Here is a 117,557-nt window from a genome sequence, read left to right on the forward strand (position 1 = left end):
TGATTGGGGCTATCTACAACCTAAAATAGGTATTTGGCTGTCCCCATAGAAGAACCCTTTTGGGTTTCATGTATAGTAGAACCCTTTCCACAGAGGAACCAAAATAACCAACAAAAAAATGATATATTCTAAGAGTGTAGACCTATGCCATTGGTCCTATTGTTTAGCCTTAGCTCAGAAGCAACACTGTGTGCTACAGGAAAGGTTTGCTCTAAGCTAGTAGCTACCGTAATCAAACAACAGCATATTGGTTCTCATTCTTTGTGGTGCCAGGTTAAGTGGATGAATCGATGCCCTTGGGGACTGGGAAACCATTACCAGTGAATTCGAGAGAAATATAAGACAGTGTAGCGTCTGCTGAACTATCTAGTGCAATCTAACGTGGGGGTAATGAGTGATACTTGGAAAAATAAACCGACAAAGTCGGGCACGTGCCTGATATGCACGGTGAACACACACACACACCGGTCCGCTGACCTGACCCGACTTGTGCCCCCAATACTCTCCGCATTTACTGCTCTCTTTTACCCTCTTAATCAAATTTCCTGGAGCTCGCCAACGCACAGCCAGCCACCTGTCTGAGAAATCTAGTGACAAGATTACTCATAATGCGAATGCAATCCCTTCACCGTTATTCACCCGCTATACTGTGTTAACGCCATGATGTGCATACAGTAAGTAAGCCCAGTGGCTTGTGTGGGGCTGTGTGCATGCTTAGATGTGTGCTATGTACGTTGTGATTTTTTTGCTTGCTGCATGTGTGTAATATCCCTTTCATACTACGACATTTTTTCGCCAACTTTACCATACCGCCAACTTTTTTCCCGATTTTTCCTTATAACTGAAATGTAATTGCAGGTGTTGTGCCGCGAAAATCTCCCCTTCGCGTGAACGCGCACACACTCTATTCTTCATTGCTGCAACTTGCTTGTTAGTTGAGATTTCTGCTCTTCTCTCCGTTGTCAGTTTAGCATACATTTGAATTTTAGTTGCAGAAAGCATTTTTTATTTGTGTCCTTTGATCGCGGGGCAGCCACTAGTAATGTCTGCAGTTTTCGGTTTGGCTATTTGTTTTAAGTGTATTTGTCTATAAATAAATCTCTTTGCCAAAATTCAGCAATCTCTCCCATATCTTGACTAGTAGTTGTTCTGAAATGTTTATTGCTTGCCTACATTTGACTCTCTCCTCTATGTTAAATATAACACACATAAATTCATTATTGATTTCTGTTGCCTATCCTGACATTAAGTTTGTTCTATTGAAAGTATTTGACTCTGACGTGTGCCATAGAAAGTATTTGACTCTGACGTGTGCCATAGAAAGTATTTGACTCTAGTGACAAAATTAAGGAAATTAGAAGGGGGGGGGGTGTCCGAAATTCTCCTCCCCCTTCTAATTTCCTTAATTTTGATGCCAGAGTCAAATATTTTCTATGACACACACAACTGGTCAACCTGAGTTTGAGCTACCAAAAATGATTCTGAAGTGTGCCAGGCCTTGCAGTCCCAAAATAGAAGGGAGGGGAGATTTTCGGCTTCTAATTTCCTTAATTTTGTCACTAGTCAGGAGGGAGTAAAATGTAGGCAAGCAATTAACATTTCAGAACGACTACTAGTCGAATAGGAAATGGGAGAGATGACACATTTTGGCAGAGATTTATTTATAGACTAATACAACACCTGTATCAAAGCCGAAACTGTAATTTCCACCTAATGATCTAGTAATCAATTCAGTAAACTTCTGCCTATGGTTTAAGGCATCTGGATACTGAGGCGGCATTGGCACGCACTACGCTCTTAATGAAACTCTTGATGGTTGCTAGGCAGCACAATATACCATCCTCCTGCCAGTTCTAAACTTTGCAAGGAATGTCACTCTTCTTCACATACCCTACCACTAAGCATGTAATGTTTTCTTAACCACAACTGGATGGATCCATAAAGAATTATTGTGGGAATAAATATCACTGAATGAAGAACATATTGGAATAAAGTAGGCTATTTCAGTTGAAGGCATTTATTGAGACTCATCCAATCATTGTAATACATTTGAAGCCATACCTGCGTGTGGTCAACTAGATGATAATTTCAGCACCGTTTTGATTGACTCCTTTGACTCCTCTTGATAAATCAATGTCAGATTTTGTTTTTCACTGAATCTTTGTTTTCGTATTGGTTAGGCAACAAATAGTCTGGGGAAATGTTATCTAAATTGAGGTGAGTGCTGCTCATGATCATCTTGTCTAGTTGGCTCATCTATTTGAACATTTTGCCAGCATGTTATGCAGTTTAGCAAGTGGATTATGTTGCTCTTCACTTGCAGTCGCTTAGTAGCCTAGATCTACGTTTGCTCATTGACTTGTTTCAATAAATGTGATTTTGTTTCACTGAATCTCTGTCTGTATCGGCGATTTGGTTAATTGGTTTCTGGATGCGGAAATAAGTGGGGGTTGTATAGCTCATTTATTCGTTTGCCCATCTATAACTGATCAGAAACATTCAGCATGCAATAATGTTGCCCAAATCAAATGTAGGCCTTTTATTTTGCTCAATCGCATGTATGCAACTACACAAGCTTCCTATGCGGAGGTTGTGAAATATTTACACGAGACTTGCATGCTTTTGAAAATAGGATTGCTATTATTTAAGATACGCTCAACGTAAGACCCTACGTCTGCACCCTAACAAAGTGGGTAAGAAAGAGATGAACATGGATAAATAAATAAAAAGCATGGGCTTGGGCTCTGTTTCAAAAATATAATATTATTTATATTTTATCCTTACTACAACATATGTGTAGTTTTAAAAATAAATTGTATTAGTCTTATAGTGTTTCTTAGGACTTAGGCCAAAACAAATTAATAATATATTTATTTTTGATGTATATTCAATGGTTTTATTCAAATAAACACCCACCCAAATCTGCACACCACTACTACCACTTGTCACAGGATTGTGGTAAAAATGGGTCTGTTTGGTAGGGGGTCAAACAAACATTGTCAGTTTTTTCTTAAATTGTGTGTGGAGGGGGGGGGTCTATGAGTGTATGTGCGATTGATGGATTATGTCCTGCAATCCTTACACCCTGTCCTCTAAGGGGATTTTCCCCACCAATCTCATCTAAATCCCCGGGAGACAAAGGCTGTGGGATTAGACTTGTGATGAGCCAACACCTCCCTAACCCCAGTTTTGTGTCTGTGTCAGTCTCACATACACCTTTTTCTCTGTCTCAACACCCATTCATTACAAACGCACTAATTCTCAATCATGTTTGTAATCTGCATGTGCTGATGCATAAAGAAAGCATTCCTCGACTCTGCGTAGATATTGAGTGGAGAATATTATTATCCTATAACGGGAGAAATCTGATATGTTAGTGAAGATAGATTATGCTCATAACATCACTGAGAGATCTGATAGATATGCGTACATCGTGATTATGGCGGGTGAATAGGTTTTCACAGGGGCTGTTAGGTGTGAAGAGTTCAGCATCAGGCTGGCATCTATTGACACGGTCCCCGGGCTGAGAATTGTAATGGATGGATGGCAGGTGCCTTCTCACATATCACTCTAGTTTATTTAGGGCCGAGACCGATGTTATGTTTTGATGTTTGTATCACTATAGCTGTAATTAAGATGAGATAATAGACAATGTGCTCACTTAAAAATTACTCTTTAAAGAAAGTTGGGTGCTGGATCCACGTTTTGTTAAATCCATTTAGGGCAGTACAGGGTTTTCCTGCAGTGTGAGTTTGATTGAATGCCACCCAGTGTGGATATAAGTGTGGACTGTGTGGAACTGTGTTTAGATACACACTGCCCGGTATGACTGCAAATCAAATAAAAATGAATTATATGGAGGTTGTGTGTGGAGGCTTAGCGGTAGATATGATGAATTATTAAAGTTCCATTTCCTTTGTCGTTTCACACTAGGAGAGGTAATCTACCGTTGCTCTTCAGAGGGGCACACCATTGTTTTTCTCTTGGTTTCTGTTACTGGGATTGCACAGTGTTTGATATCTGGTAATTGTACTGATCCCCTCTGTGTAGAAAGTCCACATTTTCCCCTGCCTCCTTCCAAAATAAAACACAATACATATTTTCAATTTTTTTTGTGCAGCTGAAAAACCCAGGCAATGGAAATAGAAAATGTAGGAAAATAAATGAATCGTGGCTTGAAAATGTTGACATTTAAGGAATATTTTGGACCCACAGTTTGGAACCACTGATCTACATCCTATTGAGACAGTCCTGCTCTCAATATTCAAACGTTGATCATTGACATTGATCTAGCATGCCATTGACTTGTTCTCTGCATGAAAGTATTGATGTCCCTCCACAACCATTATCATTAGTTCACTTGACAAAATATGAATGTCACGTCCCAGTGGTAGGGACTCCTCCTTCTCTATTAAGAGTCCTTGTCTTGGACGCAGGGGGTCTGCTAGCCTATGATGACTACATTAGGGGCGGCAGGGTAGCCTAGTGGTTAGAGCGTTGGTCTAGTAACCGGAAGGTTGCAAGTTCAAACCCCCGAGCTGACAAGGTACAAAATCTGTCGTTCTGCCCTTGAACAGGCACTTAACCCACTGTTCCTAGGCCGTCATTGAAAATAAGAATTTGTTCTTAACTGACTTGCCTAGTTAAATAAAGGTAAAATTAAAAAAAATGTTTAAAAAAAAATTAGAATGTAGCCTCCGTCTTCTCCCCTACTTTAAGACTATTGCATTTCTTGGTCACTTTGTCTGTTTATTGAAGGTGGCTTTGTACGTATAGTGCATTTCACAACCTGCTGAGCCTTGTGTCTGTGTGTATAGTATTTACATTAAATTATCCATATTGTTGTCTGAATATGTTTGATGTATTCTTCCCAAATTCACAAGAGGTCCGTTTCCTCCTTCCTACCTGGACCAGCCTCCACTGCTATTTTAATGAATCGTTAAATTGTCATAATGTAGTTTATCATTGCTTGTTTTTTCTTTAAAATGGGGCTACCAGGCATGGTTCCCTAAGCCTGTAGAAGAGAGATTATGCTGTAAGCCTGATGGACTGATACGCATATCTACAGGGAACTGTGCTACATTCCTTATTTTGTATGTTCAGCAATATGTGAGGTATATGGGGAAACGATTTTGAATAGGTATATTATACAGTATAGGATTTAATTTAATATCAATACAAATGCTGTTTTTAGATGGTCCACACAATTACCAAACATCATTAGCAAGCAATAAACAATGATAGACTGCAAGGCATTGAGTTACCAATAAGCCTAACATGTACATGCATCTAAGAACAAACTGAAAGTTCAATATTCTGCTACTGGCATCTTGGCGAGGGGGAAAAATACAAGTTCAATCATAGTTGACCTTTTTTGTTGTTCAAGCCTTGTTGAAACCTTCGTTACCATTCATTGTTTTGAACCAGATGGTCACAGAGTTGCGGAGCGTGTTATTTTGTTTATAGCATATGTATATCTAGGGAGAGTTGCTTGCAGCATGGGATTCTAGCTGCAATGTGTGGGTATGTTTGTTCCTGTCGGGGGGATAGAGGTAGAAAACATGACTGTAGTCAAGCATCTATAGAGCGTAGGTTCGAGTGAGAGAACAAACCTTAGAATGTGGAATGAGATGGCGAGAGAGGGAGGGAGGGAGAGAGAAAGGGAGATGGAGAACTAGCATCTTTCTAGTATGTTAACCAAGGAGCAGGTCCTCTTTTGTGTGGGGTTGATGCTCACGTGTTTGTGTATGTCAGAGAGAGAGAGCGAGGGAGAGGGAGGAACAGTGTGTGGTGCGAGGGAGGATGGGACGCAGGAAGCGGATTGGCTCAGCTCTGTAGTAGGGTGTGGCTATAGGCTGTGAATGACTGCTCCAACCCATCTCACTGTCAGGATTTGAGGACAGTTACCAAGGAGTAGAGGGGGGAGTGCTGAAATAGTGTGAGTGAATGAGAGACAGTAAGCGAGAGAAAGAGAGGGAGGGTGGGAGGGAGAGCGAGAGCGAGAGGGAGCTGGACGGTTGCTATAACACTGCAGTCTTTTTTTCTTCTTCCCTCATCCAAGGAAGGTGTCTCTCTCTTCTTCTGGAAATGACCCTGGCAGATACTTCACTCTAGTTACCCACCTAGAGAGGAAGAGGAGAAAACAAACAAAAGGGGTGCACAGAAGGGAGGGAGAGAAGAGGAGAGGGAACCTGAATGCAAAGCTCTACTGGCTGGACTGTGAAACTGATATACAGAAAGGGAGGGAGACAGAGGTGAAGAAGGAGTGAGGCAAGTAGCAGGTAGACCTGCGAAACAGCAGCTGCGGGAAGGGGAACAGAGGAAAAGCAGAAAGGGGGAGTTAGAGAGGAGAAAGAGAGAACGAACCAGGACGAACAGGAAAACCAGGCAAGGAAAGTGGTAGAGCGCTCACCTAAAGGAAACCAATGAATTCTCTCCTCATTTCAGTTACCTATCCTTTTCTCACGTATCTTTTCCTTTCACTCATCCCCACGCATTCACCTCAGTGTTGTCTCTTGGTCTGCACATCTTCTCTCCTTTTAACTTTTCTGCATGTGAGGGAAAGTGGAGCCAAGACAATGGACACTGCTGAACATTCAGAATCAATTCCAACTGGATGTAGTACCAGCGTGCGGTCTTAATGGAGAAGTGGTTCTGGTGTAAAAGAGACTGATTGGCTAAAACCCTGTTGTTGTTGTCAAGAGTGACTGTTTTCCCTGCCAGAGCGCACCTGCTCCGGAATTTCTAATGGCACCAGGTGTGACGTGTCACTCAGCCAACCGATCAGATGAGAGCAGTTCTGGAAGTGCCAAAGCGCTCTTGCAATTATGTGTGTCCGATTCACCTGAGATTAGCAGGAATTGGAAAAACTAGAGCTTCTTTGTGATAGACAAGTGTAGTTGTGGGATTCAGGAAAGGGACATATAATGAACAGGTGTTGTAGGATTAAGCAACGTTAAAACGGGAATATACATGTGTAGGATTACGAATGAAGGCACTCTGGATAACCACAGATGACAAGACATCGTTCACAGACGAATTTGAGGTGATGTGTTTTAATCTTAGCTGGTCTATCACTGCAGGGGCACAGTTGGACTGCATGCCTAATCACGCTTCAGTTTCTGTGGTGAAAACACTGTAGGCTGGTTTGCTTAGAAACTATTTGGAACAGGTGCTATTCCACATTACTGGCACCACAACTATGCACATTTGTCTCCTGAGGACACGCTATTTGTACTTTGTGTCTCTGTTTAGGTCTTAAGTGACTTTTTTTGTGTGTGCTCTCAAAGACCTCTTGAAGCTCTTGAGGGGGTTGAAATAAAACTTTGGCTGTTGCTAGCGTCTCAGGTTGGTCCATGCGGCGCTCGAGCACGGACGAGACGCCTTACCGGCGCAGTCCCTCACTGGACAGCAAGCCCGAGACGCCACCCTTCAACTCGGGTTTCCACAGCTACAGTGGCGAGTACGAGTATAAACGTCCGCCCTTTGCATTCGGCTTCCACACAGCGCCAGGTCCGCAGGCGGCTAAAGGCCGCTACAGCACCTCGCAGGGGAAGAAGTATGTGGTGTTTTACCTGGACCTCTCCTTCATCTTCCTCCTAGAGCTACGGCGCTGCAGGATGGCTGAGGGCTGCATGAGGAGCCTGCGCTATGGTATGGTCTTCTTCAACCTCCTCTTCTGGGTGAGTCCAGCTTTTTGGCATTTGGAGTGTGTGTGTGTGGTGGGGATGTTTTGAGATGTGGCAAGTCTTTGTGAGGTCTGTCTGTCTTTTGTCTCTGTCTGTCTGGGTGTTATATGAGTGATTGTGTGGGTGTGCTTCATTAAGTTCAGTTTCTGTATTTCTATGTGGGTATATTTCTGCCTGTTTGTGTTCAGCCTGTGCATGCGCAAACCTGTTTGTATCGCGGGTATCACTGTATTGAAATATTTGCACTCTAATTCATTATCACATCTATCTTACTCTTTTGCAAAAGTGGTTATCTCTTACTCTTTTTACACTTGTGGGCTCTTGACTGTGTCTGTTTGATTGTGTCTGTCTCACGGCGATAGCATCCGTCCCCTCACCACTCTTTTTTGACGCCTGCACGGCTTGTCAAACGTGACCGTTAATCTTCAAATTCACAGATGTCTATCTCTTCTTTGGCATTATATCTATACTCGCCCTTCATGACCTTCCTTTATCCTTTTCTCTGCATGCTCTAGGAATTGGGGTCTCTATAGCATCCTGATTCTATGGTCCCCTTTGACCAATTGAACGCGCCTGTCCTCTTTTGTAATAAAATTAGGTATTGTACATTGGAAAGCAATCACTGCCAAGGCCCACTCCTTCCTGGGAGCCAGTGACCTCCAGACCCTTTAAAAGAAAATCTGCTATAACCTGCTGCCAGAAAGGGGTCAATGTATTTGTGATTAGCAGCGGGGGGGGGGTGGTGTCATGGGCAATACATGCTGGCAAACAAAATGATCACTTGTTATGGGGTATGCTTTTTACCTCTTCAGACAGCGTTAAGATATTTATGCTTCTTATAAGATGAAACAGGCAGAGCTCTTCAGTTGGAAATAGTTGCCTGTTTAAAAGTCTGGAGCTAAATGACAGGAATGTTTGGTGCACTTAATTTTATCTGCTCCTGTTAGTCGCCCTGCATAAGAATGTCAGCTAAATTACCGAAATGTAAACATATTGTGCCATCATCAATACAGCTAATCAGTCTGTAATATTTTATGTTGTATAGGCCTAGGCCCATTTATTTTCTGAAATTCACTGAAGAGGATGGTCCTCCCCTTCCTCCTCTGAGGAGCCTTCACAGATGCCTATCCATGTGGCCACCATTTTGTTAAACAGACCATTACATTTGGCTTTTTTTAGTCCGGATTCCTGTAACTAATCAATTTGGCTATTTAAGCTATGAACAGTTTGTCAAAAATGTACGGATAAAAACTTGAAACCACTGATCATGACAATGGGATGAAACTCCTGGACAACACTTGTGATTGTCCATTCCGTATTGACCATTTTACTTTGATCTGTCCTGTTTTTAGGATATGTTGTTTGCTAACATGACGCCGCAGTTTTTATTTGATTGGGTGTCATTTAGGTTTGGCTATTTGATCAGAAAAACCTGCATGATGTAAAAAGTGTCCATCTTACATTGTCATACATTTTATGTCCAGCCTGTAGGCTACAGAAAACTCACCTATCTTATATCTGCTACATGATTTATTATAAACTCAGTAAAAAATGGAATGTCCTCTCACTGTCAACTGCGTTTATTTTCAGCAAACTTAACATGCGTAAATATTTGTATGAACATAAGATTGAACAACAGACATAAACTGAACAAGTTCCACAGACATGTGACGAACAAATGGAATAATGTGTCCCTGAATAAAGGGGAGGTCAAAATCAAAAGTGACAGTCAGTATCTGGTGTGGCCACCAGCTGCATTAAGTGCTGCAGTGCATCTCCTCCTCGTGGATTGCACCAGATTTGCCAGTTCTTGCTGTAAGTTGTTACCCCACTCTTCCACCAAGGCACCTGAAAGTTCCCAGACATTTCTGGGGGGAATGGCCCTAGCCCTCACCCTCCGATCCAACAGGTCCCAGATGTGCTCAATGGGATTGAGATCCGGGCTCTTCGCTGGCCGTGGCAGAACACTGACATTCCTGTCTTGCAGGAAATCTGGCACAGAACAAGCAGTATGGCTGGTGGCATTGTCATGCTGGAGGGTCATGTCAGGATGAGCCTGCAGGAAGAGTACCACATGATGGAGGAGAATGTCTTCCCTGCAACGCACAGCGTTGAGAATACCTGCAATGACAACAAGCTCAGTCCGATGATGCTGTGACACATGCCCCAGACAACCTCCAAATCGATCCCGCTCCAGAGTACAGGCCTCGGTGTAAAACTCATTCCTTTGTCAATAAACGCGAATCCGACCATCACCCGTGGTGAGACATAACCGCGACTCGTCAGTGAAGAGCACTTTTTGACAGTTCTGTCTGTTCCAGCGATGGTGGGTTTGTGCCCATAGATGACGTTATTGCCGTTGATGTCTGGTGAGGACCTGCCTTACAACAGGCCTACAAGCCCTCAGTCCAGCCTCTCAGCCTATTGCAGACAGTCTGAGAACTGATGGAGGGATTGTGCATTCCTGGTGTAACTCGGGCAGTTGTTGTTGCCATCCTGTACCTATCCCGCAGGTGTGATGTTCGTGTGTACCGATCCTGTGCAGGTGTTGTTACATATGGTCTGCCACTCCAGCTGTCCGTCCTGTAGCACTGTCTTAGGCGTCTCACAGTACGGACATTGCAATTTATTGCCCTGGCCACATCTGCAGTCCTCATGCCTCCTTGCAGCATGCCTAAGACACGTTCACACAGATGAGCAGGGACCCTGGGCATCTTTCTTTTGGTGTTTTTTATAGTCAATAGAAAGGCCTCTTTAGTGTCCTACATTTTCATAACTGTGACCTTAATTGCCTACCGTCTGTAAGCTGTTCGTGTCTTAACTACCGCTCCACAGGTACATATTCATGAATTGTTTATGGTTCATTGAACAAGCATGGGAAACAGAGTTTAAACCCTTTACAATGAAGATCTGTGAAGCTATTTGGATTTTTACGAATTATCTTTGAAAGACAGGGTCCTGAAAAAAGGAAGTTTCTTTTTTTTGCTGAGTTTAGATATATTTTTTGGGCGGAACGTTTGTGGAGCGCCGGAGTGATTCATCTCTCCATCAGCACCCTGGAGGCGCGCTATTTATTTATATAGCCCTTCGTACTTCAGCTGATATCTCAAAGTGCTGTACAGAAACCCAGCCTAAAATCCCAAACAGCAAGCAATGCAGGTGTAGAAGCACGGTGGGTCTAGGAAGAACTCCCTAGAAAGGCCAAAACCTAGGAAGAAACCTAGAGAGGAACCAGGCTATGTGGGGTGGCCAGTCCTCTTCTGGCTGTGCCGGGTGGAGATTATAACAGAACATGGCCAAGATGTTAAAATGTTCATAAATGACCCGCATGGTCCAATAACAATAAGGCAGAACAGTTGAAACTGGAGCAGCAGCACGGCCAGGTGGACTGGGGACAGCAAGGAGTCATCATGTCAGGTAGTCCTGAGGCATGGTCCTAGGGCTCAGGTCCTCCGAGATAGAGAAAGAGAGAATTAGAGAGAGCACACTTAAATTCACACAGGACACCGAATAGGACAGTAGAAGTACTCCAGATATAACAAACTGACCCTAGCCCCCCGACACATAAACTACTGCAGCATAAATACTGGAGGCTGAGACAGGAGGGGTCAGGCAACACTGGAATGGACATGCTAAGTATTTTGCACCCCTGCCTTTGACAAAGTGGGCACTGCTTATCACAGGGCAGCATCAGTGCTCACCTAAAAAGTCAATTTGCCACTGGTTGAGGGAAATTTTCATTTGTTTTTGGGCAAAATTATGTGTGGTTTTAGGTGTTGTTGGAGGTGCATTTTGGTCAGTTTCTCAGAAAATGCCCTCCTCGTCATTCTGCTACCATAGGCAGATTGACAGGATAGGTAGTAGGCTAGGATAACATAACGCCAAGGACTGGGTAGAGAAGAGTGTCTGAACAGAAGGCATTCAACTTTAGAACCTGATTGGTCCAACAGGCTGTCAAGCGGCGGGAAGATAAACGGATCATATACAAAGACCCAGACTTCAAAGTTGACACACTAGACCCACCTCCCAACATCGCCCCGGTTGAAAAACCAACCAAGGAGGAGCTGGTGGCAAAACCTTTCAGCCGAACTTTGCAACTAACTTTAGCTAGCCGAATGATGGCAGTGTGATGTTGTGGAACGCCATCAGTAACATGTCATGCAATAATTGGTGACTGCATGCAGTGTGACTGCTATGTAGACCACCTGGAACAGCACCATTCTCCACTTCACAGGTGTATTCATTCCGGTATCTCATAGGCATAGAAACCAGAATGAATAAAACAGGCTTGGAACCTCTAACTCTGGCAAATTGACTGGTCAACTCATGGGCACATTTGCAATGGCTGCTTGGTGTTGTCATTAAATTTTATTTGTCACATGCTTTGTAAACAACAGGTGGAGACGAACAGTAAAATGCTTACTTACAGGCTTTTCCCAAAAATGCAGAGGGGGAAAATAGAGAAATAATAGAAAAGTAACAACACATAATAATAAATACACAATGAGTGATGATAATTTGCCTATGTACAAGGGGTACCAGTAGCGAGTCGATGTGCAGGGGTTTGAGGTAATTAAGGCATATACAGTTGAAGTTGGATGTTTACATACTGTCGTGGAAGGATCAGAATTTGTTGGTAACATTTGTAAGATGTTTAATATTCATCAAATGTGTGTAAGTTACTTCTCATCAGAATGCGATTTTTGTGTAATTCTGTGGTGAGGTTCAGAATTTGTTGGTAATCTGTTCTATGTCAAAACTAAGTTGCATGGGCCGCTGAGAGGGGAGAGGTCAAAGTGTCATCATGTGTAAACATATCTTTTACTCCCTACCTTTTCTAGTGGGGAAAGAAGGATTGCAGTGTCTGGAATCATTCTATGCTCCCTCTTATGTTGTTTCTATCTTAACCTATAGCCTCACCCTCCTCTCTGTGAGTTTGTCCAGGAGTTTGTATTTAGAGTGGGTTGTATCTAAATGACAATTTGATATATGCCTGTTGATATGGAGGAATTGGTTTATGGTTCTGGGGTTTGGGAAAGAAGACAAAGCTGAACGATGAATTATGTCTATGCTGTCTGACTATGTGTGTCTTTGCTATTAAAAGAAACTCAGTTGCATTGTAAGGGGGCTCTCGGAGAATTCACTGGGAGACACTGAATTTATCTGAGTCACAGGATTTTGATAGAGCTCATATAATTAAAGATGGACTTTTATAACTAACTCTGATGTGTGTGTGTGTGTGTGTGTGTGTGTGTGTGTGTGTGTGTTTGCTCCCATGATTTGGTAAATAGAGGAAATTTCCACGACAATACACATTAGCCAAAGACATTTAAACTCAGTTTTTCACAATTCCTGACATTTAATCATAGTACAAATTCCCTGTCTTAGGTCAGTTAGGATCACCACTTTATTTTAAGAATGTGAAATGGCAGAGTAATAGTAGTGATTTATTTCAGCATTTCTTTCTTTCATCACATTCCCAGAGGGTCAGAAGTTTATATACACTCAATTAGTATTTGGTAGTAGTGCCTTTAAATTGTTCTGGGACCAGTTGGATCGGAGGGTGAGGGCTAGGTCCATTCCCCCCAGACCAAGTTTATACTTCCTGACTGATGTCTTGAGATGTTGCTTCAATATATCCACATAATTTTGCTTCCTATTGATGCCATCCATTTTTGTGAAGTGCACCAGTCCCTCCTACAGCAAAGCGCCCCCACAACATGAAAAGGGGCAGACAAAAAGCGGTCTTCTGATCAGACTCCGGAGACGGGCACATCGCGCACCGCACCCGAGCATACTACTCGCCAATGTCCATATGTCTCTTGACAACAAGGTTGATAAATTCCGAGCAAGGTTAGGATTCCAGAGAGACATCAGAGACTGTAACGTTCTTTGCTTCACTGAAACATGGCTCACTCGAGACATGCTATCGGAGTCGGTACAGCCAACTGGTTTCTTCACGAATCGCGCCGACAGAAACAAGCATCTTTCTGGGAAGAAGAGGGGCGGGGGGGATGCCTTATGATTAATTAACGAGACGTGGTGTGATCATAACAACATACAGGAACTCAAGTCCTTCTGTTCACCTGACTAAGAATTCCTCACAATAAAATGTCGACTGCATTATCTACCAAGAGAATTCTCTTCGATTATAATCACAGCCGCATATATTCCCCCCCAAGCAGACACCTCGATGGCCCTAAACCAACTTTATTTGACTATGTAAACTGGAAACCACATATCCTGAGGCTGCATTCATTGTAGCTGGGGATTTTAACTCATCTGAAAACAAGACTCTCTGAATTCTATCAGCATATCGATTGTGCAACCAGGGCTGGTAAAACCCTGAATCATTGTTATTCTAACTTCCGCGACGCATATAAGGCCCTCCCCGCCCGCCTTTCGGAAAAGCTGACCACGACTCCATTTGCTTGCTTCCAGCCTATAGACAGGAACTAAAACGGGAAGCTCCTGCGCTCAGGTCTGTTCAACGCTGGTCCGACTAATCTGATTCCACGCTTCAAGATTGCTTCGATCACGTGGATTGGGATATGTTTCCGCATTGTGTCAAACAACATTGATGAATACGCTGATTCTGTGAGCGAGTTTATGAGCAAGTGCTTCAGCAATGTCGTACCCACAGCAACTATTAAAACATTCTCAAACCAGAAACCGTGGATTGATGGCAGCATTCGTGCAAAACTGAAAGTGCAAACCACTGCTTTTAATCAGGGCAAGGGGACCGGAAACATGACCGAATACAAACAGTGTAGCTATTCCCTCCACAAGGCAATCAAACAAGCTTAGCGCCAGTATAGAGACAAAGTAGAGTCGCAATTCAACGGCTCAGACACGAGGTATGTGGCAGGGTCTACAGTCAATCACTGATTACAAAAAGAAAACCAGCCCCGTCGCAGACCAGGATGTCTTGCTCCCAGACAGACTAAACAACTTCTTTGCTCGCATTGAGGACAATACAGTGCCACTGACACGGCCCGCTACCAAAACCTGCGGACTCTCCTTCACTGTGGCCACCGTGAGTAAAACATTAAAACATGTTAACCCTCGCAAGGCTGCAGGCCCAGACGGCATTCCCAGCCGCGCCCTCAGAGCACGCGCAGACCAGCTGGCTGGTGTGTTTATGGACATATTCAATCAATCCCTATCCCAGGCTGTTGTTCCCACATGCTTCAAGAGGGCCACCATTGTTCCTGTTTCCAAGAAAGCTAAGGTAACTGAGCTAAACGCCTACCTCCCCTAGCACTCACTTCCGTCATCATGAAGTGCTTTGAGACTAGTCAAGGACCATATCACCTCCACCCTACCTGACACCCTAGACCCACTCCAATTTGCTTACCACCCCAATAGATCCACAGACGACGCAATCGCACAACCACACTGCACACTGCCCTAACCCATCTGGACAAGGGGAATACCTATGTGAGAATGCTGCTCATCGACTACAGCTCAGCATTTAACACCATAGTACCCTACAAACTCGTTATCAAGCTCACCCGCCCTGTGCAACTGGGTACTGGACTTCCTGACGGGCCGCCTCCAGGTGAGTAGTGTAGGTAACAACATCTCCACCCCGCTGATCCCCACAAGGGTGCGTTCTGAGCCCTCTCCTGTACTCCCTGTTCACCCACGACTGCGTGGTCATGCACGCCTCCAACTCAATCATCAAGTTTGCGGACGACACTACAGTGGTAGGCCTGATTAGAAACAACGATGAGACGGCCTACAGGGAGGAGGTGAGGGCCCTCGGAGTGTGGTGTCAGGAAAATAACCTCCCACTCAACGCCAACAAAACAAAGGAGATGATCGTGGACTTCAGGCAACAGCAGAGGGAGCCATCCCCCTATTCACATCAACGGGACAGTAGTGGAGAGGGTAGTAAGTTTTAAGTTCCTCGGCGTACACATCACGGACAAACTGAATTGGTCCACCCACACAGACAGCGTGGTGAAGAAGGCTCAGCAGCACCTCTTCAACCTCAGGAGGCTGAAGAAATTTGGCTTGTCACCAAAATCACTCACAAACTTCTACAGATGCACAATTGAAGGCACCCTGTCGGGCTGTATCACCGCTTGGTACGTCAACTGCTCCGCCCACAACCGTAAGGCTCTCCAGAGGGTAGTGAGGTCTACACAACGCATCACCGGGTGCAAACTACCTGCCCTCCAGGACACCTACACCACCCGATGTCACAGGATGGCCATAAAGATCATCAAGGATAACAACCACCCGAGCCACTACCTGTTCACCTCTCTATCATCCAGAAGGCGAGGTCAGTGCAGGTGCATCAAAGCAGGGACCGAGAGACTGAAAAACAGCTTCTGTCTCAAGGCCATCAGACTGTTAACCAGCCACCACTAACATTGAGTGGCTGCTGCCAACATACTGACTCAACTCCAGCCACTTTAATAATTAAAAAATTGGTGTAAAAAAATCACTAGCCACTTTAAACAATGCCACTTAATATAATGTTTACATACCCTACATTACTCATCTCATATGTATATACTGTACTCGATACCATCTACTGCATCTTGCCTATGCCGTTCTGTACCATCACTCATTAATTTATCTTTATGTACATATTCTTCATCCCTTTACACTTGTGTGTATAAGGTAGTTGTTGTGAAATTGTTAGGTTAGACTACTCGTTGGTTATTACTGCATTGTCGGAACTAGAAGCACAAGCATTTTGCTACACTTGCATTAACATCTGCTAACCATGTGTATGTGACAAATAAAATTTTATTTGATGATGCTGCCACCCCCGTGCTTCACGGTTGGGATGGTGTTCTTCGGCTTGCAAGCCTCCCCCTTTTTCCTCCAAACATAACGATGGTCATTATGGCCAAACAGTTCTATTTTTGTTTCATCAGACCAGAAGACATTTATCAAAAAATTATCATATTTGTCCCCATGTGTAGTTGCAAACCGTAGTCTGGCTTTTTATGGCGGTTTTGGAGCAATGGCTTCTTCCATGCTGAGTGGCCTTTCAGGTTATGTCGATATAGGACTTGTTTTACTGTGGATATAGATACGATTTTACCGTTATCCTCCAGCATCTTCACACGGTCCTTTGCTGTTGTTTAAGTTCCTTGCTCAGAACATGAGAACATATGAAAGCTGGTGGTTCCTTTTAACACGAGTCTTCAATATTCCCAGGTAAGAAGTTTTAGGTTGTAATTATTATAGGAATTAAAGGACTTTCTCTCTATACCATTTTCATATACCTTTGACTATTTGATGTTCTTATAGGCACTTTAGTATTGCCAGTGTAACAGTATAGCTTCTGTCCCTCTCCTCGCCCCTACCTGGGCTCAAACCAGGAACACACCGACAACAGCCACACTCGAAGCATTGTTACCCATCACTCTACAAAAGCAGCGGACCTTGCAGAGCAAGGGGCACAACTACTCCAAGTCTCAGAGCGAGTGACGTCACTGATTGAAACACTATTAGCGTGCACCCCGCTAACTAGGTAGCCATTTCACATTGGTTACACCATCCTAATCTCAGGAGTTGATAGGCTTGAAGTCAAACAGCTCAATGCTTGAAGCATTGTGAAGAGCTGCTGGCAAATGCACGAAAGTGCTCAGTCAGACTGCTCTATCAAATATCAAATCATAGACTTAATTATAACATAACAACACACAGAAATATGAGCCTTTGGTCATTAATATTGTCAAATCCAGAAACTATCATTTCGAAAACAAAACGTTTATTCTTTCAGTGAAATACGGAACCGTTCCGTATTTTATCTAACAGGTGGCATCCGTAAGTCTAAATATTGCTGTTACATTGTACAACCTTCAATGTTATGTCATAATTATGTACAATTCTGGCAAATTAATGATGGTCTTTGTTAGGTGTAAATGGACTTCACACAGTTCGCAACGAGCCAGATGGCCCAAACTGCTGCATATACCCTGATTGCTTGCACGGAACGGAACGCAAGAGAAGTGACACAATTTCCCAAATTATAAGAAATTCATGTTAGCAGGCAATATTAACTAAATATGCAGGTTTAGAAATATATACTTGTGTATTGATTTTAAAGAAAGGCATTGATGTTTATGGTTAGGTGCAACAACAGTGCTAAATCATCACCCGTTTGGCGAAGTAGGCTGTGATTCGATGAGAAATTAACAGGCACCGCAACCATTATATGCAACGCAGGACACGCTAGATAAACTAGTAATATCATCAACCATGTGTCGTTAACCCAGTGATAATGTGAATAAATTATTATTATTATTTTTTGTGAATTTTACCCCTTTTTCTCCCCAATTTCGTGGTATCCAATTGTTAGTAGCTACTATCTTGTCTCATCGCTACAACTCGGGGGAGACGAAGGTTGAAAGTCATGCGACCTCCGATACACAACCCAACCAAGCCTCACTGCTTCTTAACACAGCACGCATCCAACCCGGAAGCCAGCCGCACTAATGTGTCGTAGGAAACCCCGTGCACCTGGCAACCTTGGTTAGCGTGCACTGCGCCCGGCCCGCCACAGGAGTCGCTGGTGCGCGATGAGACAAGGATATCCCTACCGGCCAAGCCCTCCCTAACCCGGACGATGCTAGGCCAATTGTGCGTCGCCCCACGCAGGCTCCTTGTGGAGTGCAATGTAAGACAGGTGGTTGGAGTGTTGGACTAGTCACTTCCGGGTTGGAGCGAGCGGTCGCATTCGCACTTCGCTCTGCAGGTTGTATAACTTTTTCATTACATTTCATTATAGTACAACGGTTTGATTTGTCTAATCTTAGCAATTCTTCTTAGCTAGCTACATAGCCGTCCTTGTATCAGAGATAATTGCATAATTATCGTATTTCGTCGCCCTAACGTAGCCTTCACTGCTATTCGCCCAGGAGCTAGCAAGCGCTAGCTAACGCACACAGATTAGCATCACTGTAGTGCTATTCACTCAACTGTACGACTTGATTAGTCTAGTGTTAGCTAGCTACATAGCTGTCTTTGTTTCCAAGATAATTGTGTAGTTTAGTGTGTGTAGCCTTGGAGTGATTATCTTAATTCACTGAGGTTCGCTAGCCAGCTATTTGTCGTCCTTAACGTAGGAGACTCTGCTAGCTAGCCAACAGCTAACAGCTAACAGCTAGCCAACGTCACCACACACACGTTACTGAATCGAGGTCAGGTAGTATCACATTTTCATTTCATTTCATTACAGTACAACGGTTTGATTTGTTTGATCGTAGCTAGCTACATAGCTAGTTACATAGCCGTCTTTGTTTCAAAGATAATTGTGTAGTCTAGAGCGATTTCCTAGGTTAGCTAGCCAGCTATTGTCGTTCTTTTAACGCAACGTAACGTAAACAACACTGCTAGCTAGCCAGCTAGCCCCCCGAATAGTAGCACTGTAGAAACTATTACACTCAACGGAACGACTTGATTAGTGTAGTGTCAACAACGCAGCTACTGCCAGCTAGCCTACTTCAGCAGTACTGTATCATTTTAATCATTTTAGTCAATAAGATTCTTGCTATGTAAGGAACATTCAAGACGCAGTCCACTTGTCATTCCAATCTCCTTGCATTAGCTAGCCTTTTCTGTAGCCTGTCAACTATGTGTCTGTCTATCCCTGTTCTCTCCTCTCTGCACAGATCATACAAACGCTCCACACCGCGTGGCCGCTGCCACCCTAATCTGGTGCTCCCAGCGCGTATTCCAGGTCTCCGGTAGCCTCTGGAACTGCCGATCTGCGGCAACAAGGCAGAGTTCATCTCAGCCTATGCCTCCCTCCAGTCCCTCGACTTCTGGCACTGACGGAAACATGGATCACCACAGATAACACTGCTACTCCTACTGCTCTCTCCTCGTCCGCCCACGTGTTCTGCACACCCCGAGAGCTTCTGGTCAGCGGGGTGGTGGCACCGGGATCCTCATCTCTCCCAAGTGGTCTTTCTCTTTCTCCCTTACCCATCTGTCTATCGCCTCCTTTGAATTCCATGCTGTCACAGTTACCAGCCCTTTCAAGCTTCCAGGTTCCCTCGGAGAGTTCATCAATGAGCTTGATGCCTTGATAAGCTCCTTTCCTGAGGACGGCTCACCTCTCACAGTTCTGGGCGACTTTTAACCTCCCCACGTCTACCTTTGACTCATTCCTCTCTGCCTCCTTCTTTCCACTCCTCTCCTCTTTTGACCTCACCCTCTCACCTTCCCCCTACTCACAAGGCAGGCAATACGCTTGACCTCATCTTTACTAGATGCTGTTCTTCCACTAACCTCATTGCAACTCCCTCCAAGTCTCCGACCACTACCTTGTATCCTTTTCCCTCTCGCTCTCATCCAACACTTCCCACGCTGCCCCTACTCGGATGGTATCGCGCCGTCCCAACCTTCGCTTTCTCTCTCCCCGCTACTCTCTCCTCCTTCCATCCTATCATCTCTTCCCTCTGCTCAAACCTTCTCCAACCTATCTCCTTATTCTGCCTCCTCAACCCTCCTCTCCTCCCTTTCTGCATCCTTTGAATGTCCCCTATCCTCCAGGCCGGCTCCAGTCCTCCCTCCCGCCTCCGTGGCTCGACGACTCATTGCGAGCTCACAGAACAGGGCTCCGGGCAGCCGAAAGGAAAACTCGCCTCCCTGCGGACCTGGCATCCTTTCACTCCCTCCTCTCTACATTTTCCTCCTCTGTCTCTGCTGCTAAAGCCACTTTCTACCATTCTAAATTCCAAGCATCTGCCTCTAACCCTAGGAAGCCACCTTTGCCACCTTCTCCTCCCTCCCTGAATCCCCCTTCCCTCTCTGCAGATGACTTCGTCAACCATTTTGAAAAGAAGGTCGACGACATCCGATCCTCGTTTGCTAAGTCAAACGACACCGCTGGTTCTGCTCACACTGCCCTACCCTATGCTCTGACCTCTTTCTCCCCTCTCTCCAGATGAAATCTTTCTTGTGACGGCCGGCCGCCCAACAACCTGCCCGCTTGACCCTATCCCCTCCTCTCTTCTCTCCAGACCATTTCCGGAGACCTTCTCCCTTACCTCACCTCGCTCATCAACTCATCCCTGACCGCTGGCTAAATCTTCAAGAGAGCGAGAGTTGCACCCCTTCTGAAAAAACCTACACTCGATCCCTCCGATGTCAACAACTACAGACCAGTATCCCTTTTTTCTCCAAAACTCTTGAGCGTGCCGTCCTGGCCAGCTCTACCGCTATCTCTCTCAGAATGACCTTCTTGATCCAAATCAGTCAGGTTTCAAGACTAGTCATTCAACTGAACTGCTCTTCTCTGTATCACGGAGGCGCTCCGCACTGCTAAAGCTAACTCTCTCCCTCTGCTCTCATCCTTCTTCTAGACCTATCGGCTGCCTTCGATACTGTGAACCATCAGATCCTCCTCTCCACCCTCTCCGAGTTGGGCATCTCCGCGGCCCACGCTTGGATTGCGTCCTACCTGACAGGTCGCTCCTACCAGGTGGCGTGGCGAGAATCTGTCTCTCACCACGCGCTCTCACCACTGGTGTCCCCAGGGCTCTGTTCTAGGCCTCTCTATTCACTATACACCAAGTCACTTGGCTCTGTCATAACCTCACATGCTCTCCTATCATTGCTATGCAGACTTCTTCTCTTTCTGAAGGTGGCGACCGCATCTCTGCATGTCTGGCAGACATATCAGTGTGATGACGGATCACCACCTCAAGCTGAACCTCAGCAAGACGGAGCTCCTCTTCCTCCCGGGGAAGGACTGCCCGCTCCATGATCTCGCCATCACGGTTGACAACTCCATTGTGTCCTCCTCCCAGAGCGCTAAGAACCTTGGCGTGATCCTGGACAACACCCTGTCGTTCTCAACTAACATCAAGGCGGTGTCCCGTTCCTGTAGGTTCATGCTCTACAACATCCGCAATACGTGCCTCACACAGGAAGCAGGTCCTAATCCAGGCACTTGTCATCTCCCGTCTTGATTACTGCAACTCGCTGTTGGCTGGGCTCCCTGCCTGTGCCATTAAACCCCTACAACTCATCCAGAACGCCGCAGCCCGTCTGGTGTTCAACCTTCCCAAGTTCTCTCACGTCACCCCGCTCCTCCGCTCTCTCCACTGGCTTCCAGTTGAAGCTCGCATCCGCTACAAGACCATGGTGCTTGCCTACGGAGCTGTGAGGGGAACGGCACCTCAGTACCTCCAGGCTCTGATCAGGCCCTACACCCAAAACAAGGGCACTGCGTTCATCCACCTCTGGCCTGCTCGCCTCCCTACCACTGAGGAAGTACAGTTGTCAGCCCATCAAAACTGTTCGCTGCTCTGGCCCCCAATGGTGGAACAAACTCCCTCACGACGCCAGGACAGCGGAGTCAATCACCACCTTCCGGAGACACCTGAAACCCCACCTCTTCAAGGAATACCTAGGATAGGGTAAGTAAGGGTAAGTAATCCTTCTCACCCCCTTCTCCCCCTAAAAAAGATTTAGATGCAAGTGGCTGTTCCACTGGATGTCATAAGGTGTATGCACCAATTTGTAAGTCGCTCTGGATAAGAGCGTCTGCTAAATGACTTAAATGTAAATGTAAATGTAACCGGAACGTTGCAAAAACGAATCCCCGAGCTGACAAGGTAAAAAAATCTGTCGTTCTGCCCCTGAACAAGGCAGTTACCCACCGTTCCTAGGCCATCTGTCACGCCCTGACCTTTTTATGTCTCTATTTTGGTTTGGTCAGGGTGTGATTTGGCTGGGCATTCTATGTTCTTTTTTCTATGTTTTTGTATTTCTTTGCATGTTTCTCAATCAGGGACAGCTGTCTATCGTTGTCTCTGATTTGGAACCATACTTAGGTAGCTTTTTCCCACATGGTTTTTGTGGGTAGTTATTTTCTGTTTAGTGTTTTCTGCACCTGACGGGACTGTTTCGGTTTCGTTAATTCTCTTTTGTTATTTTGTTATAGTGTTAAGTTTAATAAAACGTATGAACACTTACCACGCTGCGTTTTTGTCCGATTATTCCTCATCCGATGACGACACCCTTTACACCGTCATTGCAAATAAGTTCTTAACTAATGTGCCTAGTTAAATAAAGGTGTAAAAATAATAATAACTCTAATCGGCCAAATCGGTGTCCAAAAATACCTTGAAATCAGCCCTAAATAATTGGCCATTCCGATTAATCGGTCTACCTATACTACAGATGTAGCTACGGGGTCAGCTTCCTTGGGCACACGGACTATGCTGGTCTTCTTGAAACATGTAGGTATTACAGACTCTGTCAGAGACAGGTTGAAAATGTCAGTGAAGACACTTGCCAGTTGGTCCGCGCATTCTTTGAGTACACGTCATGCTAATCCGTCTGGTCCCGCAGCTTTGTGAATGTTGACCTGTTTAAAGGTCTTGCTCACATCGGTTACCGAGAGCGTTATCACACAGTCGTCCAGAACAGCTGGTGTTCTCATGCATGCTTCAGTGTTGTTTGCCTCGAAGCGATTAGATCGTCTGGTAAGCTTGCGTCACTGGGCAGCTAGCAGCTGGGTTTCCTTTTGTAGTCTGTAATAGTTTTCAAGCCCTGCCACATCTGACGAGCGTCCGAGCCGGAGTAGTAAGATTCAATCTTAATTGTGTATTGACGCTTTGCTTGTTTGATGGTTCATCTGAGGGCATAGCGGGATTTCTTATAAGCGCCCGGATTATTGTCCTGCTCCTTGAAAAAGCGGTAGCTTTAGCCTTTAGCTTGATGCGGATGTGTCCTGTAATCCATGGCTTCTGGCTGGGATATGTACGTATGGTCCCTGAAAGGCAAAGTGTTCCCAATTTTAACCATTTCATGTGTCTGAAAGAAGTACTCTGCCTACCCGGCAGGCCCAGAGAGCAAATCAAGTGCACCTATAGGCCTGCCGCTGGCCAATCAGATAGCTCATGTCAGCACAGTTTTCTTGAGCCATAGACTGCAAAACGAAGCCTCAAAAACGTTGATTCTGTATAATTTCTAAACTTTTGAAACCATGACTAGAGAGAGCGGCTGTTTAATGTGTAAGTTCATTTTTAAGTTGTTATTCAGCACTGTCAACACTTTGTTCAATACCTTTTATAAGCTGTAAAATGCATGTTCTTCCACACGCTAAAACCAGCACTGCAGTGGCAATGACTGAGTATAGCAAAGTGTTCCGATAAGCTTGCGTTGTTTATTAGCGGCTTGTGTCTTTTTTAATATCAAGGAATGTTTCACTTTCTCTGGCCATAGGAGTAACATGAATTGGTGCATGAGGCATAAATAATGCAGTGCGACTTGAGTTTCGCCGTCAGCTGGAAGACTGTCCCTTTAAAAAATGTATTATGCTCACTTAGCTGTGCCTCACAAGTAATGAAACAAATGAACTATTATCAGTGTGATCATATCCCATTGAAAAATATATATAATTTCAAAATGGCCTGAGAATAACAACATTGGCAGGCAAATTCAAGCATAGACAATATGTAGTGATAATGTATTGGGCCTACTGCACAAACCTCATTGCTACATAACTGTTTTAATTGGTTAATGTTGCATAGGCTTACATTTTTTAAAGTCATGTTTTTAAGAAATCTGAACGGTGGATCTCTGCTTGCATTTTGACTCCGTGATCTTGACTTAAGTTTTTATTTTGCTCCTTCGGTCTCCCATCAATGTTTTTATCCAAGCCCAGCCTTGTTTAGGCTTGATATTTCTCACTGACTATAACCAATGTGCTATTGTGAGAATTATTGTTGAAATCTCCATTTAATAAGTTCACTGTTGCTATCGAAGTCATTCCAAACTGTAGGTTCAACAGAGCAAATTAAATGTAACCATACTTTATCAATCATATATCATCAATGATGGATTATATAGAATTTGGAAAGTCGTCAACAGATATTGTTTAAATTCAGCTGTGAGGACAGAGGAACTGATTTGATATGCTAACTTACTGTCTAGACACGATTCTAATGTCAGAATGCCAGGTAAATGGGCAGAATATGGGTAAAAATAATGCAAAGACTGAAAGAGAATGGGGTATAATGGAATGGATTCAGACCATCCCAGGAGATGACAGATAAGCTTAATCAAGGTATTGCAAATCAGAAAGGGGTGGTGGGCTCACATATCTTATTTGTCATGCACAAACGGAGTAACACGTGAAATGCTGCTCCATTTTCTAATGCAAGAGCATTTTTTGACACAGGCACTACATTTGCAAGAGGGAATAACCAACTTTGAAACTGAAGATCACCTGGGATGTATTGTTGAAGTTATTGCAAAGAAAGGAATCAATATTCACAGAACAAAATTTACAGAGCTCATGAATGCTGTTAGTGCATTCGGAAAGTATTCAGAACCCTTGACTTTTTCCACATTTTGTTAATTGTTTTTTTCCCTCATCAATCTACACACAATAGCCCCTTATGACAAAGCAATAACAGTATTAAAAATAGAAATACCTTATGTAAATAATTATTCAACTGTTCGCTATGAGACTTGAAATTGAGCTCAGGTACATCCTGTTTCCATTGATCTTCCATAAGATGTATCTACAACTTGATTGGAGTCCACCTGTGGTAAATTCAATTGATTGGACATGATTTGGAAAGGCACGCACCTGTCTATATTAGGGATGCACAATATATTGGTGAACAGATCGGAAGATAATAGCTGAAAATGGCAACATCGGTATCGGCCCGATGTCTAGTTTAACGCCGATGTTAACAACCGATGTCAAAGCTACCCTGCATACAGTTGAAGTCGGAAGTTTACATACACTTGGGTTGGAGTCATTAAAACTCATTTTTCAACCTCTCCACACATTTCTTGTTAACAATCTATAGTTTTGGCAAGTCGGTTAGGACATCTACTTTGTGCGTGACACAAGTAATTTTTCCAACAAATGTTTTCAGACAGATTATTTCAGTTATAATTCACTATCACAATTCCAGTGGGTCAGAAGTTTACATACACTAAATTGACTGTGCCTTTAAACAGCTTGGAAAATTCCAGAAAATGATGTCATGGCTTTAGAAGCTTCTGATAGGCTAATTGACATAATTTAAGTCAATTGGAGGTGTACCTGTGGATGTATTTCAAGGTCTAACTTCAAACTCAGTGCCTCTTTGCTTGACATCATGGGAAAATCAAAAGAAATCAGCCAAGACCTCAGCAAAAAATTGTAGACCTCCATAGGTTTGGTTCATCCTTGGGAGCAATTTCCAAGCGCCTGAAGGTGCCTCGTTCATCTGTACAAACAATAGTACACAAACATAAACACCATGGGACCACGAAGCCATCATACCGCTGAGGAGGGAGACTCATTCTGTCTCCTAGAGATGAACGTACTTTGGTGCGAAAAGTCCAAATCAATCCCAGAATAACGGCAAAGGACCTTGTGAAGATGCTGGAGGAAACGGGTACAAAAGTAACTAAATATACAGTAAAACGAGTCCGAAATCGACATAACCTGAAAGTCTGCTCAGCAAGGAAGAAGCCACTGCTCCAAAACCACCATTAAAAAGCCAGACTACGGTTTGCAACTGTACATGGGGACAAAGATCGTACTTTTTGGAGAAATGTCCTCTGGTCTGAGGAAACAAAAATAGAACTGTTTGCCCAAAATGACAATCATAATGTTTGGAGGAAAAAGGGGGATGCTTGCAAGCCGAAGAACACCATCCTAACTGTGAAGCACAGGGGTGGCAGCACCATGTTGTGGGGGTGCTTTGCGGCAGGAGGGACTGGTGCACTTAGGTGGATAAATTAGGTGGATATATTGAAGCAACATCTCAAGACATCATTCAGGACGTTAAAGCAGGAAGTTAAATGGTTCTTTCAAATGGACAATGACATACTTCAAAAGTTGTGGCAAAATTGCTTAAGGAGAACAAAGTCAAGGTACTGGAGTGGCCATCACAAAGCCCTGACCTCAATCCTATAGAACATTTTTGGGCAGAACTGAAAAACCGTGTGTAAGCAAGGAGGCCTACAAACCTGACTCAGTTACACCAGCTTTGTCAGGAGGAATGGGCCAAAATTCACCCAACTTATTGTGGGAAGCTACCCAAAAACATTTGACTCAAGTTAAACAATTGAAAGGTAATGCTACCAAATACTGAGTGTATGTAAACTTCTGACCCACTGGGAATGTGATGAAGAAATAAATCTGAAATAAATCCTTCTCTACTATTAATCTGCCATTTCACATTCTTAAAATAAAGTGGTGATCCTAACTGACAGGGAATTTTTACTAAGATTAAATGTCAGGAATTGTGAAAAACTGAGTTTAAATGTATTTGGCTAAAGTGTATGTAAACTTCCGACTTCAACTGTACCTACATAACGTAGGTATGACGTAGTAACGCCACATAAAATGTTGCGCTACACGTGCAACACAGCATCCCTAACATAGCAGACATTGTGTGGGCTCTGTGGATCGAGCAGTCATTTGAAAGAGTAAGGCATTTTCAGCGAGACAACTCAAAGGCGAAATCCATTAAGCCAAGAAAGCCAAGATACAGTTTCTTGCAAAAGTATTCACACCCTTGCCATTTATCTTATTTTGTTGCATTACAACCTGTAATTTGAAATGAATTTTTATTATTTTTATTTCATGTAATGGACATGTAATGGACAAAATAGTCCAAATTGTCTAAATCACCAGCATGTACCTCCTTGGTGTCACGTCCTGACCAAAGACAGCCTTTATTTTCTATGGTAGAGTAGGTCAGGGCATACCTAGGGGTTTAGTCTAGTTTATATATTCTATGTGGGGTTCTAGTTAGTTTTTTCTATGTTGGTATTTGTTTTTGCCTTTGCTAAGTTTCACTTTATTCATTAAAATGATGTGGAACTCAACATACGCTGCGCCATATCACGTCCGCACTGCTGAAGGAGCGGTGTACCACCGCAATCCATATGCTGCTTTGATTGTGCCTGGCTACAAAGTTTTCAGAAGAGACAGGATGGAAGGAAGAGGAGGGGGTGTGATGATTTACATTAAAGAACATATCCGATGTAAACAAATTGAGTGGTCATGTGATAATGAACTAGAATGTATTGGCCTGAACGTTACACTGTCTACCCAAATGTCTTTTACCCTTATTGGAATGTATAGGCCACCTTCCACCAAAAGTGTGTGTTTTTTATCAGTTTAATAACATGCGTAGGGAATGTGACTTTGGGAAAGAGGTCATCTTAATGGGAGATTTTAACATGAATTATGTAGACAAGTTTTGTAGGAAAACCCTCAAACGGATCACTAATACTTTTGACCTTACACAGCTAGTTAAAGGGCCAACCAGGGTGACTTGTTGCTCTAAAACACAGATTGATTTGGTGTTCAGTAATAAACCGGAGAGAGTGACTATATCATTCAATATGGTTACTGGGCTATCTGATCATAATCTGACACTTATAGCCAGAAAGCTGTCTAAGAGCAGGTTTAACCTGTCTACTGTTAGAAAGCTGGATCAACTAAGAATACCTAAGAGTGAATTAAGCTATTTTGAAAACGCAATTAAAATAATTAACTGGAATGATCTCTTGTCCTATACAGACGTGGAAGCTGATAGTCAAGTTTTCTATCCACAATCCAGACTACAATAAATGGTTTCCTAAAGAAAATCAAATCCAAACCTGGCCAAAAGAGCACTCTTCCTTGGCTAAATGGAGAAATCTGGAAATTGATGAAAGAACGAGATGATGCTCTAAAATAGCCCTAAGATCCAAATTAAAGCAGGACAGACGTAGGTTCGTCATGTTGAGAAATAAGGTGATGAAAGAAATCGGACAGGCCAAGGCAAACTTTTTTTATTAACATAATTGGTGAAGCAAAGGGAAATTCTAAATTGATCTGGGAGAATCCAAGAAAGTTAACAGGGAAAGACCATAGTAACACTGCAAAAAGACTAGAAATCATGGTGAATAACAATCTAACACAGGATGCAGTCGAAATAGCAATAGCCTTCAATTCCTACTTTATTGACTCTCAGGGTACTGACACAGAACCCCTCCACTGGTTTCTTGGGCTCAGTGCTAGTAAATGATGCTCAACCTGTCTTCGTCATAAGGGAGGTTTCTGAGTCAAAGGTGAACTAGGTGATTAGCTCACTCAAGAACTCTAAAGCCAAAGATGTGTTTGGGCTGGACTCTACCTTTCTTAAAAACTACAAAGAGTCACTCATTGGCCCCATTACGAAGGTCACCAACGCATCTATTGGTCTCGGGATGTTTCCAAGGGTATGGAAGTCGGCTATAATAATAACGGCCATCTTTAAATAAGGCGACCCTGCTGACGTGAGTAACTACAGGCCCATTAGTATACTACCTGTGGTGTCAAAGGTTGTTGAAAAGTGTGTAGCAGAACAACTGATTGCCCACCTCAACAACAGCCCCTTCACATTACACTCCATGCAGTTTGGCTTCATAGCGAAACACTCCACAGAAACGGCCAACTGCTTTCTTCTGGAAAATGTGAAGTCCGAGATTGACAAAGGGGGCGTTGTTGGGGCTGTATTTCTGGACCTAAGGAAGGCTTTTGATACTGTTAACCATGAGATTCTTATCACAAAAGTGTCCAAGTTAAACTTTTCCCCTGTTGCCCCTGAAGCACAAGAACTCACTGCTGTAATGGTCCAGTTTAGAAAGTGGCTCAGTCACTCGTGTTTGCTTCTCAATGTCAAAAAAACTGTTTGCATGTTCTTCGCAAAGAGGGCAACAGATGCTACTCAGCCAGATGTCTATGTGTCAGGGGAGAAGCTCCAGGTGGTATCTGATTTTAAGAACCTTGGCATCATACTTGATTCCAACCTCTCTTTTAAAAAGCATGTGAAAAAGGTAATTCAAATGACCAAATTCAACCTAGCTAATTTCCGATTTAAACGAAATTGTTTGACTGCAGAGGTAGCAAAACTGTACTTCAAGTCTATCATACTCCCACACTTAACATACTGCTTGACCAGTTGGGCCCAAGCTTGTGTACAATATTAAGACCTATTCAATCTGTCTACAAACAGGCTCTCAAAGTGATATTGGAAGCCCAATAGCCATCATCACTGTTACATCCTCAGAAAGCATGAGCTCCTGAGTTGAGAATATCTTGTGCAATACACCGATGCATGTCTTGTATTCCAGATCCTAAATGGCCTAGCTCCCCTTCCAATCAGTATTTTTGTTAAACAGAAAACCCAAACATATGGCAGCAGATCCACAAGGTCTGCCATGAGGTGACTGTATAGTTCCCTTAAGGAAAAGCACCTTTAGTAAATCCGTTTTCTCTGTGAGAGCTTCCCATGTCTGGACTACACTGCCATCAGACGCACATAACTGCACCACATATCACACTTTCACAAAATGCTTGAAGACATGGCTAAAGGTCAATCAGATTTGTGAACATGGTCCCTAGCTCTGTGTTGCCACTTTCCATGTCTGTTGTCTGTAACCTGTGAGGTGTGGAAACACTTTGTTGCTGTTATGAATTTTGTCTTGCTGCTTTTTGTTGCTATGTTGCTCTGGTTGTATGCTATGTCTTGCTTGTCCTATGTTGCTCTGTCTGTATGCTATGTCTTGCTTGTCTATATTGTCATTAAAAACAATTACCTGCCCAGGGACTGCGGTTTAAAATTAGCCGGCTGGCTAAAACCGACACTTTTACTGAAACGTTGATTAATGTGCACTGTCCCTGTAAAAATAAAATAAACTCAATCGTCGTCGCCTTCTGAACACAAAAGAACAATACACTGATGAGATGAATCGTTCCCCTGAAAAAGAATGTGATGGACTAAAAAAAACACACACACACAGCTCAACATCCACCATACTTACCTGCAACACCACAATAACTGTTGACTGACACAGAAGCATGCTCAGCATCATATCACACAAGGTCAAGAAGAGAGGTCAAGCCCAGAGCTGTCCTAGACCTGTGAAATGTCAAAGGGTATAGGCAGATCGCTGCCCTAAAAGAGTTCCAGACTGTAAAACTTGTTATAGAAAAGTTTATTTGAAGTGCTTTGGTATTGTATTTGTTTGAAATGTGGAGATGTCATTGCCACAGTGAAAGCTGAGTTGCTGGGAATCCTTTGTTCTAAAAGTAACAGTATGCTGAATCATTGTTTGAGTCTTGTGTTGGTTCAGTTGGTGCAGTATAAATGGTTACATACCTGGAGTTCAAACGACAGCTCATGTATTCAAAAGAAATGCTTAGAATATGTATAAAACATTTTTTTTTAAAGAAGGGGGAGGTAATATTCATATGTGTAAACATACTGAATTGTAATTCGATGCATTTTAATGCCATATCAAACTGCGCTATGATTGGTAAAGACCACCCAGGTGGTGAGGTCATGGTCAGTTGATCATGGTATGAGACACATGAACATGCCAGTCATAAACTTTTTCAGGACACTGTCTTTCAAATATAATTCGTACAAATCCAAATAACTTCACAGATCTTCATTATAAAGGGTTTAAACACTGTTTCCCATGCTTGTTCAATGAACCATAAACAATTAATGAACATGCACCTGTGGAACGGTCGTTAAGACACTAACAGCTTGTAGACGGTAGGCAATTAAGGTCCCAGTTATGAAATCGTAGGACACTAAAGAGGCCTTTCTACTGACTCTGAAAAACACCAAAAGAAAGATGCCCAGGGTCCCTGCTCATCTGCGTGAACGTGCATGCTGCATGGAGGTATGCGGACTGCATATGTGGACAGGGCAATACATTGCAATGTCCGTACTGTGAGACGCATAAGACAGCGCTACAGGGAGACTAAACAGACAGCTGATTGTCCTCGCAGTGGCAGACCACGTGTAACAACATCTACACAGGATCGGTACATCCGAGCATCATACCTGCGAAACAGGTAAAGGATGGCAACAACAACTGCCCGAGTTACACCAGGAATGCACAATCCCTCCATCAGTGCTCAGTTTGTCCGCAATAGACAGAGAGGCTGGACTGCGGGCTTGTAGGGATGTTGTAAGGCAGGTCCTCACCAGACATCAATGGCAACAACGTCGCCTATGGGCACAAACCCACCGTCGCTGTACCAGACAGGACTGGCCCAAAGAGCTCTTCACTGACGAGTCGTGGTTTTGTCTCACCAGCGGTGATGGTCGGATTCGTGTTTATCGTCGAAGGAGTGAGCATTACACCGAGGCCTGTACTCTGGAGCCGGTATCGATTTAGAGGTGGATCATCGGACTGAGCTTGTTGTCATTGCAGGCAATCTCAACGCTGTGCATTACAGGGAAGACATCCTCCTCCCTCATGTGGTACCCTTCCTGCAGGGTCATCCAGACATGACCCTCCAGCATGACAATGCCACCAGCCATACTGCTCGTTCTGTGCCAGATTTCCTAAACGCGAATCAGTGTTCTGCCATTGCCAGCGAAGAGCCCAGATCTCAGTCCTATTGAGCACGTCTGGGACGTGTTTGGATTGGAGGGTGAGGGCTAGGGCCATTCCCCTCAGAAATGTCCGGGAACATGCAGGTGCCTTGGTGGAAGAGTGGGGTAACATTTCACAGCAAGAACTGGAAAATCTGGCGCAGTCCACGAGAAGGAGATGCACTGATGTACTTAATGCAGCTGGTGGCCACACCAGGTACTGACTGTTACTTTTTATTTTGACCCCCCCTTTGTGCAGGGATACATTATTCCATTTCTGTTATTCACATGTCTGTGGAACTTGTTCAGTTTATGTCTGTTGTTGATTCTTATGTTCATAGAAATATTTACACTTTACGTTTGCTGAAAATAAACGCAGTTGACAGTGAGAGTACGTTTCTTTTTTTGCTGAGAGTACTTAATTTCTTTAGCCTACTGGACGAGAGACGCACGCTTGCTTGCTGAATGTAAAATAGGCTGCAGCATTAAGAACAAGTTGGAAGTTGGATTGGAGAAGCCCATATTTTTTTCTTGTAAGCCAATCTTAACACTGGGCTATATACATCCTGACAAGATTACCGATCTGCTAATGTACCTTTCTGGACCTTCTAAGCTGTCGAGAATAGACCCAAACGGATCCAAATGGTTGCATAATCAGCCTAGGCCAGTTATTTTGACATGAAACAAAACGTTCGAACGGTTATTCAAATCAGACTACATCACTGCAGTTTACAGCTTATTTACAATAATTGTGTACTCACAGTATAACAATAATACATTCCTTGTTGCATTGTGATGTTGTAGCCCAGGTATAATGCACTACAGATCTGCCATTTCATAAACTTGAACTCTTGTACTTTGACAGGTAAATAATTATCTTATAGCCCTAATATTTTGCTAATGAATGGCCTAATATCTAGCCAATATTTAGCTATTTAGGCATGTTCAAATTAACAGGGACCCTGTTTATCTTTCTTTTGGTGTTTTTCAGAGTCAGTAGAAAGGCCTCTTTAGTGTCCTAAGTTTTCATAACTGTGACCTTAATTGTGTACCGTCTGTAAGCTGTTAGTGTCTTAACGACCAATGTTCATTGTTTATGGTTCATTGAACAAACATGGGAAACAGTATTTAAAGCCTTTACAATGAAGATCTGTGAAGTTATTTGGATTTTTATGAATGATCTTTTAAAGACAGGGTCCTGAAAAAGGGATGTTTCTTTTTTTGCTGAGTTTAGAAATACAGTGCCTTGCTAAAGTATTCACTCCCCTTGGCATTTTTTCCTATTTTGTTGCATTAACATCCTGGAATTAAAATATAGGATTAGTTGTATCATTTGATTTACATGACATGCCTACCACTTTGAATGCAAAATGATGCAAAATATTTTTTATTGTGAAACAAGCAAGAATTAACGCAAAAAACAGAACTTGATCGTGCATTACTATTCACCCCCCCCCCCTCTTGGGGTATGTCTCTATAAGCTTGGCACATCTAATCACATCTAATCCTGATCTGTAATTCTCCACAACTTTGTCCCTGACCTGTTTGGAGAGCTCCTTGGTCTTCATGCTGCCGCTTGCTTGGTGGGGCCCCTTGCTGAGTGGTGTTGCAGACTCTGGGGCCCTTCAGAACAGGTGTATATATACTGAGATCATGTGACAGATCATGTGACACTTAGATTGCACACAGGGTCACTTTATTTAGTTATGTGACTTCTGAAGGTAATTGGGTTGCACCATATCTTAATTAGGGGCTTCATAGCAAAGGGGATGAATACATATACACTCACCACTTTACCGTTAAAAAAAAGAAGAAGTTTTTTAAACAAGTTATTTTTTTCATTTCACTTCATCAATTTGGACTATTTTGTGTATGTCCATTAGATTAAATCATGAAATCCAAATGAAAATCCATTTAATTTACAGGGTGTAATGCAACAACATAGGAAAAAACGCCAAGGGGGTGAATACTTTTGCAAGGCACTGGACACATGCTTGTCAGAGCTTCTCAAAGACTATATTCAATATAGAATCAGTTTGACATTGTTTTACTATTGTAACTTGCAGTACTGAAAATTCTATTGACCCCGTCAGGAGCCCAGACGTTTGCCATAGATGGTAGAGTTTTCATCTTTGGACTACATGATCTTAAGATTGCATTCGGCTAAGGCACTTCTCTCTATATCGGTTGGCTACATTGGTGACCATGGTGGGATCCTTTTGATACACCTATAGGGCCTTGGCATATGAATGCTCCTAGAGAGAAGCGGGAAGGAATACTGAAACATGCGTTGATGACAGTTCGACGGTCTCCATCAGAGGCTCAGCCTTTTGTCGTAGATGGTAAAGCTTTAATTTCTGCACAGCAACATTGTAAGATTGTGCCCCCCCCCCCACGGCACTTCTCTCTCAACATTGATTGGTAGGTTACACTATATTTAGGTACTTCAAATACTGCATAAGGCACCTTTGCTATTTCTCTCCACATCACTAAATGTGATGTTATTCTTGGTTCTTGTCGTTCTGTAGCTCAGTTGGTAGAGCATGGCGCTTGTAACGCCAGGGTAGTGGGTTCAATCCCCGGGACCACCCATACGTAGAATGTATGCACACATGACTGTAAGTCGCTTTGGATAAAAGCGTCTGCTAAATGGCATATATTATTATTATTATTATGCATGAAACGTACATTATGGAAAACATGCATCACTCAGTCATAGTAGCAGGGGTTGGAATCCAATCGTTTCGTTCTGAACAGAACCACTATTTATTTTTTCATTCCACTGTTCCAACCAGCAAAATAAAGTTTGGAACCAGTTTGAATTAAAGAAAAGTACCGGTTTATATCGTTCCTTTCTATTGCTTTTTTAATCTGTGAAATGAAGTTTTTTACATTAAGCTCATTAAATTACTTCACCAGTCAGTGTGGATAGCAATTACGGCAATGAGTCTTTCTAAGTGTTTTCCACAGCTGGATTGTGTGACATTTTCCCATTATTCTTCTCAAGATTCTCTGTCAAATTGGTTGTTAATCATTGCTAGACAACCATTTCCAGGTCTTGCCATAGATGTTCAAGTAGATTTAAGTCAAAACTAACTTGGCGACTCACAGTCTTCTTGGTAAGCAACTCCAGTGTAGATTTGGCCTTGTGTTTTAGCTTATTGTCCTGCTGAAAGGTGAATTCATCTCCCAGTATCTGGTGGAAAGCAGACTGATCCAGGTTTTTCTCTAGGAGTTTGCCTGAGCTTAGCACCATTTACATTTCTTTTTTATCCTGAAAAACTCCCCAGTTCTTAATGATTACAAGCATGCCCATAACATGATGCAGCCACCACTATTCTTGAAAATATGGAGAGTGGTACACCTTAATATGTTTGGGGAAAACCCAATACAAAACACTTTGTATTCAGGACAAAAAGTGAATTGCTTTGCCATGTTTTTTTGCAGTATTACTTTAGTGCCTCCCTGGTCTTTGTGGTTGGATCTGTGCTTGAAATTCACTGCTTGACTGATGGACCTTACAGTTACTATAAGGACGCTAATAAGAAATCCCGCTATGCCCTCTGACGAACTATCAAACAGGCAAAGCGACAATATAGGACTAAGATTGAATTGTACTACACCGGCTCCGACGCTCGTCGGATGTGGCAGGGCTTGCAAACTATTACAGACTACAAAGGGAAGCACAGCCGCGAGCTGCTCAGTGACACAAGCCTACCAGACGAGCTAAATTACTTCTATGCTCGCTTCGAGGCAAGCAACACTGAAGCATGCATGAGAGCATCAGCCGTTCCGGACGACTGTGTGATCATGCTCTCCGTAGCCGATGTCTGTAAGACCTTTTAAACAGGTCAACATTCACAAGGCCGGAGGGCCAGACATTTTGATAAACATAATTACACTATGACATGATGGGTTATTGTGTTTAGGCCAGTGATTAAAACATCTAAATGTTTTATTTTTATTTTTATTTTTTTTATTTCACCTTTATTTAACCAGGTAGGCTAGTTGAGAACAAGTTCTCATTCGCAACTGCGACCTGGCCAAGATAAAGCATAGCAGTGTGAACAGACAACACAGAGTTAGTTACACATGGAGTAAACAATTAACAAGTCAATAACACAGTAGAAAAAAGGGGAGTCTATATACAATGTGTGCAAAAGGCATGAGGAGGTAGGCGAATAATTACAATTTTGCAGATTAACACTGGAGTGATAAATGATCAGATGGTCATGTACAGGTAGAGATATTGGTGTGCAAAAGAGCAGAAAAGTAAATAAATAAAAACAGTGTGGGGATGAGGTAGGTGAAAATGGGTGGGCTATTTACCAATAGACTATGTACAGTTGCAGCGATCGGTTAGCTGCTCAGATAGCTGATGTTTGAAGTTGGTGAGGGAGATGAGTCTCCAACTTCAGCAATTTTTGCAATTCGTTCCAGTCACAGGCAGCAGAGTACTGGAACGAAAGGCGGCCAAATGAGGTGTAGGCTTTAGGGATTATCAGTGAGATACACCTGCTGGAGCGCGTGCTACGGATGGGTGTTGCCATCGTGACCAGTGACCTGAGATAAGGCAGAGCTTTACCTAGCATGGACTTGTAGATGACCTGGAGCCAGTGGGTCTGGCGACGAATATGTAGCGAGGGCCAGCCGACTAGAGCATACAAGTCGCAGTGGTGGGTGGTATAAGGTGCTTTAGTGACAAAATGGATGGCACTGTGATAAACTGCATCCAGTTTGCTGAGTAGAGTGTTGGAAGCAATTTTGTAGATGACATCGCCGAAGTCGAGGATCGGTAGGATTGTCAGTTTTACTAGGGTAAGCTTGGCGGCGTGAGTGAAGGAGGCTTTGTTGCGGAATAGAAAGCCGACTCTTGATTTGATTTTCGATTGGAGATCTAAATGTAATCCATTTTAAATGCAGGCTGTAACACAACACAATGTGGAAAAAGTCAAGGGGTGTGAAGGCACTGTATTACCATGTCAAAACATAATAAAACTATTTATTCCTTAGCAGGCTATTTTACATTTACAGTAGCTGGCTAGGCTAGATAAACTATTACACTGTCTAGCTTTCAATAAATTGGCTATGTGGTCAACAGAGTTACCTCTGGATACGATCAAGACAATTCACATTGACTGCTGTATTTTTCAAGTGCACTCAAAAATTGATATTTATCTTATTTCAGTCTTCATCACCATCAGATAACAGCTCAAGTTTTCACGTGAGGCTGTGTTTACATCTTAGATAGAAGCAGGCCATTGGCTGCCTTCATCACGAGGGGTATGTACAGGAGTTCTGATGGGGTCCACATTTAGCAATTCTACACATTTGCCTGAGCAGACAGAGCACTGAAATATACTTTTTATGAGAAAATGTGCAAGGAATGAAATTGCCAACAAATGTTATAGTCATAAGAATGTTTTACTGTCATATACAAAAAGATCTGCTCCTCTCTTGACAGGGATCGAGTCAAAACTTCATGACCTTTGATTAAATTAGTTTTGTTCATGCAGTCGACATGAGGTGCAAATTGGATAATTTGTATCCCCATCATGCAACACACTTTGAAAGGCGGTCACCAATTTGATGAAAGTAATCTGCATGAACGTGCCCAATCTCAATGTGACCCACCAGATTCAGAAGCTTGAAAACCCCATTAAACCCCGTTAGATTGTTGTCCCCCACAAAATTAAAACTGAACATAATTCATTGTTTTTATTTATTTTTAGTAAGTTTTGGAGTAAAAAAATAATAGTTTTAGTATAGTTTCAAACAGGATTGTTAATTATTTTTAGTTTTTTCAGGATTAGATTTAGTTTTATTTTCAGTTTTATTTTACTTTAATAACCTTGCAGCAAATGCAGGTTGAATGCAGGTGTGTGTCAAAGAGGAAGTGTATAAGAGAGACTTTGTGTGTGTGGCCTTTCTGGTACTAAGACACTCACTTAATTCAAATTGAAATCCAATAAGCATTCACTTATTCCGGGGCTAAATTCAGTTATCCTAATGTTCATTTTCTCCATTACCTTAACTGAGTGAAATAGCTTAATACATTCTAACTCTACCCTGGAGTATTATTGTCTGCTGAACGGCAGCGAGGTGCAAGGGGCATATCAGTCCTTCCCAGACAAACTGTAGAAAAGACAGAAATTACAGAAAAAAGGGATCCCTTCTCCCAGGGCATACAGCGACAAGCCCCTAAATGTTGCCAAAATGACTTCACAGAATAATTAATATAACAGTGGGCCTCCCAAAATACGCCAGGATGCACAGTGCTAAACATATAGCTTTCAGCAGCCTCAGCTCCCACTTGAGCCGCAAAGGGCTCCACACACACAAACACACAGTACAGTAGCAGCAAAGTCCCCAATAAGTCACTTAATTAGCGCCCAATGTAGTTAATCTCGTTAGTTCTGACTTGGTGTACTCACACTGCGGGGACCCGCGGGTGAGACACATACGTAGATAAAAACAAAAAGAGAAATGGAGAAGGGAGAGAGGGAAAAGGAGAAAGAGAGAGGGATTGAAGTTGCTAGTCCTCAAAAGTTTATTTTTTTGCCTGTGTTATGTAGGTCAGAACCCAGCAGTCTACAGGATCTATAGGCTCCCAATTCCTGGAGTTCTGATAGTTCAACATGCACATTCACATGGTTTACCAGGTGTGGTTCCCTAGTGCATGAGAACTGTAAATAACAGGGTATATGCACATTCTACATGACATTAAATGCTAGATTGTTTACAGCAGAAAATAATGTATTTGACTCGTGCAGCAATACAGTTGATACTATGGTCTTGGATACTGGACTACCAATATCAAGTGCCAGAATTAATTCGGACCTGGATTCATCTGTTTTTTTCACAGATCAGAGTACCAAATATTGCTACACAGAAAAAAAATAAACATAACATGCAACAATTTCTAAGATTTTACTGAACTGAATTACAGTTCATATAAGGACATCAGTCAAAATAAATATATGAGGCCCTAATATATGGATTTCACATGACTGGGAATACAAAAAAGTAGGGGCATGGATCAGAAAACCAGTCAGTATCTGGTGTGACCACCATTTGCCTCATGCAGCGCGTCACATCTCCTTCGCATAGAGTTGATCAGGTTGTTGATTGTGGACTGTGGTATGTTGTCCCACTCCTATTCAATGGCTGTGCGAAGTTGCAGGATATTGGCGAGAACTGGAACTCGCTGTCGTACAATGCCAATCCAGAGCATCCCAAACATGCTCAATGGGTGATATGTTTAGTGAGTATGCAGGCCATGGAATAACTGGGACATTTTCAGCTTCCATGAATTGTGTAAAGATCCTGGCGACATGGGGCCGTGCATTATCATGCTGAAACATGAGATGATAGCGGTGGATAAATGGCACGACAACTGGCCTCAGGATCTCGTCAAGGTATCTCTGTGCATTAAAATAGCCATCAATTGCCATCAAATGCTCATCGAAGGTGAGCATTTGCCCACTGAAGTTGGTTTACGACACCGACCTGCAGTCATGTCAAGACCCTGGTGAGGATAACGAGCATGCAGGTGAGCTTCCTTGAGACAATTTCTGACAGTTTTTGCAGAAATTCTTCGGTTGTACAAACCCACAGTTTCATCAGCTGTCCGGGTGGCTGGTCGTATACACGATCCCGCAGGTGAAGAAGCCGGATATGGAGGTCCTGGACTGGCATGGTTACACGAGGTCTGCAGTTGTGAGGCCTGTTGGACGTACTGCCAAATTCTCTGAAATGTTTTTTTGGAGGCGGCTTATGGTAGAGAAATGAACAATAAATTCTCTCGCAACATCTCTGGTGGACATTCCTGCAGTCAGCATGCCAATTGCATGCTCCCTCAACTTGAGACATCTGTGGCATTGTGTTGTGTGACAGAACTGACAGGACTTTTATTGTCCCCAGCACAAGGTGCACATGTATAATGATCATGCTGTTTAATCAGCTTCTTGAAATACCACACCTGTCAGGTGGATGGATTATCTTGGCAAATGAGAAATGCTCACTAACAGGGATGTAAACACATTTGTGCACAACATTTGAGAGAAATAAGCTTTTTGTGTGTTCGGAAAATTTCTGGGGTCTTTTATTTCAGCTCATGAAACATGGGACCAACACTTTTGTTCAGTATAGATTGGAATCAGATGGGATATGTACAGTGCTGTGAAAAAGTATTTGCCTCCTGATTTCTTATTTTTTTGCACATTTGTCACACTTACAATGTTTCAGATCAAACAAATTTTAATATTACACAAAGATTACCCAAGTAAACACAAAATGCCATTTTTAAGTGATTATTTTATTTATTAAGGGAAAAAGCTATCCGAACCTTCATGGCCCTATGTGACAAAGTAATTGCCCCCTAAACCTAATAACTGGTTGTGCCACCCTCAGCAGCAGCAACAACAGCAATCAAGTGTTTGCGATAACTGGCAATAAGTCTTTCACATCGCTGTGGAGGAATTTTGGCCCACTCCACGCACCGTACAAATCTCTGGATGTCCAAACGAACAAGCCATGGAGTAAAAGCTATGTCAATTTGAAGAGAAATGAGGCAGTTGTTCCAGCACACTCGTACATCTTTGGACGCGTAAAGGCAGACTCGCTTTATATTGACATTTCTCACCCCTGGCCGCTAATTTGTGTCTCCCATTCTTTTACATTTTTTTTAGATAAATTGGTTTATATGTTCAAGCAATAGGCAGAATAAACATAATTGGACAAATATCAATTGGCTTGTCAGCGAACGTCCAACGCATAATCACATCATAATCAATCATGCGGAATATTCATAGTTCACGCAGAGATCTACCATGGACAGACCTACCACTCTTGGTGAGCGAGAGGGTTTACTCCACCCCAAATCTGTCCACGTTAAGCAGATCATTCATTATTAAGCAAGTGAGGAGTTTTTCAATGGGGAGCAATGAGTGTTTTCGAATTTAGTCAAGATAAAAATGTATTGCGGATTATTGAGGATTATTTGATCTAATAGAAGTTTATTCATTCTTAGGTTGTTACGGGTGTATTGATACATTACAGAACACCTTCCTAATATTGTATATTAGGGACACCGCCCTTCCTTTGCCCTCAGAACAGCCTAAATTTGTCAGGGCATGGACTCTACAAGGTGTCGAAAGCGTTACACAGGGATGCTGGCCCATGTCGACTCCAATGCTTCCCACACTTGTGGGAAGTTGGCTGGATGTCCTTTGGGTGGTGGACCATTCTTGATTGATACACACAGGAAACTGTTGAGCATGAAAAACCCAGCAGTGTTACAGTTCTTGACACAAAGTGCACCTGGCACTTACATTTTTTTGTCTTTTCCATTAACCCTCAGAATGGCACACACGCACAATCCATGTCTCAATTGTTTCAAGGCTTAAAAATCCTTTAACCTATCTCCTCCCCTTTATCTACACTGATTGAAGTGAATTTATTAAGTGACATCAATAAGGGATCATAGCATTCACCTGGTCAGTCTATGACATGGAAAGAGCAGGTGTTCTTAATGTTTTGTATACTCAATGTAAGTGTGATGCATGTAACATCCCGGCAACTTTGAGAAAAAAAAAACATTTCATATCGGAGTTGTCGCAGTTGAAATTCGGCACAGTCTACACTACACTCTTAGAAAAAAGTTGTTATCTATAACCTAAAAGGGTTCTTCTGCTGTCCCCATAGGAGAACCCTTTGAACAAAAACGTTTTGGTTCCAATTAGAACCATTTGGGGTTCCATTTAAAACCCTTTCCACAGAGTGTTCTACCTGGAACCAAAAAGTGTTCTCCAAGCCGAAGAACGAAACATCACCAGGGTTTACAGTAAGATGGGGGACCCTTGACCCGACAAACATCTCTCTATCATTTGAGGGGAACAGATGGATGGAGGGAGTGAGAACACTCACTCCCCTGCACTCCTTCCTTCCCCTCCCTGACGCTCAGACGAAAAAGAGCTCGATACAACCTAATTGACAATACCTTGTCGCCAAAGGAACCGAGTTTAGGGAGCAATGGAGTCCCACTCGGAATGAATAAGCCGGCGAGTGACATTGATCCAAGCTGAGTGGATCTCCTGGTTCACCGTGGGATACGCTCTGGAGGGAATCAAAGCCTGTGAAAGTGCCTGGTTTCTTGCGGCAAATAAGAAAAGAATCAACATTAATTAGTGTAGAGGTAGGCTCTCAGGGCTGGGCAAAACAGTCACAGAGGCACCATGGGAAAGCACTGTTTTTTTTCTGGAACAATTCAAAAGAAACGTAAAGGATTTGTTTATATAGAACACACTATACTAAACAGGAGCAAGAGCGAACGTGCGAGTAAAAGAGAGAGATGTAGATGGAAGGGTGACTGATTGTACTGCACCGTACAAATCTCTGGATGTCCAAACGAACAAGCCATGGAGTAAAAGCAATGTCAATTTGAAGATAAATGGATTCTCTTTGATAAATGGGACTGCTGTTTCAACACACTCGTTCATCTCTGGACGTGTAAAGACAGACACATTTTATATTGACATTTCTCGCCCCTTGTCGGTTGCCATTACTGCTGTAGAGAAATTGAGTCTCCCATTCCTTTTTAGGGGGGAGATCAATTGTTCTATTATATGTTCAAGCATAAGGCAGAATAAATAACAATTGGATTGTCAGCGCATGTCCAACACATAATCACATGATTATCAATAATACGGTATATTCATAGTACATGCACAGACCTACCATGCACATACCTTGGTCAGTCTCACATTCTAAATACATCTGGACTCTGGAAGTGGTGTTTTATGGCTTATTCAGTGAGACTGAAACATTTAGAAGGCTTCAATGTTTCACACAGAAAGGTAAATGGATAGAGTGGATACAAATCTCCATTCTACACAACAGAGAATCATGGCTGGTCTACACAATACAGCTCTATCTGAACTTTCTATAACGCTCCACTCTGCGGAATAAGTACTATGGTTTGCTAATGCTAATCACACATTTACAACCTGAGAAAGGTTCTTTGTCACCGGCAGTTTCTGACAAACCTTCACCGTTGTCAAGAACATACAGTGGGGCAAAAAAGTATTTAGTCAGCCACCAATTGTGCAGGTTCTTCCGCTTAAAAAGATGAGAGAGGCCTGTAATTGTCATCATAGGTACACTTCAACTATGACAGACAAAATGAGAAAAAAAATCCAGAAAATCACTTTGTAGGATTTTTAATGAATTTATTTGCAAATTATGGTGAAAATAATTGTACGTAAGGCCCTATAGAGAGAAAAAAAAATGATATAACGATTACCCATCAAGAATAATTACCCCCAAAAAAAAAAAAACCTCATATTTTTTAAAGGAACTCTGTCTGGCTTTCAACTTACTCTTGGAAGTTGTAACAGTAGAAATTGGGTAGTGATCGTCAGTTTCCCTCTTGTCACGCCAGTTATTGCATTCCTTAGAGAGCTATTTTTTAGCCCATAGATTTTGTTTTAATGTTTGAGTCACTCAAATATCACATTAAACATGGTCAAATGTATAAAATTGCAAGACAATTAGCTTTAAACTGCAACATTTTCTCTGCACCCCATGACAAAATGTGTAGAATTGGAAGAAACGTGCAAAAAGGTTCTCTCCGCAAACAAGAGCGGTGTGAACAGTTTGTGTCATGAACAGTCTTGTGCCCATAGAAATAGATGTGGTGTGGGATGTTCTCCAATGCTGTAAGGGGGGCCTGCGTGATAAAACGCTAACTTAATGGGTAGCCATTTGGAGTACAATGTGGTTTGTAAATCAGCTAGTATGCCAAGTGCCTTGCTCAAGCATACCCTCTTGAACACGATTGATTACCTTACTGGGTTTAACAGATGTCAACCAGGTGATGACATGTTGAGCATGACGCAAAGACTGCTAGAGGTACAGTACTTGGTTTGGTATCTTAGAGTTGTCCGAGCGTAGTGAAGAATCAGGCTTCTAATGAAACAGGGAGTAGGATTGACTGCTGAACTTTGGAACATAGATAATTGTGTATCGTGCCTTCCTTTTCCCCTCTTGCTTTTTTTCTCTCTCCTTTTCTCAAAACTCGCGTGCACACACACGCACACACACAGTCTTTCTCACACACATATACATACACACACACACACACAAACACACTCGCAGAAGACATGGCCCCTACTCCCCTGCCAGGCTATAAAAATAGAGGGTTTATTAACACAGATTAACATTCCATCTTCTTATCGACAAGGGAAATTGAGGAGGGTGGGAGGGCTTTTAGATTGAGAGTGTTGCTGGAAAGAAATAAGAGGAGGGAGAGGGGAAATCAGTGCGAGGAAGCTGGTGGAAGGAGCCGGGAAGCAAGTAGGCATTAAAGTATTAACCCAAGCAGGGGGAAAATTATAAAAAAAGAGCAGGGGATCAGGGAAGTGGCTCGGCCTGGAGTGGGCTTTAAGCTCTGATTCTCCTCCCGAGAGAGAGACGAAGCCTGGTTTTCATCCCTATTACCGTTGTTCAGTAATTGAGCCAGCCTGGTTCTGCAGAGCAGAATTCAACAGAAAGCTGCCGTGCCTTACTGCCTGAGCAGTGAACACTGAGACGACCAGTGAAGAAAGGTGACTCGTATTAGAATGACAAACACTAAGCACACAGTGGCAAAAATGAATTAGGACGACCCTAGTTATATAATGATAATGCGTTAGGCGCAGCAGGGGGTCCGAATGGCATCGATATAAAAAGAACAAATCTGTTAACACTGCGGGGACCTGTGATCGGAATACAGCACCGGCTGCCTCAGGAAGAAGGGAAAGAAGAGTGAGGCGAGAGGGATGAGAGAAGGATGCAGGTATGCATATTGGGAGGTTGAGGGAACAGGTGGAGCAACAGCAGGCGGCATAGAGGGAGGGGAAAATTATGGAAAGGGCCAGGCCAACTGATTCATAAACCACCTTGATGATCATGTAAGGACCGGAATGAGATTGTTCATTGAAAATGAGCTCCATGCTGTAATAAATGGAAGCAGACTCAATATGGAAACAGACATGGTTTTGATTTTTGTAGGAGTTCACACAAGCCCATCCTAATAGCCGAAGGGCTGTAATTATTCATAATCAGTTGATGCATCTATTATAAGGGCACAAGGCGAGACCCAAATGCAGACACAGGAGGCAGATGGTAGAGCTCCGCTATTTAGTATAACAAAGGGAGAAGGCAAAGGCAGGTCGGGGACAGGCAAGAGTTCATAAACCAGGTCCGAGTCCAAACAGTACCAGACGATAGGTAGTCACGAAATCAGGCCAGGGGAGTGACAGGCAGGGGTCAGACACCAGATCCGAGTCCAAAACAGTACAAGGGGATTGGCAGGCTGGTAGTCAGAACAGGCAGAGTGGTCAGGCAGTCGGGTACGGAGTCAGGACAGCCAAGGGTCGAAACCAGGAGGACTCAAAACAAACAGAGACTGGGGAAAATCTGATCAAGAAAAAAAACGCTGGTTGACTTGGCAAACAAGACGAATTGGCACAGAGAGACAGGAAACACAGGGATATATGCACCGGGGATAATAAGCGACACCTGGAGGGTGTGGAGACAATCACAAGGACAGGTGAAACAGATCAGGGAGTGACATCTATTGATCAGTATATCTAGTAGCGCATTAGTGGGTATGAAATAATAGTTAAATAAGTATTTTGGTCAGATTTATTACTTATTAAAAACCCATGATATATTGATGTATATATTAACAGCATGTGGTAAACACTTATCTCGACCTTGTTGGCTGCCACACAGGGAAGGTTTCTAATATTTAATGGTCACCTCCTGAGGTATGCGCTGTATCTTTCTACTCATCAGGAAGCCTCCCTTTCTCTCAATCTGTCTGATTCTGCTTACAATTATGGGGCTCTGACTGGCCTTCCAATAATGTGCTTCAAAGCAGGAGATAAAGAAACACATTTTTCAAGGAGACTGGTCGATTTAATAATACATTTTCTTTCGAGGTCCTATAATGCTTTCAGGATGCTTCAGTCACATAACTCAAAATACACCTCCTTTGTGGTTATCACAGTCCTATTTTTGTCGAGGAACATAAAGAAGAATATTACTGCTCATTTTCCAAGAGTCTGCACAAGCGAGAGGTAATTACAGGGGCAGCCACGGTGCAGCAGCTTTGGAGCATTGTAGGTATTAGCCTAAGTCGTTTAGGTGTTAAGTGCCAAATGGCAACATGGCTGTAGACGGTAGGCTTTCTCAGATTCTGATTCTAACCACACATAAATTCATTATTGATTTCTGTTGCCTATCCTGACGTTAAGTTTGTTCTATTGAAAGTATTTGACTCTGACGTGTGCCATAGAAAGTATTTGACTCTAGTGACAAAATTAAGGAAATTAGAAGGTTCTGAAATTCTCCTCCCCCTTCTAATTTCCTTAATTTGTGTCTAGAGTCAAATATTTTCTGTGACACACACTGCTGGTCAACCTGAGTTTGAGCTACCAAAAATGATTCTGAAGTGTGCCAGGCCTTGCAGTCCCAAGATAGAAGGAAGGGGAGATTTTGGGCTTCTAATTTCCTTAATTTTGTCACTAGTCAGGAGGGAGTAAAATGTAGGCAAGCAATTAACATTTCAGAACTACTAGTCGAATAGGAAATGGGAGAGATGACACATTTTGGCAGAGATTTATTTATAGACTAATACAACACCTGTATCAAGGCCGAAACTGTAATTTCCACCTAATGATCTAGTAATCAATTCAGTAAACTTCTGCTTATGGTTTAAGGCATCCGCATACTTCCCATCCGGAATAGTTTGTGCATATATTATGAATACATTTTATGACATTTTATGGAGAAAAAAAAAGGTAAAACGGAAACGCATTGTTGAGTCCAAGCCTGTTGACCTGCAAATCTGGATATGGAGTATGTGATAGAGCAGTAATGAGTCAACCCAATACTCCGGCAAAGTGGAACTCAAGGATTCTGGACTGTTGCATTGATAGGAGAGTCTGTTTGTGTGGTACCTTCTGTTCAATGTGCCTAGCCTGTCAGATGGCTGAGAGGTATGGTGAATGCTTCTGTCTCCCCCTGCTGCCAACAACTATGATGATGATGCGCACATCAATGAGAGAGAGATACAACATCCCGGGCAGCTTAATTGATGACTGGGCAGTGTACATGTTCTGTGGGCCCTGTGCTCTATGTCAGATGGCAAGAGAGATGAAACACCAGCTGTGTTGAGATTGAAAGGCAATCAATCCATTTGAGTTTTGGGGGTCTGTGCATACCTAATAAAAGAAGAAGAAAAACATTGATGGATTTATATTACATACAGTATCTGATGAATTCCAATTGAATAAGTCATGCATGGAATTTAGAATTGTAAGTCGCTCTGGATAAGAGCGTCTGCTAAATGACTTAAATGTAAATGTAATGTAAATGACTGTTTTGGTCTTGGGCAAGGGTTTTCCAGCTGTTTCCTCGAGGCAAGCTCAATTCGGTAGCCCGAGTCTATGCCCATTTGTCAGTGATTGGTCAACAGTAGGGATTATTCACCAAACATTTTAGTTGGGTGTACAATTGCGCAACAAAATTGTCCTCGGCCACAACGTAAAAATGAATGACAGATTTCTCGAGTTATTTTAGATGAATACTGACTTTGGAGTCGTGCCTAGCCATGTGGTCATGAGTGAACAGGGGGTACAGGAGGGGCCCCCGTGTTGAGGATCAGCGTGGTGGATGTGTTGTTACCTACCCTTACCACCTGGGTGCGGTCCGTCAGGAAGTCCAGGATCCAGTTGCAGAGGGAGGAGTTTTGTCCCAGGGTCCTTAGCTTAGTGATGAGCTTTGAGGGCACTATGGTGTTAAACGCTAAGCTGTAGTCAATGAATAGCATTCTCGCGTAGGTGTTCCTTTTGTCCAGGTGGGAAAGGGCAGTGTGGAGTGCAATAGAGATTGCATCATCTGTGGATCTGTTGAGGCGGTATGCAAATTGGAGTGGGTCTAGGGTTTCTGGGACAATGGTGTTGATGTGAACCATGACCAGCCTTTCAAAGCATTTCATGGCTACAGATGTGAGTGCTACGGGTTGGTAGTCATTTAGGAAGCTAACCTTAGTGTTCTTGGGCACAGGGACTATGGTGGTCTACTTAAAACATGTTGTTATTACAGAGTCAGTCAGGGACATGTTGAAAATGTCAGTGAAGACACTTGCCAGTTGATCAGCGCATGTTCGGAGTACACGTCTCTTTTTGGGGTATGTACGTACAGTCACTGTGGGGATGATGTCATCGATGCACTTATTGATGAAGCCAGCAACTGATGTGGTGTACTCAATGCCAGCAACCCTCAGCTTGCCAGTTCATGTCTCATTCCCACTGTTGCCAGGCCTGAGATTCAACTGGCAACCCTCCGACTCTGGTTCATATGTCTAACCTCTAGCCTGGACCTTGTTTTTGTGTGTTTTTAAATAGGGAATAAATACAGGATAGTTCAATGTTGAAAGGCCACACTATCTACCAATGTAGAGATGTAGAGTACTCACTAGTGGCTTCCTTTTCTCTCTTCAAAATATCTGCTAGCAGTGACATGGCTAATGCTGTTTGGCTTGCGAGTCAATGACATACACTAGCAGAGAGGATACTGCCAAGTAGATTCCCTCAGCCTGGACTGCCAGTCAAATGAACTGGGCTCCCCTGCGGCTAGCTAGCTAGATGCAGCAGCTGGTGATAGGACTGTTAATTATGTATGGCTTTTCTAAATGCTTAGCAAAGTAAGCAGTCTATGGCACGAAGCTATTGTAAGTCAGACTCCAGCAGCGCATGTTCCCTATGCAGTCTCTACTCATCCACGGGGTAGCCACGGATGTGTCATTGTGACATCCTTAAGCTGTGATTGTGGCAATGTTGATTGTTTCGTGCTGTTTAGATCAGCTCATAAATTATGCTAAGCTCATTCAGTCAAATTCAGTCATTACAGTTCAACCTATAGGCCTAGAAGACGCCACATCAAAAAAACACGTAATACAGTGGTGTTGCAGCACAAGCTATAGCTGCATTTTCTTACTCAGATCCACCAAGAGCCATATACTGCTTGTGTGTATATTCACTGACAGAGAGGAGTGGAGTGGGTTTGATCAAGTCACATCTTCCAATGCACGAGTTTTGTTCCATAGCAGATACAAAGTTGTTTGTTACAATGGAATACAACCCCTCCCTTGCCATTTTGCTCCCACCTCATTCCATTTGATGCTGAACCCTATTGAAATATTCAACACTAACTAACCTCCAACTAGCCTGAAGCCCTTTCTATAGTAATCCTCAAATTTACTCTTCCCATGCCACTCTCTTCAGAGCAGCATTGGCTGGTTGAGCTGCCCCTGCTACTTTATTCGCTATTCACCCAAGGCAGATTTGTCATTTGAAAAAAAAAAGTTGTGTGAACATGAGTTGATTAAGGCTGGCAGTGGGAAAGATGGACTACCGTGGGGTGGAAGAGGGAAAGGAATGAAGGTAGGGATGGAGGGAGAGAGGGAGTGGGAGGGAGGGAAAGAGAGGGAGGAATGGAGAAAATAGAGAGAGCGGAACAGAAGGAGGGAGGGACAAGGGAATTATGGCCGTTCTCACTCAAATTGAGCGTTAACACACACGCTCAGAGATTGATGGAATATTAGCTGTTTTTTACACCCACATTAACGGACACACACACACACACAGTGAGGCGTAGCGGTGGGGGTGTTTTGTTCGCTAGCTTATGAGTTGGAACACATTTTGATATAGGATTTTATTAGGCGCAGAGATTTAGTGCCTCCATGGTAGGGGCCCTTGGGGGAGTGCATCCGTTAACTGTAAATGTAGGGAAATTGACCCATTTTGGGATAGTCACCAGCCTAATGAAACTCAATGTGTGCTCTTCAGATTCACTGAGTCCATTTTTCCTCCTACTCGCTCTCTAGCTTCCTCTTATAACCTATTTTTTTGTCCCCGTTCATTCTGTTGCACCTGTTTTCTCTTCATCTTCTTCCTCCCTCCTTCCGTTCCTCTCACAGATTTGTTATGCTGCTAAAGCCAGTCTGTTGTATAGTTCTCCTGGGTCACCGTTTGCTTCTATGTCTCTTTTTCTCTCTCTCTCTCTCTTCTTCCTCCCTCCATTATTCATTTGTTATGCTACTGCCATTCTGCAGCACACTTCTCAAATTGGTCCTTTCCTAAATTAGCCATCAATGGAGATAGAGATTTGGACCTGTGGATTTACTTAATTCTCCATACTAGCCAAAGATTATAACGGCGATTCTGATACAACCGTAAATTCATACATTGGGCCCCCGGCCTGAGAGGATGTAAGTTCAATATATAGCTAGATGTAGGCTACCATGGGCAGCCGCATCATATTTAGCTTACGTTGATTGGACTAAATCGTTTTTGGTATCTTTTAGTTGTCACTGTATTAGACTAAGCATAGGTCATTTGATAATGTTGAAATCTTGACGTTTAAATGATGCTGGAATAGTGGAGGCAGCTCCTGTTTTCTTTGCGACTTGCGGTATGCTAACTCCGTGGTTCTAAATCAATAGTTGTTTAGTAGTCTGAAAATGTTGGCAAGATGAACTTGCTTGACCATGCTGTAGGTCATACAACTCTTTGTTACATGCACTGTGCTTTGTGGACTTCAACGGACAGATGTTGCTCTCCGGTTTTATAATGAAACAAAGGTGTGGTTGAATTTATTCAGCCACCGTGTCTTCTTATAGTCTCGGCCTTAGGCCTATATGCAGGGATTGAAAATAGAATACATTTCTTCCCGGTGTGGGACCTCTCCAAAATGTTTATGGGCCAATCATAGAATTACATATAGAATCCCTATTAATTCAATAAGATTTCTGTAGGCCTGGTTGTAATGATTTGTTATTCAACTTTTAAAATGTATGACCTTTTATTGTGCCATAAAAACAAACAGTCATGATATTTTCATCTGATTGTCAAACAATCACTTCAAAGGGATCCTTTACTAGGCTGCCCGTGCACATTCATCCACTCGCAAAATATTTCCAGTCTCCAAACAGTGGTGAAGATACATCTGTTACACAAAACACCAAAAAGTGTAGTCATTAGGCCAGAAGTGATGCGTTCACTGTTGTCTGTGCACGTCTCGGTGTCAGCCACTTGTTAGGGTTCGTTTCCTTATCAATCAGTTACTCATTGGTGAAATTAGCATTATGACAATATCTTTAATTAAATCATTCAAAAACCTTTATTAATGCAATTGCAGACAGAAGTTGACAAACAGGAACATAGCACGAATGTTGCTGAGTAAGTTCTGCACCAAACAAAAGGTCTCCAGTTGTTTTCTTAAACCCTAAGTCGCGCCCTGGTGATGTCACTGCCTACGTCATCATCCTCTACTCCTGGGACCAAAACCATGCCTACAAAGCTGTATTAACAGTAAATAGCAGTAAATGTCCCCTCCCCCCAAAGTCGATTTATTGTGGAATGTTTGCCTAGTCTTATCTCCTTCACTCCCCTGCAGAGTTCTGTCCAAGTCACACATTTCTAAGACGGGCCTCTTTCTAATGAGGCAGAGAGAGAGAAAGAAACAACTAAAATACAACTGTAGAACAATACTAAACTTCTACAATGAATATATATATTGTTAATCCGTAGGGGTCTTATAACCCCTCCCCTTCTATTAATAAAACATAAGCATAATCAATTATTCTAATATATCAAACATTTTAGTGCAACCCTTTTCGTGACTCCTAGGTGAACCCGACACACTCATCTCTGCCCTTTTCTGTGTTCTCGTCGAACCACATCACATTTTGAAGCGTAGGCTATACCACACGTTTTGAAGTTCATTCGCAAATTTTTCATGCCGCTGACATGATAAAAAGTGGTACAATAGCCTATAGTTTAATTGAAATGTTGTTTTAATTATTGTAATTATTGTAAGGCTCACCGCCTTACTTTCACCCCTGTCTACAGTATATATCATGATGACAAGGCATATGAACTAACAGGTAATAGGGAAAACAATTATCAAAACACATACAAATCAAATCAAATTTTATTTGTCACATAGACATGGTTAGCAGATGTTAATGCGAGTGTAGCGAAATGCTTGTGCTTCTAGTTCCGACAATGCAGTAATAACCAACAAGTAATCTAGCTAACAATTCCAAAACTACTACCTTATAGACACAAGTGTAAGGGGATAAAGAATATGTACATAAAGATATATGAATGAGTGATGGTACAGAGCGGCATAGGCAAGATACAGTAGATGGTATCGAGTACAGTATATACATATGAGATGAGTATGTAAACAAAGTGGCATAGTTAAAGTGGCTAGTGATACATGTATTACATAAAGATGCAGTAGATGATATAGAGTACAGTATATACGTATACATATGAGATGAATAATGTAGGGTATGTAAACATTATATTAGGTAGCATTGTTTAAAGTGGCTAGTGATATATTTTACATCATTTCCCATCAATTCCCATTATTAAAGTGGCTGGAGTTGAGTCAGTGTGTTGGCAGCAGCCACTCAATGTTAGTGGTGGCTGTTTAACAGTCTGATGGTCTCTCGGTCCCAGCTTTGATGCACCTGTACTGACCTCGCCTTCTGGATGATAGCGGGGTGAACAGGCAGTGGTTCGGGTGGTTGTTGTCCTTGATGATCTTTATGGCCTTCCTGTAACATCGGGTGGTGTAGGTGTCCTGGATGGCAGGTAGTTTGCCCCCAGTGATGCGTTGTGCAGACCTCACTACCCTCTGGAGAGCCTTACGGTTGTGGGCGGAGCAGTTGCCGTACCATGCGGTGATACAGCCCGTCAGGATGCTCTCGATTGTGCATCTGTAGAAATTTGTGAGTGCTTTTGGTGACAAGCCAAATTTCTTCAGCCTCCTGAGGTTGAAGAGGCGCTGCTGCGTCTTCTTCACGATGCTGTCTGTGTGGGTGGACCAATTCAGTTTGTCTGTGATGTGTATGCCGAGGAACTTAAAACTTGCTACCCTCTCCACTACTGTTCCATCGATGTGGATAGGGGGTGTTCCCTCTGCTGTTTCCTGAAGTCCACAATCATCTCCTTAGTTTTGTTGACGTTGAGTGTGAGGTTATTTTCCTGACACCACACTCCGAGGGCCCTCACCTCCTCCCTGTAGGCCGTCTCGTCGTTGTTGGTAATCAAGCCTACCACTGTTGTGTCGTCCGCAAACTTGATGATTGAGTTGGAGGCGTGCGTGGCCATGCAGTTGTGGGTGAACAGGGAGTACAGTAGAGGGCTCAGAACGCACCCTTGTGGGGCCCCAGTGTTGAGGATCAGCGGGGTGGAGATTTTGTTGCCTACCCTCACCACCTGGGGGCGGCCCGTCAGGAAGTCCAGTACCCAGTTGCACAGGGTGGGGTCGAGACCCAGGGTCTCGAGCTTGATGACGAGCTTGGAGGGTACTATGGTGTTAAATGCAGTCGATGTAGTCGATGAACAGCATTCTCACGTAGGCATTCCTTTTGTCCAGATGGGTTAGGGCAGTGTGCAGTGTGGTTGAGATTGCATCGTCTGTGGACCTATTAGGGCGGTAAGAAAATTGGAGTGGGTCTAGGGTGTCAGGTAGGGTGGAGGTCATATGGTCCTTGACTAGTCTCTCAAAGCACTTCGTGATGACGGAAGTGAGTGCTACGGGGCGGTAGTCGTTTAACTCAGTTACCTTAGCTTTCTTGTGAACAGGAACAATGGTGGCCCTCTTGAAGCATGTGGGAACAGCAGACTGGGATAGGGATTGATTGAATATGTCCGTAAACACACCAGCCAGCTGGTCTGCGCATGCTCTGAGGGCGCGGCTGGGGATGCCGTCTGAGCCTGCAGCCTTGCGAGGGTTAACACGTTAAAATGTTTTACTCACCTCGGCTGCAGTGAAGGAGAGGCCGCATGTTTTGGTTGCAGGCTGTGTCAGTGGCACTGTATTGTCCTCAAAGCGGGCAAAAAAGTAATTTAGTCTGCCTGGGAGCAAGACATCCTGGTCCGTGACGGGGCTGGTTTTCTTTTTGTAATTCGTGATTGACTGTAGACCCTTGCGGAGGGAATAGTTACACTCTTTGTATTTGGTCATGTTACCGGTCATCTTGCCCTGATTAAAAGCAGTGGTTCGCGCTTTCAGTTTCACGCGAATGCTGCCATCAATCCACGGTTTCTGGTTTGGGAATGATTTAATCGTTGCTATGGGAACGACATCTTCAACGCACGTTCTAATGAACTCGCACACCGAATCAGCGTATTCGTCAATGTTGTTGTCTGACGCAATACGAAACATATCCCAGTCCACGTGATGGAAGCAGTCTTGGAGTGTGGAATCAGATTGGTCGGACCAGCGTTGAACAGACCTCAGCGTGGGAGCTTCTTGTTTTAGTTTCTGTCTGTAGGCAGGGATCAACAAAATGGAGTCGTGGTCAGCTTTTCCGAAAGGGGCAGGGCCTTATATGCGTCGCGGAAGTTAGAATAGCAATGATCCAAGGTTTTTCCAGCCCTGGTTGTGCAATCGATATGCTGATACAATTTAGGGAGTCTTGTTTTCAGATTAGCCTTGTTAAAATCCCCAGCTACAATGAATGCAGCCTCACGATGTATGGATTCCAGTTTGCAAAGAGTCAAATAAAGTTTGTTCAGAGCCATCGATGTGATGTGTCTGCTTGGGGGGGGGGGAATATATACGGCTGTGATTATAATCGAAGAGAATTCCCTTGGTAGATAATGCGGTCGACATTTGATTGTGAGGAATTCTAAATCAGGTGAGCCATGTTTCCGAGAAGCAAAGAACGTTACAGTCTCTGATGTCCCTCTGGAATGCTACCCTTGCTCAGATTTCATCAACCTTGTTGTCAAGAGACTGGACATTGGCGAGAAGTATTCAGTTGAAGTTGGAAGTTTACGTACACCATAGCCAAATAAATTTAAACGTAGTTTTTCACAATTCCTGAAAATAAAACATTTAAATAAAATTATGCCGTCTTGTTTGCTTAAGATAAACAATTTGAAAATATTTATAATTTTGATACTTAAGTATTTTTAGCAATTACATTTACTTTTGATACTTAATTATCCTGGGTGACTCCTGGGTGACTCCTGGGTGACTCCTGGGTGACTCCTGGGTGACTCCTGGGTGACTCCTGGGTGACTCACTCACTTAAGGTATCTTTATTTTTACTCAGTAGGAAAATTGGATACTTTTTGCACCACTGGTTGTAATATGGATATTTCTTCCTGGTTTGGCTTTCCGAGTGATTTTGCCCACGCACCATTACTGCTCAGTGGTCACTTACCAAATATATGTATAACTAACCCAAGATAGACAACAGCCTGTCATTTCCAATGGGAGCAAATTCATCATAGTGGGTAGGCAGAGCAAAGCTAGCAAGAGTTTATTGGCACGTTCTAGCATGTATTTGCATATTACCGTTGGGGAGCGCCTACTCTGAAGTCTACAAAACTTTATCCACTCTGTTCATAACAGATTCTAGTTTTGAAAACAGAAAACCGTATCAAAATTTTCCATCGATGAGAAAATGTGCAGAATGTCAGCCAAAATCCATCTTGTTCCATCATCTCCCACTGCCGGACACTGGGCTTCCTCTCAAGACCATATTTGCTAGTGAGTGGAAACGCCAACCGGATGACTAACATTTACACATCCAGTGAAATATCTGTCTCTCTTTCTTTCTTTCTTTCTTTCTTTCTTTCTTTCTTTCTTTCTTTCCCACCTTCCCTACTCCTCTATTTCCTGCCTCCTTCTTCCTCTCCCCCCTCTATATTCCCTCCCTTCCCCTCCTGTTTGATCTCATACTCTCATTGTCGGCTCAACCCTGAGAGAATCTCATCCCCCATCATGTCACTGATGTGTGTCATCCATGATGCCTTTATCTCTCAAGCACACAGAGAGTACGTCTGAGTCTGGGCTATATGGAACCAGCTGTGGAGGCCACCACAATCCTCTCCTATCCATCTTCATTTAATGGAGTCCTTTAGCTGCACTATTGTGGAAGGATGTTCTGCAATGCTATTAGTGCTGCCTGAATGCACAGAAAGGCTGAGTGAGGAGGGCCATTATCGAAGAAGAAGAAAGAAATATGGAAAGGAAGAGTATCACAAGGTCATTTGTGCTACAAATGTGATTGGCAAGTACAGTAAATAGCTTCTGATGTTACTTTGGTTTCCTGTTTTATTCAGTGTTATTGTGTTTTTTTGTATGCTTTTTTTAAAGGTTGTGTGGTAGACTATTGTAGACAATCTTACATTCTTGGTGGGAAAAGATAATACTAAACGTCTTAAAACCTTGACATTGCAGACTACTGTAAAGTGAACTGTGACACTATATACCAACGGTTTCCCAGGCATTCATGATACATACCTAAGCGCTACTCAAACATGAAATAACAGCTCTGCGACAAGTTGTCATATTGCTCTAGCCTAGCATGCCTATGAAACATATTTTTCATAACATGTTCGACATTGGGTAAAGGGTAACGGCTGCTGAGTTGTTGTGTATAGTCTACCGTTCAAAAGTTTGGGGTCACTTAGAAATGTCCTTGTTTTTGAAAGAAAATCCATTTTTTTGTCCATTAAAATAACATCAGATTGATCAGAAATACAGTGAAGCCATTGTTAATGTTGTAAATTACAATTGTAGCTGGAAACGGCTGATTTTTAATGGAATATCTACATAGGCGTACAGAAGCCCATTATCAGCAACCATCACTCCTGTGTTCCAATGGCATGTTGTGTTAGCTAATCCAAGTTTATAATTTTAAAAGGCTAATTGATCATTTGAAAACCCTTTTGCTATTATGGTAGCACAGCTGAAAACCTTTGTGCTGATTAAAGAAGCAATACAACTGTCCTTCTTTAGACTAGTTGAGTATCTGGAACATCAGCATTTGTGGGTTCGATTACAGGCACAAAAAACTTTCTGAAAGTCGTCAGTCTATTCTTGTTCTGAGAAATGAAAGCTATTCCATGTGAGAGATTGCCAAGAAATTGAAGATCTCATACAACTCTGTGTACTGCTCCCTTCACAGAACAATGTAAACAGGCTCCAACCAGAATAGAAAAGGGAGTGGGAGGCCCTGGTGCACAACTGAGCAAGAGGACAAGTACATTAGAGTGTCTAGTTTGAGAAACAGACGCCTCACAAGTCCTCAACTGGCAGCTTCATTAAATAGTACCCACAAAACACCAGTCTCAACATCAACATCAGCGACTCTGGGATGCTGGCCTTTTAGGCAGAGTTGCAAAGAAAAAGCCATCTCTCAGACTGGCCAATAAAAAGAAAAGATTAAGATGGGCAAAAGAACACAGACACTGGACAGAGGAAGATTGGGAAAAAAAAGTCTAAGCTTGTGTCTAAGCTTGTGTTCGGATCACAAAGAAGAACATTCGTGAGAGGCAGAAAAAATGAAAAGATGCTGGAGGAGTGCTTGATGCCATCTGTCAAGCATGGTGGAGGCAATGTGATGGTCTGGGGGTGCTTTGGTGGTGGTAAAGTGGGAGATGTGTACAGGGTAAAAGGGATCTTGAAGAAGGAAGGCTACCACTCCATTTTGCAGCGCCCTGTGGACGGCATCCAATTTCCTCCTACAACAGGACAATGACCCAAAGCACAGCTCCAAACTATGCAATAACTATTTAGGGAAGAAGTAGGGGGTGCTTCAGGAAGCATGGGGTGAAATCTCTTCAGATTACCTCAACAAATTGACAACTACAATGCCAAAGGTCTGCAAGGCTGTAATTGCTGCAAATGGAGGACACAATTATTATTTCAATGAAAAATCATTATTTATAACCTTGTCAACGTCTTGACTATATTTCCTATTCATTTTGCAACTCATTTCATGTATGTTTTCATGGAAAACAAGGACATTTCTAAGTGACCCCAAACTTTTGAACGGTAGTGTATGTAGTGCGTATGTACAGTATACTGAACAAAATTATGAACGCAACATGTAAAGTGTTGGTCCCATGTTTCATGGGCTTAAATAAAAGACCCGACAAATGTTCCATACGCACAAAAAGCTTATTTCTCTCTAATTTTGTTACTTCAAATTTGTTTACTTCACTGTAGTGAACATTTCAACTTTTCAACTGCCAAGATAATCCATCCACCTGACAGGTTTGGTATATCAAGAAGTTGATTAAACAGCATGATCATTACACATGTGCACCTTGTGCTGGGGACAATGAAAGGCCACTATAATATGTGGAGTTTTGTCACACAACACAATGCCACACTGCCCTATCAAGCAAAAATGCAGTAACTGCTCATAGCGTGGAACTGAGAAAAATGTATTTTATTTACTGTGGTTTCACAGTAACTTTATGCAGTTGCTGCTAACATGACCCACATTTTCTCCAAAACACAAAACAATAGAGGCAGGATACTTGTCCACATGATTAAGCATGTATCAATGTAGCAGTAATGACATTAACTAATTTTCGACCAAATGAGCAGTTACTAACTTTTTGCTTGGTAGGGAAGCACTGATGTCTCAAGTTTTGAGGGAGCGTGCAATTGGCATGCTGACAGCAGGAATTCTACCAGAGCAGTTGCCAGAGAATTGAATGTTCATTTCTCTACCATAAGCACATAAGCAACGTCGTTTTCCAACCGGCCTCACAACTGCAGACCACGCGTAACCACGCCAGCCCAGGACCTCCACATCCGGCTTTTTCACCTGCGGGATGGTTTGAGACAAGCCACCTGGACAGCTGATAATTATGTGGGTTTGCACAACCGAAGAATATCTGCTCAAACTGTCAGAAACCGTGTCAGGGAAGCTCACCTGCTTGCTTGCCCAGGGTCTTGACTTGACTGCAGTTCGGCGTTATAACCGACTTCAGTGGGCAAATGCTATCCTTCGATGGCCACTGGCACGCTGAAGACGTGTGCTCTTCACAGATTAATCCCGGTTTCAACTGTACCAGGCTGTCACATCCTGACCTTAGTTCTTTTTTTATGTCTCTGTTTTAGTTTGGTCAGGGCGTGAGTTGGGGTGGGCATTCTATGTTGTGTATTCTAGGTTTTGTATTTCTGTGTTTGGCCTGGTATGGTTCCCAATCACAGGCAGCTGTCGATCGTTGTCTCTGATTGAGAACCATACTTAGGCAGCCTGTTTTCCCACTATGGGTTGTGGGTAGTTATTTTCTGTTTAGTGTTTTTGTTGCACCTTGCAGAACTGCTCATTTGTCGGTTTGTTGTTTTTGTTCAATATTCATCTTTATTAAAATTATTGTGAATACGTACCACGCTGCACTTTGGTCTTCTTCTCCTTCTCCAGATGACAATTGTTACACAGGCAGATGGCAGACAGCGTGTATGGCGTCGGGTGGGCGTGCGGTTTGCTGATCTCAACGTTGTAAACAGAGTGCCCCATTTTATTTTTTTAAATTTCACCTTTATTTAGCCAGGTAGGCTTGTTGAGAACAAGTTCTCATTTACAACTGCGACCTGGCCAAGATAAAGCACAGCAGTTCGACACATACATCAACACAGTTACACATGGAATAAACAAACATACAGTAGAGAAAAGAAAGATCTATATACAGTGAGTGCAAATGAGGTAAGATCAGGGAGGTAAGGCAATAAATAGGCCATGGTGGCGAAGTAATTACAATATAGCAATTAGACACTGGAATGGTAGATGTGCAGAAGATGAATGTGCAAGTAGAGATACTGGGGTGCAAAGGAGCAAGATAAATAAATACAGTATGGGGATGAGGTAGTTGGATGGGCTATGTACAGGTGCAGTGCTCTGTGAGCTGCCCTGACAGCTGGTGCTTAAAGCTAGTGAGTTAGATATGGGTCTCCAGCTTCAGTGATTTTTGCAGTTCGTTCCAGTCATTGGTAGCAGAGAACGGGAAAGGAAACGCGGCCAAAGGAGGAATTGACTTTGGGGGTGACCAGTGAGATATACCTTCTGGAGCGCATGCTACGGGTGGGTGGTGCTATGGTGACCAGTGAGCTGAGATAAGGCAGGGCTTTACCTAGCAGAGACTTGTAGATGACCTGGAGCCAGTGGGTTTGAAGCGATGGCCTTCCAACGAGAGCGTACAGGTCGCAGTGGTGGGTAATATATGGGGCTTTGGTGACAAAACGGATGGCACTGTGATAAACTGCATCCAATTTGTTGAGTAGAGTGTTGGAGGCTATTTAATAGATGACATCGCCGAAGTCAAGGATCGGTAGGATGGTCAGTTTTACGAGGGTATGTTTGGCAGCATGAGTGAAGGATGCTTTGTTGCGAAATAGGATGCCGATTCTAGATTTAATTTTGGATTGGAGATGCTTGGTGTGAGTTTGGAAGGAGAGTTTACAGTCTAGCCAGACACCTAGGTATTTGTAGTTGTCCACATATTCTAAGTCAGAACCCATGGTGGCGGTGGGGTTGTGGTATGGGCAGGCATAAGCTGTGGACAATTGCAATTTGAATGCACAGAGATACCTTGACAAGATCCTGAGGCCCATTGTCGTGCCATTCATCCTCCGCCACCACCTCATATTTCAGCATGATAATGCACGGTCTCATATCGCATATATTCCAGTTCTTCCATGGCCTGCATACTCACCAGACATGTGTACGACAGCGTGTTCCAGTTTCTGCCAATATCCAGCAACTTCACACAGCAATTGAAGAGGAGTAGAACAACATTCCACAGGCCACAATCAACAGCCTGATCAAGTATATGCGAAGGAGATCGTGTCGTGAGGCATGAGGCAAATGGCCCAACCTTTTTTGTTGTTGTTGGTATCTGTGACCAACAAATGCATATTTTGTATTCCCAGTTATGTGAAATCCATAGATTAGGATCCTAATGAATGTATTTCAGTTGACTGATTTCCTTATATGAGCTATAACACAGTAAAATCTTTGAAATTGTTGCATTTTGCATGTATATCTTGTTCAGTGTACTTCAAATGGTTTAGCTTAAACACAACGTTAGCTAAATATACCTAGCATATTAATCCCGCAGACCCGGGCCCTTGCTGAGTGACATGGCTGTGGACAGAGATAATTGCTGTCACAAGGGAGTGTCGACAAGGTCTGACAAACTGGGAAGCTACCACAACAAATCACTGTTCTCTCCAAGCATAGTCAATATAATGAGCCTAGACCCTGGGGTACCTGTGTGTGGGCCGCGTGGTGTGTTTGCTGTGTGCACACTACATGCTTTTGTGTGTGGGTGTGAGCCATGTGTGTTTGTGTGTGGCACATGCTATTGGAATAAGGGAGGAGGAGTAGGAAGACGAGGAGGAGGAACCAGGGAGAATCCCCTAGAGAACATTATTGATTACCATTGGCTTCTCTCTTTCTCTCCCTCCCCCCTCTCTCTTTCCTTCTTTCCCTCCCTCGCTCTCTTTCCTTGTCTTCCTATCTCTCTCTCCATCTTTCTTCCTCGCTACCTCTTTCTAACAGCTACAGTTTATTTATATGGTTTTGCAGGGGCTGTGTTGTTTTGTTTGGTGCTGTGCTGTGCTGTACTCCAGAGAGACAATCGTACTCCGCCTTCTGTAAACCATGCTTGCTGGAGCTCTTCCCATGTGCGTCAATGCAAGCAGCTGTAGCATTCGGTGGAATTTCCAAAGGCACCAGAGGCTTGACACATTCCATTATGCACCACCGCTGTATACTTGTGTTCGAGAAGCTGAAACGGTCGAACCACACGGACACCGTAGTGAAGAAGGCACGACAGCGACTCTTCAACCTCAGGATGCTGAGGACATTTGGCCTGTCCCCCGAGGGCTCTCACAGTGTTCTACAGGAGCACCATCAAGAGCATACTGTCAGGCTGCATCACAGCCTGGTACGGCAACTCCACCCCCGCGGATCGCAAGACCCTTCACAGGGCTATACATGCAGTCAAACGCACCATTGGGCACACGGTGCCTGCCCAACAGGACACCTACAACACCAGGTGTTGCATGAAGGCCAAGAAGATCATCAGGGACCCCAGTCCCCTAAGCCACGCCCTGTTCTCCCCGCTTCAATCACTCAGACGCAGGCAGTACAGGAGCATCATGGCGGGAAAAAAAGACTGGCCAATAGTTTCCACCCTCAGACCATCAGGCTGCTGAATAGCCACCTCTAGTCAGATACCTGCTCCCCTCCCCCTGCTCTTCCCCCTATGGACACCCTCAACTCTCACCTATCTTACCTGCTACTCCCTCTATGGACACCCTCAACTCTCACCTATCTTACCTGCTACTCCCCCTATGGACACCCTCAACTCTCACCTATCTTACCTGCTACTCCCCCTATGGACACCCTCAACTCTCACCTATCTTACCTGCTACTCCCCCTATGGACACCCTCAACTCTCACCTATCTTACCTGCTACTCCCCCTATGGACACCCTCAACTCTCACCTATCTTACCTGCTACTCCCTCTATGGACACCCTCAACTCTCACCTATCTTACCTGCTACTCCCTCTATGGACACCCTCAACTCTCACCTATCTTACCTGCTACTCCCTCTATGGACAGCCTCAACTCTCACCTATCTTACCTGCTACTCCCCCTATGGACACCCTCAACTCTCACCTATCTTACCTGCTACTCCCCCTATGGACATTCTTTCTCATTACATTACTCTGCCCCCACTCCAATGACATTCATCACTGTTGCTGTTGTTAATATTTATATTATTACTTTTTGGTTTGATTTCACTCAATGATCGTGCTTCTGCTCCCCCTATGGTCAATCCACCTCACCCCCCCAACAGTCTTTACTCTGCCTCCACCCCAATGGACATTTATTTATTAATCTCTGCCTCAGTTGTTATTATGAAAATATAGTGCTATTTCTATATTTTTTTTATGACCATTTTCATTATTTTATTTCACTAGTTCTGCATGTTGGAGCTCGAAGCATAAGAGTTTCACTGTACGCTGCAATCACACCTGCAACCCTGTGACTATTAAACAATCTGAATCAGTTTCAAACCGCCACTTGGCTATACTCCGAAAAAAGCTATGGTCTCAAGATGCAATGGTCTCAAGATGCAATGGTCTCAAGATGCAATGCATCCTTCTTTCCCTGGATTGCGTTCTTGTTAATGACAAGCGTTTAGATTTAGATTGAATTGGGACCTCTGTCTTGAATGAACCGCCGCCTGAGTGATAAATTGCATTTTATGTTCGCCAAGGTCTCAAAACACTTTCCATTGTATATTAGGTAAATTACCCCATCCACCACCAATGTGTAGCACCTGCCGGAATACTCGCAGCACGTGGGCTTTCACGGTGGAGAACGAGGAGTAATGGTGTCTGTTTGGAAGCTAGGGATGATAACATGGCCAAGGTGGTGAAGAGGTTAGCTGCTAGCCGGGAGCTCTCTATTCACCATGAAGGGGAAACATTATAGTATTGGGGATGAGAGCATCTTAATATTCAAGGCCCTTTAGCCTTTCAATACAGTAGTAGGGGGATGTAGGATGTAGCTTGCTAGCACTACCAGGACATATTCAAGAGCTCCACTGGTCCTCAGGCTGTGTATCAGATGCTCTCCTGTGTGCCTCCATTTCTTTTTTGGGGGTACAAATGCATGACTGATAATTTGCCTCTAAGAGTATTATTATTTATGAACCCTGGCTCTACTCTAGAAGGAGATACTGTATATTACTCTGCAACAACTGCAGAGTCCGTATAGTCATCATTTTTTTGTCTATTCAAACGCTGAGAAAGCATTACTGGCTTTTCTGCTTTCTTCTGTCATAAATTACCACCACACTTTTTTGTATGATGACACCAAATCACACCCTGAAACATTTCCTCCTTTGATGCTTTCTTACATTGCTTGGGAATAGGAGTGTCTAAATTCCAATATCTGAGATCTGGATATAAATGACAGATTTACCCACTAGCACAACAAACTATAAATGCATACCGAAAGCATTTTCCCTTTATCTATTCTAACTCCCACATATACAAACAGATTGTGGGAGATGTGACAGAGCGGAGGGACACATTTGGCAGATAATACATACAGCATTACTGTGGGGACTCCTGGATAGTGATCTATAACATCTGGAGTATAGAGATGATGTTCTGAATACTGATATGTAAGAAGATACAAATCAGTAGCCTGGTCCCAGATCTGATTGTGCCGTCTTGCCAACTCCTATGGTCATTGTCATATAGGAGTTGGCAAGACCAAACAAACAGATTATGGGAACAGGGTAAAAAAAAACTGTTTGTTTGGCACCAATTTTAGCTATAGACACCAGAAGGCCTCAGGGGCGATTCAGCTCCCTCTTTCAACCCACTTAACAAAGAATGAACAATCTGCTTAGACTCACTAATTGTATTTAGCCTTTATTTAACTAGGCAAAATTCTTATTTACAATGACGGCCTACTCCGGCGACGCTGTGCCAATAGTGCGCCGCCCCTATGGGACTCCCAATCACAGCCGGATGTGATACAGCCTGGATTCGAAGCTGGCATTATAGTGACACCTTTTGCACTGAGATGTAGTGTCTTAGACCGCTGCGCCACCCGGGAGCCCAATCATCTGTCTTAGTTTGGTGTTGAACCAACTCGCTGCTAGTGAGAGATTCAAAAGGACGAGTCCTTTACTGAGTTGATGAATTAGTCCAATTAATCACTGATAATTATGCAGAAGCAATAATTACTGAACACCTTTGCAATATTTTCCATGCCGAAAGTGGAATAAACAATTTGTTTTAATACACATCTAAATCTAATTACAAATGTACTGGGTTTCTCTTAACGTTACAGAACTCCTGAGATGTAGCCTATAGTCTTTAAGTATGGTGAATTGTTCTTAGCTGCTTACAAGAAACGACTTGCGGTGATCAACAACTTCAACGTTTCATCAAATCCAGATTGAACCTGATGATGTGGGACCCAACCTGTCCCTAATTGAATATTCAATAAAAACCTTGATGTTATTTTTTTGGGGGAGGGGAATGCTCTGTTTTTACCACTGCTAGAAATCATCTCACATTGTGCTGTAAAACGGGCTATCATCCAATTCATAACACTGCATGATGCATAATACCCCCTCTGCCAAAATACAGATTGGTTAGAAATAAATAGGGCTACATTTCAGTGCTGAGACCCTTTTGATATGCAGCTCGTCCACTAGACACAACGCCTCTGTGGTGTCATGTAAACAATGAACTCCCTACCGAATTTGAACTGAAAATACACCCGTATTTCTTAGTGATGGGCATTCGGACTCTTTTCGAATGAGCATCATCATTTGGCTCTGTTCACGTAAAAGAGATGCATCATTAGGCTCCCAACCGGCTCTTAATTCAAAATGCTTGAAAATCACTCATGTAAAGCACAAAAAGTAGGCTACCATTATGTCAGATCGTGATATGCACGTTCAAGTACTTTTTTATCTGGACAAATTATTCAAATTATTATTTACACATAAGCGTGGACCAGAATGACGTGTTCTCCCCACTATTTATGGTTCTGCAGTGAGAATTTACCATTTTCAGATAATGATTTTGTAACTTATTTGCAGATAATCGTTGTTTGAAGCTCAAAAAGCAGTAGTAGCGGTATGTAAATCAGGGAGCCACGTGAACAGCTCTTTCAACGATGCGATTTGCTTCCCAAAATTCTTCAAAAAGAGCTGTTAGCTGGCAAACGACCCATTACTAGTATTTCTCCCCTCAAGCGTTTTTGTCATCCGAATGCGAGTACAAAAGTGGGGCAGTGTTTTAATCGTGCCGTATTTATGCAAATGTCTGGAATTAAGTTGTCTTGCCAATTGGGACGTTTAATTACATACATTTCCCCCGGGATATGATCTAGTTAATTGCCGATAAAGAGAGCGAGATTCCTAAGTTTAAGGTGAAATTTAGTACACCATGAGGAAAGGAAGGAGACATGTTGGTGCTGATATTTTTTCAACTCTGGAAATCGGCCAATTGAAATAAATTAATCAGGCCCTAATCTATGGATTTCACACGACTGGGCAGGGGCGCAGCCATGGGTAGCCCTGAGGGGTCATAGGCCTACCCACTGGGGAGGCAGGCCCAACCAATCAGAATGAGTTTTTCCTGTCGAGGTGACTGGTATCAGATGATCCCTGTAGGTGAAGAAGCCGGATGTGGAGGTCCTGGGCTGGCGTGGTTACACGTGGTCTGTGGTTGAGGAGGGCCTGGGCTGGCGTGGTTACACGTGGTCTGCGGTTTTGAGGCTGGATGGACATACTGCCAAACAATGTTTGACGTTACTTTTGGTGGAGAAATTAATATTTAATTCTCTGGCAACAGCTCTTGTGGACATTCCTGCAGTCAGCATGCCAATTGTACACTGCCTCAAAACTTGAGACATCTGTGGCATTGTGTTGTGTGATAAAACTGCAAATTTGTGCACCACATTTTAGAGAAATAAGCTTTTTTGTGCGTATGGAAAAATTCTGGGATCTTTTATTTCAGTCCATGAAACATGGGGCCAACACTTTATATGTTGCGTTTATATTTTTGTTCAGTATACATTTGTATCCAATTGTGTGCCGAGTTTGCCTTGCAGCATTGCACAGGCAGTTGCTGTGTGTCCTGTATACGTTGGACTTGACGGAAATAGTTGGTCAAAAACTGTGAATGTACATATACTCTCTCAAGCATGTGCTTTTCAATTTATAAGATTGTAGGCTACATTGACATTGTTTGGAAATAGCTATAGAACTGCCGTTGTTTACTTTTGATAGTTACTTTTTTGTTGTTGCTTTTATTAGTTTTCATTTTACATCTATAGCATAACACCATCATCATTTTATTTCACCTTTATTTAACCAGGTTTGGCAAGTTGAGAACAAGTTCTCATTTACAATTGCGACCTGGCCAAGATAAAGCAAAGCCGTTCGACACATACAACAACACAGAGTTACACATGGAGTAAAACAAACATACAGTCAATAATACAGTAGAAAAAAGAAGTCTATATACGATGTGAGCAAATGAGGTGAGATAAGGGAGGTAAAGGCAAAAAAAAGGCCATGGTGGCAAAGTAAATACAATATAGCAAGTAAAACACTGGAATGGTAGATTTGCAGTGGAAGAATGTGCAAAGTAGAGATAGAAATAATGGGAAGCAAAATAAATAAATAAATACAGTAGGGGAAGAGGTAGTTGTTTGGGCTAAATTATAGATGGGCTATGTACAGGTGCAGTTTAATTTAACAAAAGTAAGTGCTCGAGTATAACCAACACACTGAATAATACTCATTGATTGAAAGGGACGGCAGTCTGGCCTCACAATGAATAGCCTTTGAGAGTTTTTTTTTCTCAGCAAATTAACTCTTAAAAGTACTACGACATGGAGGGTACATCCCAAATGGCACCCTATTCCCTATGTAGTGCACTACTTTTGACCTGGTCACATAAAGCTCTGGTCAAAAGTTGTGCACTATATAGGGAATAGGGTGCCATTTGGGACGCAAGCAGAGTCTCACATAGAACACCATGGATTCATGAACCATGAAAAGAGGAGTGTAGTCTCATAAGGAGGGCAGACGGGAGCCTTCACAGAACTCCCGAGATCATTTTCCTATCATCCCTCTAGCACTGTCAGGCAGTCTGATCTGTACATCTCTCTCCATCACATTTTCAGGGTTATAGGGCAGTCCACATACTGTGGCTGTCAGTATGAGGCCCTCTCAGCAGCAGTATGTTATGGAGATGTTGTACTAGCAGAGGCACAGAGCATGTGATATTTAAGTATGACATTGTACCAACTGAGGCACAGAGCATGTAAAGCGCTACTGTATGTGTCAATAACATAGGGCCTTGGGAGCATGTCTGTTTTAACTTGTCATTGTTATTTCATGTACATTAATGCAGTACCCTGTCTGTCTCTGTCTACCAAATGCTCGGTCTTTTCTCTCTCTTCTTTCCTCTCTCTCTCTCTCTCCTTTCCTATCGCTCTCCCTCTCTCTGACTATGATGCCCTTCTGACTTCTCTCTCAGGGGTATGAGGAGAGACTGCGGTATAATCATCTTCTAATTCTCAGCTGTTCTAATATTCTGATCATGGTGGATGGTGATGGATGACTTGCACCAACCTGTCTTAAGTGATTGGAGCGGCAGCACACAACGCTTCAGAGCCGTTTTATTCATGACCTGCCCTACTTTGAGCTCAAGAGCTGATTAAAAAGATCTGCTGTTGTGCTACAGTTGGGCATAGAAGTGCGGGAGAAAAACAATAATCACATATTTAGCCATGCAAATTGAGTCTTCAAGTCTTGGTTGAGCATGCCGGGCAATATGTGTGCACCAAATAATCATGTTGTGTTTTTTGTTTATGCTACTCACTTTCTCAATTTTTTCTTTCTTTCTTCCTTTTGTCTTTCTCTCTCCCCCTTCTTTCTCTGACAGTTGGGGGGTTGTGGAATACTGGGCGTGGGGGTATGGCTGTCAGTGACCCAGGGCAACTTTGCCACACTCTCCTCATCCCTCCCATCCCTCTCAGCAGCCAATCTACTCATTGCGGTCGGGACCATCATCATGGTGATTGGTTGCCTTGGCTGTGTCGGAGCTGTCAAAGAAAGTCGTCCGCTATTGCTGAGTGTGAGTATCTAACAAAGAGTATCTGCCACTCTTGTTGACAAAAATAACTGTGATAATTAGCTTTTATAGACATTCACATTTCTGCAGTAAGCATCATGTTATATTCACATTTTTTAAATTGTAATTTAGCAGATGCTTTTATCCAAAGCAACATACAGATGTCAACATCAACAGACAGTGACATATTATGTAGTTTCAGTATATGCGGCCCATGCGGGAACATTAGACCAGCATTCATAACTCCAAGCACCATGAAGATCTTTCCATTAAAAACACTATTTCAAGTCATAATTGTCTCTGGTTGCCAAGAACAAGTCTCGCATCGTTATAACAAACCATATAGTTTGATTTACTTCGAATGACTAAAAGTCTGTTAACTTAGCCTTTAAACCTAGCAATTAAAAAAAGTTTGACAGCAGCGCAGCAGGTGGCTCAATTACTGGCCCCATGGGACCGACCATCAAACATATCGTAGCGCTAAAGCCCATCATTAGTATCAGCCTTGACATTCTCCCAGAATGCCTAGCCGGTTGGACCGCTGTGTCGATTTGATAGGAAGACGATGTTCGCAAAGGCTTTTTCGCAGCGACTGACGAATCATCTTGAGCTTTCACATCGATTTCGAAATAGACAGCTCTAACCCTCTGCTTTCATTAAAAGAGCAATTAGAGATTTGATAACTGAACTGATCATTGAGGGGAAATAGATTAAGTGCTAATTGTTGAAGTGCTGTGGTGCTTCGTGCTTGATATGTATCGGGATTAAAAGTAATACGGTTGAGTGGTAATTTGTAACATGGTAATAACTTGTTGTGGGCGGCATTTTACAACAGTTGTGTACTGAACGTCTTGTCAGTCTATTAGTGAGGATATGTTTTCATGTTTTATTCCATTATCTCCATGAGATTCATTGGAGAATACAAAGCTTTTTTCTAATATCCACACTAGTAGATCACTTAGAATGCATGCCAATTACATTGATTCATTCTAAGTGATACAGAATGTGATTATGGACATGTAGCCTTGCCAGTGGCGATTTTAGCATGTAAATCTTGCTGGGGCAAAAAAACAAACATGTTTTAGATGCATGCCAGCAAACCCACTACACAACACTAAACAATACATTAATTGCCCTATAACGGTGACAAACGGTGCCCACACACTTTTAGGGCCTACATAAAGCTGTCCCAACAGCAGAGTCCCAACACCTTACCACTGCTACACCTGGCTTTCAGGGAAGCCGTGTCTGGCAGCGAAATAGTTCATTCTGTCAGACCTTCTCCCACTCTCCTTCTCTGGCGTTTGAGGGCGCCAGGCTGCCCTTAATTTCGCACACCTGTCACCATCATTAAGCACAGCAGTGCAATATTAGACTCACCTGGACTCCATTACTTTGTTGATTACCCCCTCTATATCTGTCTGCTCCTCAGTTTGTTCCCTGTGTCAGCATTGATGTTATGTTTCCCCTTTCTAGACTCGGTTCCTGTTCTGTCTCATGTCCATTGTTTATTAAATGTTCTCCCTGTACCCTCGTCTCCAGCTTCGATCCTCACACATTCAGCTCAGATATCAAATCAAATGTATTTATATAGCCCTTCGTACATCAGCTGATATCTCAAAGTGCTGTACAGAAACCCAGCCTAAAACCCCAAACAGCAAGCAATGCAGGTGTAGAAGCACGGTGGCTAGGAAAAACTCCCTAGAAAGGCCAAAACCTAGGAAGAAACCTAGAGAGGAACCAGGCTATGAGGGGTGGCCAGTCCTCTTCTGACTGTGCCGGGTGGAGATTATAACAGAACATTGCCAAGATGTTCAAATGTTCATGAATGACCAGCATGGTCAAATAATAATAATCACAGGCAGAACAGTTGAAACTGGAGCAGCAGCACGGCCAGGTGGACTGGGGACAGCAAGGAGTCATCATGTCAGGTAGTCCCTGAGGCATGGTCCTAGGGCTCAGGTCCTCCGAGAGAGAGAAAGAAAGAGAGAATTAAAGAGGGCATACTTAAATTCACACAGGACACCGGATAGGACAGGAGAAGTACTCCAGATATAACAAACTGACCCTAGCCCCCTGACACATAAACTACTGCATCATAAATACTGGAGGCTGAGACAGGAGGGGTCAGGAGACACTATGGCCCCATCCGAGGACACCCCCGGACAGAGCCAAACAGGAAGGATATAACCCCACCCACTTTGCCAAAGCACAGCCTCCACACCACTAGAGGGATATCTTCAACCACCAACTTACCATCCTGAGACAATGCTGAGTATAGCCCACAAAGATCTCCGCCACGGCACAACCCAAGGGGGTTGATATGGCTGACTTGCTTAAACAAATGTGGTTTCTACTGACAATTGAGACATACAAACTATGGCATAGTACACAGAGTCAGAACCGTTGGATAAATAAAGGGGGCATATGAGCAGACAATGAAAGCTCTTACAATATTCAATGATTATATTTATCTAAAACAGGCTATACATGTGCACCACCAAGTCAGGACTGTAGGCAAAATTTGGAGGGGAAAAGGGACCAAATTATTAGGGTGAGGCACATGTGCTACTAACAGTTTACTGCACAACATACACTTAGTATTACTTTATTACTGTAGCTACAGTATACACATCCCCCTGGATTATTACATCATTTATGCAGCAGCGTACAATACATTTTTGGACTCAACTTGAACAGGAAGGCGGTTTTATTTTTTTAAACCTTTATTTAACTAGGTAAGTCAGTTAAGAACAAATTCTTATTTTCAATGAAGGCCTAGGAACAGTGGGTTAACTGCCTGTTCAGGGGCAGAACGGCAAATCTGTACCATGTCAGCTCGGGGGTTTGAACTTGCAAACTTCCGGTCCAACGCTCTAACCACTAGGCTACCCTGCCGCCCCATTGCGAAGAGCTGCTGGCAAACGCAGGAAAGGGCTGTTTGAATCAATGCTTACAAGCCTGCTGCTGCCTACCACTGCTCAGTCAGACTGCTCTATCAAATATCAAATCATAGACTTAATTATAATACAATAAACACACAGAAATACAAGCCTTAGGTCATTAATATGGTCAAATCCGGAAACTATCATTTCGAAAACAAAACGTTTATTCTTTCAGTGAAATACGGAACCGTTCCGTATTTTATCGAACGGGTGGCATCCCTAAGTCTAAATATTGCTGTCACATTGCACAACCTTCAATGTTATGTCATAATTATGTAAAATTCTGGAAAATGTATTTGTTTGGAAGGAATGGTCTTCACACAGTTCGCAACGAGCCAGGCTGCCCAAACTGCTGCATATACCCTGACTCTGCTTGCACAGAACGCAAGAGAAGTGACACAATTTCCCTAGTTAATATTGCCTGCTAATATGAATTTCTTTTCACTAAATATGCAGGTTTAAAAGAATATACTTGTGTATTGATTTTAAGAAAGGCATTGATGTTGATGGTTAGGTACGTTGGTGCAACAACAGTGCTTTTTTCGCGAATGCGCTTCTTAAATCATCACCTGTTCGGCGAAGTAGGCTGTGATTCGATGATAAATTAACAGGCACCGCATTGATTATTTGCAACGCAGGACAAGCTAGATAAACTAGTAATATCATCAACCATGTGTAGTTAACTAGTGAATATGTTAAGATTGATTGTTTTTTATAAGATATGTTTAATGCTAGCTAGCAACTTGCTCATTGCTGCACTCGCGTAACAGGTGGTCAGCCTGCCACGCAGTCTCCTCGTGGAGTGCAATGTAATTGGCCATAATCGGCGTCCAAAAAATGCAGATGACCAATTGTTATGAAAACTTGAAATCGGCCCTACTTTCAAGACAACTGGGAACTTGGAAAAAAACAACCCCTACGCTCTGTATTTTCCACTGGCTGCCCCACCACCACAGAAAGCACTGAGCTAAGCTGAAACACCCGCATTTTGGAGCTGCCTTACTCAAGAAAGCAAAAAAGAGACCATGTTTGTATTAACTACTAGCAGCTTTATTAACTATAATTTTTTTGTTTTTTTTTACATTGTTTGCAAACTGATCATATGACATATTTATGCCGAAATAACATGCAAACAGGCTAGAAAGATGGGGCTCAAAACAGGCTCTGCCCCACCTGCCCTGAATGACAGGTCACCACTGAGCCTTGCCCTTGTGCACACATTTCAAGTGGTTTGCTAGTATGCATATTGGAACAAAGCTTTGGGCACACATTTTAAGTAGTTTACTAATATGGAACAGAGCTTATTAATAGCCATTTTGGTGGACTGCCATGCTTTTACACTGTATACTGCTACTTCTAGTCTGACCGCTCTGAAGTGGTCTTGTAGGGACACATTTCAGATCCGATAACACATTTCAGTCAATTTGAACCAGGTCGCTGTAAACTGGGTTGTCGAGCAAAATGGTCAACATTCCATTATGGTTAACCTGCAGCCTGGGCTCTAAATTATATTTTCATTTGTAGCACCAGAAAATGAGATTTTTTGATTGATTGAGATACAGCCTATATGAATTCTAGCTACATTCAGCACATGTTGTGCCCTAGAAAGAAGAAACTATCCACTGGGCACACTGGTTGAATCAACTTTGTTTCCAATGTGTAATAGACATTCAATTGTGTTCTGTGCCCAGTGGGTATTATGTGACTAAAGGCATTTGTTTATTATAAAAGCTAAAATGTTGATACGAATACCTGTCAATGATATTACATAGTCGTTTGTGGAATATTCGTTTTCTACATTGTGTAAAAGCACTGTTTCCCTATTGGGATGCATAACATTGTACACGGTCTTTTAAAAACACGTCAGGTTGGTTATGAAAACATGCAAGAGATCTGTCATTGATTCATTGCATTGAGCTTTTCCCTTTCTTGTATTAAACCAGTGGTGGAAAAAGTGCTCAATTGTCATACTTGAGTAAAAGTAAAAATACCTTAATAGAAAATGACTCAAGTAAAAGTGAGTCACCCAGTAAAAAACTACTTGAGTAAAAGTCTAAAAGTATTTGGTTTTAAATATACTTCAGTTTCAAAAGTAAATGGAATTGCTCAAATGTACTTAAGTCTCAAAAGTAAAAGTATAAATCATTTTAAATTCCTTAAATTAAGCAAACCAGACAACACAATTGTCTTGTGTTTTTTATTGACGGATAGCAAGGGGCACACTCCCAACACTCAGACATAATTTACAAACAAAGCATTTGTGTTTAGTGAGTCCGCCAGATCAGAGACAGCAGTAATGACCTGGGATGTTCTCTTGATAAGTGTGTGAATTGGACCACTTTCCTGTCAAAATGTAACAAGTACTTTTGGGTGTCAGGGAAAAATGTATGGAGTAAAAAGTACATTATTTTCTTCAGGAATGTAGTGAAGTAAAAGTTGCCAAAAATAAAATAGTAAAGTACAGATACCCCCAAAAAACGACTTAAGTAGTGCTTCAAAGTATGTTTTACTTATGTACTTTACAACACCGGTGTAAACAAATGTTTAACGACGTGTGAGTAGTTTTAGAATGGCCCAAGACATGGCTTATAAATGTCAAATGTGGTCCCTTGCGATCCACTATAGGTAGATAGAAATGAGGTGCCGGTAATATGGGTCAGGTCATTTGACCTGGTTGGGCTATAAGCAAGCCGTTTCCGCTGTAGCGATGGTGCAACCATGACTCCATCGACTCTGCACTCGCCTTATCATTACAACAATTATTATCTGAGAGATTTTTTTCCAAGTCGCACAGTGCTCCCAAAATAACACTCCTGGTCGCATACGAACCAATTGGTTGCACTTTAGAGCCCTTCCTGCGGCTAATAACAGCCTCTCTGGAAGCTTCTACCTCCACCACAGACTCACTGCATTAAGTCACAGTCCAGGAGTTAAATCTCTACTAAATCTCTATGGGTGTGAAATGAGACGTGCAAGACTAGCCCCAGGTCAAAGGTGAAGAGCGGAAGGTTGGGTTTTACTTAGTGGGCCGGAATCTGACATTGGTGCAATCTTTAAAAACACCACAGCATTGCTTTCGTGTAGCCCATCCTTTCAGATCAGTGGCTACACAACAAAGCAAAAGGGCCGCCAGTCGAGAGTCATTTGGGACCTGGCACAGTTGTAACCTTCCCACCACCCTGAGTTAATTATCGGTCCGACGTAGCTGGATTCCTAAAGGTATTGATTTGGGAGGCACCGTCTGACAGTGGCATGCCTTCAGTTCCTCCCTCTTCCGTCTATCAACAAAGACCCTCGGTAGCTTTCATGCTGAATGGGAATCACAGAGAGTCGATAAATCGCCCGAGATCAATGGTCGACCAGCAGTTTCATTATAGTTCTCCTCATCGCTCTCACTGCCAAGGCATTGATCTCCACTAAACTAGGATATCATCAAAGCCTGACGAGAGGTGAAACAAGTCATAGCATAAATAACAGGGCTGGTTTGGCTACTGTAGTGGGGGCTACCCTCACAGCCACATACTTTTGTTGTTTTCACATGTGCATAAAGTCACCAGCAGTTGTGAGGCATTAAGTGGATGACAAAGGCTTTGCAATACCTAGTCAGTTGCACAACTGAATGCGTCTTCCACGTTTAACCCAACCCCTCTGAATCAGAGAGGTGCAGGTGGCTGCCTTAATTGACATCCATGTTATCCACACCCAGGGAGCAGTTGTTGTTGGTCAACTGCCATGCTCAAGGGCGGAACAGCCCATTTTTCCACCTTGGGGATTTGAACCAGCAAGATTTCGGTTAATGGCCCACCGCTCTTAATCGCTAGGCTACCTGCCGCCCTAACATTGGCTAAGCTCAATGTTGCTTGTTGGTTCACTCAGCAGCATGTGGTTCTCATTCGAACAGTGGCATGGGAATGAGTCAACTATCAACTTGATTGATGGATTGCCTGCGATCACATTACAAGCATTATCATGTCAGACTGAGACGTTTTAGAGGGAAGGAGGTTTTGGCAGTAGATATGATTGCCGTTCAATTACCGACTCCCTACCTGACATCCCCCCTACCTGACATCCTCTCTAACTGACATCCTCTCTACCTGACATCCTCTCTAACTGACATCCTCTCTAACTGACATCCTCCCTACCTGACATCCTCTCTAACTGACATCCTCTCTACCTGACATCCTCTCTACCTGACATCCTCTCTACCTGACATCCTCTCTACCTGACATCCTCTCTACCTGACATCCTCTCTAACTGACATCCTCCCTACCTGACATCCTCTCTAACTGACATCCTCCCTACCTGACATCCTCTCTACCTGACATCCTCCCTACCTGACATCCTCTCTACCTGACATCCTCCCTACCTGACATCCTCTCTAACTGACATCCTCCCTACCTGACATCCTCTCTACCTGACATCCTCCCTACCTGACCTCTCTAACTGACATCCTCCCTACCTGACATCCTCTCTAACTGACATCCTCCCTACCTGACATCCTCCCTACCTGACATCCTCCCTACCTGACATCCTCCCTACCTGACATCCTCCCTACCTGACATCCTCCCTACCTGACATCCTCCCTACCTGACATCCTCTCTACCTGACATCCTCCCTACCTGACATCCTCCCTACCTGACATCCTCCCTACCTGACATCCTCTCTACCTGACATCCTCTCTACCTGACATCCTCCCTACCTGACATCCTCCCTACCTGACATCCTCCCTACCTGACATCCTCTCTACCTGACATCCTCTCTAACTGACATCCTCTCTACCTGACATCCTCCCTACCTGACATCCTCCCTACCTGACATCCTCCCTACCTGACATCCTCTCTACCTGACATCCTCTCTACCTGACATCCTCTCTACCTGACATCCTCCCTACCTGACATCCTCCCCCTACCTGACATCCTCCCTACCTGACATCCTCTCTAACTGACATCCTCTCTAACTGACATCCTCCCTAACTGACATCCTCTCTACCTGACATCCTCTCTACCTGACATCCTCCCTACCTGACCTCCTCTCTAACTGACATCCTCCCTACCTGACATCCTCTCTAACTGACATCCTCTCTACCTGACATCCTCCCTACCTGACCTCTCTAACTGACATCCTCTCTAACTGACATCCTCCCTACCTGACATCCTCCCTACCTGACATCCTCCCTACCTGACATCCTCCCTACCTGACATCCTCCCTACCTGACATCCTCTCTACCTGACATCCTCCCTACCTGACATCCTCCCTACCTGACATCCTCCCTACCTGACATCCTCCCTACCTGACATCCTCTCTACCTGACATCCTCCCTACCTGACATCCTCCCTACCTGACATCCTCCCTACCTGACATCCTCTCTACCTGACATCCTCCCTACCTGACATCCTCTCTACCTGACATCCTCCCTACCTGACCTCTCTAACTGACATCCTCCCTACCTGACATCCTCTCTAACTGACATCCTCTCTAACTGACATCCTCCCTACCTGACATCCTCCCTACCTGACATCCTCCCTACCTGACATCCTCCCTACCTGACATCCTCCCTACCTGACATCCTCCCTACCTGACATCCTCTCTAACTGACATCCTCCCTACCTGACATCCTCTCTAACTGACATCCTCTCTACCTGACATCCTCCCTACCTGACATCCTCCCTACCTGACATCCTCTCTACCTGACATCCTCTCTACCTGACATCCTCTCTACCTGACATCCTCTCTACCTGACATCCTCCCTACCTGACATCCTCCCTACCTGACATCCTCCCTACCTGACATCCTCCCTAACTGACATCCTCTCTAACTGACATCCTCCCTAACTGACATCCTCTCTACCTGACATCCTCTCTACCTGACATCCTCCCTACCTGACCTCCTCTCTAACTGACATCCTCCTACCTGACATCCTCTCTAACTGACATCCTCCCTACCTGACATCCTCTCTACCTGACATCCTCCCTACCTGACCTCTCTAACTGACATCCTCTCTAACTGACATCCTCCCTACCTGACATCCTCCCTACCTGACATCCTCTCTACCTGACATCCTCCCTACCTGACATCCTCCCTACCTGACATCCTCCCTACCTGACATCCTCTCTACCTGACATCCTCTCTACCTGACATCCTCCCTACCTGACATCCTCCCTACCTGACATCCTCCCTACCTGACATCCTCTCTACCTGACATCCTCCCTACCTGACATCCTCTCTACCTGACATCCTCCCTACCTGACCTCTCTAACTGACATCCTCCCTACCTGACATCCTCTCTAACTGACATCCTCTCTAACTGACATCCTCCCTACCTGACATCCTCTCTACCTGACATCCTCCCTACCTGACATCCTCCCTAACTGACATCCTCCCTACCTGACATCCTCCCTACCTGACATCCTCTCTACCTGACATCCTCCCTACCTGACATCCTCTCTACCTGACATCCTCTCTACCTGACATCCTCCCTACCTGACATCCTCCCTACCTGACATCCTCTCTACCTGACATCCTCTCTACCTGACATCCTCTCTACCTGACATCCTCTCTACCTGACATCCTCCCTACCTGACATCCTCTCTACCTGACATCCTCTCTACCTGACATCCTCTCTACCTGACATCCTCTCTACCTGACATCCTCTCTACCTGACATCCTCTCTACCTGACATCCTCTCTACCTGACATCCTCTCTACCTGACATCCTCCCTACCTGACATCCTCTCTACCTGACATCCTCCCTACCTGACCTCCTCTCTAACTGACATCCTCCCTACCTGACATCCTCTCTAACTGACATCCTCCCTACCTGACATCCTCTCTACCTGACATCCTCTCTACCTGACATCCTCCCTACCTGACCTCCTCTCTAACTGACATCCTCCCTACCTGACATCCTCTCTAACTGACATCCTCCCTACCTGACATCCTCTCTACCTGACATCCTCCCTACCTGACATCCTCTCTAACTGACATCCTCCCTACCTGACATCCTCCCTACCTGACCTCCTCTCTACCTGACATCCTCCCTACCTGACATCCTCCCTACCTGACATCCTCCCTACCTGACATCCTCTCTACCTGACATCCTCTCTACCTGACATCCTCTCTACCTGACATCCTCTCTACCTGACATCCTCTCTACCTGACATCCTCCCTACCTGACATCCTCCCTACCTGACATCCTCCCTACCTGACATCCTCTCTAACTGACATCCTCCCTACCTGACATCCTCCCTACCTGACATCCTCCCTACCTGACATCCTCCCTACCTGACATCCTCTCTAACTGACATCCTCTCTACCTGACATCCTCTCTACCTGACATCCTCCCTACCTGACATCCTCTCTACCTGACATCCTCTCTACATCCTATCTAACTGACATCCTCCCTACCTGACATCCTCCCTACCTGACATCCTCTCTACCTGACATCCTCCCTACCTGACATCCTCCCTACCTGACATCCTCCCTACCTGACATCCTCCCTACCTGACATCCTCCCTACCTGACATCCTCTCTAACTGACAGCCAATTGGTTTTCTAACTTCCATCTTAATTGAAGCAACTCATTCTGTTTCTCTGTTTCTAATTTCCTTAATTGTTGAATTGTATTTGGTTTCGACTTCGGTATATTGCAAGAGTACTTTTTTGTCTGATGCCGGCTACAAATTCCATTTGGTTTGTATGAGTTCAGGAGGAGAGAGGGAGGGAGAGAGAGAGAGAGAGTCAGCGAGAGAGAGAGAGATGAAGTGCACTAGGGCAGAAACCTTTTGGCTGGTGAAAAAATAAAATAAATCACGCAATGACTACGTCGAGCTTGTGACTCGACAAATTTGTTGGATGCTTTTGCTGTTTGTTTTGGTTGTGATTCAGAGTATTTTGTGCACAATAGAAATGAATGGTAAATAATGTATTGTGTCATTTTGGAGTCCCTTTTATTGTAAATTGTAAATAAGAATAGAATATGTTTCTAACCACTTCTACATTAATGTGGGCACTAACATGATTATGGATCATCCTAAATTAATCGGGAATAATGATGAGTGGGAAAGTTTCAGATGCAAATAATACCCCAAAGACATGTTAACCTCTCACCATTACAATAACAGGGGGTGTGATATTTGTCACATGATGTAATCATTGCGTGTTATGAATATGGGACCAAATACATTACTTTTTAGTACGTTAATAGACAAGTGAATTCCTCCCAATACTTTTGGTCCCCTAAAATGGGGGTACTATGTGCAAAAAGTGCATTCATTTCTAAACTGTTCAAAAAGATTATTGGATAAAAATGCCCTCAAATGAAAGCTAACAGTCTGCACTTTAACCTCTTAGTCATTGTATCAATTTAAATCCAAAGTGCTAGAGTACAGAGCCAAATACATGTGTCCCAATACTTTTGCAGCTCACTGTATCACGGCCCAACCTGTCTCTCTGAGTATTACTGTCCCACTCCTCCACTTCTTCTCTTGTCAGTCTTAAATATATATATATAAGGCAGAATGATCTAAAGGCGTTCGATCTCCCATGTCTCCTGAACTCACTCTTCCTGACAGTTTGTCTGTCCTGCTCCCCTGTCTCCCCACTCTTCCTTTCTCAAGTTAAATCTCATATTACACAGGCATGTAATATGTCTCTGGCGAGCGTTTCCTGGGCCTGATGGGTCAACTCATCAACTCTCTCCCCGCTTTCTCTCTCTCCTGTCCCTCTCTCTCCTGTCCCTCTCTCTCCTGTCCCTCTCTCTCCTCTCTCTCTCCACAGTTCTTCATCCTCCTTCTGCTGATCTTCTTCTTGGAGATTCTGTCCATCATGCTCTTCTTTGTTTACCAAGACCAGGTAAGGCGACGTCTCACTCTTATTTTTATTTTTATTTTTTTATTGTGGTTGATTCCAGTACCGTTTAAGTCTCACAGAATGTAATAATATAAACTCAGCAAAAAAAGAAAAGTCCCTTTTTCAGGACCCCATTCGTAAAAACCCAAATAACTTCACAGATCTTCATTGTAAAGGGTTTAAACACTGTTTCCCATGCTTGTTCAATGAACCGTAAACAATTAATGAACATGCACCTGTGGAACGGTCGTTAAGTCACAAACAGCTTAGGCAATTAAGGTCACAGTTATGAAAACTTAGGACACTAAAGAGGCCTTTCTACTGACTCTGAAAAACACCAAAAGAAAGATGCCCAGGGTTCCTGCTCATCTGCGTGAATGTGCATGGAGATATGAGGACTGCAGATGTGGCCAGGGCAATACATTGCAATGTTTGTACTGTGAGACACTTAAGACAGCGCTACAGGGAGACAGGACGGACATCTGATCGTCCTAGCAGTGGCAGACCACGTGTAATAACACCTGCACAGGATCAGTACATCCGAACAACACGGGACAGGTACAGGATGGCAACAACAACTGCCCGAGTTACACCAGGAATGGACAATCCTTCCATCAGTGCTCAGACTGTCCGCAATAGACTAAGAGAGGCTGGACTGGGGGCTTGTAGGCCTGTTGTAAGGTAGGTCCTCATCAGACATCACTGGCAACAACGTCGCCTATGGGCACAAACCCACCTTTGCTGGACAGGACAGGACTGGCAAAAAGTGCTCTTCACTGACGAGTCGCGGTTTTGTCTCACCAGGGGTGATGGTCGGATTCGTATTTATCGTCGAAGGAATGAGCGTTACACCGAGGCCTGTACTCTGGAGTGGGATCGATTTGGAGGTGGAGGGTCTGTCATGGTGTGTCACAGCATCATCGGACTGAGCTCGTTGTCATTGCAGGCAACCTCAACGCTGTGCATTACAGGGAATACATCCTCCTCCCTCATGTGGTACCCTTCCTGCAGGCTCATCCTGACATGACCCTCCAGCATGACAATGCCACCAGCCATACTGCTCGTTCTGTGCGTGATTTCCTGCAAGACAGGAATGTCAGTGTTCTGCCATGACCAGCGAAGAGCAATGTGCAATGTCAAAAATCCTATTGAGCACGACTGGGACCTGTTGGATCGGAGGGTGAGGGCTAGGGCCATTCCCCCCAGAAATGTCTGGGAACTTGCGGGTGCCTTGGTGGAAGAGTGGGGTAACATCTCACTGCAAGAACTGGCAAATCTGGTGCAGTCCATGAGGAGGAGATGCACTGCAGTTCTTAATGCAGCTGGTGGCCACACCAGATAATGACTGTTACTTTTGATTTTAACCCCCCCTTTGTTCAGGGACACATTATTCCATTTATGTTAGTCACATGTCTGTGGAACTGGATAGAAAAGTAGAGGAGCATTGGCTTTTCAACATAAATACATCTCTACACATCAGAGCATTTCCAACTTGGGAAGGGATTAATAATAAAATTCGCACACACACACACATACATCCTGCTCCTACATACACACCAGTACACTGGCATGCACAGACACAATAGTACAATTCACAGCATTTCAAATTCAATCCATCTAAACAAGCGGTGCGCCAATAACGGGACGCCCTCCAATCTATCGGCCACGGCTAATCCATTATGCATGACTTGTGGCATCCTCGCTACCCCGAGGGCCAGGGCCAAGGCCGTTGGTGTCTACAGTCTCCGCCTGTACCTTTTAGTAAATAATGATCCTACCCTTTGATATTTTTCTCCTCCCTCTTTATTTCCTTTGAGTGTATTTGATTTTTTCCCACTCTCGTACTGTGTATAGCTTTTTATCTGTGGTTATGTAATAAAACCCATACAGGTTCTGTTAAATCTGAATCCTCTGCCCCACAGCCATTATAATTCTTTGGTTTGTCTCACTTGGTGTGTAATTCTAGAAGAGTTCCTGGATTGGTAGCATCTTCCTGGGCTTTCAGCCATTTATATCCCCTCCGCTATGGATGTCAGTCCCCACCCTAGTCCCTATGTCTGATTCCCTATCCTCCATTCCAGATCTGAATGATTCAGTTTAATTTCTTAACTGTTCTACACAAAGCAGTGCAATGAGAAACTGGGTAAAAGACCGGAGCACTGTAAAAGCCAGGCGTACTGTAGATGTACTGTAGGACTTAAGAAAGAAATGAAGAAAGAAAAGGGAATGGTCCTCCAGCAGCTAGTTTAAATGGACTCTACGATGTTCTTCAACCGCAGGGCCATTCCATATGGACATAAGAGAGTTACATGTTATTGTTATTGTTGGCTATGTTCTTTTTTTTTTTAACATCGTTTTCCATTACGGGCACTGGAAGGCAGATGTGTGTGCTGGCTTTTATTTCAGCCCAGCACTAAACACACGATTCAGCAAGGTCATAGTGGTCAAATGAGTTGGCGCATGACGTTAATGGTTATGTCAACTTGCGTTATCGCAAAATGTATCAGTGACCGCTGGAAATCTGAGTTACAAAAACAGTGTACAGTCTGTTGCTGCCCTATTTCAGAAATATTCAACCTACCAGTCACGTTGATTCAACATAAATGAGAAAGTACGAAATAATGAGGAAACTTTACCCAGAGAGCTGATTTCTGATCCTTCATCAGTATTCTGTTGCCGGGTCTCATTCCTACTCCACTGATGGCCTTGAACACTCCCATCTGTTCCTTCAACACATCAGCGCGTGCCACCTAATGCCAGCCTACAGCTGCCAACCTTGCCATCTTTGACTTCAATAACTAAGCTAAAATGTGCTCCCCTCGGGTTCCCCAAGACCAGGATTGGGAAACGCTGGCCTAGTCTCATCACCACCTAATCAAATAGGGTCATTAAAAAAGTTACAGCAGCCAGGCAGGGGTTCCTTTCCAACTAGAAAACCGTGTCGGTCAAACCAATTACTGTAGGAAAATGGTGATCTGTACGTTGTCCATATTAGGACAGACTCACATGTCCATGGAAGGTGTCAGAGTCACCTGGAGTTGGTGTCAGTCACTTTCAGTTGATATACACATTATATAATGTTTTTTTTAAATCATTTATTAGTTTACAATATGATTCATTCATTAATATTTGTAAAAGTGTCAATGATGAAAGCATTAGAATGTGACTCAAATGAAAGACAGTGACATTTTCTCCAATGTGTGGCACAACTCAGTTTGTTGTATATAATAGTAAGGGTCATATTTCTTACATAAACAAGGTGCACATTTTAACCTCAGCAGCATGGGACTGTGGTTCAATGTAGCAATTTGAAATTGAGTCATGTAACCACTTCCTGAATACATTTCAAGCATGGAGAAGTTTCATTTCGTGCTGAGAGAAACGTTTGATTGGTAAAACACATTACTAATCATAGTGATTCACCCATTAAATTCATGGCGACATGAAATTACTAATTCATTGGACTACCTACAAAACATAAAATGTTCTGTTATTTGTGTGAAAAGGAGAAACCCATTGTTGAAATCCTGTAGGGGGGTTGACAGTAAAAAAAAAAAAAACCTGGGTTCAAATAGTATTTGTTTTGCTTCAAACACTTTAGCTGGACTTCTGGCACTCCAGGCAGGATCAACTGGCACTCAGGCAGTGTGACTGTAGATTGCTTTTGTAGATTGTTTCTATTTTTAGTTTGGTCAGGGTGTGATGTGGGTGGGTATTCTATGTTTTGTTCTATGTTTGTATTTCTATGTGTTTGGCCTGGTATGGTTCCCAATCAGAGGCAGCTGTCAATCGTTGTCTCTGATTGAGAACCAGGCAGCCTGGTTTTCCCTTGATTTGTGGGTAGTTGTTTTCTGTTTCGTATCTGTACCAGGCAGAACTGTTTTGTGTTGGTCTATTTTTGTTATTTTGGTCTTAGTGTTCTGAGTTTAAATAAATATGAACATGGACACATATTGGTTCGATCCTTCCTACTCCTCCTCAGACGAAGAGGACAGCCGTTACAGGCAGGCTCAACCAATCACTCAAAGTACAAATACTAAACTATTTGAACCCACATCTGGTAAAAGTATCTGTTGATTTAAACTTCATAGAATTCAATATTGCAATCAGGTTGAGATAAAACCATAATACAATAAGTAGAATTGGAGCAAAACAGCATTGAGGAAAATAGACTGTGGAAAACAAAATGTGAACAGCTCCTGTCAATGTTTCCCTATGAATAAATATGAATACATATGAATGCATTTGAATAAACATACGACATTAAAGGGAATACCTCCAGAGAGAATAGAACCACAAAAAGACCCCATTTTGACAGTATTCTATCCTTGCTGGGAGCTATCACAGACGAACATAGATAAACAGTTTGCCATTTTACCAGTTGGGGCTCCCGAGCGGGCGGTCTAAGGCACTGCATCTAGCTCGAGGTGTCACTACAGACCCTGGTTCGATTCCAGGCTGTATCACAACCGGCCGTGATTGAGAGTCCCATAGGGTGGCGCACAATTGGCCCAGCGTCGTGCGGGTTAGGGTTTGGCCGGGGTAAGCCGTCATTGTAAATAAGAATTTGTTCTTAACTGACTTGCCTAGTTAATGGGACGATTTGGGACGATGCATAGAGCCTTCGCCTTCTCTTCACATTTCCTGATTCCTCGTCCAATAAACATTTAACACAGTGAGAAAAAAAAAATACAGAAAGTATTCAGACCCACAGATCTTTCCAAAATGTGTTACATTCCAGCCTTATTCTGAAATGGATTAAATGGTCCCCCCCCCATCAATCTACCCACAATATCCCATAATGACGAAGCGAAAACAGGTTTTTAGAAATACCTTATTTACATATGTATTCAGACCCTTTGCTATGAGACTCAAAATTGAGCTCAAGTGCATCCTGTTTCCATTGATCATCCTTGAGATGTTTCTACAACTTGGAGTTGTAGAAAAAATTCAATTGATTGGACATGATTTGGAAAGACACACACCTGTCTATATAAGGTCCCAAAGTTGATAGTGCATGTCAGAACAAAAACCAAGCCATGAGGTCGAAGGAATAGACAGAATAGAGCTCCAAGACAGAATTGTGTCGAGGAGCAGATCTTGGGAAGGGTACCAAAAAATGTCTGCAGCATTGAAGGGCCGAAGGAACACAGTGGACTCCATCATTCTTAAAGAGAAGATGTTTGGAACCACTAAGACTCTTTCTAGACCTGGCTGCCCGGCCAAACTGAGCAATTGGGGGAGAAGGGCCTTGATTAGTGAAGTACTATCTCTACTGTACTTCACTAATCAAGCGTTTATGGTAGAGTGGCCAGACGGAAGCCACCCCTCAGTAAAAGGCACATGACAGACCGCTTGGAGTTTACTAAAAGGAACCATGAGAAACAAGATTCTCTGGTCTGATGAAACCAAGATTGAACTATTTGGCTGTGGGGATGTTTCTCCGCGGCAGGGACTGGGAGACTAGTCAGGATCGAGGGAAAGATGAACGGAGCAAAGTACAGAGAGATCCTTGTTGAAAATCCAGTGCGCTTAGGACCTCAGACTGGGGCAAAGGTTCACCTTCCAACAGGACAACGACCATAAGCACACAGCCAAGACACAGGAGTGGCTTCGGGACAAGTCTCTGAATGTCCTTGAGTGGCCCAGCCAGAACTCAGACTTGAACCCGATCGAACATCTCCGGAGAGACCTGAAAATAGCTGTGCAGCGAAGCTCCCCATCCAACCTGACAGAGCTTGAGAGGATCTGCAGAGAAGAATGGGAGAAACTTCCCAAATACAGGTGTGCGAAGCTTGTGATATTTACGCGTTTTATTTTTTATTTCTAACCAACTGTTTTTGCTTTGTCATTATGGGGTGTTGTGTGTAGATTGATTAGGGGGGGAAATTATTTAATCCATTTTAGAATAAGGCTGTAACGTAACAAAATGTTGAAAAAGTCAAGGGGTCTGAATACTTTGCAAATGCACTCTATGTGCACTGTCTGAAATGAAATGGTGTTCTCTCCTCTCCCTTCACTGCACTGACAGGAAAATATTTGAAAGGGGAAAAAAATATGCCGGAAGCTCGTCATTAGCCTGGCTTTCAGCTGGTACATTCTTTAAGATCAGTACAGATGAAGGAGCAGAGAAGAGAACATATTTTTAGACAATGAGAAAGAGCAAGGGATGGATTCAGACCTGGGACACCAGGTGAGCGGACTCTAGTTTAGCCTTAATCCATAAATGAACTACCAGGAAGAAAATAAACATGAAAAAAAACAGCAAACCTTGAGGCCTAGAGAAAGATTTTAATAGCTCTACTGCTGTATAATGAGCTGCTTTGGGAAAAGAGAGTGTTTGGTGAGTTCACACACTGTTTCTAAATTGCACATTTGATAACAACATGATTCGGGCTAATTCATAACAGTGTGTATAAAACAACAGTAGCTTCTGTAAGCAGCGTCAAGTTGATTAGAATCACTCAAAGCAATGACTTTAAAGACTGTGAGGCTGCAGCAATTGTCATTTGCTGAAAAATGATGCAAAATCCTTCTTTGAATCTCTAATCTAATATGGCAGGTTTAGCTGTCTTGTGGTGATCTGGCATAATATGAGTCAGTGTGTTCCAAGGCGATACACGGGATATGCTTTTTTATTATTATTATTATTATTATAATTTTTAAAAGTATATTATTATTTATTTTTTATTGAATATTTGAAACATACAATATACTTGCAGTGAAGCCGCTCAACAACTACATCACATTGGTCATCTAACGGACTCCCATTCAGAGCGACACACAGAAGCAACCAGGGTCAACGCCCTGCTCAAGGGCACGTCGACAGATCTCCCACAAGGTCAAAAACGGGGACACGAACCAGCGATCCATCAGCCACCGGCCCAAGCTCCTAATCGCCAGGCCACCAGGCCTCCAAGATCCCCCCCACATTTCCCCCCAAAAATGATCAGAGTGGATTGATCTTTATGCAGACAGATTTGATCATGCATTTTTTTAAAGTTACAGCAGTGTCAGCAAAGTTATGATTGGAAGTATGAGCCAGTATCTGCTGGAAAGATACAAGGAGAAATATTTCCTAAGGGCCGTATTCTGACTTGAGATAGCACTAAACTCGAATTTGTCTCCCATTGACGTCAATGAATGACACGAAAGTCAGAGTTAAGCGTGCCTCTCAAGTCAGAATAAGGCCCGTTGTGCTTTCAGCAGAACAAATTTTGCTCCTGTTATTTTCAGAAGGGAATACAAGACAAGAACAAAGCTAAAATCATGAAATTGTATTTTAGTAACACTTCCCCTGAAGGCCTTATTCATGCTCTTTTATCCTTTGTGTTACCTTTGTGTTCTACATTGTACCCGTATATTATTTTGCTCAGACAAATATCAGGTATAGAGTCTATTAGTCATGCTACATTGCGGCTGTGTTGAAATGGCTGTAAACAAATGTGATTTTAGCAAAGTTGGGAGAGCCCTTTTGACAGCGGGTTGAACAGACCACTGATGGTGTCAGCCTGTTGCCCTCTACACAAACATGCCAAGACTGCATTACCCTACTGGCACAGTTTTTGAGAGAGCAAAGGCTCTGGATCAATGGCAATATATCAGATTGATGTATTGTTTGTTGACTGTCTGAATGTGTAAATAAGTTGTGTGTTTCGGAGACAGAGAGACAGAGACAGAGAGTGTTTGTGTGTGTGTGTGTGTTTTGCATGAGTAAGGATGTCCACGTCTTCACCTTGATGTCTTTGTGTGTCTTGTATCCAGATTGATCACTATGCCCAGAGGGATTTGAAGAGGGGACTCCAGCTCTTTGGCACCGAAGGCAACGTAGGCTTGACCAACGCCTGGATGATCGTACAAACTGATGTAAGTCCATGTGCAAGGCACTTAACCCTACTTGCAAGTAGCTCTGGATAAGAGCGTATGCTAAGTGACTAAAATGTAAATGTAAAATGTAAGTCAATGTGTCCTGCTTAGACTGCCCCCTGGTGGTCAGCAGTAGAACAGTACACTTGTCTTAAATTGGCCTGGTCCCAGATCTGTTTATACCAATGCATGACAATGACCATAGGACAGCACAATCAGATCTGGGACCAGGATAGTGTTAAAAGAGGCCAAGTTTTTAGAAGTACAGTACTGCAGGCTAATTACATGATCATAGGGACACTTCATAGGGACAAGGGATTACGCAATCTAACCTGATTCCAACCAATAAGAATAGCCTTGGATTCTTTAAATAGGCTGCCAAACAGTAAGAGAAATGCAAATTGGACCGCACGGCTCCCCGAAGAACAACACTGTTTGTTTCCACACTCACTTTGATGTGCTTGGCTTTGTATTATTCATGACTAAAATCCACAGCTCAAATCATGGGCAAAAGAAAAGTAGGAAACACACGGTGAGGAAAGATAGTAGAGAAAAGATTGAATAAAAGGAGCTGATAAAAATGCAGCAGGCACTGCTGGTAAAAGCTGCCGAGAGATGTCAAAAGATACCAGATACAAGATATCAAACTTTGGGCTATTTGATCACAGAATGACCTTTTTTTACATTATAAAGTCCAGTTTGATTGTTTGTAGTGTGCATTAGTGAATAGTGTGCATTAGTGAAGTTGTGTGACTGACTGCACATCGTGAGTGAGTGAGACCATGTGTTCAATATTAAATTCTAGATTGAGTCACATGTCAAAACCGCAGCAAGTGTTCTCATTCCATAAGACTAAATTAACCCTCTCCACCCTCCCCCATTGAATACAGTGCCTTGCGAAAGTATTCGGCCCCCTTGAACTTTGCGACCTTTTGCCACATTTCAGGCTTCAAACATAAAGATATAAAACTGTATTTTTTTGTGAAGAATCAACAACAAGTGGGATACAATCATGAAGTGGAACGACATTTATTGGATATTTCAAACTTTTTTAACAAATCAAAAACTGAAAAATTGGGCGTGCAAAATTATTCAGCCCCCTTAAGTTAATACTTTGTAGCGCCACCTTTTGCTGCGATTACAGCTGTAAGTCACTTGGGGTATGTCTCTATCAGTTTTGCACATCGAGAGACTGACATTTTTTCCCATTCCTCCTTGCAGGTTGGATGGAGAGCATTTGTGAACAGCAGTTTTCAGTTCTTTCCACAGATTCGATTGGATTCAGGTCTGGACTTTGACTTGGCCATTCTAACACCTGGATATGTTTATTTTTGAACCATTCCATTGTAGATTTTGCTTTATGTTTTGGATCATTGTCTTGTTGGAAGCCAAATCTCCGTTCCAGTCTCAGGTCTTTTGCAGACTCCATCAGGTTTTCTTCCAGAATGGTCCTGTATTTGGCTCCATCCATCTTCCCATCAATTTTAACCATCTTCCCTGTCCCTGCTGAAGAAAAGCAGGCCCAAACCATGATGCTGCCACCACCATGTTTGACAGTGGGGATGGCGTGTTCAGGGTGATGAGCTGTGTTGCTTTTACGCCAAACATAACGTTTTTCATTGTTGCCAAAAAGTTCAATTTTGGTTTCATCTGACCAGAGCACCTTCTTCCACATGTTTGGTGTGTCTCCCAGGTGGCTTGTGGCAAACTTTAAACAACACTTTTTATGGATATCTTTAAGAAATGGCTTTCTTCTTGCCACTCTTCCATAAAGGCCAGATTTGTGCAATATACGACTGATTGTTGTCCTATGGACAGAGTGTCCCACCTCAGCTGTAGATCTCTGCAGTTCATACAGAGTGATCGTGGGCCTCTTGGCTGCATCTCTGATCAGTCTTCTCCTTGTATGAGCTGAAAGTTTAGAGGGACGGCCAGGTCTTGGTAGATTTGCAGTGGTCTGATACTCCTTCCATTTCAATATTATCGCTTGCACAGTGCTCCTTGGGATGTTTAAAGCTTGGGAAATCTTTTTGTATCCAAATCCGGCTTTAACCAGCTCGGGAGTTTAATTCCTCTGCTGGTAGCGTGACTACAGCTCAAGCTCATTACCATAACGCACAATGCGCAAAAATATTCCTAAAAATATTTAACCTACACACATTAACAAGTAAAATAGCTCAAATGAAAGATAAACAAGTTGTTTATCTAGCCAGCAAGTCAGATTTCTAAAATGTTTTACGGCGAAAACATAGCACATATTTATGTCAAACCACCACCGCAGACATAGCTCATTAGCATAGCCAAGTAGGAAAAAATATGCAATCAACAAACGCAGGATTAAAAGAAAAATCATTTCACTAACCTTTTGAAATCTTCATCAGATGACAGTAATATAACATGTTACACAGTACATAATTTTTTTTTCAATAATATGCTATATATATCCATAAATCTCTGTTTACAATGATGCATCGTTCAAAAAATGCTACCCAAATGTCCTGAGAAATGACGATAGCCCCGGCAGATAACGTCAGCTAACAAGGAATACACATCATAAACTTTGACTAAATATGCATGTTTTACATATGTATAGCAAGATACACTTCTTCTAAATGCAATTGCATTGTTACATTTAATTTTAACGTTACATTTTGCGTTCACTAGACTATAATATGGAGTCGGCGCTCCCACAGTAGCATAATGACTCCTCTATCTTGGAGTCGACAGAAACCCAAAATGAATACATTAAATATTCCCTTACCTTTGTTATTCTTCCATCAAACGACCTGTAAGGGATTATACTCACCAAATTAGCGTTCAGTTTTCAAGTCTGCGTCTTTCGGTTCTCAAAATAGCCTGATTTTGGTAAAAATGTAGTCAAAATTGAAGTGGTTGCGCACCAAAACTTCGAAAGTATATATAATATGTCCAGTAAACTTGTCAAACTAACTTCATAATCAAGCTTTAACATGTTATAAAGGTGTACAGCAATTTTGAGAACAAACAGAAACACAAGCACTGTTCAATCGATCTTGGAAAAGAGAGAGGACTTGACCATTGCGCACAGGTTTTTTTGAGTGACTGAGAGCTTACCGTCTCTCGCGAGCAGGCGATTCTCACAATGAGAAGTCCCATTGAAAGCTGAGATCACGCTGAACACGTGGAGACTGTTCCGGGTGCTGTGACTGTTTGTGAAGGGTGTTTGCGATGAGGTCAAAGGTGACCCAACTTTTCAGATGAGAAGAGATATTTTGGGAAAATGCAGATTTTGAGAGTTCTGCTATACATAGAGACATAATTTAAACGGTTTTAAAAGCTTTAGAGTGTTTTCTATTCGATAATATTTTTATTTGCATATATTAGCAACTTTTGACAAAAATGTATCATGTTTTATATGGGTACCCAAATCCTCCAGAAGGGGCAGTAAACCGTGGTATCCTGAACAGGTTAAACTTCTTCACAATAGTATCTCGGACCTGCCTGGTGTGTTCCTTGTTCTTCATGATGCTCTCTGCGCTTTTAACGGACCTCTGAGACTATCACAGTGCAGGTGCATTCATACGGAGACTTGATTACACACAGGTGGATTGTATTTATCATCATTAGTCATTTAGGTCAACATTGGATCATTCAGAGATCCTCACTGAACTTCTGGAGAGAGTTTGCTGCACTGAAAGTAAAGGGGCTGAATAATTTTGCACGCCCAATCTTTCAGTTTTTGATTTGTTAAAAAAGTTTGAAATATCCAATAAATGTTGTTCCACTTCATGATTGTGTCCCACTTGTTGATTCTTCACAAAAAAAAATACAGTTTTATATCTTTATGTTTGAAGCCTGAAATGTGGCAAAAGGTCGCAAAGTTCAAGGGGGCCGAATACTTTCGCAAGGCACTGTACATTACCACATTGCAAAATGCACCCAGGCAAAGTTAATCTAGTTTAAATTCAGTAATGACCATTTTGGAATGATGAGGGAGAACTATCCAAGTAAAAGATGTGACAGAGATATGTTTAACATACAGTACTTATTCAAGGGTTTTTCTTTATTTTTACTATTTTCTACATTGTAGAATAATAGTGAAGGCATCAAAACTATAAAATAACACTTATGGAATCATGTATTAACCCAAAAAGTTTTAAACAAATCAAGATATATTTTATATTTCAGATTCTTCAAAGGAGCCACACTTTGCTTTGATGGCAGCTTTTCACATTATTGGCATTCTCTCAACCAGCTTCAGGAGGTAGTCACCTGGAATGCATTTCAATTAACAGGTGTGCCATTTTAAAAGTACATTTGTGGAATTTCTTTCCTTAATGCGTTTGAGCCAATCAGTTGTGTTGTGACAAGGTAGGGGTGGTATACAGAAGATTATGGCAATAACAGCTCAAATAAGCAAAGAGAAATGACAGTCCATCCTTACTTTAAGACATGAAGGTCAGTCAATACAGACAATTTCAAGAACTTTGAAAGTTTCTTCAAGTGCAGTCACAAAAACCATCAAGCGCTATGATGAAACTGGCTCTCATGAGGACTGCCACAGGAAAGGATAACCTAGAGTCCATTAGAGTTATCAGCCTCAGAAATTGCAGTCCACATAAATGTTTCACAGAGTTCAAGTAACAGACACATCTCAACACCAACTGTTCAGAGGAGACTGCGTGAATCAGGCCTTCATGGTCGAATTGCTGCAAAGAAACCACTACAAAAGGACACCAATAAGAAGAAGAGACTGGTAACGCTGTCTGTGATTTATTTAGAATTCAAGGCACACTTAACCAGCATGGCTACCACAGCATTCTGCAGCGATACGCCATGGCATCTGGTTTGTGCTTAGTGGGATTATCATTTGTTTTTCAACAGGACAATGACCCAACACACCTCCAGGCTGTGAAAGGGCTAATTGACCAAGAAGGAGAGTGATGGAGTGCTGCATCAGATGACCTGGCCTTCACAATCAACCGACCTCAACCCAATTGAGATGGTTTGGGATGAGTTAGACCGCAGAGAGGAAAAGCAGCCAACAAGTGCTCAGCATATGTGGGAACTTCTTCAAGACTGTTGGAAAAGCATTCCAGGTGAAGCTGGTTGAGAGAATGCCAAGAGTGTGCAAAGCTGTCATCAAGGTAAAGGGTGGCTACTTTGAAGAATATAAAATATATTTAGATTGGTTTAACATTGTTTTGGTTACTACATGATTCCATGTGTTATTTCATAGTTGTGATGTCTTCATTATTATTCTACAATGTAGAAAATAGTATAAATAAAGAAAAACCCTTGAATGAGTAGGTTTGTCCAAACTTTTGACTGGTACCGTACGTATGGAAGTGCCAGAGAACGATCTCTGTTCATGAATCATGCAGAATGTTTTTAGTGTGTAGCATGTTTGGTGTTCCTCTCTGTTCGGTCATTAACGTTCAGTGTCCTTGTCTGGTGTAGTTCCGCTGCTGTGGCGTAACCAACCATACGGACTGGTTTGAGGTGTACAATGCCAGCCGCGTGCCCGATTCCTGCTGTCTGGAGTACAGCGACAACTGTGGCCTCGTGAACCCAGGGACCTGGTGGACCGCGGTAAGATGCACAGAATCACATATACACAAACAAACACACATGTACCCACACATACACTCTCCCTCTGTACCTGCGGGACAGGTACAGGATGACAACAACAACTTCCCAAGTTAAACGAGGAACGCACAATCCCTCCATCAGTGCTCAGACTGTCCGCAATAGGCTGAGAGAGGCTGGACTGGGGGCTTGTAGGCCTGTTGTAAGGCAGGTCCTCACAAGACATCACCGGCAACAACGTTGCCTATGGGCACAAACCCACCGTCGCTGGACCAGACAGGACTGGCAAAAAGTGCTCTTCACTGACGAGTCTCAGTTTTGTCTCACCAGGGGTGATGGTCGGATTTGCTTTTATCGTCGAAGGAATGAGCGTTACACCGAAGCCTGTACTCTGAAGCGGGATCGATTTGGAGGTGAAGGGTCTGTCATGGTCTGGGGCGGTGTGTCACAGCATCATCGGACTGAGCTTGTTGTCATTGCAGGCAATCTCAACGCTGTGCGTTACAGGGAATACATCCTCCTCCCTCATGTGGTACCCTTCCTTCAGGCTCATCCAGACATGACCCTCCAGCATGACAATGCCACCAGCCATATTGCTCGTTCTGTGCGTGATTTCCTGCAAGACAGGAATGACAGTGTTCTGCCATGGCCACACCAGATACTGACTGTTACTTTTGATTTTGAAACCCCTTTATTCAGGGACACATTATTCAATTTCTGTTAGTCACATGTCTGTGGAACTTGTTCAGTTTATGTCTCAGTTGTTGAAATATTTACACGTTAAGTTGATACGATGCCCATCCAACCCGGAAGCCAGCCGCACCAATGTGTCAGAGGAGACACCATACACCTGGCGACCGTGTCAGCGTGCACTGCGCCCGGTCCACCACAGAAGTCGCTAGTGCGCGAGTTTGCTGGAAGTTTGCTGAAAATAAACGCAGTTGACAGTGAAAGGATGTAGATTTTTTTTTGCTGAGTTTATATATTATTTGACACATTTTACCCCTTTTTTGGGGCACAAAACTTTTTTTAAACTGGTACCGGGTTACGTTTAGTCGAGTCCTGTGACACTTGTGGGGATCGTAGAACAAAACGGAGAACACCGTTGGTGTTCATGAGAGTCTCTGCTTTCGATTCTGGGGTCATAGTTTGTTGCCCAAACAATTTCCAAAAATCGGTCTTCTCAACAAAACCTCTGTAGTGTTACAGACATTTTCGTCTCCTCGTCTGACAAACAGCTCTGTATCCCTGTCACTTTTCACCGCAAATGCGGAAGGCCAACATGGGCGTATGTGGTGGATTGAGCCCATACAGAACAAAAAAACATATCTCTAGCTTAGACAGATTTTGATGGGGATTTTTTTATTATGTTAATCAACTCTATGGGGTTTTTAAATCTGTGCCTTGAGGTCTGCAGCAGCATTGCTGATTTTCTTTCTTTTGCCCCTGGTGGTTAATTAATATATAATTACTTGATTAATACCCTTGTTTGGTGAAAGAATCCACTCAACTGGTGTCACAGGTCTAAATCCCTGATTATAGGGGAAGACTGAAAACCAGCAGTGCTAAAGACTGGGAGGCATAAATTCTTTCTGCCGTATACCATTCCAGGCTCATGTACTCTGTGCCAGTCCCATCGCTGTCTGACGTTGTCTATCCCACTATCTTTCATTATTACAACAACCACTTTAGCTGCTTTAAGGATATATAAACTATTCACAATTCCATACGTGAAGACTTGTATTTGTCTCGTGGTACATCATCCTTTTCATTGACACTGTGTTTCACGTAATGTCTCTTGAATGTTCAAAAGGGAGAGTTGGAGAAACTTTAGGCGTTGTCGCCTAAGTGTATAACCTGCTTGTGTTGGCCATGAAAAATTCAGCTCGTTCGCTCGTCTAAATGTTGTCCCAGCACAGAGCAATGGTACCATCTGCAAGTTACTCCCAACCTTACGCCCCTAGTGATAGATAGGGATGGTAGCTATCCCAGGGAACATTTATTCAACAGAGAAGAGGGGGTGGGGGTGGGGGGGGGTTGAAGGCATCCATATGGGACCCACTTAGCTAACATGATAAGGAGATGATTTGCAGAGTAAAAGGCATGTATGGGAGGATGTGTCACTTAGTGTTGGGCGGTGTAGAGAAGGGCCTGTGGGCCCGATACTCTTGTAAGTCTACCAAGACTAGCAGCAGAAGGAAAATTAAATGTTCCCCAACCCTGCTGTAGACTACACTTAGGCACCCCATGCTATAAATTAATGTGATGTTTTTTTGTATAATGTGCTGTAAAACTTTTGTTTCCATTCCTGTGTATCTCCACAGCCATGTTACGAGCGGGTGAAGGATTGGATACAACAGAATCTGGTGGCCCTGTGGATATTTGCCTTGTGTACGGCACTCACACAGGTACAGACACTGGTGACACAATTGTACTCTTCAGTGCACGTTGAAAGTGCTTTGAATGCTTATGCTTCAGTGGGTAGCAATTTATAATGATGTCTATTGACAGGGAACCATAACATCTTAGCTTGGCACCAGTAGATCAGTATCTGCTTTTCCAACTTTGCTATACAGACTCCATTCTAAATATCTGTGCATATGAACGTTTACCGTAGCTTGCATTGGGGTTCAGACTGAATGGCAGGACAACAAAAGTCAGAGGAGTTGGTTAAAGCACATATTGAACAGATCTGGAACCAGGCTAATATCCCTAATAATTGATAAGAAATGAGATGATTTGAAAGTAGGCCTCAATTAACAATTACAGTGAAATCCAATTCAAATTCATGAGGTTGTTCCTTTTATTCTCAATGGAGACACTGGTCTTGTCCAAATACCCATACTAGCTTACTACACACTTAAACTGCATACTATTTAGCACATAAAAAGTATACAGTATGCCACGACTGCAACCTGCGTTGTGATAATTTCGTTGTTTGCTCTATAACCTGTTTATTCATGTGCCTTGCAACCGTGATATTACAGGGCTAAACAATCAAAATAAATTCAACCACACCTTTGTTTTATCACAAAATATAGCAACCTCTGTCCAGTGAAGTCCACAAAGCATATTGCATGTACAGTTAGTTACATGACCTACAGCATGGTAAAACAAGTTCATGTTTCAGACATTTTTGGACCACTTAACTGTCGCAAAGAAAACAGGATCTGCCTGCACTGTTCCAGCACCACTTTAACTTCAACATTACCTATGCTTAGTCTAATAGTGACAACGAAAAGATGCCAAAAACAATTTAGTCCAATCAACGTAAGCTAAATATGATGTGGCTGTCCATGGTTCTGATTTCTGTGTGTGTAGAACAACCTGTTTACTCACCCTACTTGTAGAGAAACACTAATGCCATCCTCCTCTCTTTCATGTTGACAAAACATTCTATCACTCATACAGTACACATTTTTATTTTTTGTTGTCCTCAGCTACCTGGCTAAAATGCTTGCTTGCTAGTCTAATGTCCGTTCATGGACAACGTTAGCTAGTTAACATTAGACTTCTACATCTAGCTACATATTGAACTTTCATCCTTTCAGGTCAGGGGAACAACAATGTATGAATTAATGGTTGGATAAGAATCGCAGTTATAATCATTGGCCAGTACAGATAATTAAGTTAAACCACAAGTCCAAATCACTATCTCCATCCATGGCCAATTTAGACGTTGCTTACAATGCAATACTCGTGAGAATTTTAAGGAGAACAAAAACCACTTAGCCTACATTTGAAGACCACCGCAGAAGCTTCGCTATTCGGCATCTTCCCAATTAAGTGGCCTAGTTTTGTCATTTGGCTACTTGAAGAGAACTGGGGCCCATCACTCACAGCCTACCTCTTCCCAACTTTGTGGAAAAGTGTGCATCGAATTCTACTGGATGAAGAGCCGAAATGAGTATAACATCCTGGCATTTAAACCATACTAGATTGAAAAAAAATCACGTACTAGAAAACGTTATATTTTCTCATACTGAGAATGCATCTTGCACGATTGCGTTGTTTTGCGTTATTGGTTCATTTCGGTAGCAAATCCCCATATCCGATTATCAACTGTTGTCAAAGCCGACATTACTATGAAATACGGACTATTAAAGTATACTTGATTTTCTAAATGTCCCATACTATATTTAGGACACAAGTATGGGTATTCAGACACGACCACTTTATTGATGATGTAGTTGTGTCACATTGGTTTTGGTTGTGTATGTGTTCCCTTTGTTTAGATTCTGGGTTTGGTCTTCTCTATGACCATGTTCTGCCAAGCAGTCAAAGCGGAGACCTTCTACGCCTAGCAGCGTCCCCTCTTTGCCCCAAAGGACTCTGTGAATGAGTGAGGCACACACCTCTCTCTCTCTCTCTCTCTACTCTGTGACGGACCTTTCTCACCAACGACTCGCCGACCAATCCTCATGTAACATCTTCACAACGACCTGTACTGTAAAACAAGCACAATGTACTATCGGGAGCCAATGGATGTTTTTTTGCTGAATTAAATGTTATTCGCTCATTTTGTGGTCAACATATATATGTAATATATAGGAGTAATCCTTTTTTAAAGATTTGTTTTAAATGATTTTGAATCATTCTATAATCTTAAGTGTTTTTGAAACGAGAGGAGAGCTAAGGAATGCAGGTCAAGAGTGCATTTATTAAGACAGGCCATATGAGTAGTAAAGTGCATGGCTCTTATAATGTTAGAAAAGGTTTGGCTCATCCAAATCAACCTTTCCTTGAGTTTTTTTTATTTATTCCAACGTCAAGAAATACTGTAAATTATAGTGCATTGTAACAGTGAATTCATAATAATACTTATTTAATAAACAAGTTAATCTGTATGGATTTACTATGTATACAATATAATAATATATATCAGTATGGCAACTTCAATACTAAGAATGTCTGGATGTTCACAAAATATCCTGAAAATAGAAGATGGTTCCTAGGCCCCATCTCGAGTTGCACAGATCAACAAAACTAACATGAGTCATCCTAGGCTACTAAATGTCTCTTGAGATCTGACTGTCACAGAATCTGTCAAGATCCTCGACAACGTCTCCCTGCTGTGGCCTAGGGGCATTTCTTTCCCACAGTTCTCATCAATATTATTTCGTTCACATTGAGCCAACTTCTGTGTAACCCCATGAATAACCATTCCCTGTGTCCCAGCTAGGTAGAACACACAGTCTTCCATACCAAATGCATGAGAACATCAGAAAACTCTGCAAAACAACCTTTGATTAGAAATGTTTTTGTGGGTTCACAATCTCTCTTGGTAGCTTGACATGTACTTTGATTGTCAGTGTCAGTGGAGTCTTGGTAGCAGCTGTGCATTTCTGTTTACACAATTAACACTGGGAAAGTATATATATTTACAAAAAAATATATATGGGGGATTGGAAATGACAATTACATTGATGGAAGCTATAATCTATCTGCAATATTAAAGCTGATCTACCCCCTTACAAAAACACTGGGAAAACAGCCTACATCTTCAGATGCTACAGTTATACACTAGCCAGTGAGTGGTAGGTAACAGGTGTATTTCCTGTACACGACAACATCTATGACTGGACAGGCGTGCAAGCAACACACACACACACACACACACAGTCACACCAAGGTAGGGGAGACCAGGGTGGGGAACAAAGTAAGATTCATATTTTTTACATCACCATATATATATCTACATTTCTAGGACTTAACAGGCTGTGGGGTTGACTATTACACAGTCTTCAATAGTAAGACTGTGGTAATAAAACAAAAATGATTTGAAACTGATACTTGGTTGAAAATACACCAAATTGACAAATATGTAATATTGACCAAAAACGCAAAATAGACTAATTCATTTAGCCTATTTTCTATTAGCATTTAAGTATGAATTTGACTTTTTTCTCTTCCTTTTTCTACAGTATTTATTAATTTAACATTTTGCGGGATGAAATCTCTTGAGATGCACCATCTTGTTTTCAAGTGTCCAAATGAGAAAAACAAAAAACAAACCATACTTAATAACAATAATAATATGGCAACTACTGGTTAATAATAATGAAATAATAATAAAAACTTACCTTAACAGCATAAAAATATTTTGTACAACTACTAATAGGCCTAAAATGAATAAAAACTGCTAAACTACAAACTATTAAACATAAGTACCTATAATACATAGCCTACATGCATACATATTTCCAAATATCTTATAATTTAGGGTGTATTGGGTTAAAACACGCTTTGGTGTTTACATTTCACTTCCTTAAGTTAGACTATATTTTTGGATGGCACGACAATGGGCCTCAGGATCTCGTTACGGTATCTCTGTGCATAGAAATTAGCATTGCTTATGAAACCAACACTTTACATTTTGCTTAAATTTTGTTCAGTATATATTTACTTTAGGGCCTCAAAACCCATTGCATGACCACCAAACTGCAGTATGCCTAAACCTCCCCCAGTCACTACAGGCACCCTAGAGGTTAAACTAAAATGTTTCACATATCAAAGGGCTATATGTTATTTCCTTTGAGCATTGAACAAATGTCCGCACATGCTTTTCTCCCCCCTACTCTCGCCACCTTGTTGAGACCTCTGCAATTGCGCCTCGAGTTCATCATAGGCCTACTTTCTGCATGCCTCTCCCTCCACTCAGCGGAGCCATACTTCATTCCCATGTTCGCTTGCTTTCTCCCTTCCCGCGCTTGATCAATAAAACATGCGGTCGCTCTCTTTTACCTCTCCACTCCCTCGTCTCTCTGAAGCCGCTGACTGAGTTGATGAAACAGCAAAGACAGAGAGCTGACGGAGAGCTGCAAACATGACAATGGTTGAACTGGAGATATTTCACAGTCTGCTTGTCCTAAGAGTACAGTCATGGCCAAAAGTTGAGAATGACACAAATATACATTTTCACAAAGTCTTCTGCCTCAGTTTGTATGATGGCAATTTGCATATACTCCAGAATGTTGTGAAGAGTGATCAGATGAATTGCAATTAATTGCAAAGTCCCTCTTTGCCATGCAAATGAACTGAATCCCCAAAAAACATTTCCACTGCATTTCAGCCTTGCCACAAAAGGACCAGCTGACATCATGTCAGTGATTCTCTCGTTAACACAGGTGTGAGTGTTGACTAGGACAAGGCTGGAGATCACTGTCATGCTGATTGAGTTCGAATAACAGACTGCAAGCTTCAAAAGGTGGGTGGTGCTTGGAATCATTGTTCTTCCTCTGTCAACCGTGGTTACCTGCAAGGAAACACGTGCCATCATCATTGCTTTGCACAAAAAGGGCTTCACAGGCAAGGATATTGCTGCCAGTAAGATTGCACCTAAAGCAACCATTTATCAGATCATCAAGAACTTCAAGGTGAGCGGTTCAACTGTTGTGAAGAAGGTTTCAGGGCGCCCAAGAAAGTTCAGCAAGTGCCAGGACCATCTCCTAAAGTTGATTCAGCTGCGGGATCGGGGCACCACCAGTACAGAGCTTGCTCAGGAATGGCAACAGGCAGGTTGCATCTGCACGTACAGTGAGGCGAAGACTTTTGGAGGATGGCCTGGTGTCAGGAAGGGCAGCAAAGAAGCCACTTCTCTCCAGGAAAAACATCAGGGACCGACTGATATTCTGCAAGAGGTACGGGGATTGGACTGCTGAGGACTGGAGTAAAGTCATTTTCTCTGATCCCCTTTCCGATTGTTTGGGGCATCCGGAAAAAAGCTTGTCCGGAGAAGACAAGGTGAGCGCTATCATCAGTCCTGTGTCATGCCAACAGTAAAGCATCCTGAGACCATTCATGTGTGGGGTTGCTTCTCAGCCAAGGGAGTGGGCTCACTCACAATTTTGAATAAAGAATGGCCATGAATAAAGAATGGTACCAACACATCCTCCGAGAGCAACTTCTCCCAACCATCCAGGAACAGTTTGGTGACGAACAAAGCCTTTTCCAGCACGATGGAGCACCTTGCCATAAGGAAAAAGTGATAACTAAGTGGCTCGGGGAACAAAACATCGATATTTTAGGTCCATGGCCAGGAAACTCCCCAGACCCTAATCCCATTGAGAACTTGTGGTCAATCCTCAAGAGAGGGGTGGACAAAGAAAACCCCACAAATTCTGACAAACTCCAAGCATTGATTATGCAAGAATAGGCTGCCATCAGTCAGGATGTGGCCCAGAAGTTAATTGACAGCATGCAAGGGCGGATTCAGAGGTCTTGAAAAAGAAAGGTCAACACTTCAAATATTGACTCTTTGCATCAATTTCATCTAATTGTCAATAAAAGCCTTTGACACTTGTGAAATGCTTGTAATTATACTTCAATATTCTATAGTAGCATCTGACAAAAATATCTAAAGACACTGAGGCAGCAGACCTTGTGAAAATTAATATTTGCGTCATTCTCAAAAATGTTGGCTACGACTGTACATCCCCTGTATTGTCCTGGAGTCTGAAGTCTTCTAATATATTTTCTATTAAATAAAATGTCAGTGTTTGTTCATTACAACCACTTAATTTGTAAAAAGGTGTCTAAAGGTAGGTATAGCCCAAGGCTACATTGTGCACAGCTCTGTTCCTTGAGTGCTGCATGCAGATTTTCATTGTCGCTTTTTTATTGGGACTGATTTCTACTTTGAAACAGGTGTGCACACTCTCCAGCCAGTCACCACACTCTCCAGCCAGTCACCACACTCTCCAGCCAGTCACCACACTCTCCAGCCAGTCACAATAAAGTACCAGGTAGAAACTAGAATCAGTTGCGCGTTCAGCAGGACTCGTGATTTTGTAAAAATGGAAATATGTTATGTAGAACAAGGAATCATGTCGGCTCTATGGCTTTCTGCAACGTTCGTCAACGTTTGGCAACTGAACGTGATGCAGCCCTTGTGGACTTGAGGGCCTGAGTTGTGCACCCCTGCTATAGAATGATGACATCCAGCCACTTTAATAATGGGATTGATGGGAAATGATGTAAATATATCACTAGCCACTTTAAACAATGCTACCTTATATAATGTTACTTACCCTACATTATTCATCTCATATGCATAAGTATATACTGTACTCTACATCATCGACTGCATCCTTATGTAATACATGTATCACTAGCCACTTTAACTATGCCACTTTGTTTACTTTGTCTACATACTCATCTCATATGTATATACTGTACTCGATACCATCTACTGTATGCTGCTCTGTACCATCACTCATTCATATATCCTTATGTACATATTCTTTATCCCCTTACACTGTGTATAAGACAGTAGTTTTGGAATTGTTAGTTAGATTACTTGTTGGTTATCACTGCATTGTCGGAACTAGAAGCACAAGCATTTCGCTACACTCACATTAACATCTGCTAACCATGTGTATGTGACAAATAAAATTTGATTTGATTTGACATTTCCAACTGAAGGCAAAATGGTTTTGACTGAAAATGGTACCTATGTCAGAAGTATTTTACCTCGACAAATATCCCACTTGCTTTAACCGGCATAATATCTTATTGCCAAAATTAATATATTACCACGGCTGAATTTCTGTAGTTCAATGCTTCCATTGTCTCCCCCCTTCTGGCCATTGGGCTAAAAATCCATATTGCGGTCTCAAAATAAATATGGCAAGGTAAGCGAGCCCAGATAAAATGAACAAACTTACAAAGAAGCAAAGACGTAGGACTATTCATAGCAAACGTTAAATTGTATTACCAGGTACTAGCATTTCATACATTTGTTTAGACAATATTCCACCTCCACTGGCTAAGTATGGAGATACATATGGTGTCTCTCCTATTGCACGGGAAGGGGTGGTCTTCACTGATATATCCTTTGAACAAATGTTAAACTACGCTTTGGTCCTATTATTGCTCACACAATTTCTATTTGGCACAAAATAGAATAAGTATGTTAACTGGGAATCAAAATGACATGCCATACACAATAATGCTTTACGATCTGTAGGGCAGCCTTTTGCATCCCCCCCAAAGGTTCAAATGTGGAATCCGTACCCTTGACGATATCATGGACAGTAATGGTTTGAGAACATTAAAGATTTCAAAAACACACATTACCAGGTAACTCCCTCTTTCCCCCCCCATATTTACAATTTAAGTCAGCTTTGCTGGCCCTTGGGAAACCCAACTACCGAACCATCCAATGATGGAATTTATGAATCATTTAAATGGGCTCCCGAAAGGACTGATCACTATAATATATATATATATATATATGAAAACCTTTATATATGCTGAGCTAGCCATTAGTATGGTCCACAGATCTACTGTAGCTGACCCGGGAAAATATAACCATGGCATCCCGTAATCCGAACCATCAACCTTATACATTTAAAATTTGTTCACAGGTTGTATTTACCACCAAGAAAAAGTTTTAGCATGAAAATGGTCCCAACTCCCAACTGTTCACTGTGTCCCCTAAATCAGGTAGGCACATTCCTTCATATGGTGTGAGAGTGCCCTGCAGTTCAATGCTTCTGGGACAAAGTTATAAAAATCATTTTGAAGTAAATGTATGTAAATATTCAATGCTTTGCATCTGATGCGTTAGTTAATAAGAGGATAGCTCCCTGAATCTCTCAATCAGAGACGATTACTACCGACAGGCAGCACTGCCGCAAAACAATATATGTTGGCTCTTATATGGCAATCAACCCACTTTCTTCCAATTCACCAGTGGATAGAGTTCATATTTGAAGAATCTCAAATATAAAATATATGTCGATTTTTTTTTAACACTTTTGGTTACTACATGATTCCATATGTGTTGTTTCATAGTTTTTGTGGATTCACTATTATTCTACAATGTATAAAATAGTAAAATATAAAGAAAAACCCTTGAATGAGTAGGTGTGTCCAAACTTTTGACTGGTACTGTATACAGTTGAAGTCAGAAGTTTACATACACTTATGTAGGAGTCATTAAAACCAATTTTTCAACCACTCCACAAATTTCTTGTTAACAAACTATAGTTTTGGCAAGTCGGTTAGGACATCTACTTTGTAAATGACACAAGTAATTTTTCCAACAATTGTTTACAGACAGATTATTCCACTTATAATTCACTGTATCACAATTCCAGTGGGTCAGAAGTTTACATACACTAAGTTGACTGTTCCATTAAACAGCTTGGGAAGAGCTTTAGAAGCTTCTGATAGGCTAATTGACAACATTTGAGTCATTTGGAGGTGTACCTGTGTATGTATTTCAAGGCCTACCTTCAAACTCAGTGCCTCTTTTCATGACATCATGCGAAAATCAGAAGAAATCAGCCAAGACCTCAGAAACAAATTGTAGACCTTGTTCATCCTTGGGAGCAATTTCCAAATGTCTGAAGGTACCATCTGTACAAACAATAGTACGCAAGTATAAACACCATGGGACCACACAGCCATCATACCGCTCAGGAAGGAGATGCGTTCTGGTTACTACGTACTTTGGTATGAAAAGTGCAAATCAGTCCCAGAACAACAGCAAAGGATCTTGTGAAGATGCTGGAAGAAACAGGTACAAAAGTATCTATATCCACAGTAAAACTAATCCTATATCGACATAACCTGAAATGCCGCTCAGCAAGGAAGAAGCCACTGCTCCAAAACCGCCATAAAAAAGCCAGACTACGGTTTGCAACTGCACATTGGAACAAAGATCGTACTTTTTGAAGAAATGTCCTCTGGTCTGATAAAACAAAAATAAAACTGCCATAATGACCATCGTTATGTTTGGAGTTAAAAGGGGGAGAATTGTGAAGCACGGGTGTGGCAGCTTCATGTTGTGGGGGTGCTTTGCTGCAGGAGGGACTGGAGCACTTCACAAAATAGATGGCAAACTGAGAAAGGAAAATGATGTGGATATATTGAAGCAACATCAAGACATCTGTCAGCAAGTTCAAGCTTGGTCGCAAATCAAATTTATTTATATAGCCCTTCGTACATCAGCTGATATCTCAAAGTGCTGTACAGAAACCCAGCCTAAAACCCCAAACAGCAAGCAATGCTGGTGTAGAAGCACGGTGTCTGGGAAAAACTCCCTTGAAAGGCCAAAACCTAGGAAGAAACCTAGAGAGGAACCAGGCTATGTGGGGTGACCAGTCCTCTTCTGGCTGTGCCGGGTGGAGATTATAACAGAATATGGCCAAGATGTTCAAATGTTCATAAATGACCAGCATGGTCCAATAATAATAAGGCAGAACAGTTGAAACTGGAGCAGCAGCACAGCCAGGTGGACTGGGGACAGCAAGGAGTCATCATGTCAGGTAGTCCTGAGGCATGGTCCTAGGGCTCAGGTCCTCCAAGAGAGAGAAAGAAAGAGAGAAAGAGAGAATTAGAGAGAGCACACTTAAATGAGTCTTCCAAATGGACAATGACCCCAAGCATACTTCCAAAGTTGTGGCAAAATGGCTAAAGGACAACAAAGTCAAGGTATTGGAGTGGCCATCACAAAGCCCTGACCTCAATCCTATAGAACATTTGTGGGCAGAACTGAAAAGGTGTGTGTGAGCAAGGAGGCCTACAAACCTGACTCAGTTACACCAGCTCTGTCAGGTGGAATGGGCCAAAATTCACCCAACTTATTGTGGGAAGTTTGTGGAAGGCTTCCCGAAACGTTTGACCCAAGTTAAACAATTTAAAGGCAATGCTACTAAATACTAATTGAGTGAATGTAAACTTCTGACCCACTGGGAATGTGATGAAAGAAATAAAAGCTGAAAGAAATAATTTTCTCTACTATTATTCTGCCATTTCACATTCTTAAAATAAAGTGATCCAAACAGACCTAAGACAGGGCATTTTTACTGTGATTAAATGTCAGGAATTGTGAAAAACTGAGTTTAAAATGTATTTGGCTAAGGTGTATGTAAACTTCTGACTTCAACTGTATATACACTACCATTCAAAAGTTGTGTCACTTAGAAATGTCCTTGTTTTTGAAATTAAAGCTATTTTTTGTCTATTAAAATAACATGAAATTGATCAGAAATACAGTGTAGACATTGTTAATGTTGTAAATGACTATTGTAGCTGGAAACGACAGATTGTTTTTAATGGAATATCTACATAGGCATACAGAGGCCCATTATCAGCAACCATCACTCCTGTGTTCCAATGGCACGTTGTGATTTTTAAATGCTAATTGATTAGAAAACCCTTTGCAATTATGTTAGCACAGCTAAAAACTGTTGTCCTGATTAAAGAAGCAATTAAATTGTCCTTCTTTAGACTAGTTGAGTAGCTGGAGCATCAGCATGTTGGTTTAGATTACAGGCTCAAAATGGCAAGAAACAAAGAACTTTCTTCTGAAACTCATCAGTCTATTCATGTTCTGAGAAATGAAGGCTATTCCATGCGAGAAATTGCCAAGAAACTGAAGATCTCGTACAACGCTGTGTACTGATCCCTTCACAGAACAGCGCAAACTGGCTCTAACCAGAATAGAAAGAGGAGTGGGAGGCCATGGTGCACAACTGAGCAAGAGGACAAGTACACTAGAGTGTCTAGTTTGAGAAACAGACACAACACAAGTCCTCAACTGGCAGCTTCATTAAATAGCACCCGCAAAACATCAGTCTCAACATCAACAGTGACGAGGCGACTCTAGGATGCTGGCCTTCTAGGCAGAGTTCCTCTGTCCAGTGTCTGTGTTCTTTTGCCCATCTAAATCTTTTCCGATTATTGGCCATTCTGAGATAAGGCTTTTTCTTTGCAACACTGCCCAGAAGGCCAGCATCCCGGAGTCGCCTCGTCACTGTTGACATTGAGACTGGTGTTTCACCTTCCAGCAGTATCTTTTTTCTGGCCACTCTTCCGTAAATCCCAGCTCTGTGGAGTGTACAGCTTAAAGTGGTCCTATTGACAGATACTCCAATCTCCGCTGTGGAGCTTTGCAGCTCCTTCGGGGTTATCTTTGGTCTCTTTGTTGCCTCTCTGATTAATGCTCTCCTTACCTGGTCTGTGAGTTTTGGTGGGCGGCCCCCTCTCGTGCAGGTTTCTTGTGGTGCCGTATTCTTTCTGTTTTAATAATAGATTTAATGGGGCTCTGTGGGATGTTCAAAGTTTCGGATATGTTTTTATTATCCAACCCTGATCTGTACTTCCCCACAACTTTGTCCCTGACCTGTTTGGAGAGCTCCTTGGTCTTCATAGTGCCGCTTGGTTGTGCCTCTTGCTTAGTTGTGTTTGCTGACTCTGGGGCCTCTCAGAACAGGTGCATATATACTGAGATCATGTGACAGGTCATGTGACACTTAGATTGCTCACAGTTTAACTTTTTGTAACTAATTATGTGACTTCTGAAGGTAATTGGTTGCACCAGATATTATTTTGGGGATTCATTACTTTTTGAAATATTTGTATTTCTTTTTTTCACTTCACAAATTTTTACCATTTTATGTCCATTCCATGATATCCAAATAAAAATGTATTAAATTACAGGTTGTAATGGAACAAAATAGGAAGAACGCCAAGGGGGGGGAATACGTTCGCAAGGCACTGTATTTGCATGATTTAGCATAATTAATTAATCATTACCGTTTTGTTTCATCCATGTGACAGGCCAATACGGGTTCATAACATGTGACAGACCAATACATCACGAGGCTTCTTTCTCTCTAAACTTAGACCTTGAAACTGAGATATCTTTAGTTCATTCTCAAAACGCGGTCTGGGCGTACTGCCAAATTGCAGCTACTGATAGTGAGGATTTGTGCATGAACACAGAAATTGGTTATTAGAACAGCACATTAATAGAAGACAGAAATTAATTAGAAGAAAAGCACAAACATTAAAATTCCCATTACAGTTTCTTCAAGTGCAGTCACAAAACCATCAAGCGCTATGATGAAACTAGCTCTTGTAACAGTATGACTTCTAAACCGTCCCCTCGCCCATACCCGGGCGCGAACCAGGGACCCTCTGCACACATCAACAACAGTCATCCACGAAGCATCGTTACCCATCGCTCCACAAGAGCCGCAGCCCTTGCAGAGCAAGGGGAACTACTACTTCAAGGTCTCAGAGCAAGTGACGTAACCGATTGAAACGCTATTTAGCGCACACCGCAAACTAAGCTAGCCGTTTCACATCTGTTACACTCACCCCCTCTTTGACCTTCCTCCTTAGCAACCAGTAATCCGGGTCAACAGCATCAATGTAACAGTATGACTTCTAAACCGTCCCCTCGCCCATACCCGGGCGCGAACCAGGGACCCTCTGCACACATCAACAACAGTCATCCACGAAACATCGTTACCCATCGCTCCACAAGAGCCGCGGCCCTTGCAGAGCAAGGGGAACTACTACTTCAAGGTCTCAGAGCAAGTGACGTAACCGATTGAAACGCTATTTAGCGCACACCGCAAACTAAGCTAGCCATTTCACATCCGTTACACTCTCATGAGGACCGCCACAGGAAAAGAAGACACAGAGTTACCTCTGCCGCAGAGGATAACTTCCAGCCTCAGAAATTGCAGCCCAAATAAAGGCTTCACAGAGTTCAATTAAAAGACACATCTCAAAATCAACTGTTCAGAGGAGATTGCGTGAATCAGGCCTTCATGGTCGAATTGCTACAAAGAAACCACTACTAAAGGACACCAATAATAATAAGAAACTTGCTTGGGTCAAGACATTAGACATTAGACCAGTGACATTAGACATTAGACCGGTGGAAATCTGTCCTTTGCCCTGATGAGTCCCAAATGTGAGATTTTTGGTTCCAACTGCCGTGTCTTTGTGAGACGCATAGTAGGTGAAGGGATTATCTCCGCATGTGTGGTTCCCACCGTGAAAACACTGCTCAAAAAATAAAGGGAACACTAAAATAACACATCCTAGATCTGAATGAATGAAATATTCTTATTAAATACTTTTTTCTTTAGATAGTTGAATGTGCTGACAACAAAATCACACAAAAATTATCAATGGAAATCAAATGTATCAACCCATGGAGGTCTGGATTTGGAGTCACACTCCAAATTAAAGTGGAAAACCACACTGCAGCCTGATCCAACTTTGATGTAATGTCCTTAAAATAAGTCAAAATGAGGCTCAGTAGTGTGTGTGGCCTCCACGTGCCTGTATGACCTCCCTACAACACCTGGGCATGCTCCTGATGAGGTGGCGGATGGTCTCCTAAGGGATCTCCTCCCAGATCTGGACGAAAGCATCCACCAACTCCTGGACAGTCTGTGGTGCAACGTGGCGTTGGTGGATGGAGCGAGACATGATGTCCCAGATGTGCTCGATTGGATTCAGGTCTGGGGAACGGGCGGGACAGTCCATAGCATCAATGGCTTCCTCTTGCAGGAACTGCTGACACACTCTAGCCACATGAGGTCTAGCATTGTCTTGCATTAGGAGGAACCCAGGGCCAACCACACCAGCATATGGTCTCACAAGGGGTCTGAGGATCTCATCTCGGTACCTAATGGCAGTCAGGCTACCTCTGGCGAGCACATGGAGGGCTGTGCGGCCCCCCAAAGAAATGCCACCCCACACCATGACTGACCCGCCGCCAAACCGGTCATGCTGGAGGATGTTGCAGGCAGCAGAACGTTCTCCACGGTGTCTCCAGACTCTGTCATGTCTGTCACGTGCTCAGTGTGAACCTGCTTTCATCTGTGAAGAGCACAGGGCGCCAGTGGCGAATTTGCCAATCTTGGAGTTCTCTGGCAAATGCCAAACGTCCTGCACGGTGTTGGGCTGTAAGCACAACAGAGTTGGAGTTACATTGTGTTGTTTAAGTGTTCCCTTTATGTGCGTTTCTATCTCAGTGTATTACATAGAACAGTAATTAGAGAGTGCATTAGCATGTATTATGCAGCATTATCATAGTTATGCTTCAAAGTTATCAAGGTTACATTTCCATCCACGTTTTGTTATATGATCATGTGTAATAACTGTCAGACCATATAACTCAACCTGACTATTTGGACAAGCTTATTCCATCAGTAGTTCTCACTCACGCGGATGATGTGGAGGTAAACCCAGGCCCTGCATGTCCCCAGGCACCCTCATTTGTTGACCTGTGATCGAAAAAGCCTTGGTTTCATGCATGTCAACATCCAAAGCCTCTTCCCTAAGTTTGTTTTACTCACTGCTTTAGCACACTCTGCCAACCCTGATGTCCTTGTCGTGTCTGAATCCTGGCTTAGGAAGGCCACCAAAAATTCTGAGACTATAACTATAACATTTTCCGTCAAGATAGAACTGCCAAAGGGGGCGGAGTTGCAATCTACTGCAGAGATAGCCTGCAAAGTAATGTCATACTTTCCAGGTCCATATCCAAACAGTTCGAACTACTAATTAAAATAAATACTCTCTCCAGAAATAAGTGTCTCACTGTTGCCACCTGCTACCGACCCCTCAGCTCCCAGCTGTGCCCTGGACACCATTTGTGAATTGATCGCCCCCCATCTCGCTTCAGAGTTTGTTCTGTTAGGTGACCTAAACTGGGATATGCTTAACACCCCGGCAGTCCTACAATCTAAGCTAGATGCCCTCAATCTCACACAAATCATCAAGGAACCCACCAGGTACAACCCTAAATCTGTAAACAAGGGCACCCTCATAGACGTTATCCTGACCAACTGGCCCTCCAAATACACCTCCGCTGTCTTCAATCAGGATCTCAGCGATCACTGCCTCATTGCCTGTATCCGCTACGGGTCCGCAGTCAAACGACCACCACTTATCACTGTCAAACGCTCCCTAAAACACTTCTGCGAGCAGGCCTTTCTAATCGACCTTGCCCGGGTATCCTGGAAGGATATTGACCTCATCCCGTCAGTTGAGGACGCCTGGTCATTCTTTAAAAGTAACTTCCTCACCATCTTAGATAAGCATGCTCCGTTCAAAAAATGCAGAACTAAGAACAGATATAGCCCTTAGTTCACTCCAGACCTGACTGCCCTCGACTAGCACAAAAACATCCTGTGGCGGACTGCAATAGCATCGAATAGTCCCCGCGATATGCAACTGTTCAGGGAAGTCAGGAACCAATACACGCAGTCAGTCAGGAAAGCAAAGACCATCTTTTTCAATCAGAAATTTGCATCCTGTAGCTCTAACTCCAAAAAAGTTCTGGGACACTGTAAAGTCCATGGAGAACAAGAGCACCTCCTCCAAGCTGCCCACTGCACTGAGGCCAGGTAACACGGTCACCACGATAATCGAAAACTTCAACAAGCATTTCTCAACGGCTGGCCATGCCTTCCTCCTGGCTACTCCAACCTCGGCCAACAGGTCCGCCCCCCAGCAGCTACTCGCCCACGCCTCCCCAGCTTCTCCTTTACCCAAATCCAGATAGCAGATGTTTTGAAAGAGCTGCAAAACCTGGACCTGTACAAATCAGCTGGTCTTGACAATCTGGACCCTCTATTTCTGAAACTATCCGCCGCCATTGTCACAACCCCTATTACCAGCCTGTTCAACCTCTCATATCGTCTGAGACCCCCATCCCCATTGAAAGCTGCCACAGTCATCCCCCTCAAAGGGGGAGACACCCTGGACCCAAACTGTTACAGACCTATATCCATCCTTCCCTGCCTATCTAAGGTCTTCGAAAGCCTAGTCAACAAACAGATCACTGAACATCTCAAATCCCACCGTACCTTCTCCGCTGTGCAATCTGGTTTCCGAGCCGGTCACGGGTGCACCTCAGCCACGCTCAAGGTACTAATCGATATCATAACCGCCATCAATAAAAGTACTGTGCAGCCGTCTTCATCAACCTGGCCAAGGCTTTCGACTCTGTCAATCACCATATTCTTATCGACAGACTCAGTAGCCTCGGTTTTTCTAATGACTGCCTTGCCTGGTTCACCAACTACTTTGCAGACAGATTTCAGTGTGTCAAATCGGAGGGCATGTTGTCCTGTCCTCTGGCAGTCTCTATGGGGGTGCCACAGGGTTCAATTCTCGGGCCGACTCTTTTCTCTGTATATATTAATAATGTTGCTCTTGTTGCGGATGATTCCCTGATCCACCTCTACGCAGACAACTCCATTCTGTATACTTCTGGCCCTTCCTTGGACACTGTGCTATCTAACCTCCAAACGAGCTTCAATGGCCTCCAACTGCTCTTAAACACTAGCAAAACCAAATGCATGCTTTTCAACCATTCGCTGCTGCACCCGCACGCCCGACTAGCGTCACCACCCTGGATGGTTCCGACCTAGAATATGTGGATATCTATAAGTACCTAGGTGTCTGGCTAGATTGTAAACTCTCCTTCCAGACTCATATCAAACATCTCCAATCTAAAATCAAATCTAGAGTCTGCTTTCTATTCCGCAACAAAGCCTCCTTCACTCACGCTATCTGAGCAGCTAACCGATCGCTGCAGCTGTACATAGTCCATCGGTAAATAGCCCACCCAATTGACCTACCTCATCCCCATACTGTTTTTATTTATTTACTTTTCTGCTCTTTTGCACACCAGTATCTCTACCTGCACATGACCATCTGATCATTTATCACTCCAGTGTTAATCTGCTAAATTGTAATTATTCACCTACCTCCTCATGCCTTTTGCACACAATGTATATAGACTCTTTAAAAAAAAAATGTATGTGTTATTGACTTGTTTACTCCATGTGTAACTCTGTGTTGTTGTCTGTTCACACTGCTATGCTTTATCCTGGCCAGGTCGCAGTTGTAAATGAGAACTTGTTCTCAACTAGCCTACATGGTTAAATAAAGGTGAAATAAAATAAAAATGCCACCAAATGTAATATTTACAGCAAATGACAAAATAGGCCACTGTCACTGAATATTTTATGTGGATATTCACAAAACATCCAAGCTAATTATGACTGACTTGTCATCACATTCGATATTTGCTGTGTGCAACTCAACTCTCAGAACAGTGCGTGTAGCATTTGCAAACATCAACCGTTAGTCTAACATCTACTGGCAGCTGAACAATACAACACAGCCCTAATTAACATTGAGTTAATTTCTTAGAACTAAAGACCTCAACAGAGCTCACATTGTTCAATATAAGGTGACATTTGTATTGTGAATTATCTCTAGGTAATGGCTGAAGTTGATAATTTTGATATGAGCTGCATGTTCTCTCGTTATATTATTTGTAAACATTCTTAGATAAAAAAATAAAAAAAATTCTAACCAGCCCCAAGGGAATCTTCCAGACTCCAAATGAGATGGATCATCATCGTGCATCACAGTCACGTCCCAACCTTCTCTGCCTTTCTGGGATTGCACCAGAATTCCCATAATAATATCTCTCAAATCTCTTAAGCATTATGGATAGTCTGATGTTGTGTGGGTTCAAAAAACCCTACATAAGTCAAATAGATTAGCTATATCTTAATCAAACTAGAATTATGGATGTCATTGAGGATGTTTTGAATTTTTTTGTTGTTGATAAAACCATGGTAAATTCTGAAAATAGGTCCAAAAGTATTTAAAATTACAACATTTTCATCGATATCGGGTGAACCTTTTGGAAATTACAGAACATTTTGGACATTTCAGGGAAGCCAAAGTATTTGGACAAATTCACTTATGTTTAAAATAAATAAATAATTGTTTCACCTTTATTTAACCAGGTAGGCTAGTTGAGAACAGGTTCTCATTTACAACTGCGAACTGGCCAAGATAAAGCATAGCAGTGTGAACAGACAACAACACAGAGTTACACATAGAGTAGACAATCAATAAGTCAATAACACAGTAGAAAAAAAAGAGTCTATATACATTGTGTGCAAAAGGCATGAGGAGGTAGGCGAATAATTACAATTTAGCAGATTAACACTGGAGTGATAAATGATCAGATGGTCATGTGCAGGTAGAGATACTGGTGTGCAAAAGAGCAGAAAAGTACATAAATAAAAACAGTATGGGGATGAGGTAGGTCAATTGGGTGGGCTATTTACCGATGGACTATGTACAGCTGCAGCGATCGGTTAGCTGCTCAGATAGCAGATGTTTAAAGTTGGTGAGGGAGATAAGTCTCCAACTTCAGCGATTTTTGCAATTGGTTCCAGTCACAGGCAGCAGAGAACTGGAAGGAAAGCATCCAACAAGTGTATTAAAGTAGTCAAACGTTTAGTATTTGGTCCCATATTCCTCACACGCAATGACTACAACATGCTTGTGACTCTACCAACTTGTTGGATGCATTTGCTGTTTGTTTTGGTTGTTTCAGATTTTTTTCTGCTACCATGATTACAAATAAACAAGAATCGTGAATATTTGTATTTTTGCATTTATTAAGGATCCGCATTAGCTGCTGCCAAACACAGCACTCAAAACAAAAGATATAAACACCACATCATATTGCATTATTATGCCACTAAATATCGACAGTACAATACAATACCACCATACAACAATATTACAATGAACATGTGTGTAGAGTGTGTGTGCTAGCGTTTGTGTGAGTATGCGTGTGTCTGTTCTTGTGTGTGTGCATCTCTTCACAGTCCCCGCTGTTCCATAAGGTGTATTTTTATAAATTAAAAAAAAAATCTGATTCTCCTGCTTGCATCAGTTACCTGATGATGTAGTCATGGCTCTATGCAGTCATGGCTTTATGTAGTCATGGCTCTATGTAGTCTGTTCTTGACTTGGGGATTGTGAAGAGACCTCTGGTGGGGTATACATGGGTGTCCGAGCTGTGTACTAGTAGTTTAAACAGACACCTCAGATGCGCGTTCAGCATGTCAACACTTCTTACAAAAACAAGTAGTGATGAAGTCAATCTCTCCTCCACTTTGAGCCATGAGAGATGTAAATGCATATTATTCATGTTAGCTTGCCGTGTACATTTAAGGGCCAGCCGTGCTGCCCTGTTCTAAGCCAATTGTAATTTTACGTGGTCCCTCTTTGTGGCACCTGACCACACGACTGAACAGTAGTCCAGGTACGACAAAACTAGGGACTGTACGACCTGCCTTGTTGATAGTGTCAGAGAAACGGTTTATTATGGACAGACTTCTCCCTATCTTCGCTCCTGTTGTGTCAACCTGTTTTGACCATGACAGTTTACAAACAAGGGTTACTCCAAGCAGTTAATTGAATCAGAGCCAGGAGAATGCTACCTACACCAATGCATAGTGCCAACTGTAAAGTTTGGTGAAGGAAGAATAATGGTCTGGGGCTGCTTTTCGTGGTTCAGGTTAGGCCCCTTTGTTCCAGCGAAGGGAAGTCTTAATGCTACATCATACAATGACATTCTAGACGATTCTGTGCTTCCAACTTGGTAGCAACGGTTTGGGTAAGGCCCTTTCCTGTTTCAGCATGACAATCCCCCCCAAAATGGTTTGCCGAGGTTGGTGTGGAAGAACTTCACTGGCCTGCACAGGGCCCTGACCTCAACCCCATGGAACACCTTTGGGATGAATTGGAACGCTGACTGCAAGCCAGGCTTAATCGCCAAACATCAGTGCCTGAACCTCACTAATGCTCGAGGCTAAATGGAAGCAAGTACCTGCAGCAATGTTCCAACATGTAGTGCCTTTCTCACTCATCATCATTCATGATTAATTCATGATTTTCCATAATCATGGTAGCATCTACATTAATGTAAAAGTGTTTAGAAACATATATTCTTATTTGCAATTAAAGTGATGACAAAATTACACAATACTTTATTTGCCATTAATTTCTATTGGGCACAAATTAATCTGAAACAAACTGCAAATGCATCCAACAAGCTTGTAGACTCAAGCTTGATGTAGTTTATTTAACCAGGAAGGGCGCATTGAGATTAAAATCTCTTTGTCAAGATAGGCAGCACCAAGTCAGTACAAAAACATTACAGAAAGACATGAAAAACTACAAGTAATCTAGTAAATACCATTGAATTCACAAGAGTATAAAACAGCACATTGACAGGTCAGGGAATCAGCCTCAAAATCCTTCATCAGTGATTTAAAAACACCAATCAGGACAAGTTCTTCCCGTTTAAAAGTATTTGGTAAGGTGTTCCAAGACGATGGAGGAGAGTACATAAAGTAGTCATTGCGTGCTAGGGATATGGGACCAAACCAACTTCATACTACATTAATACACAAATGAATTTGTCCAAATACTTTTAGCCCCCTTATTTTACAGAACCATGTACAAAAGGTGCTGTAATTTCTAAAAAATGTTTATTTAGCACACATGCTTATCCAGAGCGATTTACAGGAGCAATTAGGGTTAAGTGCCTTGCTCAAAGGCATGTCGACAGATGTCACCTAGTCGGTTTGGGTATTCGAACATTTCAGTTACCGGCCCAATGCTCTTAACCTCTAGGCTACCTGCCACCAGATATGGATGAAAACACCCTCAAATTAGAGAAAAGAACACAGGAAACACACACACAGGATACCTGTATCCGTAACACTGTTCTATGGCATCAGTTGGTTGAAGCAAGTTCAGTTGGCAGCTTGGCACCACCGTCTTTGCAGATGTCATTCCAGCAAGGTTCTAGCCTAAATCAGGGACCATATGCATCAAGCATCTCAGAGTAGGAGTGCCGATTTAGGGTTAGTGTTACCTCGTAAAAGGATGCTATATGAATACGGACGGGTACAGGGCTATTCAATTCCAGCCTTTTCCCTGACAGTTAATAATTGATTGACCAGTTCCCCCACCTGGTAGCCCAGTAACTCTGTCTGCAGATAAGTCATCATTATAGCCAAGTACTTCTCATAGCCCGAACACAGCTTATTATGGTT

The 117,557-nt window shown here is 42.8% G+C and overlaps 1 protein-coding gene across 2 annotated transcripts; it reads left to right on the forward strand.

Moving 5' to 3' along the window:
• The first annotated feature begins 6,026 nt into the window (after nucleotides 1–6,026).
• Nucleotides 6,027–98,696, forward strand: LOC118393651 (tetraspanin-4-like). 2 transcript variants are annotated; one of them, XM_035786545.2, is made up of 7 exons: nucleotides 6,033–7,682; nucleotides 68,436–68,627; nucleotides 80,344–80,418; nucleotides 88,180–88,281; nucleotides 93,721–93,852; nucleotides 96,174–96,257; nucleotides 98,085–98,696. In XM_035786545.2, exons 1-7 carry the CDS (start codon nucleotides 7,356–7,358, stop codon nucleotides 98,151–98,153), a joined length of 981 nt encoding a protein of 326 aa, XP_035642438.1. In that variant the 5' UTR covers nucleotides 6,033–7,355; the 3' UTR covers nucleotides 98,154–98,696. The 2 variants fall into 2 exon arrangements, with proteins under 2 accessions (XP_035642440.1, XP_035642438.1); XM_035786547.2 differs by lacking the exon at nucleotides 80,344–80,418 and having other exon boundaries at nucleotides 6,027–7,682.
• Nucleotides 98,697–117,557: the final 18,861 nt, after the last annotated feature.

Source organism: Oncorhynchus keta, chromosome 14, assembly GCF_023373465.1.
Source record: "Oncorhynchus keta strain PuntledgeMale-10-30-2019 chromosome 14, Oket_V2, whole genome shotgun sequence".
NCBI classification, from domain to species: domain Eukaryota; kingdom Metazoa; phylum Chordata; class Actinopteri; order Salmoniformes; family Salmonidae; genus Oncorhynchus; species Oncorhynchus keta.

Coding starts and splice junctions, on each gene's coding strand:
- LOC118393651 (XM_035786545.2), top strand. CDS start 7,356: ATGCGGCGCTCGAGCACGGACGAGACGCCTTACCGGCGCAGTCCCTCA. Junction 68,628..80,343: donor GTCGTCCGCTATTGCTGAGT/GTGAGTATCTAA, acceptor CTCTCTCCACAG/TTCTTCATCCTCCTTCTGCT. Junction 88,282..93,720: donor GGATGATCGTACAAACTGAT/GTAAGTCCATGT, acceptor TGTCTGGTGTAG/TTCCGCTGCTGTGGCGTAAC.